The sequence below is a fragment of the Papio anubis genome, chromosome 9, assembly GCF_008728515.1.
Source record: "Papio anubis isolate 15944 chromosome 9, Panubis1.0, whole genome shotgun sequence".
Classification (NCBI taxonomy): Eukaryota; Metazoa; Chordata; class Mammalia; order Primates; family Cercopithecidae; genus Papio; species Papio anubis.
Window position 1 is genome coordinate 104,892,953 of NC_044984.1, and position 110,922 is coordinate 105,003,874.

At 46.8% G+C, this 110,922-nt stretch overlaps 3 protein-coding genes and 1 long non-coding RNA gene across 12 annotated transcripts; 3 read left to right on the forward strand and 1 right to left on the reverse strand.

Annotated features, from left to right (window-relative positions):
- The first annotated feature begins 22,868 nt into the window (after positions 1-22,868).
- On the forward strand, positions 22,869-61,844 carry TCTN1 (tectonic family member 1). 6 transcript variants are annotated; one of them, XM_021922918.1, is made up of 16 exons: positions 22,869-23,239; positions 28,333-28,453; positions 34,960-35,090; positions 37,662-37,813; positions 42,051-42,138; positions 44,540-44,649; positions 46,640-46,660; positions 50,481-50,615; positions 51,121-51,246; positions 51,640-51,725; positions 52,306-52,446; positions 52,891-52,938; positions 55,203-55,365; positions 57,739-57,879; positions 58,301-58,445; positions 61,746-61,844. In XM_021922918.1, exons 1-15 carry the CDS (start codon positions 23,020-23,022, stop codon positions 58,442-58,444), a joined length of 1,827 nt encoding a protein of 608 aa, XP_021778610.1. In that variant the 5' UTR covers positions 22,869-23,019; the 3' UTR covers position 58,445; positions 61,746-61,844. The 6 variants fall into 6 exon arrangements, with proteins under 6 accessions (XP_021778610.1, XP_021778609.1, XP_017801685.1 ...); XM_021922917.1 differs by lacking the exon at positions 61,746-61,844 and adding an exon at positions 59,571-59,666; XM_017946196.1 differs by lacking the exon at positions 61,746-61,844 and adding an exon at positions 59,571-59,666 and having other exon boundaries at positions 57,754-57,879.
- Positions 38,740-39,419, forward strand: LOC101025325 (39S ribosomal protein L30, mitochondrial). Its single transcript, XM_009181723.4, has one exon. The coding sequence runs from the start codon at positions 38,887-38,889 to the stop codon at positions 39,370-39,372; it is 486 nt and encodes a 161-aa protein (XP_009179987.1). The 5' UTR covers positions 38,740-38,886; the 3' UTR covers positions 39,373-39,419.
- Positions 59,327-100,090, reverse strand: HVCN1 (hydrogen voltage gated channel 1). Of its 4 annotated transcripts, none has more exons than XM_017946201.2 (8): positions 99,754-99,819; positions 99,293-99,376; positions 93,888-93,927; positions 71,927-72,211; positions 66,117-66,221; positions 61,768-61,999; positions 60,694-60,806; positions 59,327-60,009 (listed from the first exon to the last, which is right to left on the reverse strand). In XM_017946201.2, the coding sequence occupies exons 3-8, from the start codon at positions 93,906-93,908 to the stop codon at positions 59,944-59,946; spliced, it is 822 nt and encodes a 273-aa protein (XP_017801690.1). In that variant the 5' UTR covers positions 93,909-93,927; positions 99,293-99,376; positions 99,754-99,819; the 3' UTR covers positions 59,327-59,943. The 4 variants fall into 4 exon arrangements, with proteins under 4 accessions (XP_017801690.1, XP_009179985.1, XP_021778612.1 ...); XM_009181721.3 differs by lacking the exon at positions 99,754-99,819 and adding an exon at positions 99,969-100,090 and having other exon boundaries at positions 59,561-60,009; XM_021922920.2 differs by lacking the exon at positions 99,754-99,819 and having other exon boundaries at positions 59,561-60,009; positions 99,293-99,680.
- On the forward strand, positions 73,698-88,762 carry LOC116268931. The gene is made up of 3 exons (XR_004176200.1): positions 73,698-74,031; positions 80,625-80,799; positions 88,127-88,762. It is a non-coding gene; the product is annotated as an uncharacterized LOC116268931 (long non-coding RNA).
- Positions 100,091-110,922: the final 10,832 nt, after the last annotated feature.

Here is a 110,922-nt window from a genome sequence, read left to right on the forward strand (position 1 = left end):
CCCAGTAGCTGGGATTACAGGTGTGTGCCACCACACCCAGCCAATTTTTTTTTTAATTTTTCTTTTTTAATTTTTAGTAGAGACAGGGTTTCACCATGCTTCTGCTGCCCAAAGTGCTGGGATTACAGGCGTGAGCCACCGCACCTGGCCTGGGTTGTGTTTTAAAATATGCTTCTGGGCCGGGCGCGGTGGCTCACGCCTGTAATCCCAGCACTTTGGGAGGCCAAGGTGGGTGGATCATCTGAGATTGGGTGTTTGAGACCAGCCTGGCCAACATGGTGAAACCCCATCTCCACTAAAAATACAAACATTAGCTGGGCATGGTAGTGGTGCATGCCTGTAATCCCAGCTACTCAGGAGGGTGAGGCAGGAGAATCCCTTGAACCCGGGAGGTGGAGGTTGCAGTGAGCTGAGATTGAGCCAGCCTGGTCTGGGCAACAAAGTGAGACTCCGTCTCTAAATAAATAAATAAATAAATAATAAAAATAAAATATGCTTCTACTGTGCTACCAAGACAGAACCAGCAGAAGAGTGAAAGACAAATAAAGGAAGATCTGCTGACTAAACTGGAGGAAGGCAGGGATTTTTTTTTAAAACATGATCTTGCTCTGTCACCCAGGCTGGACTGCAGTGGCACGATCATAGCTCACTGCAGCCTCAAACTCCTGGGTTCAAGTGATCCTCCCACCTCAGTCTCCCAAAGTGCTGGGATTACAGGTATCTTTTATAAAGAGCTAGAACTGTGATCTTAGTAGACAAGCCAAACAGATGTGGAAGGGAAGTGAAATTTTGAAGGCTTAACATATAAATATACATATAAAATTTATTTTTTATTTTTGAGATGGAGTTTCACTCTTGTTGCCCAGGCTGGAGTGCAATGGCACCATCTTGGCTCACCTCAATTTCCACCTCCTGAGTTCAAGCGATTCTCCTGCCTCAGCCTCCCGAGTAGCTGGGATTACAGGCGTGCACCACCACGTCCGGCTAATTTTGGATTTTTAGTAGAGACGAGGTTTCTCCATGTTGGTCAGGCTGGTCTCACGTGATCCACCTGCTTCAGCTTCCCAAAGTGGCTGGGATTACAGGCGTGAACCACCGTACCCAGCCCGCTAGGTAGATAGTAAGAGAAGAAGACACCCACAAATATACAAAAACTTAAAAGGAAGTTGCAGTAATATTATAAATTACTGGAAAAAAATAATATACATGTATTTTGAAACTGTTTTACTCTGTTACCCAGGCTGGAGTGCGGTGGTGCAATCTCAGCTCACTGCAGCCTCCACCTCCCAAGCTCAAGCGATCCTGTCACCTCAGCCTTCTGAGTAGAGGAACTACAGGTGCGTGCCACCACACCTAGCTAACCTTTTTTTTTTTTTTTTTTTTGAGACGGAGTCTCGCTCTATCACCAGGCTGGAGTGCGGTGGTCGCGATCTCGGCTGTCCTGCGGGCTCTGCGTCCCGGAGTTCGCGCCATTCTCCTGCCTCAGCCTCCCGAGTAGCTGGGACTATAGGCACCTGCCACCACGCCTGGCTAATTTTTTGTAATTTTAGCAGAGACGGGGTTTCACCATGTTACACACCTGGGTAACTTTTTTTTTTTTTTTCCAGACGAGGTTTCACCGTGTTCCCTAGGTTGACCTCAAAATCCTGAGCTCAGGCAATCCACCTGTCTTGGCCTCCCAAAGTTCTGGGATTATAGGTGTGAGCCACCATGGCTGGCCAAAAAATACATTATTTTTTAAATTGTGTGAGAACATTGGTTATCTCTCTAAAAAATTAAATTGTGGGCTGGGCATGGCGGCTCATGCCTAAAATCTCAACAGGAACCAAGAATGGAGTAAATCACTTGAGGCCAGGGGTTTGGCTAGCCCTGATCAACATAGTGGAAATCAATCTCTACTAAAAATACAAGAGACAGGCGGTGATTGGCTCAAGCCTGTAATCCCAGCCTTTGGGAGGCCGAGGCAGGCCCGGATCCGCGAGGTCAGGGGTCGAGACCATCCTGGCTAACACGGTGAAACCCCGTCTCTACTAAAACTCTAAAAAAATAACGAGGCCCGAGGTGGCAGTATAGTCCCAGCAGCCTGGTGGAAAATGGCGTGAGCCCTGGGAGGAGCTTACAGTGAGCTGAGATCCAGCCACTGCACTCCAGCCTGGGCGACAGCGCGAGACTCCGTCTCAAAAAAAAAAAAAAATACAAAAATTAACTGGTGTGGTGGCTCATGCCTGTAGTCCCAGCTACTTAGGAGGCTGAGGCAGGAGAATCACTTAAGCCCAGGAGGCAGAGGTTGGCAGTGAGCCAAGATCATACCACTGCACTCCAGCCTGGGCAACAAAGTGAGACTCTGTCTTTAAAAAAAAAAAAAAAAAGTTAAATTGGATCCCAAACTCACATTATATACAAGAGTAAATTCCAAGAGTAAAAAGAAATATTGAAAAGTCTTAGAATATAGAATATTGGGATAAGAAATGGCAGCTTCGATAATATATAAAAGTACACAAGCTGTTAAGGAAAATTTAGATCAACTTGACCACATTAAAAGATAACAGTTTAGCTGGGTGCGGTGGTTCACACCTGTAATCCCTGCACTTTGGGAGGCCGAGGTGGGCGGATTGCTTGAGCCCAGGAGTTTGAGACCAGCCAGGCCAACACGGTAAAATCCCATCTCTACTAAAATACAAAAATTAGCCGGGCATAGTGGCACATGCCTGTAGTCCTAGCTACTCAAGAGGCTGAGGTGAGAGGATCACTTGAGCCTGGGAGATCAAGGCTCCAGCCTGGGTGACACAGTGAGACCTTGTTTCAAAAAAAAAAAAAAAAGGTAATAAAAGTTCCTCAAAATTGATCAAAGATCTGTGTGTCAGAGCCAAAACTATACAATTCTTAGAAAAAAAACAGAGGGAGAAAGCTTCATGACATTGGATTTGGCCATGATTTTTTGGATATGACACTAAAAGCACAGGCAACAAAAGAACAAATATATCAGTTGGATTGTATCAAAATTTAAAGCTTCCGTGCATGAGACACAATCAACGGAGTGAAAAGGCAACCAACAGAATGAGGGAAAATTGTTGCAAGTCGTATATTTGTTAAAGGATTAATATCCAGATAATATGGCTCACACCTGTAACCGTAGCACTTTGGGAGGCTGAGCAGGGAGGATCACTTGAGCTCAGGAGTTCAAGACTAGCCTGGGTGACTTAGCGAGACCTCATCTCTACTAAAAATTAAAAAAAAGATCCAGGAGTCGTGGCACACACCTGTAGTCCCAGCTACTTGGGAGGCTGAGGTGAAAGGATTGTTTGAGCCCAGGAGGATGAGGCTGCATTGAGCTGTGATCATGCCTCAGCATTCCAGCCTGGGAGACAGAGGGAAACTTTGTCTCTACAAAACAAAAACAAAAACAAAAACAAACAAACAAAAAAACAGAATACAGGCCGGGTGCAGTGGCTCACGCCTGTAATCCCAGCACTTTGGGAGACTGAGGTGGGCGGATCACCTGAGGTTAGGAGTTGGAGACCAGCCTGACCAACATAGTGAAACCCCATCTCTACTAAAAATATAAAAAATTAGCCAGGTGTGGTGGTGGGCACCTGTAATCCCAGCTACTCTGGAGCCTTAGGCAGGAGAATCGCTTGAACCCAGGAGGCAGAGGTTGCAGTGAATCGAGATCATGCCATTGTACTCCAGCCCAGCCTGGGCGACAGTGAGAGACTCTGTCTCAAAACACACAAAAAAACCCCACAAAAAACAGAATATATAAGGAACTCTTACATCTCAACAACAAAAAACCCAACTAAAAAACAGGCAAGGCTGGGCGCGGTGGCTCACGCCTGTAATCCCAGCACTTTGGGAGGCGGAGGTGGGAGGATCGAGAGGTCAGGAGTTTGAGACCAGCCTGACCAACACTGTGAAACCCCGTCTCTACTAAAAAACATACAAAAATTAGCAAGGCATGGTGACGCGCACCTATAATCCCAGCTATTCAGGAGGCTGAGGCAGGAGAACCGCTTGAACCCAGGAGATGGAGGTTGCAGTGAGCCAAGATCGCACCACTGCACTCCAGCCTGAGAGACAGAGCGAGACTCTGTTTGGAAAAAAAAAAAAAAAAAAAAAAAAACAGCCAAATAACTTAAATAGACATTTCTTTAAGGAAGATATATAAATGGCCAATGAGCACATGAAAAGATGATCAACATCACTAGTCATTAAGAAAATGCAAATCAAGGCCGGGTGCGGTGGCTCAGTCCTGTAATCCCAGCACTTTGGGAGGCTGAGAGGGGCGGATCACGAGGTCAGGAGATCAAGACCATCCTGGTTAACACAGTGAAACCCCATCTGTACTAAAAAATACAAAAATCTAGCTGGGCGAGGTGGCGGGTTCCTGTAGTCCCAGCTACTCGGGAGGCTGAGGGAGGAGAATGGCGTAAACCTGGGAGGCAGAGCTTGCAGTGAGCTGAGATCCGGCCACTGCACTCTAGCCTGGGCGACAGAGCAAGACTCCGTCTCAAAAAAAAAAAAAAAAGGAAAATGCAAATCAAAATCACAATGAGATACTCCCTCATACCCATTACAAAACAGAAAATAGGTTGGGCTCATGCCTGTAATCCCAGCACTTTGGGAGGCCGAGGTGGGCGGATCCCCTGAGGTCGGGAGTTCAAGTTGCCTGACCAACGTGGAGAAACCCCATCTCTACTAAAAATACAAAATTAGCCAGGCCTGGTGGCACATGCTTGTAATCCCAGCTGCTCGGGAGGCTGAGGCAGGAGAATCGATTGAACCTGGGAGCGGAGGTTGTAGTGAGCTGAGATGGCGCCATTGCACTCCATCCTGGGCAACAAGAGCGAAACTCGGTCTCAAACAAAACAAAACAAAACAGCAAATAAGAAGTGTTGGTGAGGATGTGGAAACATTGGAACCCTTGTGCTCTATTGGTGGAAATGTAAAATGGTAGTCATTATGGAAGAGAGTATGGTGGCTCCTCAAAAATTAAAAATTGAATTACCATATAATTTAGCAATTCCACTTCTGAGTATATACCCAAAGGAACTGAAAGTGAGGATTTGGCTGGGCACAGTGGTTCATGCCTTTAATCCCAGCACTTTGGGAGGCCAAGGTGGGCAGATCACTTGAGGTCAGGAGTTTGAGACCAGCCTGGCCACCATGGCAAAACCCCATCTCTACTAAAAATACAAAAATTGGCTGATGTGGTGGCATATGCCTGTAATCTCAGCACTTTGGGAGGCTGAACCTTGGAGGCAGCCTGAAGCTGGAGGATGGCTTGAACCTTGGAGGCGGAGACTGCAGTAAGATGGGACATAGCATTGCACTCCTGTCTGGGCAACAAAGCAACATTGTCTCATACACACACACGGGGATTCAAACAGATATTTGTTCCTCCATGTTTGTAGCAGCATTATTCACAATAGCCAAGGCATGGAAGCAATCTGAGTGTCCTTTGACAGATGAATGGATGAGGAAAATATGGTCCATCCATACAGTGTTTTTTTTTTTTTTTTGAGATGGAGTCTCACTCTGTCACCCAGGCTGGAGCACAGTGGTGCGATCTTGGCTCACTGCAAGCTCTGCCTCCTGGGTTCATGCCATTCTCCTGCCTCAGCCTCCTGAGTAGCTGGGACTACAGGCGCATACCAACACACCCAGCTAATTTTTGTATTTTTAGTAGAGATGGTGTCACCATGTTGGCCAGGATGGTCTTGATCTCTTGACGTCATGATCTGCCTGCCTCAGCCTCCCAAAGTACTGGGATTACAGGCATGAGCCACTGCACCCGGTTATTTAGTCTTTTTTTTTGAGACGGAGTTCATTTCTGTCGCCTTCAGGCTGGGGTGCAGGCCGATCTCAGCTCACTGCAAGCTCTGCCTCCCGGTTCCTGCACCATTCTGCCTCAGCCTCCCGAAAGGCTGGGACTACAGGCTCACCACCTCAGCCCGCTAGTTTTTTGTACTTTGGTGAGACGGGGTTTCACCATGTTAGCCAGGGATGGTCTCGGGATCTCCTGGACTCCTCCGCGGATCCCAGCTGCTCTTCCTGAAGTTGGGATTAGGCTTGAGCCACCGCATCTACTTATATTTAGTCTTAAAAAGGAAGGAAGTTCTGGTTGGGTGCTATTGCTCATGCTTGTAATCCCAGCACTTTGGGAGGGTGAGGCAGGAGGATCATTGGAGCCTAGGAGTTTGAGACTAGCCTGGACAACATAGCAAGACCCTATCTCTCAAAAGAAGAAGTTTTTTAACTTGGCATGGTGGTGTGAACCTATAGTTTTAGCTACTCGGGAAGCTGAGGTGGGAGGATCACTTGAATCCAGGAGTTCAAGATTACAGTGAGCTATGAGTGTGCCACTGCCCTCCAAAATGGGTGACAGAGTGACACCTTGTCTCTAAAAAGAAAAGAGAAAAAAAGGGGGAGCTGGGCATAGGGGCTCACATCTATAATTCTAGTACTTTGAGAGGCCGAGGTGAGTCACCTGAAGTCAGGAGTTCAAGACCAGCCTGGCCAACATGGTGAAACCCCACCTCTACAAAAAATACTAAAATTAGCTGGGCATGGTGGTACATGCCTATAATCCAAGCTATTTGGGAGGCTGAGGCAGGAGAATTGCTTGAACTTGGGAGAAAGAGGTTGCAGTGAGCTGAGATCACGCCACTGCACACCAGCCAGGGCAACAGAGCCAAAAAAAAAAGAAAAGAAAAAAATTTAAATTTTAACACAGGCTACAACATGGATGTAAATCTTAAAGGACATTATGCTAAGTGAAATAAGCCAGTCACAAGCAGACAAATACTTTGTGATTCCACTTATAGGAGATACCTAGGGTAGTCAAATTCATAGAGACAGAAAGCAGAATGGTGGTTGCTAGGGGTTGGGGGGCAGAGGAACGGGGAATTATTGTTTGATGGGTACAGAGTTTCAGTTTGGCAAGATGAAAAAGAATTCTGGAGATGGACTGTGTTGATGGCTGCACAACAGTGTGAATTGTACTTATTACCACTGAACTGTACACCTAAAGATGGTTTCTGAAATTTTATGTTATATATATTTTACCACAATTAAATCTTGTTTTTTTGTTTTGTTTTGTTTTGTTTTGTAGATGGAGTCTCTCTCTGTCACCAGGCTGGAGTGCAGTGGCACAATCTCAGATCACTGCAACCTCCACCTCCCCAGTTCAAGCGATTCTCCTGCCTCAGCCTCCCAAGCAGCTGGGACTACAGGTGCACGCCCCTACGCCCAGCTAATTTTTTTTTTTTTGTATTTTAATAGAGACAGGGTTTCTCCATGTTGCCCAGGCTGGTCTCGAACTCCTGAGCTCAGGCAATCCACTCGCCTCAGTCTCCCAAAGTGCTAGGATTACAGGCGTGAGCCACTGTGCCCAGCCAAAGTTTTTCTCTAAAGTTTGAGTTGTTAGAGGAGTAGGAAAAGGGTCTGTGTGGCCAAAGTGTGTAGCGAATGATGGGGAGGTAGAAAATGAAATTAAGAAGGTGGAGGCCGGGCGCGGTGGCTCAAGCTTGTAATCCCAGCACTTTGGGAGGCCGAGGCGGGTGGATCACGAGGTCAGGAGATCGAGACCATCCAGGCTAACATGGTGAAACCCCGTCTCTACTAAAAATACAAAAAACTAGCCGGGCATGGTGGCGGGCGCCTGTAGTCCCAGCTACTCGGAGGCTGAGGCAGGAGAATGGCGTGAACCTGGGAGGCGGAGCTTGCAGTGAGCCGAGATCGCGCCACTGCACTCCAGCCTGGGTGACACAGGGGGAGCCCCCGTCTCAAAAAAAAAAAAAAAAAAAAGGTGGGGAGAGGGCCGGATGCAGTGACTCACACCTGTAATCCCAGCACTTTGGGAGAAAGAGGCGGCCAGATCACCTAGGGTCAGGAGTTTGAGACAAGCTTAGCCAACATGGTGAAACCCTGTCTCTACTAAAAATACAAAAATTAGCTGGGCATGGTGGCATGTGCCTGTACTCCCAGCTGCTTGGGGGACTGAAGCACGAGAATTGCTTGAACCCAGGAGGTGGAAGTTGCAGTGAGCTGAGATGGCGCCATTACACTCCAGCCTGGGCGACAAGAGCGAAACTCCGTCTCAAAAAATAAAAATAAAAATAAAAATAAAAATAAAACATGACTCATTCAAATATAAAATGGAGGGCTGGGCATGGTGGCTCATACCTGTAATCCCAGCACTTTGGGAGGCTGAGGCAGGCAGATGATTTGAGCCCCAGAGTTCAAGACCAGCCTGGGCAATAAGTTGAAACCCTGTCTCTACAAAAAATACAAAAATTAGCAGGGCATGGTGGTGTGCGCCTATAGTCCCAGCTACTTGAGAGGCTGAGGTGGGCAGATGGCATGAGCCCGGAGGTGGAGGTTGCAGTGAGCCAAGATTGCACCATTGTACTCCAGCCTGGGTGACAGAGTGAGACCCCACCTCACACAAAACAAAAAACAAAACAAACAAATATAGAATTGACACATGTCAGAAATGTATTCTACTTGTCAAAGAGGAAACTGTCGGATGGTGAAGCTGGTTCAGAGAATGTTTTCAGGAAGTAGGTACTTGAGGAAGTGGGAAACTTAGATATAAAACTGGTTAATCTTCCGCAGGGTAGTAAGAACTATAAGCTATGGGATTGTCTTTTGTACTGGAGAGAAATAATTCAAAACTCTACTGCACAAGGCCAGGAACAGTGGCTCATGCCTGTAATCCCAGCATTTTGGGAGGCCGAGGCAGGCAGATTACTTGAGGTCAGGAGCTCGAGACCAGCAGTCTAGCTAACACGGTAAAATCCCATCTCTACTAAAAAAAAAAAAAAAAAAAAAAAATTAGCTGGTGGAGTACACCTGTAGTCCCAGCTACTCGGGAGGCTGAGGCAGAAGAATTGCTTTAACCCAGGAGGTGGAGGTTGCAGTTAGCTGAGATTATGCCACTGCACTCCAGCCAAGGCAACAGAGTGAGACTCTGTCTCAAAAACAAAAACAAGCAAAAAACAACCAAAAACTCTACTGGACAAAAATATGCAAACAAAGGAGCATTCCCTGGCCTATATAAGTAGTTGGTGGGCCACATCTGGCCTGGCTGCTTGTGTTTGTAATAAGATTTTAATTTTATTATTTTTAAAAATAAGAGATGGGGTCACACTATGTTGGTCTTGAGCTCTTGGCCTCAAGCAATCCTCCTGCCTCAGCCTCCCAAAGTGCTGGGATTACAGGTGTGAGCCACCATGACCAACCTAAAATATAGTTTTATTGGAACACAGCCATACCCAATTATTTCTGTAGCTCCTGAGGCTGCTTTTGCTGTGCAGAAACTGTGGACCATGATGACCGATAGAGTTGAGTGGTCGACAGATAGGAAACAGCCCACAAAGCCTAAAATATTTACTACCTGGACCTTTACGGGAACAGTTTGCTGATCCCTGCTAGAGAATTAAGTAATCTTGGGGTGAGCTTGTGAAACAAAGTCCTAGATGACATTGAAAGAACTACACTGCCCTCTCTTGGTCTTATTTCCAAAATTTGGATTATTTTTCTTAAAAAGGAGATGTTTGGTTTAAAAATTGGTGGGGCATTTTGAATTGTTATCCCTGGTCTGTATTTTCTAAATCTTCCCGTTTACTCACCCCATAACCCCGCCACCCTCTTTCTGCATTAGTGACAATGCCTCTTAGTATCTGTCAAACTTGCATAACGAGATTTAGAAAATATGATTAAGTACAGAGTTTATTCAAGTGCAAGGCTTGAGGATGATCACCTGGGAAACACAGACTCCGAAGGAATGGGGTCAGTGTTGGAACGAGGAGAAGCTAAGGTTTCACTTATATAGATAGAAACAGTTTCAGCTGAGTTGCAACATTTTCCATACAAGGCCCATATGTATGTTACAGTCATTTGATTAAAGCAGCTTGCGACATTTCAAGGAAGATGCTTTAGCATTCTATGAAGAGGAGTAATGTCCTGAGAGGGTCTTATCTCTGGTGCTAGTGGGTCATTTCTTTCTTTTTTTTTTCTTGAGATGGAGTCTCCCTCTGTCGTCCAGGCTGGAGTGCAGTAGTGTGATCTTGGCTAACTGCAACCTCCTCCTCCCAGGTTCAAGTGATTTTCCTGCCTCAGCCTCCTGAGTAGCTGGGATTATAGGTTTGTGCCACCATGCCCGGCTATTTTTTTTTTTTTTTGGTAGAGATGGGGTTTCACCATGTTGGTCAGGTTGGTCTCAAACTCCTTACCTTGTGATCTGTCTGCCTTAGCCTCCCAAAATGCTGGGATTACAGGCGTGAGCCACCGTTTATTGCTCAGGCTGGAGTGCAGTGGTGCAATCTCGGCTCACCGTAACCTCCACCTCCTGAGTTCAAACAAGTCTGCCTCAGCCTCCCAAGTAGCTGGGATTACAGGTGCCCACTACCATGCCCAATTTTTATATTTTTAGTAGAAACGGGGTTTCACCATATTGGCCAGGCTTGTCCCCAGCTCCTGATCTCAGGTGATTCACCCATCTTGGCCTCCCAAAGCGCTGGGATTACAGGCGTGAGCCACCGCGCCCGGCCTACTGGGTCATTTCTAATCATTTACAGGACAAAGCAGAAATTGCAACTGCATACTACATGGCCACATTCCTCCCAAGACTCAGAAGAAAGTTCCAGCAGCTTTAAGTTTGAATTATTTAATTTAAAATATTCCAACTCTTGGCTGGGCACGGTGGCTCACACCTGTAGTCCCAGCACCTTGGGAGGCTGAGGCAGGCAGATCACCTGAGCTCAGGAGTTCGAGACCAGCCTGCTAATATGGCAAAACCCTGTCTCTACTAAAAATACAAAAATTAGCCAGGCATGGTGGTGAGCATCTGTAGTCCCAGCTACTCGGGAGGTTAAGGCACGAGAATCATTTAAGCTTGGGAGGCAGAGGTTGCAGTGAGCCTATCCTGGGCCACTGCACTGCAGCCAGGGCAACAGAGTAAGACTCTGTCTCAAAATAAATAAATAAATAATAAAATAAAATAAAATATCCCAGCTCTTTCCTCTGAGGGTGGAACTTATGAAAGGCTCTTTTTAAGTGCAGGTAAGCCTGGAAAGCAATTGGTGGTGAGTAATGTCCTTTGCAACATAGTTTTTGCTCGAGAAGGCATTCTGTTTCTGACTCCTGCTAAGGCTTCTGTAATTGAAGGCCCATTCGCATGGAAGCTTTCCTTGGGAGGGCCCCTCAGCTCCTTGGAATGAAGTTCTAGAACTGTTGGAAGTTCTGAGAGGGCAATGCTGGTGCCTGCCTGACCACTGCTGTTTCTGGGTCCTGGCACATAGTAGTTGCTCAGTAAATATTTGTTGAGTGAACTAGAGCCAATGAAAGAGTAGCATTTTTTCCTCTGCTCGGGATCAACCCTGTGAGAGGAACCAAGTTTTGGTGACAAAGGCTGCCATCTGCAGGGAATAGGTGAAATGGCATTATTCAAAATTGCTAAATCCTGAGGGCAATACAGTCGATTTCAAGGCAAGATTAATATATATTTTCTCCTTTTGCTTTCTGGAGATTTAATCAACATCATCTTGTCTTTTCCAATTAAGGAAACCTGCACCCTGCACCCTTTCTCAAATAACATGTTTAAGCTTTTGCTTATTTATTTATTTTTTATTTTTTAAGACGGAGTCTTGCTCTGTCACCCAGGCTGGAGCGCAGTGGCGTGATCTCGGCTCGCTGCAACCTCCACCTCCTGGGTTCAAGCAATTCTCCTGCCTCAGCCTCCTGAGTAGCTGGGACTACGTGTGCACCACCACACCCAGCTAATTTATTGTATTTTTAGTAGAGACAGGGTTTCACTGTGTTAGCCAGGATGGTCTCGATCTCCTGACCTCATGATCCGCCCGCCTCAGCCTCCCAAAGTGCTGGTATTACAGGCGTGAGCCACCAAGCCCGGACAGCTTTTATTTTCTTTCAAATGGAGACAGGGTTTTGCTGTGTCACCCAGACTGAAGTGCAGTAGCATGATCATAGCTCACTGCAGCTTCCAACTCTAGGGCTCAAGTGATCCTCCCATTTCAGCCTCCTGAGTAGCTGGGACTGGTGTGTGGCACTACATCTGGCCAATTTGTTTTTGTTTTTTGTGGAGAAAGAGTCTTGCCATATTGTCCAGGTTGCATTTTAAAGCTTTTTGAGGGCTTAGTTTGCCAGGCTGCATACTGCATACACCATGTTGTATGCACAAAACTGGTACCTAGGTACCACTATTTTTCTGTTCTATAGATGAAGAATCTGAACACAGAAACCATGCCCAAAGTTATACTGCTAGCAAGTGGCAGAACTAGGGAATTGAACCCAAACACTGTGGCTTCAGAAAGTGTGCTCGTTTTCTCTTTTCTTTCCCTCCCTCCCTCCCTCCCTCCTCCCTTCCCTCCCTTCTCCTTTTCCTTCCTTTTCTTCCTTCCTTCCTTTTTCCGGTTCCACTGCCGCCCGGCTGAGGCAATCTGGCTCCACCGTAACCTCTCCAATTTGTCTGATCTCTGCGCCTCAGCCCCCTGTGGACTGGCTTCACCACCAGCCCCAGCAATTCTTTATTTTTCAGGATCGGTTTACTCAGCACCGGCGGTTCCGGAACTCCTCGACTCGCGACTGCCCACCCTCGCATCCCAATACTTCGATTTCATATGCCACCGCCGCCTGCCCAGTAGACTTTATAGAATCACATTCTTTGTGGCCCAAGCTGGAGTGCAGTGGCGCATCTTGGCTCACTGCAACCCCTCCGGCCTCCCAGGTTCAAGCAATTCTCCTGCCTTAGCTTCCCAAGTAGCTGGGATTACAGGCGCACGCCACCATGCCCAGCTAATTTTTTTGCATCTTTAGTAGAGATGGGGTTTCACCATGTTGGTCGGGCTGGTTTTGAACTGACCTCAAGTGATCCGCCGTCTTGGCCTCTCCAAGTTCTAGGATTACAGGTGTGAGCCACCGCGCCTGGCCTAGACCTTATTTTTAAGAGCAGTTTTAGGTTCACAGCAAAATTGAGCAGAAAGTACAGAGATATATCCCCTGCCCCACATAGGCCTATCCTCCCCCATTATAGAATGTGTGCTTCTAATCATTTCACTATATTACCTCTCCGTGCCTGATAGGAAAATGTTTACATAAAACATACAGAAACACGGCAGATTGAGCCCATGCAGTTACCTCTGCTCTCTCCTGAAACACTCCTAAAATACTAGGAAAGGAATCAAAGAGGTATAAACCCATAAAGAATGGGAGAAGACTGCTCATGAGGGATCTCAAATCCTTTTTAGAAGATAGAATGTAGATGGGTGGTTTACCTGGGAGGAGAAACCCTAGTTCTTGCAGGAGTTGCTAATGAATAGCAAGGTAGTTAGAGCTGATAAACCCCAGAAAGGCTCGGGAATTGGTCGAAGGCCCCTGTGCTGAGTGGTGGGACCGAAAACCAATAATTAATTGAATATAAATACCATCTGGGGAGGCGAGGCAACATCCTAAAAACAGAAGGATTAAATGAAAGTGTGCAGGCTGGGCACGGTGGCTCACACCTGTAATCCCAGCACTTTGGGAGGCTGAGGTGGGTGGATCACCTGAGGTCAGGAGTTTGAGACCAGCCTGGCCAACATGGTGAAACCCCACCTCTATGAAAAATACAAAAATTAGCTGGATGTGATGGCAGGTGTCTGCAGTTCCAGCTATTCAGGAGGCTGAGGCAGGAGAATCTCTTGAACCCGGGAGGTGGAGGTCACAGTGAGCCGAGATCACGCCACTACACTCCAGCCTGGGTGACAGAATGAGACTGTCCCAAAAAGAAAGTGTGCAGCTAAAAACATTCTTAACATATTTTAACTAATCCTGTGGTTGGGTGGTAGTATTGGTATCATTATTCTGTATTAAGAATTAGTATTGTTATTGGTATTGTTTTTCTCTTTTTTTTGGTGAGGGGGGAGGGAGACAGAGTCTTAATTGGAAGCATCAGTATGATGGATTTTATCTTGAAGAATACATATTTCTGAGCAGGCACAGTGGCTCATGCCTGTAATTCCAGCACTTTGGGAGGCCGAGGTGGGTGGATCACTTGAGGTCAGGAGTTTGAGGCCAGCCTGGCCAACATTGTGAAACCCCATCTCTACTGAAAATACAAAAATTATCTGAGGTTGTGGCATGTGCCTGTAATCCCAGCTACTTGGGAAGCTGAGGCAGGAGAATCGCTTGAACCCGGGAGGTGGAGGTTACAGTGAGCAGTGAGCTGAGATGGTGCCACTGCACTTCAGCCTGGGTGACAGAGCAAGACTCCATCTCAAATAAATAAATAAATAAATAAATAAAAGGAAACAAACACACAAACAAACAAACAAACACTGGGCATGGTGGCTCACGCCTGTAATCCCAGCACTTTGGGAGGCCAAAGTGGGTGGATTACCTGAGGTCAGGAGTTTGAGACCAGCCTGACCAAATGGTAAAACCCTGTCTCTACTAAAAATACAAAATTAGCCGGGCGAGGTGGTGTGTGCCTGTAATCCCAGCTACTTGGGAGGCTGAGGCAGGAGAATCACTTGAACCCGGGAGGCAAGGTTGCAGTGAGCCATGATCACACCACTGCACTCCAGACTGGGCAACAAGGGTGAAACTCTGTCTCAAGAGAAAAAAAAAAGAAGAAGAGGAATTCACTAACAGGCTGCCAGTAGCCAGTAAAAGGTAAGTGAAAGAGGAACTATCTGCAGGTCCCGAGGAAAGAATGAAAACATATTTACAACACAGAAACAGAAATAGCGGTGGAGGAGGAGAGAGCAGGGTTGCTCAGTGGGACCAGGAAGCCAGCTGACTTTCATTTTTTGAAGCTCCTTATATACAGAAAAATGAGTTTATTTTTTCATTTCACATTTGACAAATACTTTCAGCACCCCAAGATTAAAATGTAATGTAGATGTGCTGTCACCAGGTGAATGGATTTCTTTTTCTTTCTTTCTTTTTTTTTTTGAGACGGAGTCTTACTCTGTCGCCAGGCTGGAGTGCAGTGGTACAATCTCAGCTCACTGCAACCTCCATCTCCCAGGTTCAAGTGATTCTCCTTGCCTCAGCCTCCCAAGTAGCTGAGATTACAGGCGCCCACCACCATGCCTGGCTAAATTTTTTGTATTTTTAGTAGAGACGGGTTTTCACTATGATGGCCAGGTTGCTCTCAAACTCCTGACCTCATGATCTGCCTGCCTCGGCCTCCCAAAGTGCTGGGATTATAGGCATGAGCCACCACACCCGGCCGTGATTGGATTTCTTAAAAGCCAGTTAATGAAACTGCAAAGAAAAACCACCATACACCTATCAGAATAACTAAAAACAAAAATGAAAACAATGGTGGCCATTCTAAGTGCCCGTGAGCATGGGAAACTGGGACTTTCGTATGTTGTTATTGGGAAAGCAAATGGGCCAGTCACTTTGGAAAAAAGTTAGGCAGTTTCTTATACATTTAAACACATACTGACCACACAGCCCAGAAATCTCACCCCTAGGTATGTACATAAGATAAATGAAACATATATTTTATTTTTAACCACCAAAACCTAGAAAAATCCAAATTCCTTCAACTGATGAATGGATGGGTAAATTGCAAAAGAGCCATTTTTGGAATACTTGTTACCAAGAAAAAGAATGAACTGGGGCACCCGGCCTGTAATCCAGGCCTAGTGGCTCATGGCTGTAATCCCAGCACTTTGGGAGGCCGAGGGGGGGTGGATCACCTGAGGTTGGGAGTTCAAGACCAGCCTGACCAACATGGAGAAACCTCATCTCTACTAAAAATACAAAATTAGCCTGGCATAGTGGCGCATGCCTGTAATCCCAGCTACTTGGGAGGTTGAGACAGGAGAATCATTTGAACCCAGGAGGTGGGGGTTGTGCTGAGCCAAGATCGTGCCATTGCACTCCAGCCTGGGCAACAAGAGTGAAACTCCATCTCAAAAAAACAAAACAAAACAAAATGGACTGGGTCAAGCATGGTGGCTCATGCCTGTAATTCCAGCACTTTGGGAGGCTGAGGCAGGAGGATCATTTAAGGCAGGAGTTTGAGATCAGCCTGGGCAACGTAGTGAAACTCCATTTCTACAAAAAATTGTAAAAGATAAAAAAATAATGAACTGAAAGAAATTTTTGCATATATGGTTAGAGGAGTTTCAACAAGCATGCCAAGACTACACAATGCAGAAAGAAGAGTCCCTTCAACAAATGATGCTGGAAAAACTGGAAATCATGTGCAGAAGAATGAAGCTGGATCCTTACTTTATACTATATACAGAAATGAACTCAAAATGGATTAATGACCTCAAAATGTTAAGACCTCAACACTCCTAGAAGAAAACATATGGGAAAAGCTTCAGGATATTAGATTTGGCAATGATTTCTTGGATAAGACACCAAAAGCGCAGACAACAAAAAAGAAAAAATAGACAAATGGGACCATATCAGAGTAAAAACATGTGGACATCAAAGGCAAAAATCAACAGAGTGAAAGGCAACCCAATGGAATAGGAGAAAATATCTGTAAATCACCTATCTGAAAAGAGGATAATTTCCAGAATATATAAGGAACTCCTACAACTGAACAATGACAATAAACAACCCAATTATAAAATGGGCCTCTGACTTGATAGACATTTCTGCAAAGAAGATATGCTAATGGCCAACAAGCACACAAAGAGATTCACAACATCACTAATCATTAGGGAAATCAAAACCATGAAATATCAACTTGTACCCATTAGGATGATAACTATCAAAATAACAGAAAACCATAAGTGTTGACAAGGATTTAGAGAAGTTGGGATGCTTATGCACTGTTTTTGGGAACATAAAATGGTACAGCCATTATGGAAAACAGCTAATTTTTTCACTTCCATAGAGATGGGGTCTTGCCAATGGCCCAAGCTTGTCTATGAACTCCTGGCCTCAAGTGATTCTCCCAGCTTGGTCTCTCAAAGTGCTGGGATTATAAGCGTGAGCCACCTTGCCCACATGTTCTACATCTTGATTGTGGTTGTGGTTAACATGATTGTATGTGTTTGTTAAAACTCATAAAACTAGGCCAGGCATGGTGGCTCATGCCTCTAATCCCAGCACTTTGGGAGGCCGAGGTGGGTGGATCAATTGAGGTCGGGGGTTCAAGACCAGCCTGACCAACATAGTGAAACCCCATCTCTACTAAGAATACAAAAAAAGTTAGCTGTGCATGGTGGTGTATGCCTGTAATTCCAGCTACTTGGGAGGTTGAGGTAGGAGAATCGCTTGAACTCAGGAGGCAGAGGTTGCAGGGAGCTGAGATTGTGTCATTGCACTCCAGCCTGGGCAACAAGAGCAAAATTCCGTCACAAAAAAACAAAAACATAAACAAAAAAACTCATAAAATTGAGCCAGGCGTGTGGCACGCACTTGTAGTCCTAGCTACTCTAGAGGCTGAGGTGGGAGGATCCCTTAACCCAGGGGTTCAAGGCTGCAGCGAGCTATGATCGCACCACCTTACTCTAGCCTGGGCAACAGAGTGAGACTCTGTGTCTACCCAAAAATAAAAATAAAAAAGGAAATAAGAAATATTCATAGAATTGCCCACCAAAGAAACCTGTACCCTGATGTGTAAGAAAAACCTTACATCAAAACTATTACACAAAAAATGTATACTGCATATAAATTATCCCTCTATAAACCTAAGAAAAAAGAAATGTGGAGCAAGTATGGCAAAATGTCAATTTATGAATAATCTTGGAGGAGTACACAGTGGCTTTCTTTTCTGTGCCTTTCATCCTGTTTGGAAAATTTCTTTTTTTTTTTTCAGAGAAGTCTTGCTCTTGTCCCCCAGGTTTGAGTGCAATGGCTTTATCTCGGCTCACTGCAACCTCAGCCTCCCGGGTTCAAACAATTCTCCTGCCTCTGCCTCCCAAGTAGCTGGGATTAAGGTGCCTGCCACCACTCCTGGCTAATTTTTGTATTTTTTAGTAGAGATGGGGTTTCACCACGTTGGCCAGGCTGGTCTCGAACTCCTGACCTCGGCCTCCCAAAGTGCTGGGATTACAGGTGTGAGCCACCGTGCTCGGTCCCTGTTTGGAAAATTTCAATCTGAAAAGAATAAAAACAAAAATGATTTTTTAGAAAGCCGAGTTTATTCAAACTGCAGTCTGGTTCAATAATAGGATACAAGGTTAAAACTGTATGGTAAGCTGGGTATGGTGACTTGTGCCTGTAATCCCAGCACTTTGGGAAGCTGAGGTGGGTGGATCACTTGAGGTCAGGAGTTTGAGACCAGCCTGGTCAACGTGGTGAAACCCTGTCTCTACTAAAAATACAAAAATTAGCCAGGCGAGGTGGCGGGCACGTGTAATCCCAGCCACTTGGGAGGCTGAGGCAGGAGAATCACTTGAACCCAGAAGGTGGAGGTTGCAGTGAGCTGAGATTGGGCCATTGCACACCAGCCTGGGCAAAAGAATGAGACTTTGTCTCAATGAAAAAAAAAAAAGAAACCCAAAAAGAAAAAAAAAACAACTGTATGGAAAACAAGGAATTCTTATTTCATTCCTGTTGGTGAATGTCTGTGACTGTATGTATGACTTTGTTTTAGAAAAGGTCAAATGCAAATGTGAGACCTTTCAAGAATGTGAAGTCTGCTCAGATAGTCCTTCTGTGCCCATAACATTTCAGAAAACACTTAAAGAACAAGAATAGGCTGGGCGCAGTGGCTCATGCCTATAATCCCAGCACTTTGGGAGGCCGAGGTGGGTGGATCACTAGGTCAGGAGTTCGAGTATCTGGCCAAGATAGTGAAACCCCGTCTTACTAAAAATACAAAAATTAGTTGGGCACGGTGGCGGGCGCCTGTAGTCCCAGCTACTTGGGAGGCTGAGGCAGGAGAATCCCTTGAACCTGGGAGGCAGAGGTTGCAGTGAGCCGAAACTGCTCCCCTGCACTCTAGCCTGAGTGACAGAGCAAGACTCAATTTCAAAAAAAAAAAAAAAAAAAAAAAAAGGAGCAAGAATAGTACTCGGTGGTTGATGAGGTGTGCGGGGACTGAGAGAATGAGAGCAGTTGAGGATTATTTTCTTCTGGGTGTTGATCTGGAAATCAATTACCCGACTAGTTACTTCAGTCAAAATGGTACAGCCAAACCTCTGTCTTCACACAGTCTTGATCCCTTTGTAGCTCTAAAGCAACCCCTTTAGGAAGCTTGATGACTCTGCCACCTCATTTGTGAAATGTTTGGGTAAGATGAATAAAAATAGATATACTAATCGCCAGAAAAAAATTTATGCTTTTTTTTTTTTTTTTTTTTTTGAGACAGGGTCTCACTCTGTTGCCCAGGCCAGACTGCAGTTGTGTGACCATGGCTCACTGCGGCCCTTGACCTCCCGGCATCATGCAATCCTCCCACCTCGGCCTCCAGAGTAACTGGGTTTACAGGAACGTGCCATCATGCCCAGCTAATTTATTAATTTTAAGCAGGTTGGAGCCATGACTTCAGCAATAACAACAACAATAACCAATTCACCTCAAACCACACCAAAGAGCAAGACAGAGTGGTTGACACTACCTTGTGAAGTTAGCCTTAGTTTTGTTTCCCTACCTACATACTCCTCCTATCTTTGATTTTTTTTTTTTTTCTTTCAGGCTCCTCATATATGGCAGCTTCTCAGCACAGAATTCTAAAAAGCTGAATTGTCTTGATCCTCCCAATGTCAGCATACACTATAAGGAATTGTGAATGCCAATAATCCTGGAGAAACAGATGGATATTTGAAATCACAAACATTTTTGCACAAACCAAATGTTGAGGTTTTGGGCACAATATGGAACTCAATCTTAGCCACTTTTGTGTCCTTCCATCCTAATGAGGGAACCTGCTAAGGCCAGGGACAAAAGGAAGGGAGAAAGTGTGTTCTGGGTTGAAAGATGAAAACAGGCTGGCAGAAATGGGTCACCTGTGAAATGAAAAGTTCCAGTGTTCCTAAGGTTTGCAAAATGTATCTGGGTAGGTGCAATCCTCATTCAGAGTCAAATGTCATAAAATTACTTTGGGGCCATCTACCAAGTGTTTATTTGAGATTGGACAAAAGAGGCAGTGAAATTGGCAAATCATATCATAGCAGGTCCTTGTTGGAAAAATGGGATATCAGACCTGAAGAGGATCTCAGAGGTCCTATAACCATAACAAAAATTATAAAACTGGATGGGAATGGTGGCTCATGCCTGTAATCCCAGCACTTTGGGAGGCCAAGGTGGACGGATCACTTGAGATCAGGAGTTTAAGAACAGCCTGGCCAATATGGTGAAATCCCGGCTCTACTGAAAATACAAAAATTAGCTGGGCTGGTGGCGGGTGCCTGTAATCCCAGCTACTTGGGAGGCCAAGGCAGGAGAATCACTTGAACCTGGGAGGCAAAGGTTGCACTGAGCCAAGATCCTGCTACTGCACTCTAGCCTGGGTGACAGAGCGAAACTCCATCTCAAAAAAAAAAATAAATAAAATAAAATAAAGCTAAAGGACGAGTTATCAAAATTTAATCCAGCAGTCTAAAATTTCAAAACAGAAAGTAGAACAAAATGGTTCACAGGTATTAAGAAATAGGAAAGAAAGTAGAGGGCTGGAAGTAAGGAGGTTTAAAAGGAAAACAAATATGCCCTGGTTTTAGAAGTTATGAGATGAAGGTTTGGAAAATATACTTTTGGTGTTTTTTTTTGTTTTGGAGACGGAGTCTTGCTCTGTCACCAGGCTGGAGTGCAGTGGTGTGATCTTGACTCACTGCAACCTCCACCTCCCAGATTCAAGCAGTTCTCCCACCTCAGCCTCCTGAGTAGCTGGGACTACAGGCGCCCATCACCACGCTCGGCTAATTTTTGTATTTTTAATAAAGATGGGGTTTCACCATGTTGGCCAGGATGGTCTCGATCTCTTGACCTCATGATCCGCCCGCCTCAGCCTCCCAAAGTGCTGGGATTACAGGCATGAGCCACCATGCCCAGTCTACTTTTGGTTATTTTTTTAAAAGGGGAAGCATTTAATCAGTTATTAAAAGCAGCTCAGAATTTCAGTCAGATGCTAAAGCAATCCTTCGCAGAAAAAAGAGAAATATCTGTCTTACACATTTGAGTGATTCAATTATATTTTTATACACTGTCTCTGGAATGCCACAGGAAGGTGCTAAAGATATCACTTTGATGATTTAATTTTGCTAAATACATTTAATAAACTAGATATATATATGCTGTTTGGCATTCTTTTGAATTGGTATATACATTTCTTGAATAAATACTGCATTATGTTTAAGGTTTTTTTGTTTTGGAGTGCAGTGGCCCGATCATGGCTCACTGTAGCCTCGAGCTCTCCGGGCTGAGGTGATCCTTCCACCTCAGCCTCCTGAGTAGCTGGGACTACAGACACGTGCCACCACACCTGGCTAATTTTTGTATTTTTTGTAGAGATATGGTTTCACCATGTTGCCCAGACTGGTCTCAACTCCTGGACTCAAGCGATCCTCCCAAAGGGCTAGGAGTACAGGTGTGAGCCACTGCGCCTGGCCATGTCTAAGTACTTTGACATCTACTTCTGAATTGTACAGAGATTAAGTGTCAAAGGTGCAGCCAACATCCCTGGGCTTGGGTACCTCCTAAATAAGCCCATTCAGAATGGACAGGCTTTCCTAAATCTTAGGGTCTCCAGGTCATTTTGTAGCATTACAGTGGATTTGCTTTGTTTTCCCCTTTAAGATGTCTAAATTATTTTACTTAATTTTTGTGAAAGATTTTTGTCTTTAAAAAAGTTCTTAGGCCTGGCGTGGTGGCTCATGCCTGTAATCCCAGCTCTTTGGGAGGCTGAGGTGGGAGGATCACTTGAGGTCAGGAGTTTGTGACTAGCCTGGTCAGCATAGTGAGACCCCCTCGCTACAAAAAATAATGATAATAAAAGTAATTAAGTGTTCATTTGTTCCCTTTATCACAATACAGCAGACAGAAGTTATGTGGCAACCTTGTGAGATGCAGCTAAAACAAAAAAGGTGAAGCCAGTGTTGACAGAGTCTGGGATAGAGAGAATTCAGGGACAGTGATCTCACAGATCCCTATGCTCCTTTGAAACACCCACATTAGTGGTGTTGAGACGGCGCTTCCCAAATTTCCGTCCAACTCATCTGCTTGTGTCGGGACATTTGTTAAAAATATTTATTCCTGGCTGGGAGTAGTGGCTCATGCCTGTAATCCCAACTACTCAGGACTCAAGAGGCTGAAGCAGGTTGAGACCAGTCTGGGCGACGCCTGGGAGGGAGACCCGGGCGACGGAGGGAGACCTCGTCTCTACAAAAAAAACACAAAAATTAGCTGGGTATGGTGGCGCGCGCCTGAGTTCCCAGCTACTCAGGAGGTTGAAGTGGGAGGATTGCTTGAGCCCCAGAGGTCGAGGCTGCAATGAGCCGAGATCGAACCACTGCACTCCAGCCTGGGCGACATGTCGAGTGAGACCCTGTCTCAAAAAAATCCCCCCAAAACTGATTCCTGGGTCCTGTCCTAGACTTACTGACTCAGGATCTCCTGAGGTGGTACCTGGAAATCCGTCTTTTTTTTTTTTTTTGGTTGAGACAGAGTCTCGCACTGTCGCCCAGGCTGGAGTGCAGTGGCACGCTCACGGCTCACTGTAGCCTCCACCTCCTGGGTTCAAGCGATTCTCCTGCCTCAGTCTCCCGAGTAGCTGGAACTACAGAAAATCCACATTTTTTAAGTAAGCGCCGCAGACCGGTTGGGAACCACAGCTGGGATTTACACGCCTCTCGTTTATGCCAGCTTCACAGCCGCTCACTAGTGCTCGCCCTAGTGCCTGCCATCGCTGCCTCACCCAGGCTCCGCCCTCTGGCCTCATCCAGGATCCGCCCCCTGCCTCATCCAGGCTTCGCCCCGGTCAGTCTCCTGCAGCTTCTAGCGGCTTGGCAAGCCGCTTCCCGTGATGCCTCGCGCCTGGGTGTAGCGGTTGCCGGGCAACGCGCGGTCCCTGGCGCCGGCGTAGCTGGGACCCGCTGGAAGATGAGGCCGCGAGGCCTCCCGCCGCTCTTGGTGGTACTTCTGAGCTGCTGGGCCTCCGTGAGCGCCCAGACCGAGGCCACCCCGGCGGTGACGACAGAGGGCCTCAACTCCACCGAGGCAACCCTGGCGACTTTCGGACCTTTCCCGTCGACCAGGCCCCCCGGTACTCCTAGAGCACCAGGGTCCTCCTCCGGCCCCAGGCCTACCCCAGTCACGGACGGTGGGTACTATGTGCCAGCTCCTGTGGTCCACAGGGATCCAACCTCAAGGGGGCAGCCCGGGTGAGGACGTAATAATGATAGCTAACGCTTATTGGGCACTTACTGTGTGCAGACACTAAGTGTTCCATAAACGTCCGTTCTTTAAACAATAACCCTGAGAGGTAGCTCTTACTATCACTGTTATGTAAATGAGAAAACCGGGTCTCAGAGAGTTTAAGTGGTACGGTATCAGACCTTTGAAAATACTTGAAGTGATCCCAGACAACAGTAATGCAAAGAGCAATAATGAATGAATCCTTGCAGCCCAAGACGAAATTAAGTCGAGACAATGGTGGAAATTGGTGCCTAGGCTGCATGGAACTTTCACTTAAAGAGAGGCCAAAGGTCTATCTTACTAAATGTGACTAGGTTAAGACGCTTGTCTGTTGACCTGAATTCTAAAAACCCAGGATTCCTCCTGTGTTGAATTGGAGGTGGGAAGCCATGGAGGGAGGGGTTGCTCACTTCTTAGGAGTCATATTTAGGGATAATTAACATTTTTTTTTCAGAAGATGATTGTCTAATTCTAGAATTACACATTTAGTGGAAATATTTTATAATCTAAGTTGACGTTTGGCTGGCGCCGTGGCTCACGCCTGTAATCCCAGCACTTTGGGAGGCCAAGTCGGGTGGATTGCTTGAGGTAGGAGTTCAAGATCCGCCTGGTCAACATGGCGAAACCCAGTCTCTACTAAAAATAGAAAAATTAGCCGGGCATGGTGGTGCATGCCTGTAATCCCAGTTACTGGGGAGGCTGAGGCAGGAGAATAGCTTGAACCCAGGAGGCAGAGGTTGCCGTAATTACCACTGCACTCCAGGCTGGGCGACAGAGCAAGACTGTCTCAAAAAAAAAAAAAAAAAATTGACGTGGATGACTTCAGAGAATGACTGTGACCCTCTAAGACTGAGTGCAAAACTTTGTGAATATGCCTTTTCCTGAGATGAGAGTTCATAGCAGCCGATTCTTAAAGTGGTTCATGATCTCCAAGTTTTTAAAATTTTCCAGTTGTGTGGATTGAGAGTAACCCCAATAGGTAAGCAGTACTTTAAATCTTTTTTTCAGTCTTTTTTTTTTTTTTTTTTTTTTGAGGCGAGGTCTCACTCTGTTACGTAGGCTGGAGTGCAGTGGCATGATTATATCTCACTTAAGTCTCAATCTACTGGGCTCAAGGGATCCTTTTGCCTCAGCCTCCAGAGTAGCTGGAACCACAGGTGTGCTCCCCCAGCTTGCTTTTTAAATTTTTTAATTTTTAGTAGAGATGAGATCTCGCTATGTTGTTCAGGCTGATCTCAAACTCCTGGGCTCAAGTGATCCACCTTGGCCTTCCAAAGTGCTGGGATTACAGGTGTAAACAACTGTGCCTGGCCTATCCCTTCTTTAGAAGATCTTTTCTCAGATTGATTAAGACTCAGTATTAGTAGGTAAAAAAGTCATCAGCTGATATCTTGAACTCTAGAACTTAACTTCAGTTACTGAACCTTGATTTCTCCAAAAAGCTTTCTGAATTATGAGTAATCTGAAAGAAAAACTACAGAGAAATATATTTGCTATTTTAATATATAAACAGAGCTCTGTTTTATATTTAAATTGTTGATTTGATGAATTAGTAGGGAAGTTAAATCAGTGACAAACTGGGACAGAATGAAGCCAAGTATTCAATGTCTGAAACTCTAAGTAGTTTTTGGACTGGATTGTCTTTTATTCATGTAAGTACTCCATCTGTTAATGCATTTTCTCTCCAAAATAAAGCTATGCTTGAAACATCATTATTATAGCATGTGTTCAAGGCTGTTTTTCCATTATAGGGGATGAATTTGTACTTGTCCCCACATTTTATTTTTTTTTTGGATACAGGGTCTCACTCTGTCACTCAGGCTGGAGTGTAGTAGCATGATCACAGCTCACTGCAGCCTCGACCTCCTAGGCTCAGGTGATCTTCCCACCTCAGACTCCTGGGTAGCTGGAACTACAGGTGCATGCCACCACGCCTGGCTAATTTTTTGTAGAGATGGGGTTTTGCCATGTTGCTCAGGCTGGTCTCGAACTCCTGGCCTCAAGTGATTGCCCACCTAGGCCTCCCATAGTGTTAGGATTACAGGCATGAGGCACCGCACTCTGCCTGTCGCCTGTCTTCACTTTTTTAAAGGACCTCTCTTAAGACTTGTGACAGTAATAACTCATTTGTTAACTGTTCACTTAGCACTGTGCTAAGCATTTCACCTATGATGTATCTCATTTAATCCTTACAACCTCATGAGGGTACTGTTATCCCCATTTTTCAGGTGGGTAAATTATTTGCCTAATTTTAGAACACACAACTTATAGATATTAGAGCAGGAGGCTGACTCTGAGTGGAGAACTGGATGGAACATTGCAGGTGGCTTGCAGGCAGTGTTGGTGGAGAAGAGTGATAACCCTTCATCTTGAATCTGGGCTCTGTTCATTAGTACCCTGCTCTACAAGCCAGGTGTGCAGATGCTATAGGAGGCAAGAGCAGCTGAGTGCTTCTTGGACCTGATGGGGCTCAACAGCTACTTGTTGGATGATTAAGTGCACTCGCATCCTGGGTAGAAACCTTTTTCCTAAGTGGAGTTATTAAACACTATTGCTTCATCCTTAGTAGTCTTATAGCTACCTACAAGGGCTTTAAGTTTTGAAAACAAAGCAAGATTGTAATTTTAAACATACAGGGAACCTAAAGCACTTTTTATTTTTTACATTAGCATGCATAAGTTGTATCATTTTACTAAGCACATAGAAGAGTTCTCAATTAGAAGCTCTCTAAACTTTAGGGGGAAAGCTTTTGTGTCTTAGACTAAGAAATTATCGTGTATTAACAAAACCTTTCCCTTCACCTCACACATTTTTTTCCAGAGTGCATTATACCTTTTATGGGGTACTTTTTCTTTTCTTTTTTTTATCACCCAGGCTGGAGTGCAGTGGCGCAGTCTCAGCTCACTGCAACCTCCACCTCCCAGGTTCAAGCAATTCTCCCGTCTCAGCCTCCCAAGTAGTTGGGATTACAGCTGTGTGCCACCATGCCTAATTTTTTTGGTATTTTTAGTAGAGATGGGGTTTTACCATGTTGGCCAGGCTGGTCTCGAACTCCTAACCTCAGGGGATCCACCCTTCTCAGCCTTCCAGAATGCTAGGATTACAGGCGTGAGCTATGGGATACATTTTTCTTTTCTTTTCTTTTTTCTTTCTTTCTTTTTTTTTGGGGGGGGGATGGAGTCTTGCTCTGTCACCCAGGCTGGAGTGCAGTGGCACGATCTCGGCTCACTGCAACCTCTGCCTCCTGGGTTCAGGTGATTCTTCTGCCTCAGCCTCCTGAGTAGCTGGGACTACAGGTGTATGCCACCACACCTGGCTAATTTTTGTATTTTCAGTAGAGATGGGGTTTTACCATATTGGCCAGGCTGGTCTCAACCTCCAGAGGTTGAGACTGTGTCTGGCCGCTCTGGGGTACATTTTTCTAAAGCTCCTTTTTATCGTGAAATAATTCATACGTACAAAAAAGAATGTTGGGTGGACACTAGCAGCATTTGCTTCAGATTCCTTTTTCGTTATTTTTGTTTTTTGGCTTGAGTTTTTTTTTTTTTTTTTTTTTTAAGATGGAGTCTCACTCTGTCATCCAGGCTGGAGTGCAGTGGTGTGATCTCAGTTTACTGTAACCTCTGCCTTTTGGGTTCAAGTGATTCTCCTGCCTCAGCCTCCCTGAGTAGCTGGGATTACAGGTGCCCACCACCATGCCTGGCTAATTTTTGTATTTTTAAGACAGACAGGGTTTAACCATGTTGGCCAGGGTAGTCTCAAACTCCTGACCTCAAGTGATCTGCCCGCCTCCCAAGGTGCTGGAATTACAGGTGTAAGCCACCATGCCTGGCCTTGAAATCTTCTTTTGAAAAAGAAAACATTACAGATATGATTGAAGGTTGATCTTACTTCTTCCCTTCCAGCAATAATTGCAACCATAAATTCATTCTCTATTTTTTTAAAAGGGTTTTCTCTTCCTTATTTGACAGAATAAAATAGAGAATTGAAAATCCAGATAATCATTTTTGTTACAAAGCGGCAAAGAAAAATCATCCTTATTAATAATTAAAAGTTGGCCAGGAGCGGTGGCTCACGCCTGTAATCCCAGCACTTTGGGCAGCTGAGGCCAGTGGATCACTTGAGGTCAGGAGTTCGAGACCAGCCTGGCCAACATGGTGAAACCCCATCTCTACTAAAAATACAAAAAAAAAAAAAAAAAAAAAAAGCCGGGCATGGTAGTGCATGCCTATAATCCCAGCTACTCAGGAGGCTGAGGCAGGAGAATAGCTTGAACCCAGGAGGCGGAGGTTGTAGTGAGCCAAGACTGCACCATTGCACTCCAGCCTGGGCAACAAGAGCTGAAACTCCTTTAAAAATAAAATAAAATAAAAGTTGTGACGTGGGGGAGATTCCTACCCTGCCCTCAAACCTTATTGTCTAAATCACCAAAGACATTCTGAGCACCTGAGCCATTATGATTCTTGGCCAAGAATCTGTGAATATGAGTTCAGCTTTAAAGCAGCAGGTTATACATGAAAAGAGGGGCAAGGTTGAAAACCTCTTTCCTGAAGGTTTAAGTGGGCCCTTCCTCTGACTCGTAATCTCCAGAGAAGGGGCTTAAGGACTTTGGAGTTTTAAACTGGTGGTTCTATGGTCAGGCAAATGGTTTAGGCGTGCTGGTTCTTAAACTTGTCTAATTATAAGTATCACCTGGAAAGTTTCTGAAAGCTACAAATGCCTGGGTTTCGTATTCAGCTTACCAAATCAGCATCTCTGTAGGCAAAGCACTAACAGAACTTTCCAAGCGAGTCAGATCATTAGCAACTTTGGGGAAACCTCTAATTGTGGAATGCTCAAACTGACTCATTTCCACTTCACAAATTTCCCCCAAAGTGCAATAGGAAAAATAAAATGGAACCTTTGTATGAAATTGACTTATGGTACACTGTGGTGGCAGGGGGCAGTCACCACCTGCTGATGGTGATGCTCTGGATCCTACCCCTCTTTTTTCTGCAGTTGCTGCTCTGTGTGTCTGTGACTTGTCCCCAGCACAGTGTGACGTCAACTGCTGCTGTGATCCTGACTGCAGCTCTGTGGATTTCAGTGTCTTTTCTGCCTGCTCAGTTCCAGTTGTCACGTAAGTTTACGTATGACATATGCAATTTTGATAAAATTTGACCAGGATAATACAATTTGGGGAAAGGGAAAACTTTCCCAGGCTTAAAAACCCAAACCTGATTTCCGGTGTTTTGCATCGTTCTGAAGCCATACTATCCAAACAAATATGTAAAAAAGTAGCTGTCCCTGGCCAGGTGCGGTGGCTCACACCGTAATCCCAGCACTTTTGGGAGGCTGAGGTGGGTGGATCACCAGATCAGGAGATTGAGACCATTCTGGCTATCACGGTGAAACCCCGTCTCTACTAAAAATCCAAACAAATTAGCCGGGCGTGGTGGCGGGTACCTGTCCCAGCTACTGGGGAGGCTGAGGCAGGAGAATGGTGTGAACCCGGGAGGCGGAGCTTGCAGTGAGCAGAGATCTCGCCACTGCACTCCAGCCTGGGCGACAGAGTGAGACTCGTCTCAAAAAAAAAAAAAAAGTAGCTGTCCCTTATCTGCATTCAACCAGGTGACTGTGCGGGCAAAAGAGAAGAGAGAATATACATTAAAAGAATGTAATGAAACCTCTTTGTTTAGAGATTGAATCACATTTCAATTTGAGTTGTAAACAGACAGTGGTCACATTTTTTGTATCAGTGAATTAGTATAGCCTAGGGTGAAAAGTGCAGTTTAATTTCACAGCTTTTGTTGTGGACATAGTACTTGTAACAAAAAATTAGATGAGAAATCTTTGTTTGTACTTTTCTGATATGTAAATCTACCAGGAATTCTCACAGTTCGCATTGTATAGAACAATGAAAAATGACATTCCCAGCTGATTATAAGGTAAAGAAATAATCTGTTCTGAATGATCTCTTATAATTGAGATTTCAAGCCTTTTTTTTTTTTTTTAATGAGATGGAGTCTCGCTCTGTCGCCCAGAGTGGAGTGCAGTGGTGCGATAGTGGCTCACTGCAACCTCTGCCTCCTGGCTTCAAGCAGTTCTCCTTTCTCAGCCTCCCGAGCAGCTGGGACCATAGGTGCACGCCACAATACCTGGCATATTTTTAGTAGAGCCGGGGTTTCGCCATATTGGTCAGGCTGGTCTCGAACTGCTGACCTCAGGTGATCCGCCCGCCTTGGCCTCCCAAAGTGCTGGGATTTCAGACGTAAACCAACGCGCCTAGCTTCAAGGCTTTTTGAAAAACTAGCAGCACTTAGAAGAGGCTCATTGGTGTGCTGCACCCATCAACTCGTCATTTACATCAGGTATAACTCCCAATGCAATCCCTCCCCCCTCCCCCCTCCCCATGATAGGCACAAGTATACATATGTAACAAACCTGCACGTTATGCACATGTACCCTACAACTTACAGTATAATAATAATAAATAAATTTAAAAAAAAAAAAAAAAAAAAAAAAAAAATGAAGAGGCTCATTAATTCAGGATGGGACCAACTTAGTATTCAGAGATAGCTAATTTAAATTTAGCCTTATAGCAAGTTTTAGCAATTGATATTTGATAGGTGAACCTTTTAAGAGGTACAATGGGTTTTTCCTGTGGGAAACTATTTTATTGACTAATGGGATTTTGAGCCTATTTCTAGTATTGTAAAAATGCTCAGAGAACAGGGCAATGTAGTCAGATTAATTTTCTGGCTACCTGGCCTGTAGCATGTTTCAGTATTTGTTGAAAATCATTCTGTTTTCCTCCCTTAGTAAATACAGGAGCCTGAAAGTGAGATTTTTGCTCCAACTTGGGGCTATTTTTTTTTTTTTTTGAGACAGGCTGCTTTGTTGCCCAGGCTGGAGGGCAGGGGCTCCATCTTGGCTCACTGCAACCTCCACCTCCCGGGTTCAAGCAATTTTCCTGCCTCAGCCTCCTGAGGAGCTGGAACTACAGGCGTGTGCCACCACGCCCAGCTAATTTTTTGTATTTTTAGTTGAGACAGGATTTCACCGTGTTAGGATGTTCTCGAACTCCTGACCTCGTGATCTGCCCACCTCGGCCTCCCAAAGTGCTGGGATTACAGGTGTGAGCCACCGCGCCCCGCCTGGAGGATCTCTTTACTTCTGAACCATTAGTGCCTAGTAGAGCTCCTGCCACGTAGTGGGCCCTCATTAAGAATGAGTTGAATTGGCTGGGCACGGTGTTTCATGCCTGTAATCCCAGCTCTTTGGGAGACGGAGGTGTGTGGATCACTTGAGGTCAGGAGTTCGAGACCAGCCTGGCCAAGGCGGTGAAACCCCGTCTTTACTAAAAATACAAAAATTAGCTGGGTGTGGTGATGGGTGCCTGTAATCCCAGCTACTCAGAGGCTGAGGTGGGAGAATCGCTTGAACCTGGGAGGCAGAGGTTGCAGGAGCCAAGATTGCGCCATTGCACTCTAGCCTGGGCAACAAGAATGAAACTCTGTCAAAATAATAATAATAATAATAATAATAATAATAATAATAATGAGTTGAATGGATGAATGAATTTCTTCTCTCCATCTCTAACTGATTTCCTAGTGTCCCTTTTTGACTTCCTCTACCATTAGTCTTTTAGGCAGACACCAGGCCAGAAACCTGGAGGCTCCCCTGACCCCTGCCTCTTCCTTTCACTTTTCCTGTCTCAGCAGTCTTTTCTTTCTCCCAACCTTTCTTGAGCACCTCCTGATGCCAGCACCAGGGACATAAAGATGAGTTAGGCACTCTCCTGCCTTCAAAGAACTTACCATTGAGTAAGGGAGATAGAAGAGTGGATGGCAGTTTCTACATCAAGCGCGATGAGAAGGCAGAGGAATGGCATCTAACTCAGCCTCACTAAGAAATGCTCCCCAGAAGACAGGAGCTGAGCTGGGTCCTGAAGGACACGTGGAAGATGGTCAGCATGGACCGAGGGGAAGGGCATTCCAGGCAGAGGGAGCTGTATGGGCAGAGATGGGGGATGCAGGATGGCCTGCTTAACTGCAGGTAACTCAGTGTGGCCAGAGAGGGGTGGGGTGAGAGGAGTATAGCAAAGAGATCAGGGGTCAGGTCCCAAGGGGCCTTGTGTGTATGCTGAGGGGTTTGGACTCTGTCCTGAAGTCCACAGGGCCTGGGTTGTTAAGAGGATCAGATTCACATCTTCTGTAATTTTGCAGCAGCATGTGCAGTGGATCACAAGGCCAAGCCTGGTGGCAGAGAACCAAGTAAAAAGCTATTGCAGATGTGGATTAACGGTTTCCCTCCCCACCTTCTCCAAAATCTGTGACAGTGGGGCTAGAGAGAAGTATCTAGATCTGATGATGATACTGAAATACTGCACAGAATTGGGGAGGTGGCTGACTGGAGGGGAGTAAGGAGCCCCATTCTGTGGAGCCTTCCATCACTCTAGCCCTTATGGTCGTCCATCCCTGCTCCTGCTTTATGAGCTCACACCTCATCCTGTCAGGCGCTCACTAAAAGACCTTCAGAAGTTATCATTATCTATAGGCTTCTCAGCCTGGATTCAGATTGATTCCCACCTTCTTTCAGAGCCTATTGCCTGCTACCAGCCATCTTGAATCCACTCCAGTCCAACCTCGGTACTCAGAGTTTCCCAAAGACCATGAGTCATTACCCAGCCTTGGCCATTGCTGTTCTTGCACTTGGATTTGCTTCCCATTCCTACTGTCTGTCTGATTTCTACTTATCCTTTAAGGCCCAGTAAAAACTGAATGATAATATCCAGTCTTGGCAAGAGTACAGGGAAATAGGCACTCTTACTATAGTGTTCGTGAGAATGTATATTGTGCCCTTCTAGAGGGCAATCTGGGAGTGTGTCTCAGAAGCCTTAAATAATGTTACCTGCCTTTTGGCTTAGCAGTTCCACTTCAGGAAACATATCCTAAGGAAACACCTGGAGATACTCATAAAGATATATGTATAAGGATGTCATTATAGCATTACATATAATTGGGGAAAGTTAGAAACCTAAACCAACAGTAGAGAATTGGTTGAACAAATTGGGGTATTAATAGGCTGGTATACAATGAAGCCACTTAGTATAATATTGCAAGTGCATATTAGGCATTATATATTAAGTGAGAAAAGCTTTAAAACAGTATGTAGAATATGGTCCCATTTTTGTTATGACTTTGTCTCTATACCATTATCTATCTGTCCGGCTAAATTTTTTTTTTTTTTTTTTTTTGTAGAGACAAGGTCTCACTTTGTTGCCCAGGCTGGTCTTGAGCTCCTGGCTTCAAGTGATCCTCCTGCCGTGGCCTTCCCAAAGTACTGGCATGGTAGGCGTGAGTCACTGTGCCCAGCCTCTATATTTTTTTGAGACAGGTCTTGCTCTGTCACCCAGGCTGGAGTGCAGTGACACGATCATAGTTCACTGTAACCTTGCTCCTGGGCTCAAGTCCTCCTACCTCAGGCTCCCAAGTAGTTAGAACTATGGGCATCTGCCAGCATGCTGGGCTAATTTTTTCTTTGATTTTGTAGAGATAGGGGTCTGTGTTGCCCAGGCTGGTCTTGAATTCCTGGCCTCAAGTGATCCTCCTCAGCCTCCCAAAATGCTGGGATTAGAGGCATGAGCCATGGTGCTTGGCCTGTACCATATCCATATCTATAGCAAATTGATTGGGGTTTGTCAAATCTGGGATTGGTTGAAGACTTACAACTTCCTTTTTTTTTTTTTTTTTTGAGACAGAGTCTCACTCTGTCGCCTAGGCTGGAGTGTAGTGGCATGATCTTGGCTCACTGCAACCTCCCAGGCTCAAGCAATACTCCTGCCTCAGTCTCCGCATGCCACCATGCCTGGCTAATTTTTGTATTTTTAGTAGAGACAGGGTTTCGCCATGTTGGCCAGGCCTGACCTGAGGTGATCCGCTGGCCTCAGCCTCCCAAAGTTCCGGGATTATAGGCATGATCCACTGTGCCTGGCCCTGTACCATAACTTGTAAGCATTAAACCTTCCAGATGACTGATCTCAGGTGGTCCACCCGCCTCGGCCTCCCAAAGTGCTGGGATTACAGGCATGAGCCACACTGTGCCTGCCCCTGTACCATAACTTCTAAGCATTAAACCTTCCAGATGACTCCACATTTTCTTATTCTCACAGTCCTTTGAAGACAGCTTTATTCTAAAGACAAGGAATTTGGATCTGTTCTGGGTACTTTTAAACAATCTGAAGGTCTGCAAAATTTTATCTAATTGATGCTCTCAGAGTTTATAAGGTTCATTGACATAAAAATTATACCCTGATCTACATTTCTTGACAAGATTTCCTTAAAAGCTATTCTACTTGTCTCAATTTTTTTTTTTTTTTTTTTTTTCTGTTAGAGGAAAAAGTTTTAAATGCCAAACTTTTTTTTTTTTAAAAAAAGAGATCAGGGTCTCAGTGTGTTGCCAGACTGGCCTCAAACTCCTGACCTCAAGTGATCCTCCCATCTTAACCTCCTGAGTAGTTGGTAATATAGGTGCATGCTACTGTGCTTGGCCCAAATGCAAAAATTTTTTTTTTTTTTTTTTTGAGATGGAGTCTTGCTCTGTCACCCAGGCTAGAGTACAGTGGCACGATCTCGGCTCACTGCAAGCTCCACCTCCCGGGTTCATGCCATTCTCCTGCCTCAGCCTCCCGAGTAGCTGGGACTACAGGCGCCCACCACCATGCCCGGCTAATGTTTTGTATTTTTAATGGAGACGGGGTTTCACTGTGTTTGCCAGGCTGGTCTCGATCCCTTGACCTCGTGATCCGCCTGCCTTGGCCTCCCAAAGTGCTGGGATTACAGGTGTGAGCCACCGTGCCCGGCCAATGCAAAATATTTTAACACAGAATAAACTAAATAAAAATGGATTCAGCCGGGTGTGGTGACTCATCCCTGTAATCCCAGCACTTCGGGAGGCCGAGGCGGGTGGATCATCTGAGGTAAGGAGTTTGAGACCAGCCTGGCCAACATGGTGAAACCCTGTCTCTAATGAAAATACAAAAATCAGCCAGGCGTGGTAGTGCACACCTGTAGTCCCAACTACTTGGGAGGCTGAGGCAGGAGAATCACTTGAACCTGGGATGCAGAGTTTGCAGTGAGCTGAGATCATGCCACTGCATTCCAGCCTGGGAGAGTGAGACTACATCTCAAAAAAAAGATCCAATTTTTTTTTTTTGAGATGAAGTATCACTGTGTTGCCAGGCTGGAGTGCAGTGGCACGATCTCGGCTCACTGCAACCTCCGCCCTTTTGGTTCAAACGATGTTCGTGCCTCAGCCTCCGTAGTAGCTGGGATTACAGGCACACGCCACCATGCCCGGCTAATTTTTGTATTTTTAGTAGAGATGGGGTTTTACCATCTTGGTCAGGCTTGTCTCAATCTCCTGATCTTGTGATCCGCCCACCTCGGCCCCCCAAAGTGCTGGGATTACAGGTGTGAGCCACCGTGCCCTGCCGGATTCAATTCTAATGTCATGCTTTCATAAATATCCTCCACATAACTGTTAACATAGTATAGTACAAGCATCTGACAGTTTTTAAATAATCTTGCTAAGATTGTGTGCTTATGTCTTGTAACTTCATATTATTATTTTTTTAATTTTCAGAGGTGACAGCCAGTTTTGTAGTCAAAAAGCAGTCATCTATTCATTGAATTTTACAGCAAACCCACCTCAAAGAGTATTTAAACTTGTTGAACAGATTAGTCCATCTATTTTCTGCATTCATATTACAAACTGTAAGTATTTGACATTGATATGTTTTGTGAAACTCTGGAAATTTTTTCTCAAAGTTATGGAAAAATGTCTCAGATTTATTGTATGATTATGATTATTATTTTTTTGAGACAGAGTCTTGCTCTGTCATCTAGGCTAGAGTGCAGTAGCACAATCTCAGCTCACTGCAACCTCTACCTCCCAGATTCAAGTGATTCTCCTGCCTCAGCCTACTGAGTAGCTGGGATTACAGGTGCCTGCCACCACGCCTGGCTAATTTTTGTGGTTTCTTTTGTTTGTTTGTTTGTTTTGAGACGGAGTTTCACTCTTGTTGCCCAGGCTGGAGTGCAATGGCTCGATCTCAGCTCACCACAACCCCAGCCTCTTGGGTTCAAGCAAGTCTCTTGCCTCAGCCTCCCAAGTAGCTGGGATTACAGGCATGGACCACCATGCCCAGCCAGTTTTGTATTTTTAGTAGAGTTGGAGTTTCTCCATGTTGGTCAGGCTGGTCTCGAACTCCCGACCTCAGGTGATCTGCCCGCCTCGGCCTCCCAAAGTGCTGGGATTACAGGCGTGAGCCACCGCGTCCAGCCCCTTTTTTTTTTTTTTTTTTTTTTTTTGAGACAGAGTCTTACTCTGTCACTCAGGCTGGAATGCAGTGGCACGATCTCAGCTCACTGCAGCCTCTGCCTCCCGGGTTCAAGTGATTCTCCTGCCTCAGCCTCCCGAGTAGCTGAGATTACAGGCACCTGCCACCACACCCAGCTAATTTTTTATTTTCACTAGAGATAGAGTTTCACCATGTTGGCCAGGCTAGTCTCAAACTCCTGTCGTTAAATGATTCTCCTGCCTCGACCTTTCAAAATGCTGAGATTACAGGTGTGAACTGCCTCGTCCAACCCTCAGTTAGATTTAAAGCAATTATTCTATGTTTTGCTATATGTATAGTGTATCTCTTTATAGACCATTTCACAGGTAATAGGAAGTAACTTTATAGATCTGTGGGCATGCACATTTTCTTTAAAAGTAATTATGCTTGTGTAGTTGTCTTTTGAAACCTTATACTTATCTCAAAGGTGTTTATAATATGCAGACATACATAGGAATCTAGGTTTCTATATATACATGTGTTTTTTTAACTTTATTTCCTCCTGGTTTAATGGTTGAAAATCAGGCTCAGCTTTGAACATTACCTGTGGTTTCTATTTCCTTTTTTTCTTTTATTTTTACTAAGAATATTTGCATGAAAACAGGATCTTTATTTTTATCTGAGCATTTAGCTCAAATATATTTCTAGATCCAAAGTACAAGTGCATGTAAAATGTTATCAGGATATCAAAGATCAGAGACACATTTATGCTTTTATTTGTCAATTAAACTCTGTCATATTTTCAGAATATCTTTACAGATTTTGGTTTTATTCTCTTGTGATTGAACAGACAGATGCTCTGTGTGGTTTGTAGTCTGAAGTGATAACTGGCCAGTGACTCAGGTTCTCTGTCGTAACACCAGCCCAGTGAACATGCCAGCCTGCTCCCTTCTCTCTCTTCTGTACACAGCACATTTTTCTCTAGGACTTTCACAGTGGCTGTGTGAGAGTAGAAATCGGATTCTTTCTTTTTTTTTTTTTTTTTTTTGAGACGGAGTCTTGCTCTGCGGCCCAGGCTGGAGTGCAGTGGCCGGATCTCAGCTCACTGCAAGCTCCGCCTCCCGGGTTCACGCCATTCTCCTGCCTCAGCCTCCCGAGTAGTTGGGACTACAGGCGCCCGCCACCGCGCCCGGCTAGTTTTTTGTATTTTTTAGTAGAGACAGGGTTTCACCGTATTCGCCAGGATGGTCTCGATCTTCTGACCTCGTGATCCGCCCGTCTCGGCCTCCCAAAGTGCTGGGATTACAGGCTTGAGCCACCGCGCCCGGCCTTGAAATCGGATTCTTTCATTCCCACAGCCATCCGGAGAGAGCTTCTCCTTACAGGTTGATACAGCAGACTCATCAGTCCATGGGCTAGAGAAATAGACAGATTATTATTGGCTTCTGTTGTGCTGTTCACTTGTAGATGCTATCAACTATTACTTCCCCATTATTAGAAGAAGCAGGCTGAGTCCGGAGGTCCTGTTTATTGAATAAGCTTTAAAAATTCCTGGGAGAAGTGAATATGGAAAAAGACACTTTTTTTTTTTTGAGATGGAGTCTTGCTCTGTCGCCCAGGCTGGAGTATAGTGGCGCCATCTCAGCTCACTGCAACCTCTGCCTCCTGGGTTTCAGCGATTCTCCTGCCTCAGCCTCCTGAGTAGCTGGGATTACAGTTGTGCACCACCATGCCTGGCTAATCTTTGTATTTTTAGTAGAGACAAGGTTTCACCATTTGGCCAGGCTGGTCTCAAACTCCTGACCTCAGGCGATCCGCCCACCTTGGCCTCCCAAAGTGTTGAGATTACAGGTGTGAGCCAATGTGCCCAGCCAAGACATTATTTGTTTTTTACATCAGCCTTAATGCTATTAAAAACTGTTTCCAAAACCTTTCTATATATCATACATACTATACATATATTTTATACCGATTTAAAATACTGTTTTTTTTTTAAAAAAAACAGATAAGCCTGCATTATCCTTTATTAATCCAGAAGTACCTGATGAAAATAATTTTGATACATTGATGAAAACATCTGATGGTTTTACATTGAATGCTGAATCAGATATTTCCTTCACAACCAAACTGGATATTCCTACTACTGCTAAATATAAGGTGAGCCTGAACTTGATTGATTCTTTTCATCCCATCACAAATGTCTTGTCCTTGTAAGTTAATTTTCAGGTTACCAGCAAAACTGTCTTCGCTGAGACAGAGTTGATATTATAGACTAAATAACTTAATGTTCATGCCTACAAATCAAAGATCATGAAAATTAAAACTGAATATTTGAAGATGGATTAAAGACTTAAATGTAAGACCTAAAACCATACAAACCCTAGAAGAAAACCCAGGCAATACCATTCAGGACATAGGCATGGGCAAAGACTTCATGAGTAAAACAACCAAAAGCAATGGCAACAAAAGCCAAAATTGACAAATGGGATCTAATTAAACTAAAGAGCTTCTGCACAGCAAAAGAAACTATCATCAGAGTGAACAGGTGACCTACAGAATGGGAAAAAATTTTTGCAGTCTACCCATATGACAAAGGGCTAATATCCAGAATCTACAAGGAACTTAAATAAATTTACAAGGAAAAAACAACCCAATCAAAAAGTGGGTGAAGGATATGAACAGACACTTTTCAAAAGAAGACATTTATGCGGCCAACAAACCTATGAAAAAAAGCTCATCACTGGTCATTAGAGAAATGCAAATCAAAACCACAATGAGATACCATCTCACGCCAGTTAGAATGACGATTGTTAAAAAGTCGGGAAACAATAGGTGCTGGAGAGGATGTGGAGAAATAGGAACACTTTTACAGTTGGTGGGAGTGTAAATTAGTTCAACCATTGTGGAAGACAGTGTGGCGATTCCTCAAGGATCTCGAACCAGAAATACCATTTGACCGAGCAATTCCATTACTGAGTATGTACTGAAAGGATTAAAAATCATTCTGTAAAGACACATGCCCTTGTATGTTTATTGCAGCACTATTCACAATAGCAAAGACTTGGAACCAACCCAAATGCCCATCAATGATAGACTGGATGTAGAAAATGTGGCACATATACAACATGTAATACTAAACAGCCATAAAAAAAGATGAGTTCATTTCGGTGGAAAAGTTCGGGCTGAACGTTTAGCTGGTGCTGCCTCTAAAGAAAGCAGTCACTGCACTTATGGCTGGGATTTTGCGCTTAGTAGTTCAGAGGCCCCCGGGCAGACTACAGACGGTGACAAAAGGTGTGGAGTCTCTCATTGGTACAGATTGGATTCGTCACAAATTCACCAAATCAAGAATTCCAGATAAAGTGTTTCAGGCCTCACCTGAAGATCATGAAAAATATGGTGGAGATCCACAGAACCCTCATAAACTGCATATTGTTACCAGAATAAAAAGTACAAGAAGACGTCCATATTGGGAAAAAGATATAATAAAGATGCTTGGATTAGAAAAATCGCATACCCCTCAAGTTCACAAGAATATCCCTTCCGTGAATTCAAAATTGAAGGTGGTTAAGCATTTGATAAGAATCCAGCCCTTGAAGTTGCCACAAGGACTTCCAACAGAGGAGAACATGTCTAACACGTGCCTCAAAAGCACTGGGGAGTTAGTAGTGCAGTGGCATCTGAAACCTGTGGAGCAGAAAACACATGAGTCCTAGTGCCCCAGCAGCTTCCGATTGGAAAATGTAAATTGTTTTTATTTAAAGATGGTGAGAAAGTGTTTTCATTAAAATATGTTTTAAAAACCAAAAAAAAAAAAAAAAAAAAAAGATGAGTTCATGTCCTTTGCAGGGACATGGATGAAGCTGGAAACCATCATTCTCAGCAGACTAACACAGGAACAGAAAACAAAACACCGCATGTTCTCATAAGTGGGAGTTGAACAATGAGAACACATGGACACAGGGAGGGAACATCACACACCGGGGTCTGTTGGGGGGTGGGGGGCTTGGGGAGGGGATAGCATTAGGAGAAATACCTAATATAGATGATGGGTTGATGGGTGCAGCAAACCACCATGGCATGTGTATATCTATGTAACAAACCTGCACGTTCTGCACATGTATCCCAGAACTTAAAGTATAATAATAAAAATAAAACAAAACTGAGTATTTGAATTCTGAATAGAGGATTTAAGGTTGTTTATTCTGTGATAAACTTGTATTTTGTCTCTTCAGAGTTCTTTGTTCTCCTCAACCTTAAAAGATGTAGCAAAATGCTTGAGGCACGTTGCTGAGACCATGGAGTAGATTAGTTGGATACCTGGTCATCTTCTCAAAATTGTATTTAGTTTTACGGATTTTGGAAGATGTGTGCTGTTTTATGTCTATTCAGTAGTACATCTTTAAATGCGACACATATTAACTTTGAATGAACCTTAACATTTTTGGAACCTTAACTTTTTTTAAAAGGAAAGTATGAAAGCAACATGTACTAGTTCTAAAAGTTCAAAGTATAGAGGCATATAAGTAAAAGCTGAAAGATCCCTGTATCCATTAAAATTCATACTGCAAATCACTTTGAAAAGATTGGTGTGTATTCTTGCTGATTTTTAAATATGTCTATTATAATGTATATATGGTGTTGTATAGAAGTGGGATTTATAGCTATCCATGTTGTTCTAGAAAATTCCTTTTTCAGTGGTAAGTCATGTGCATCTTCCCATGTCAATATAAAATTTACCATTGAGCATTTTCCATGTTCTGGCACTGTGAAGAGCTTTTCAGGCATTACTTCATGCACCCCTCTGGGAGGGATACACCATTGTCTCCATTTACCTGATGAGAAAAACTTAGGCACGGGAAAGTAACTTGTCAGAACTAGTGATAGAGCTGCTGCTGCTTCTTTTTTTTTTTTTTTTTTTTGAGACAGAGTCTTGCTGTGTTGCCCAGGCTGGAGTGCAGTGGTGTGATCTCGGCTCACTGCAACCTCCGCCTCTCAGGTTCAAGCGATTCTCCCACCTCAGCCTCCCAAGTAGCTGGGATTGCAGGCACCCACCATCATGATCAGCTAATTTTTGTATTTTTGTAGAGACAGGGTTTCACCATGTTGGCCAGGCTGGTCTTCAGCTAACTTTTGTGTTTTTGTAGAGATGGGGTTTCACCATGTTGGCCAGGCTGGTCTTGAACTCCTGACCTCAGGTGATCTGCTCACCTCGGCCTCCCAAAGTGCTGGGATTACAGGTGTGAGCCACCGCACCCAGCCAAGAGCTGCAGTTTACAAAATATTCTTGGCGCGGTGGCTCACGCCTATAATCCCAGCACTTTGGGAGGCTGAGGCGGGCAAATCACTTGAGGTCAGGAGTTCCACACCAGCCTGGATGATATAGTGAAACCCCATGTCTACTAAAATACAAAAATTAGCAGAGCATGGTGGCGCGTTCCTGTAGTTCCAGCGACTTGGAAGGCTGAGGCACGAGGATCACTTGAACCCAGGAAGTGGAGGTTGCAGTGAGCTGAGATCATGCCACTGCACTCCAGCCTGGGCAACAGAGCGAGACTCTATCTCAGGGAAAACAAAAACCAAAATATTCTTTTCTGTGTATGTATCTGAGCTGTTCCACTCTTAACAGACATGTTTCCCGTTTTTGCTTTTATCCACAATGAACATTCTCATATATACATACATTTTTGTACACTTCACTGATTAAATCCTTAGGATACATTCCTATAAATGAGTTAGTTTGGTAAAATGAATGGAAAATTTAAATATTGATACCAGATTGCTCTCCAGAAAACTTGCAGTGCTTTACACTCCCAGCTCCAGTGAGTGGAAGGACTTGTTTCCTATACTCCTGCTGGCACTGAAGCATTTGGATAAACTTGCAAGTTCGAGAAAATTGGCTATAAACTTAATAGCTATTAATCTGAGTTTTGAAGATTGGGAAATAATTTTGTGGGGTTTGGTTTTCAGAAAGAAGGCATTCTTTCATAAAATTGATTCATAAAAAATTGATTTTTATTTTAATGTATACTGTGTATGTTATTTAAATAATTAATGCTAGTGAAAAATAATTCTCTCACCCCTGTGTCCAGCCACCTAGTTCCTGTCTGCAGAGGCAAACTGTTATGTCAGTGTCTCATGTACCCTTCCAGAGGAATTCCATGACTAAGAAGCCTACAAATACAGTAACATGCACACACACAAACACACATCCTTTAAAAAATGGCGACACAACTAAATGTGAGCTTCTTGAGGGCAAGGACCACATCTGTTTTTTGCTCATCACTGTGTCCCTGATGCCTGCAGTGCTGCTTGGCATGTTGTAGGTGCCCTGTAAAGTGTTGAATGAATACCTTAATTACACCATAATTACTGTTGGTTGTTGTGTTTGCAGTATGGGGTTCCTCTGCAGACTTCAGATTCGTTTCTGAGATTTCCTTCATCCCTGACATCATCTCTGTGCACTGATAATAACCCTGCAGGTAAGAAAGTGGCCATTCTTCTTTCCTTAGACATTTGCTGTTATTATTAGGTTAGTGGAAAAGTAGTTGTGGTTTTTGCCATTAAAAGTAATGACCAAAATCGCAATTATTTTTGCACCAACTTAATACCTTACATTTGTAGTAGTCATAATTAAACAGGCCTTGTGACTAGAAACAGAATCTTCGGGTTAAAGAGGCCTCAAAGGTCATGTAGTTCAATTTCCCACTCAGGGCCAGTCTTTTCTAACACGTGCAGCCACTGCTTGAGCACTTGTAGTGATGGGGAACTGACTACCTGAAAACAGCTCACTCAATTGTTTACTTCCAGTTATTGGAAAGTTCTAAAGCATATCAACAGCTAACAATTATTAAGCACTTATTTGTGCTGGGTATTATGTTAAGTGCTTGCATGTGTTTTCCCTTTAATTCTCTCTGTAATCCCTTGAGGTTAGTATCTCTGGTTGTTTTGGTTTGTTTGTTTTTCTTTTTTTTTTTTTTTTTTTGAGACAGTCTCGCTCTCGCCCAGGCTGGAGTGCAGTGACACCATCTCGGTTCACTGCAAACTCCGCCTCCTGGGTTCATGCCATTCTCCTGCCTCAGCCTCCCGAGTACCTGGGACTACAGGTGCCCGCCACCACGCCTGGCTAATTTTTTGTATTTTTGGTAGAGACAGGGTTTCACCATGTTAGCCGGGATGGTCTCGATCTCCTGACCTTGTGATCTGCCCACCTCAGCCTCCCAAAGTGCTGGGATTACAGGTGTGAGCCACCGCACCCGGCCAGTATCTCCCTTTTTTAGAGCAGGAAACGGAGATGTGCAGTTTCTTATTCAGGCTCACTCAGGTGGTGGTGGAGCAGGGATGCAGTTGGCCTGCAGCCTGTGCTCCCCTATGCTCCTCTCCATTCAGGGGCCTCCAGGAGTTTGCAGAGTGGCCCCCTAGGCAGTGGAAGGCAGCAGGCTTGGCTCTGCCATCCCCAAGGGACCTCACAATGAAGAAGCTAAGTAATGGACGATAGGAAAATGTATTCTGCTGAAAAGACAATCTTGCACACACCAAGAACAGTGTAAATTAAAACCAAACCAAAGGCTGGGTGCAGCTGTTAATGCCTCTAATCGCAGCACTTTGGGAGGCTGAGGTGGGCAGATTGCTTGAGATTAGAAGTTTGAGCCTGGGCAACATAGCGAAACCCTGTCTTTGTAAAAATTACAAAAATCAGGCCAGACATAGTGATGCACATCTGTAGTTCCAGCTACTCAGGAGGCTGAGGTAGGAAGATTGCTTGAGCCAGGGAGGTGGAGGTTGCAGTGAGCTGAAATTGCACCACTGCACTCCATCCTGGGTGACAGAACGAGACCCTGACTCAAAGAAAAAGAAAAAGAAAACAAAATCAAAAACAACTCCCCCACTGCGACAAAACCTAAAAACCAAACTGAGATACCATTTTCCCCTGTCAGATTGGCAAAACTCAAAAAAACTGAAGCTGTGGGGAAATAGGCACTCACCTACATAGCTGATAAGACTAAATTGGTACAACCTTGGTGAAGGGCAACTTAGCAATTTGTATCCAGATTACCAATAAATGTGCTCTTCAACCCAGTTGTTCTACTTCCAGGAGTTGATCCTACAGAAATGCTGGCCAACATGCAAAATAATAGATTGCAGCATTGTTGGTGATAGCAAAAATGGAGACAACTTAAATGCTCATTAATAGGGAACTGGTACAATAATTATGCCACATCTATAATATAATACTAATTATCTCCAAGAAAGGAAGAGCTGCTTCATGTAAAGACAGGCCAATCTCTAAGATATATTGTTCAGTGAACAAAATGAGGGGCAGAATAGTGTATATATTGTACATTTGTTTCCAAAAGGGGAAAGAATAATAACTATATATATATGTTTTTTACACACATATTTGCTTTTTTTCCATAGAATATTTCTCGAAAGATACACAAGAAGCCTCTTGCCAGTTGCCTCTGGAGAAGGGGACTGGTGGTAGGTGGGGGGCAAGACAGGAATGGGAGGGGGCTTTACTTATTATCTTTTTGTGCTTTTTGAATTTTGAATACAATCTCATGAATGTATTACCTATTTGAAAAATAATTTAAAACCCTGTTTAAAATATCGTAGGCCAGGCGCACTGGTTCACACCTGTAATCCCAGCACTCTGGGAGGCCGAGGCGAGAGGATCACTTGAGGTCAGGAGTTTGAGACTAGCCTGGGCAACATGGTGAAACCCTGTCTCTACTAAAAAAATAAAAATAAAAAAATTGTATATCTGTGTTGTAACTTATTTTACAGTTTTACCTAGATTGCAATTTTTTAGTTGCCATTGGGAAATTGAAAAATTTCTTCTCTTTTGTATTTTTTTCCCTTGGGAATGTTAATGATTTCCAGCGTTTCTGGTGAACCAGGCTGTTAGGTGCACCAGAAAAATAAATTTAGAACAGTGTGAAGAAATTGAAGCCCTCAGCATGGCTTTTTACAGCAGCCCGGAAATTCTGAGGGTAAGAATTGTTTTGAAGTGGAACTTACTCATTAGGTATGTTTCTGTTCTTTCTGCCCTTTTAAAATATGACAAGTATAGAATAATTTCAGTACATGATTGACACTCAAGTTTAAATTTCTCCAGTACTTTTGTATCAGTGATTATTGAAATAATCCTTTAAATAATTTATTTTTATATAATTAGCTCATATTTTGCTTTTGTTGATTTTTTTCTTTCATTCATTTTGATGGTAACCAATACCTGTCTCCTGAATAAAAACAAATCTTTACTAATAACTGAAAACTTTAGAAATCATAAAAACATCTTCATGTCTGTGACAGAAATAATCTTTTTTTTTTTTTTTTTTTTTGAGACGGAGTCTCGCTCTGTCGCCCAGGCTGGAGTGCAGTGGCCAGATCTCAGCTCACCGCAAGCTCCACCTCCCGGGTTCACGCCATTCTCCTGCCTCAGCCTCCCGAGTAGCTGGGACTATAGGCGCTTGCCACCTCGCCCGGCTAGTTTTTTTGTATTTCTTAGTAGAGACGGGGTTTCACCATGTTAGCCAGGATGGTCTCGATCTCCTGACCTCGTGATCCACCCATCTCGGCCTCCCAAAGTGCTGGGATTACAGGCTTGAGCCATCGCGCCCGGCCCCCAGAAATAATCTTATTAGCCCCAAAAAGGGCTCTCTCTCAGAAACAGGCCAGAAAATAAGAGGAAATCCACTTTTTGGTTGGCAGATGACACAGGCAGTCAGGAAAGAACAGGAAATGGGAGAAGAGGGCACGGTGGTGAAAGGGCCCCTTCTCTCTGGTTGCAGTGTCTGAACCCTAAACTGAAGAAATGAGTGAGGCCACTGGCCCACATGACAGATGAGATGGAGGGTGGCAAGGCAAGAAGACTTTTTTCAATGATTAAAAAACCATATGATAGGCTGAGGCAGGAAGATCACTTGAGGCTAAGAGTTCAAGAACCAGCCTGGGCAACATAGTGAGACCCTGCCTTACAAAGAATAAAAAAACTAGTGTGGCATGGTTGTGCACACCTGTCGTCCCAGCTACTCAAGAGGCTAAGACAGGAGGATCACTTGAGCCCAAGAGGTTGAGGTTGCAGTGAGCTAAGGTTGCAGTGAGCTATGATCACACTCCAGCCTGGGTGACAGAGTGAGACCTGGTCTCTAACAAAACAAAATAACCCCCCCGCCAGAAACATATGATTATTGTCAAAGGGGTCCCTTCTCAATTTCCTTTTTATGAGGGGTACAGGGGTAGGGTGGTTCATGGCACCATTATTTGTCTGGACTTCAGTTTTTAGGATCAAGTTTAACCTTTCCCTCTCCTCTCATTTTCTCTCTCCCTCTCTTGTGTAAGTCAGCCATCCAGGCTTGTGAATTCTTCTAGTTAGCTTGAGCTCACAGTTGTCTTGAAGTAATTCCTTGGGCATCCAGGTACAGTTCTCTTTCAGCACAGTCTCTCCAAACAGGTGTATTTGTCTCCCTCCCCACATTTCCCAGTGGGCCTTTCAGAAACAGAGCTGTGGCTCTACTGGGGAGGCAAGGGCTTGTCATTGAGGAGGCTTGGGCCAGAGGCAGGAAGACCAGTTAGGATGTGGAAATCACCTGGGCAAGGAATGGTGGCCTTCCAGCAGGGACAGGTGCAGTGAGAGTGACCAGGAGTGCAAGAACTGTGCTTCTCACAGTGCTTACGGCCGTGAAATACACGGATAATACACAATAATGACCCTGGAGCATGGAACCTTCCTGAGACTAGCTCAGTGAGCTTCCACCTGGAGGAAATGAAGATAGAAGGAAAATGCAACGTGACCTCTTTGATTAGGACGTAGATTCAAACAGATGGAGATGGGAAGTTTTGATCAAGGAAATTCTGTTTTCTTCTTTGTGAAACCTTTAATAAGATGAATATACTCTTCAACTCAAGATCTGAAAAAGCAATGAAAATGCTTCTTTTTGTTGTACTTAACACAATTTTTTGTGGTTTCTTTTTATCTAGGCACCTGATTCAAGAACAAAGGTAAGAGTATTTTTTTTTTTTTGTAAGGGAAAGTAGAATAGTTTATAATACTCTGTCTTATTTCTGAGCCCTTTTAAAGGAATACAGTTACAGTTAGAAGGGGACCTTGTTGTCAATAGCAAATACATTTGCCAAAAAGCAAGCAGAAGAGCAATGGGGAAACTCCTTAGTGGGAGTAACACTTCTGGGCTTTCCAGCTGCCTCCGTTGTTGTGGTTTTGTACTCTTCTACGGTTCAGTGACACCACTGTCGTGACCAGCAGTGGGTGTGATTGACAGATTCTGGACATTCAGGCTGTCCCTTGTTCTCTTCTTGGTCTCTTGTTGAGAAAGCTGTCCAGCTTCCAGGATGCTGCCTGTCCAGGACAGAAGCTGGCCAGTAGGTGTCCACACCATGTGGGAGGCGTGCCCCACAGTGTACCTTCAGGGCTTTATTTGAGGGTAGGTTCTTTTCAAAACCTTATCGCCCCAGCCCAGGGTTCTGCTTGGTTGTGGTCAGGATGCCAGGGTCTCTTCATGGCTATGTCAAAGGAATGTGGATCCCTCACCCCTTATTCTAGGGTCTGTAGCCTAGGCCTGCCTGTGAACACAGTCCCCATGGAGGCCTGAGTTGGTGGCTTTGTCCTAGTTTCCCAGCCTATGGAACTGGCCAGCCTAGGTTCAAACCTCACCTTTGCCATTATTTTCTTGTCTTAGTAACACTGAGTTCTCCCTTTGTTGAGTGGATGGTAAGTATCTGTGCAGAGGCGTGATGCAGGGTCAAGTGGGAGAAGCACATGAGGTGCTGGTGTGGCATCTGCACATGGGACGCACTTGGGATGGGGATGCACTGGCTGTGATTGACTTCACTGATGCTCTGCACACAAACGTGTTTGAAGGAGATGTTTGAAAGGAAATAGCCATGTGACTTTGGGTCTCACACAATGGTGTGTGGGGCTGGATCCCGTCTTCTGTGAAGGATGGAAAGACCTATTATGAGGAATGATGGATGTTACTGGATGTTACTTGTGTTTTCAAACTTGTTTTAGTTATAGATATCCTTTCTTAAATGCAGTCTGAAGCGGAACCCTCCCTAGAGTATAACACAGACTGAATGTGGAGCTGTGCTGGTTGGAGCAGGGATGGGGCCTGAAGCCCTCCACCTGCCCAGTCTCCTTCTCTTTCCTCTTTGGTCCCAGTAAAGAACGCTAGGGCTCCGGGGAATGCAGTGTGAAAGTCATGCAATGGGCTAGCTCTCACCTCCCTCCAATCCCTAGAGAGGGCTTGGATTCTACCACTTAAAACTGGAACCGTCTGTGGGGGCAGCAGCCCTATCAGCCTTGTTCATGATATATCCGTATTTCTAATGCAGCGTCCGGTATGTTCTGGGCACTCAGTGAGTTATGTTTTTAGTGATGAATGACTAGGAAGGAGGTGGGTCCAGTAAGTGTGGAAAGACCTATTATGAGGAATGTGATGGATGTTACTGGGAGGCTTGGAGCAGATGCCAGGCACCATTCTAAGTGCCGTACGTGTCCACCATCTTTGAATCCTCTTGGCTGTCCTAGGAGGTAGGTTCAGTTACTGTCACTCTCTGGCAGATGAGTTACAGGGAGATGAATGAGCTTGCCCACGGCTGCACAGCTGGGAAGTGGCAGAGCTGGGACAGGAATCTAGGCGGTCTGGCCCCAGGGACCTTATACTTTACCACCACACTGGGCCAGCTCTCTCTGAGCCCACGTGACAGGCTACACACACCCAGCGGACTGGGACTTCCAGCTTAGGTCTGTGTGACACCAAAGGTTGTGCTCCAAAGGACGAGCATGTAAACTAATAGCAGGAATTTGTTTAAAATTTTCTTAAGCAGATTTTAAGGTTAGAGGATCAGGAGTATCAAATTGGGTCTAATCTCCTCACTAAGTGAAGACTGTTATGATTGCCTGGAATCATTGACAGTATCTGTGAAGCCATCAGTAAATGATTCCAGGGTAGCCCTGTAGTTTCATTGAGTATGCTGGAGTTCTTTACCAGTGTGTGGTTTGGGAATGGTATGTGGTGGAAGAGGAATCAAGGAAATCAGCACGGCCCTACTGTTTCCTTCTCGTGACTGTTGAGTGAGCTGCTGAGATGAGGGCAGCTACTGCCATTGACATCAGGACTCTCCAAAGCTCATTGATATTGAATCCTTTGGTTTTTGCCAATTCCACGGACACACCATGGAAGTGGCTTCAGCAGAGGCTGGTATGGCAGGCTATGCTCTTTCTTGGAACCCGGTGTCATTGCTGAATCAGGGGCCACTGTGCTCAGAGTAAGGAACCCGGGTTGTCCTTATGTTAAACAAGAGCTAATTGAATCGCAGCCTAGGATCCCCTCCATGCTGAAACTCTTTGGTGCGGTGTGTTATGCAGAGGGCTTCGCAGTGACTGGCCTTGCCCTTCTGCCATTCTCGTCACATGACAGCTCACATCTTTGTTACTGAGTCATGTCACTTTCTTCTGTGAGAGATTTTGACTCGCAGGTCTTCTTGGTCATGGGGGCAGACACATAAGGACTGCTTATTTATCTCTAAAATGACTGCTTAAATATTTGGTCATTTTGAATTATAAACAGCATGGTGCATGATTAAGTTCAAAGTGGTATAAACAACTATTAATAGATACATGAGGCTCCTTCCTCAACAGTGGTTTCCAAGAATTGAAGTTTAGAGCAAATGACAGATTCATCCTATAGTGTGAGGAGGCCCAGCTACCTTTAGAGGATGGGTTGATGCCTTGCTAGTCTGCTGGCGGTAGCCATGAATGCAAAATGTCCTTTAATAGCACTGGGATAAGCAGGGCTTCCTGGTGTTGCTGAAAACGTTTGTCTGTGTCTGTTTTCTATTGCTCATAATCCTACCACCCAGAGAAACCACTGTGTGTGTGTGTGTTTATGTGTGTGTGCACTTGCATTTGTGTAGAAGTTGTGTATAAATTGGGTCAAATGAATATTCGGGGGTGTGTGGGGGCTTAAGGATATGTATCCTGGGACTGTGTGTGAATGTGCATGTGTGGGTATGGAGTGTGTAGGAGTTGTGTTTTGGAGGTGAGGATATATATGTGCGCTTGACAGTGTGATGGAGTTTTGTGTGTATGTATTTGAGATATAATTCACATACCATAAAACTCACCATTTTAAAGTATACAATTCTGTGGCTTTTAGTATAGTCACAGGTTGTGCAACCATTACCACTAATTCCAGAACATTTCCATCACCCCAAAAAGGAGCCCTGTGTTAGCAGTCACTCCTCATTCTTCCCCAGCTCTGTCCCCCAGCCCCTGGCAACCACTGATCTAGTTTTCATCTCTATGGGTTTGCCAATTGGACATTCCGTATAAATGGAATTAGAAGTGTGGCCTTTCGTGTCTGGCTTTTATGACTTAGCATGTTTTCAAGATTCATCTGTACTGTGGCATGTATTAGTACTATTTTTAAGGATAAGTCATATTCCTTTGTAAGGCTAGACTTTGTATTTATCCATTCATCAGTTGATGGACATTTAGGTGGTTTTTGGTTTTAGCTATTATGATAGTGCAGCTGTGAACATTTGTGTACAAGTTTTTGTGTAAACTTTGTTATTAGAGGTAACTACTTTTAAAGTTTTGGTTATATCCTCAAGTATTTTCTTTGTGAATATATATATGTTTATTACTTTTGCAAATGTGGATCATAGTATACACATGTTGTGTAGCATGCTTCCCCCTACTTGGCCATATATCAGGGGAGGTTTCTTTCCAGTTGGTTGTTATTTTAGCCCATCCTCCCTGGGTAGAGCGTCTTCAACACTCCTGGTCTTCGCTCTGCAGGTCCCTATCACTGTTCAGTCCGTCCTCATTCAGTCTCTAAATAAAACGCTCACCCGACGGGAAGACACTGATGTGCTACAGCCGGCTCTCGTCAATGCTGGACACTTTCACCTTTGCATGAATGTTGTTCTTGAGGTAGGTGCCGAATTTGGCTTTGAGAGCTTGTCTGTGGCAGACTTAAGCCTTCTGTCGCGCTGGGGTAACTGGATGCCGTCTGAGGACACTCTGTCCTAGCCTGTGGTGTGGCTTTACCTGGCTTGGCTGCCTGCTTGCCTTTCTGCTGTCTCATCAAAGGACACCTCTTGTCTCCACAAACCTAGTGACTTGCCGGAATACATCAAAATATTTTTGTTGTTGCTGTTTTTGTTTTAACATGTTTCCTCTGCAGAGATAGGCTTATTACATTCTGCTTGGACCAGCTTATGTGGAACTTCCGTAATTGGGCAGAGTGGCTCAGATGACCTTGTCTGCTAGGGGTGGTGCTGAGGGAACACCTCTCGTAATCCAACTGGACAGCAGAGCAAGGCTTTAACACATGGAGAAATGGGGAAAGATTTGCTATCTGTGGGTATTTTCAGTTATTCATACAGCTTCTGAAATGTAATGGAACAGGTATATTAGGAGTATCATTTTTTTTTAGGTAAAATACAGCCTCACATACACAGATAGAGGTGAAGTCACCAAAGCTGATCTGTCATTCCTTCTGGGGACAGTTAGCAGTGTAGTGGTCCCACTGCAGCAAAAGTTTGAAATTCATTTTCTTCAGGTAAGGTTGATCAATTTGGCATAAGTATTTAATTGCCAAGTTAAAAAGAAATAATGACTTCTTAGTGGATAAAACTGAATTTCTAAGTATTACATCCAAGCCTTTGTAGTGAACAGAGGGCTTTGTGTAGCCTGTGGCATCTGTAATGAAACCAAGCATTCTCCTTGTATTTTTTTTCCTTTTGGGAAAAGATTCCCTTCCACGTTAGCTTGTTCTTTTACAGTATGATGTACTCCTACACCTGGCAGATGTATTTATAGTTCTGAGTAGGGAGGGAGAAATTATTTTGTTGGTTGTTAATTCCAGATTTTATTATGAAAGAAGCATTTTTCTCCCTGCCATTTCCTTATTAAAATGAGAATTATTTGGGGGCATTTCTGCACTGTCTTTCAGGAAAATACCAAGCCAGTCCCTCTCAGTGGAAACCCTGGTTATGTCGTGGGGCTCCCGTTAGCTGCTGGATTCCAGCCTCATAAGGGATATCCTTTTTGGTTCTGTAGAGGGTGGATTTATTCCTGTCTCCGTGTGCGTGGGCTGCACTGCTTTTTATCGCCGAGGCTCCCCTGGGCTGCTTGTGGGAAGAAGAGAGCAGTCCAGGCCGAGCTTCCTGCAGGCGGCTCTGGTGGGCGGCCAGTCTGGCTACACAGCAGGTGGGCTGGGGGGAGACTGGCAGTTGGGGGTGAGACAGCACATCCTGGGAAAATGTCAGGTTTTTTTTTTAAATCTCCTTTTTTTTTTCCAGCCTGCCATTAAGCCACAAAATATGACAGTGTTTTACAACGAAAATCTTAAGAGAGAAAAGTTGACATTTAAACGTTTTTAATTTCACATTTAAACAATTTTGAAGGGCCAGTTTCTGATAATTTTTCTTCTGAGAATCCACTTACTAAGGAAAATAGGACTACTTTTTTGCCCACTCCTGGGAAATAGCTGTCAAAATCACAGAGGCCCAGAAAAAGTGTATTTGGGTCTGCCTCATGTCACACAGTGACACTGTCTTCTTACCTGAGAATCAGGCTGCTCTACCACTAGGCAGTTGTCCCTTAACTGTCTGTGAATGTCTGGGATTATTCAGACCACGAACAGATACAGACAGTTTACTATTCTTCATAGCACAGCTGAGCAAGACTGCTTAGCACTGGAGGGGGTCCGGACCCCAGTATTATTTGGTTACACTATGCAATCTGGCTGTAAACTAAGGTAAAAGAGTCACTTGTTTCTATTTGAACTTGTGTTGATCAGAAAACAAAGCATTCTCACTTTTCCCCATTTTAATCAAATCTCTGCATCAGGTGATGAGCTCATATGAAAGCCACATATAGTATATCATCATGCATGAATAGTAGCAAAACTGTTACAATCATTTTTGTTATTAAATGTGGCAAAGCAAAAATTTCAAGGCTTTGTGTGTTTCTTTTTTTAAGAGATGGGGTCTCGCTCTGTCTCCTAGGCTGGAGTACAGTGGCGCCATTATAGCTCACTGCAGCCCTGACCTCCTGGGCTCAAGGGATCCCATCTCCCAAGTAGTTGGGACTACAGGCACGCACCACCACACCTGGCTTTTTTTTTTTTTTTTTTTTGAGACGGAGTCTCGCTCTGTCACCCAGTGGTGCAATCTTAACTCACTGCAACCTCTGCCTCCAGGTTCAAGCAATTCTCCTGCCTCAGCCTCCTGAGTAGCTGGGACTACAGGTACGTGCCAACATGCCCAGCTAAATTTTGTATTTTTAGTAGAGACAGGGTTTCACCATGTTGGCCAGGCTGGTCTAGAACTCCTGACCTCAGGTGATCTGCCTGCCTTGGCCTCCCAAAGTGCTGGGATTACAGGTCTGAGCCACTGTGCCTGGCCTGTATGTTTCATTTTTAAGGTTGTTTAGAATTTGAGTTCACAGTAAAAATATTTCCCCTGAAAAGATTTCCTATGTTTCTGCATTTTAATGTACACAGCACATCAAAACCAGGGAGAGGAAATCTGAAGATAATCTGCTTTCATCTTACCAAATATGTACATAATGTAAAATATCAAACAGCGCTGCATGGCTTGTTATAAAAACAGTTCTTACCCTCATTTGCCCCACCTTGGAGGCAACCACTTTCAACTCTTGTTGCTGTTTTTTTCAAAATCTACCCCCAAATCTTGAAATATCCTGCATATAATGCTACTTCTTGATTTTTTTGGTTTTATGAATTTTTTATTGAGTTTCCATTAAGGAAGACAAAGGTTGGCTCTTTCCCCTTCATCCCCTACCTCATGACCCACACACTTCCCACATCTTCCCAGGGTCATTGGATCATTATTTTGTTTAGACCAATATTTACCATTTACTTATTATTTTTTGAGACAGGGTCTCACCCTGTTGCCCAGGCTGGAGTGCAGTGGCGTGATCAGGGTCACTGCAGCCTCGGCCTGCAGGCTCAAGCTATCCTTCCTGCCTCAGCCTCCTAATAGCTGGCCCACATGCGAGTGCCATCACACCTGGCTAATTTTTAAAATTTTAGTAGAGACGGGGTCTCCCTATGTTTCCCGGGCTGGTCTCGAACTCCTGGGCTCAAGTGCTCGTCTTGCTTCAGCCTCCCAATATGTTGGGATTACAGATGTGAGCCACTACATCCAGCCACCATTTACATTATTATTATTATTATTTTATTTATTTATTTATTTTTTTTGAGGCGGAGTCTTGCTCTGTCTCCCAGGCTGGAGTGCAGTGCAGTGGCCAGATCTCAGCTCACTGCAAGCTCCGCCTCCCGGGTTCACGCCATTCTCCTGCCTCAGCCTCTCGAGTAGCTGGGACTATAGGCGCCCGCCACCTCGCCCGACTAATTTTTTGTATTTTTAGTAGAGACGGGGTTTCACTGTGTTAGCCAGGATGGTCTCGATCTCCTGACCTCGTGATCCACCCGTCTCGGCCTCCCAAAGTGCTGGGATTACAGGCTTGAGCCACCGCGCCTGGCCCACCATTTACATTATTAGTTCTGATCCATTTAGACCAGCATTTCTCAAAGGGAGAGGGTTCCATGGAATACGTTTCCACAAGACATCAGTAGGGGTAGGTCTACGGTCCAATACGTTTGGGAAACACCAAATTAAAGTTAAAACGATGGTTCCTTCCTATATTACTCATCAGAACCTTTAATAGACACATGTGCCTCAGGAGGGACATGGGGACATGGAGGTTCAATGCTTCCCCAACTTTGGCCATGAAACCCTTCTTGTACAGAGCTTCAGTGGAACACAGTTTGGGAAACATTGTTTTAGACTCATCATCTCGCAGGTCAAGATTTTGCAAAGTTAGAGACGCTTTAGCTTCTGTCAGATAATCCCCCATTTGGAGAGTGAGGAGATAATGAAACTGGGAAGGAATGAAACTGCTGGTGGGGGTGGGAGTGGTGGCTCACACCTGTAATCCCAGCACTTCGGGATGCCAATGTGGGCAGACCACCTGTGGTCAGGAGTTCGAGACCAGCTTGGCCAACATGGTGAAACCCCGTCTCTACTAAAAATACAAAAAAATTAGCCGGACATGGTGGTGGGTGCCTGTAGTCCCAGCTACTCAGGAGGCTGAGGCAGGAGATTCACTTGAACCCGGGAGGTGGAGGTCGCAGTGAGCTGAGATTGCCTCACTGTACTCCAGCCTGGGTGACAGAGCAAATTCCATCTCAAACAAAACAAAACAAAAAACAAAAATCAAAAATCAAAAAACAAAAAACTGCTGGTGGGCTGGGTGTGGTGGCTCACTCCTGTAGTCCCAGCACTCTGGGAGGATCGCACGAACCCAGGAGTTTGAGGCTGCAGTGAGCTATGATGGCGCCACTGCACTCCAGCTTGGGCATCAGAGTGAGACCTTGTCATAAATAAATAAATAAATAAAGGGAAGGAAAGGAATAAGAAAATAAAGAAAAACTGCTGGTGGATGAACAACAGCCTCATTCAGTTGACTTCTTTTTCCTTCACCAAGACTGACTGGAGCTCTCCCGTGTCGGCTCGTAGCCCAGAAGGTGAAGAACCTGCTGTGGGGCCAGGGCTTCCCAGATTATGTGGCCCCTTTTGGAAATTCGCAGGCCCAGGATGTGCTGGACTGGGTGCCCATCCACTTCATCACCCAGTCATTCAACAGGAAGGTAAAGGGGAGAAGGTGCAGGTTCCATGCTAGCAGTCTCTCTCTTCCAGGTGGTGTGATGAAGGCAGCTGGGGAAGCCAGCTGTTAAGGAGGCAGGATGGTTCTGAGTGGGAACATGTGCTGAATCTTGGATACTGATTTTTGCCCCTTGTTAGCAATGTTGTCTCTGGCTGGCAGTTTTATGGCTTTGAGCCTCTGTTTTCATCTGTGAAATGGGAACGCTAGTCATAGTGGGTGAGTGGCCTCATGGGGCATTGAGAGGGTTAAGTGAGGTAACATTTATGTGGCCCTGGGCATGGTGCCTAGTGGTCCATAAATGGGAACCACTGTGATCCTCATCCTGTTGCTACCATCATTGTGATTGTTGGTGTCCCTCGAGCCCTCTCCAGGCATCTCATGACACGATAGATGAATGTTGAGTCCTGTATCAAAGACTGAGACTTCCTTCCATGCACGTGGCTATCCCACCCATTGTCCTCTGGTCTACCCAGGCAGCCTACACCTCAGAGTTTTCACTGCCACAGTTCCTCACAGAGTTGAATGGAAGTTGACAATCCTACAGATAGGTTCCTGGTCACATGTGATGCTTCTGCCCACCTTTTTCTTTTGTCTTAGCAGTCAGTGTGTGGGCCAGCCCTGGCCCGGAGGCGTGCTCTCCATCTTAGCCTGTAGTTGCCCAGCTTGTTCTTGTCACGCTTTCTTCAGACCTCTCATTATCTGCTCCGAGTATTTCTAGCATGGGATGAGGACTGCTCACTTTTCTGATCCGCCCTCCCACCGAGGCCAGCAGAGACCCAGGATTACTCCATTCCACTGCGAAGTCTTGGCTCAACTCTCCCGCCAGAACCAGGCACATTGCTTCTGGCTTCTTGGCCATGGCTGAAGACATGCAGTTATTACTCCTCAGAAGGGAAGATACGGGTCGGGAGGAGAGGCAGCAGTGCGCACACAGCATTGTCAGGGTCTGTGCTGATCCTGAATGCTCAGAGGGCCTGCAGCAGTGGGTTTTGTACCAACTCTGCCGGCAACCCAGGTAGAGGCAGACACGAGCAACTGCTAAACTCAGTTTCCACCAGCTGCATGCTGCATCGTCTCCTAAGAACTGGATATTCGAGAGGATTGTTCAGCCTGCACGGTTTTTAAAGGCAGTTCCAAGCTAAGGAATTCCATCAGTGCTTTTTTCGCAGCCACCAAATTTAGCAGGCCTGTGAGGTTTTCATGTCCCGAAGAGATGTATTTTAAACCTTTTTTTTTTTTTTAATGAAAACATGTCATACATACACAAAAGTAGAATAGTACCATGGAGTCCCCACGTACCCAGCCTGCAGCTTCAACAGTTACCACATTTGCCAACTGGAGAGACTGCAAAGGCAGGAAAAAGTCCTGGAAGTCCCACGGCCACTTTTTCCCTTGGGTCAGAGGCCTTAGAGTTGGCTCCCAAAGCAGCCAACCAAATGGGCAGCTCAGCTCCTTCATGGCACCAGCAGCGTTCCTGGTGCAGATGAAGAGTTGATGTCTTTGACAACATACTGACACTGCCTGGTTACCCAAATGTCACATCTTAAGTGCCAGTTGATGAAATTAGATAAATGAGAAGGCACTTAAATTTCCCCTCAGAGCATTTTAACATGACATGCAATCAGGTTTTATTTGTCTGCTAATAATTATTTCTTCCCCTCCATCCCTCCCACCAGTTTCTTTCCTGAAGTCTGTGAGGCAGGTGTAAACAGGTAGATGAAGTTAGAGCAGTTATGGCCCTAAAGGGTCCACAGTTGAATATCGGCACTACCGCAGTTTCAGGTGATGTCGACTTTTTTAGAAATAGAAGGGGGCCGGGCGCGGTGGCTTAAGCCTGTAATCCCAGCACTTTGGGAGGCCGAGACGGGCGGATCACGAGGTTAGAAGATCGAGACCATCCTGGCTAACACGGTGAAACCCCGTCTCTACTAAAAAATACAAAAAACTAGCCGGGCGAGGTGGCGGGCACCTGTAGTCCCAGCTACTCGGGAGGCTGAGGTAGGAGAATGGCGTAAACCCGGGAGGCGGAGCTTGCAGTGAGCCGAGATCCGGCCACTGCACTCCAGCCTGGGCCACAGAGCCAGGCTCCGCCTCAAAAAAAAAAAACAAAACAAAACAAAAAAAAAAGAAATAGAAGGGGATGGAAAAATTACGCTTCAGTTGTTAAAAATATTTTTGGGGCATTGAGTTACTTTGAAATACGTACTTTCTCTAAGCTGTTTTTATCTGAACTACTAGAGTCTATTCATTTTCTTGTTCAGAACATTTTGTAATATATGAAACCTTTTCTAATTAACACTCTGAACTGCAGATTAAGTCTGACTTGTGGTTGTGTAAGATTCTAATGGATTAACAGCATTCTGTTTTGCAGGATTCCTGCCAGCTCCCAGGGGCTTTGGTTATAGAAGTGAAGTGGACCAAATACGGATCCCTACTGAATCCACAGGCCAAAATAGTCAATGTAACTGCAAATCTAATTTCATCCTCCTTTCCTGAGGTAGGTCTAACCTAGTTTAAAGGCATATGTTAAGACAGAAGTCTAGACACAACTCAAGTGTGGTAGGTGACAGGTATTACTTTGTGTAAAAGATTATAATTTAAACCATGGGGGTTCATAAAATACTTCAGCATTCTTTTACTTAGAAGGAAACACTGATGATGGTTCTATTTATATTAGCATTCTGGTTTCGATTGGATCTTTAAAATTCTTATGAAAATTATGACTGATATTCATGTGTTAATCAGACACCCTGGTAAAATTGTTTCCCTCATCCAAGTTAATGGCTGATTAGTGCTCCAGGATCTATCAGATTCATGAACTGACAGTGGTTGAGTGAGGAAGAGAATGAAAAGTGTCTCATTGTTGTCATTCTGGGAGCACACTGGAGGGTGGGCCTTGCTCTCTCTGTTTATTACAGGCCAGCTCAGGAAATGAAAGGACGATTCTTATTTCTACTGCGGTTACTTTTGTGGATGTGTCTGCACCTGCAGAGGCAGGCTTCAGAGCTCCGCCAGCCATCAATGCCAGGCTGCCCTTTAACTTCTTCTTCCCGTTTGTTTGACGTAAGTCATCACTTGAGGAAACTACGCCCCTCCTCTGAGGTCATCCCCTGTGGAAAGTGCATGTGGGGCTAGAAGTCCCTAGGGGACACTGCATTTTATACTTTTTGAGGGTCTTGCTTTGTCACTCAGGCTGGAGTGCAGTAGTGTGATCATGGCTCACTGCGGCCTTGACCTTCTGGGCTTGAGTGATCCTCCCACCTCAGCCTCCTAATAGCTGGGACTACAGGTACACACCACAACACCTGGCTAATTTTAATATATTTTGTAGAGATGGGGTCTTGCTGTGTTGACCAGGCTGGTCTCAAACTCCTGGGCTCAGGTGCTCCTCCTGCCTCAGCCTCTGAAAGTGCTGAGATTACAGGTGTGAGCCACCATGCCTGGCCTTATTATACTTCTAACCTTTGAGGTTGCCTCCAAACCAGCACACTGCCCTTCTCCACTCCCTTCCCACCTTTTTTCCTTTTGGAAATGTTATTCTGTCTGACTTTTGAATGGGGAATACACTTAACACATAGGTCATAGATAGAACCCAAAAAGTCTTTGGGGAGATGGTAAAGAAAATGAACAGGCCTTGAAGCAGCAGAGGCATGGGGGATTTGGCCAGTTCATTCATCCCCTGCTTTGAGTTATTTTAAAAATATTCAGTTCAGGTTTTTTCCTTTTTAGGTCTGGTTGCAGTGAGTACAAAAAATAGCAATATATTAGATAAAATCGTGCGAGAAGAGTACACAGCCTTGCAAGGGATCTTCCCCTAAGTACCATGTTAATTATAGTGGAGTCTTGGGTCTTATTGCCATTTCTGCACCAGGCACTATAGCTAGCTTGCTCTCTGACTGGCAGGCTGGTATGGGTGCCACAGAGGAAAGAATACAGTAGGAGGATCCAGGGGAAAGAGAGAGTTTATTTTATACAGTAATTGTACAGTAATTGAGGAAAAATATCAGGTGGCAGAACGCAATGGAGCCACCTAGAAGCTGGCTGATGCAGCTGGGGCACACAGAGGAGGGGCCTGGGTACCCCTTTTGGGGAAACTGAGACAAGGGAAGCTATTTAGAACAGCTTGAAAATAAGAGACTTTTCTAGAATGGGGTGGCAGCTAAAGTAGCTTCTTTTTCTTTCTTTCAGAATGCTCATATGAAAGGATGCATCAATTCCTTAATATACATGTGAAATTTGAAAACTGTACATTCGATGCGACTAAATTTTATATACAACTAGAAATTGTCCAGCTTTGTTGCTCATTTTCAAGCAAGGCTAAAGTGTTCAACATGAGAAAATGTGATACCTTTGACACAGTGTGGGGTGGGAATGGATGGGCAGCTCTTGGTGGTACTGGACCTTCCACAAGGCTGTGTCCACCCAGAATCCATGCTGGCAGGAGGGAGGCAGAGGCATCAAACCAAACCTCTCACCAGGTGGCCCAGGAGGGGCAGCTGTTCCTCACATGACAGCACAGGCCCATGAGGCAGTGTCTTCTCTGCGGGGAGCTGGTCTGGGTCTAGTTCACTTCACCAAGAAGTCCATGCTGTCGCAATAGCTTGTTAAGTCTTTCAATTTCTTGTTCCTATTGCAAAAGCAGACAAACACTGGAATTTACTTTGAGCCTCGCCAGGGATGTGACAATCATTCAGTAAGCCCCAGGCACAGAGCCACAGAGATGAATGAAAGCTACACTCTGTGGCATTCAGTCTGCTGAGGAGACTGCTACAATTATAGGCTCCACTGAGCAGCAGTGACAGCAGTGAGAAGACAAAGGTGGGGGACCTGGCAGAGCCCCGGGGTGTGGGAGTGGGCACAGCTTCAGGGAGGATGTGATGCCTGGGCTGGATCTGAAAGGACAAGGCAGGCTCAGCCCAGGGAAGGGCGCTCTAGGTGCATGAGCAGTGCTGTGCTGCAGGCGGCTGCTGCAGCAGAGGCCAGCTTCTCAGATGTCTTTTTGTTGTTGTTGTTGTTGAGACAGAGTTTTGCTTTTGTTCAGGCTGGAGTGCAATGGCGCAATCTTGGCTCACCGCAACCTCTGCCTCCCAGGTTCAAGCGATTCTGCTGCCTCAGCCTCCTGAGTAGCTAGGATTACAGGGATACGCCACCACGCCTGGCTAATTTTGTATTTTTAGTAGAGACAGGGTTTCTCCATGTTGGTCAGGCTGGTCTCGAACTCCGGACCTCAGGTGATCCACCTGCCTCAGCCTCCCAAAGTGCTGGGATTACAAGCATGAGCCACCATGCCTGGTCCCCAGATGTGTCTTACCTTCTCAGAGCAGCTGAACTCAAGGTGTTGAATCTTGGCGGCCAATTGTACATTCATCTGTTTTAACCTTAAGAGTTGCCGTTCTGAACGTGTCTTAACTGAGATGATAATCCCTGAAATAAAATTGGGGGTCTCAGTGATACTGGTTTCTAACTTAACCACTGAGGAAAAAAATCTGTATTCTTATACCCGCATAGTGCTGGGAGGAGTGGTGACAGACACACGAGACAGTCATCACTTTAGGGCATCAGAGCTGGGAAGTCAGGGTTTCATGCCTGAGCTACTTAGTCCCCAGTTATGCAATATCTCTCTATAGCTGTTATGGCTGAGAAATCCTTAAAAATAATTGCTGACAAGATGAACATTAGGCTTCTTAACCTAGAACCTGTTCACAATCATATGGGTGCATAGCAGCAGTGTGCACAGATACCACGAAAGCACAGGCTGGGAAATGCCCCCTTTCTCCATAACAGGCATCTTCCGTAGGAACTCAAAGGCTTTTTTTCTTTCCTTTGACAGAGTCCAGTTTTTTTTTTGTTTTTTGTTTTTTTGAGATGGGGTCTCGCTCTGTCACCCAGGCTGGAGTGTGGTGGCACAATCTTGGCTTACTGCAGTCTCCAAATCCTGGTCCGCAGTGGTGTGCTCCGCGCCTCCCCCCTCCCCCCCCACCCAGTGGCTAGGACTACATGTGTGCACCACCACACCCAACTGATGTTTCTATTTTTTTTTTTTTTTTTGTAGAGACAGGGTTTCACCTTTGTTGCCCAGGCTGGTCTTGAACTCCTGGGCTCAAGTTATCCTCCTGCCTCAGCCTCCCAAATTGCTGGGATTACAGGCATGACCACTGTACCCAACCGTTTCATTTTATTTGCTTGACATAAACCTGCTCATAACCAGCTCCTAAAAGGGCTGAAGAGGAAGAAGGGAGGAGAGGGAGGTGAGGGGGCAGTGGGGAGGCCTCCATAATGGGAGCCACTGTGAGCTCAGGCGCCCAGAGTGACTGTGCCGCCAGGCCTCGGATGTATGCCTGAGCCCCCGCTCTCCATCCACAGCCTGGGAGTGCACGAGACGTACCGTTGATGATCCGGGCCACCCGCCACAGCCGAAGCAGAATCAGCAGGCCCAGAGCCTCAAACTCGTGCTCCTGGAACAGGAGGACAACGTCGAGGACGAATGAGACCACCACCACGACAGCATCCAGGATCTCAAACTTGTGGTGAAAGAACTCCAGGCGGAAGACAAATAATTTAAAGGTAATCTCCATCATAAAAAAGACCAAGATGGTGATGCTCATGTAGTGGAATATCTGAAGGGGACAAGGAACCACAGTCAGGGGAGATCGGGCCTCTGGGAGGTCAAGCTGCCCTCGCATGCGCCTGCCTGGTCACCAGCAAGAGAATTCATCTGTTGGACAAATCCAGATGCCCGGTGCTGGAAACACAGCTGTGAACACCACAGATGAGGCACCTGCTCTCTAAAGGGCAATTAGGCAATGTCGGAATTAAAGCGTCCTCCAGACCCTTTGGACCAGCAATTCCGTGGCTAAGAACTTATCCTACAGCTGAACTCCCATGTGCACAGAGACTAAGGATATTTACTGCAGCACTGTTTGCAGAGCAAATATTTTCTGCATTGTTCGTAAGACAACAGAAATGTCCATTAGACAGAAATGTCCATTAGAAGGTACTCTTAAAATGAATGGTGGCACCTCCATATGGGGCCCTAAGGACACAATTGTTAAAAAGATTAAGCTGGGTGTGGTGGCTCGAGCCTATAGTCCCAGTTACTCAGGAGGCTAGGTGGGGCCTCCTGCCCAGAGCCCAGTTTGAGGCCAGCCTGGGCAACATAGCAAGACCCCATCTCTAAAATAACTGAATGAATGAATGAATGAATGAATGGAGGCAGATCCATATGTTCCAATTAGGAGTGATCACCAAGGTAAGTGAAAAGGGTTCCGAGATCTTGATCTAGTCCTGGCTGGGCACAGTGGCTCATGCCTGTAATCCCAGCACTTTGGGAGGCTGAGGCAGGTAGATCACTTGAGGTCAGGAGTTTGAGACCATCTTGGCCAACATGGTGAAAACCTGTCTCTACTAAAAAAAATACAAAAAGTGAGCCAGGTGTGTTGGTGCACGCCTGTAGTCCCAGCTACTTGGGAGGCTGAGGCAGGAGAATTGCTTGAACCCAGAGGACAGGTTGCAGTGAGCCGAGATTGCACCACTGCACTCCAGCCTGGGTGACAAGTCAGACTCTGTCTCAAAAAATAAAAATAGGCCGGGCATGGTGGCTCAAGCCTGTAATCCCAGCACTTTGGGAGGGCGAGACAGGCGGATCACAAGGTCAGGAGATCGAGACCATCCTGGGTGAAACCCTGTCTCTACTAAAAAAATACAAAAAACTAGGCGGGCATGGTGGCGGGCACCTGTAGTCCCAGCTACTTGGGAGGCTGAGGCAGGAGAATGGCGTAAACCTGGGAGGCGGAGCTTGCAGTGAGCTGAGATCAGGCCACTGCACTTCAGCCTGGGCGACAGAGTGAGACTCCGTCTCAAAAAAATAAAAATAAAAATAAAAATATAAAATAACCAGTCCTCACACCAAGATAACCATTTCCAGATCTGGGGCAGGGAAGGTACAATGTGGGCAAGGATGTCTTGTGCCAGAAAGCAAGGAAGTCTTCAAAGACATCACAGAGTCATGTCAACAGGACCCAGCAGTCAGCTTGAAGACGTTCACAGTGACAACATTTGGGGCAATCTGAACATTGAAAAGAATGACTGAGATTGATTGTAACACAGTGAATAAAAAAAAATTCACAGTGCAGCACATACACCCATGCACACGCACACACATGGGAAAACAGGGAAGTGCCTTTTTATAGAAGAGTACCGACTACTAAATGTAGAAGGAAAGACAGAATTAGAAAATCACCATTCTGCATCCCCTAGTGTAGTCACTGACTCAGGCAAGGATCACCAACAGATGCCAACTGGGGAAGAGGATATTTGCATGCTACCAAAGGAGTACCGGGCAGATCATTTACCACTGCAACAGGAAAAATGCCCCTGGCCAGTGGAGCTGTCCAGCATTTACTACCTAAATCAAGTGACCCAACTGAGTGGGACCCCTGGTGTGTGCCTCCTGAAAATGCCACCTCCAGAACATCGCCCGCCAATGAGGACTCCCTGCTGATCAAGCCCTGGACCTAACCGTGGTGTGCAGGAAATAAGGCAGGAGACCTCAAACTCATCAGACAAATCCAGAACATGGGACATTCTATTGGCTGGGCTCTTCCAAGAGTCATGGTCATGAAGGAAAAAGAAAAGCAGGAGGATTTATCTAGATTAAGAAAGCCCAGGGAGGCTGCGTGTGGTGGCTCACGCCTGTAATCCCAGCATTTTGGGAGGCCAAGACAGGATTGCTTGAGCCTGGGAGTTCAAGACCAGCCTGGGCAACACAGGGAAACTCTTTCTCTATAAAAAAATTTAAAAATTAGCTAGGTGTGGTGGTGCATGCCTGTGGTTCTAGTTACTCAGGAGGCTGAGGCGGGAGGAAGGCTTGAGCCCATGAGGTCAAGGCTGCAGTGAGCTGTTAATGCTACTGCACTCCAGGCTGGGTGACAGAGCAAGACTCTGTCTCAAGGAAAAAAAAAAAAAAAAAAATTCCAAGGAGACACAACCAAATAGAATATTGGAATTCTCTATCCTAGTTTGAAAAAAAGTGCCATTAAAGACATTCTTGGGCTGGGCATGGTGGCTCGTGCCTGTAATCCCAGCACTTTGGGAGGCTGAGGTGGGCAGATCACTTGAGGTCAGGAGTTTGATGCCAGCCTGGCCAACATGGTGAAGTCTCGTCTCTACTAAAAATACAAAAATTAGCTGGGTGTGGTGGCGGGCACCTGTAATCCCAGTTACTCTGGATCCTGAGGCAGGAGAATCGCTTGAACTCAGGAGGCGGACGTTGCAGTGTGATGAGATCGTGCCACTGCACTCCAGCCTGGGCGATAGAGACTCTGTCCCCCAAAAATAAAAAGAGACATTTGGGATGAGTGAGTGAATAAAAGTGGTTGTTAGGTGGGACTATTGATCTTATTTTAGGTCTGATGATGCTCTCATGGCTCCACGGGAGAAAAACCTTATTAGGCATGTTGAAGTATTTAGGAGTGAAGGTTTGTGACGTCAAATGGTCAGATGGAAATGTGTGTGCATCTGTGGGGATATATAGTGACAAAGCAAACAGCAAAATGTGTCTTTGCCATTTTTCATAATAAAAAGTTGAGAGAAAAAAGACAATATGGCAGGTATGTTAATGGATTCTATTAAAAATAGAGGAAGAGAGCCAAGTGCAGTGTCGCACGCCTGTAATCCCAGCACTTTGGGAGGCAGAGGTGGGTGGATCGCTTGAGCCCAGGGGTTCAAGACCTCAGTCTCTGAGAAACATGAAAGCAATTATTTAGGAGAAATTAGATGGACAGGGAAGATTCTCCTTTCATGCCGGCATAGGAGATGTCACTGGGCTGCCTCTGGGAAAGGTACCAGGAAGAAGGAGGTTTAACATTTCCTTCTGCCTTTTTCACTACTTGCAAAGACATATATTTGCATATCAATTCCATTTTGTTTTTCCAAAAAAGGGCATGGCGGGGGTTGGGGACGGGAAATGCTTTTTTTTTTTCTGGAGACGGAGTTTTGCTCTTGTTGCCCGGGCTGAAGTGCAGAGGCGCTATCTCGGCTCACTGCAACCTCCGCCTCTGGGGTTCAAGTGATTCTCCTGCCTTGGCCTCCTGAGTAGCTGGGATTACAGGCCTGCGCCACCACGTCCAGCTAATTTTTTGTATTTTCAGTAGAGACGGGGTTTTATTATGTTGGCCAGGCTGATCTTGAACTCCTGACCTCAGGTGATCCACCCACGACCTCAGGTGATCCACCCACCTTGTCCTCCCAAAGTGCAGAGATTACAGGTGTGAGCCACTGCGCCCAGCCAGGGATGATTTTAACTCTCCTGATCTCCTCCCTTGGCACTGAGACAGGGTGTGTCCACCACCCTCTGCCTGAACGTCTGGGATGGGCTCAGTAACTGAATCAGTGAATAAACAGCACATCCCCTGACGGGACCATGCAGACCATCAACAGAAGACAGGAGAAATGCCCCTCCTGAGCCAGAGATGGCAGAGTGGATCCACCCCACATGCTCACTAGCCTAGCATCGCCCAGGATTCCAGCCATCATGTGAAACAAGGTTTCCTGCTTGTAGTAAATGCTAATCCATAATCTGGAAAGGAAGATGAAAACACCTATTAAACTACCACAGACCTTGCTACTCCAAGTGGGGTGTCAGCTGCTCCACTCTGCACCCCAGAGTGTTTTGCTTGTGCAGATAACACAAGCAAAACATATCAGTAAGACCCCAGAAGAGCTGTCAACCCCTACCATGGCGGCATAGTTATTCTTGTCGGGCTGGATGATCTTCAGGTCCAGGATGAGCTCAGCAAGCACCAGGAGGGCGTCCAGAACCACCAAGCAGATGATGATGACCTGTGGGCCGAGGGAAGGCACCAGAGACCATGAGACCCATATGGAGGCCCTCCCTCTTCCCGTGATTAAGAGCTGGCTTGGAAGCACGTGGGTGAAACCACTGGGCAAAGCCATTAAAGGTGGGAGGCTATTGCTATAGCTCGCCAGAGGCCCCACCGGGATGGTGGCTGCGCAGGGCCAGCTCCTCTCTGATAGAAGCCACCAGCCTCCTTCCCGCCACCCTCCTGGCCTGCTCTGCCTCTAGGTGGTGCCCACCTTCCCTGCCCTCCCAGAACATGTCTGGCTCATTTTCTGACCCTTGGTCACTGTTTCTCAAATACCACCTCTCAAACCAAACTGCCCATACCTAGATGGCAACAAATAATCAGTTTTTAAGTGTGTGTGTGTGTGTGTGTGTATATATATATATATTTTTTTTGAGACAGTCTCGTTTTGTCGCCCAGGCTGGAGTACAATGGCATGATCTCGGCTCACTGCAACCCCCACCTCCTGAGTTCAAGCAATTCTCCTGCCTCAGCCTCCCGAGTATCTGGGATAACAGGCACACACCACCATGCCTGGCTAATTTTTGTATTTTTAGTAGAGATGGTGTTTCACCATGTTGGCCAGGCTGGTCTCAAGCTCCTAACCCCAAGTGATCCACCCACCTTGGCATCCCAAAGTGCTGGGATTACAGGCATGAGCCACCGCGCCCAGGCAAGTTTGTATTTTTCTATTCCTGGGGCCTGCTGTTGCTGGGGTGCTCACAGAACAGATGCTCAATAAATAACTCAACACAGCCCTGCCTCAGCAGTCTGAGTCCTGGAAGGGACCTTGGGGACTGCCGACTGCAGGCTCCTCAGCTACAGGGACGGCTGCTGTGCTTACAAACCAGCTTCTGCCCGGAGATGTGAGGTGCCTGCCCCAGCTCACGTGTGCCCACAGTGGGTGAAGAGGGTGAAGGGGAGAGGAGTCCCGGTGTCCTGAAGAATTGAGGAGAGCTGCTATGGGAAACACAACCTCGTGGGCTTTGTGATGGGCTGACAGAGGACAGGTGGGGAACAGTGTGGAGTGGGTGGGTGGTCTCACTGATGGCAGCTGTGGGAAGCAGCTGGTAGTGATGGCAGTCATGGTGACAGCTGGTGATGATGTTGGCGAGGGCACTGATGGCAGAGTGAAGGTGACAGCGTTGGGGATACCATAATGGCAGTGGAAATGTAGCAGTGGGAGGAGCCCCACAGGACTTTGAGTGACCCTTCTGTTCCTTTGGAAATTCCGGACCATCGCCATCCCCTGCCATTCGCACTCTCAGATCAGTCGATTCTGGCCTCTGAAAATTAATCTGCCACTATCTTGGCAATTTCTGCAGTTTCAGTTTAAAATTAAACAAGTTCAGGCCTCTGCAAGAACAGACTATTAATTCTTTGATCCTTTCAACCTGTAGGTAATTATTTCAGTAATTAAAGTATTCTATGATGTGGTTTGTTGTGAAAATTGCATGGCAAATTGCCTTATAATGAAGTTTTCACACATTCCAAATTCAGCAAGCTTAATAAAGGTGCAAGCCTCTAGTGGGGTTTTTGTTGTTGTTTTTCCTTGGTTTTATTTTGGAACTAAAGGGATCTGAGAGCTCATATGAGGTAAAACCAAGCCACAGAGCTACAAGGAACAGACCCAATATTCAGCCATGAAAAGGATGAGGTTCTGACCCACACTACTATGAAATCGTCATACTAAGTGAAAGAAGGCAGACAGAAAAGATCACACATTATATGATCCCATCTATACGAAATGTCCAGAAATGGCAAATCCAGAGACAGAATGCAGGTTCACAGTTGCCTGGGGCTGGGGGAGGGGGAATGGGGAGTGACTGCTAATGGGTACCAGGTTTCCATTTGAAAATGCTCTGGGGTCAGGCACGGTGGCTCATGCCTGTAATCCCAGCACTTTGGGAGGCCGAGGCGGGCAGATCACCTGAGGTCAGGAGTTCGAGACCAGCCTGGCTAACATAGTGAAACCCCATTTCTACTAAAAGTACAGAAAATTAGCTGGGCATGGTGGCATGTGCCTATAATCCCAGCCATTTGGGAGGCTGAGGTAGGAGAATGCTTGAACCCAGGAGGCAGAGGTTGCAGTGAGCCGAGATCACATCATTGCAGTCCAGCTTGGGCAACAAGAGCAAAACTCCGTCTCAAAAAGAAAAAAGAAAAAAAAGAAAATGCTCTGGAAGTAGATAGTGGTGACTTGTACAACACTGTGAATGTATTAAATAAATGCCACAGAATCATTTACTTAAAAATGATTGTTACGTGAATCTCACCTCAATTTAAAAAACAATGCAAAAGAAAAATGAGAGACAGACCAACCCAAGGTCACAAAACTACGATGCCTGGATAATAACCCTGGCCTCTATGAAAATTCATCCCCGGGGCCCTGAATCTGCCAGTTCACAGGGAGTGTTGCTTCTGAGGGGAACCAGGTCACAAGGAAAATTGCTGAGAATTCAGAGAAGCTGCTTTATTCCAAATCCTCACCCTGGCAAAGACTGCAGAGTCCGCGCTGTGGGGCGGCCAGTCCTGGGCTCAGCTCCCAGCTCCCCCATCTGCCTGGACCTTGGGCACATCTCTCATCGCTGGAACCTTCACTGTCCTCACGGGGAAAATGGAGTGGGCCACATTTTCTACCCCAGAGCAACAATGGGAGCATGATGTGAGTGAAGTATGAAGAACGCTTAGCACAGGGCTGGCCTGCGGTACATGGGAATAAAAAAGCTCCCTGACTCCTGGGACCACCTTCCCTTGGCTCAACTCTGTCCTGTCATTCATGGCTTCCTTGGGCCCTGAATCACCCCCTGTATTCTCTCCCTTGGTGGTGCCATCCCATGTAAGAAGGGACCGCAGTTAACAATATATCAAGCACCTTGGCCATCTCAAACCACTCAAGAAAGGGATCCCAGGAGCTTCCTGGATGCCGATCCTACCTGCAGAAACCACAACCTCTGAGCCTCCCCGCCTACTCCAGTGTGGCCTCACTGCTGCCACTGAGTCCCTCTACAAATCTGATCCCCCACCCACACACTTAGAGCTTTCAAAGGTACCCCACAACCCGTGGATGACCTTCCCTGGCCTCTTCTCTTGCCAATTGCCTGCTGGCAGCACCCACACCCAATCCACGTGCACCCTTCTCAATTCCTCCAATGCTGCAAGTCCTTGGCAAAGGAAGCCCCTCTACCTGGAAGCCTCCCACGCCATCCATCCACGGGGTTCACTCCTGCTCAGCATGCAGGTGTCACCTCCTCCAACTCCAGTCCCTGATCAGTCCCCCACCCCCAGGACCTCTCAAAGCCTCCCTCCTCCCTGAGGAGGGCTTCTCTCCATCTGTAACCAATGTGTGTCTCAGTGATGGCTCCCATCATTCCTGCCTCTCTGCAGCCTGCCAAATCCTCAATGAGGGCAAATATGTGTCTGCCACATTTGTCACTGTACACAGCAGGTGCTCAATAAGTGACTGTTGGGTAGGTGAATAAACACCTCCACTCACTTTATGACAGGCATTCGTCTTTTTCCCCAGCAGGAGTGTCTCTGGGGGTCCCAGCTCAGGGGCCAGTCCCCAGCCCTAAGCCCAGGGAGGAGGGGAACATCCTGAGGGGGCGGCCCAGGGCTCCCCTTGCAGCTGCAAGGAAGCTGGTTCCTTCCTTCTGCTCCTGAAATTGAGGGTTTGGGATTTCAACCCCCAACAACTTAATAGCATGTTTCCTTTCCCATCACAGCCACAGAGGAGCTGGGCCGCCAGGCGCTCTGGCATGTCAGCTCTCTTGCTTCGCTGCTTTCAGCCACACAAGAGTGGGGGAAAAAAAGACCAAAATAATTTTTTTTAATCTTTTACCCTGGAATAAAGTCAGTGATAGAAGATGCAAGGGCTGCATTTCTCTGCTTCCAGAAGAGGGACAGGCTCTAAGGAGGGACAGGTCTATTTTGTTTGGGGACACCTGCAGTAGCATCCTCCAAATGCCCACCTTTGAGAACTGTGTGCTTCCCTGTGGTCCCCAGGCCTGTGCCCTCCCAGGACTTGAATGGACTTCTAGGCACCCAGACATAGGCTCTGCCATGTTGGGGTTGGGGATGGGGTCTAGAGAGGGCTGACCAGACTCCACTTGCATTTGTCCTTCAAAATCAGAAATGTCTTTCTAGACCATGTATGGTGGCTCACACCTGTAATCACAGCACTTTGGGAGGCCAAGATGGGAGGATCACTTGAGACCAGGAATTCGAGACCAGCCTGGGCAACATAGCAAGATCCTATCTCTTAAAAAAATAATAATAAAAGCCCTTCTAAATGGCAGGACATGGCCAGGCAGAGTGGCTCATGCCTGTAATCCCAGCACTTTGGGAGGCTGAGATGGGTGGATCACTTGAGGTCAGGAGTTTGAGACCAGCCTGCCCAATATGGTGAAACCCATTCTCTACCAAAAATACAAAAATTAGCCAGATGTGGTGGCGGGTGCCTGTAATCCCAGCTACTTGGGAGGCTGAGGCAGGAGGATAGCTTGAACCCAGGAAGCAGAGGTTGCAGTGAGCTGAGATCCAGCCTGGGTGACTCCAGCCTGGGTGACAGGGCAAGACTCTGTCTCAAACCAATCAATCAATCAGTCAATGGCAGGACAGTTGGCCGGGCACGGTGGCTAAGACCTGTAATCCTGGCACTTTGGGAGGCTGAGGTGGGTGAATCACCTGAGGTCAGGGGTTCAAGACTAGCCTGACCAACATAGTGAAACCCTGTCTCTACTAAAAATGCAAAATTAGCCAGGTGTGTTGGCAGGAGCCTGTAATCCCAGCTACTTGGGAGGCTGAGGCAGGAGAATTGCTTGAACTCCATAGAAAGTTCAGTTCCCTTCGCTCGTCTGTGAGGACCACCCCAGCTCTGCTTTCTCCCTGCAACCACACCTGGAGGCTATCAGCAGTGGGCTAAGGCCAGGACAGCCAGGTATTTTGGGCATCACTCCACAAGAGAGACTGAGGCCCCCAGCAGGATGGGTCTCCATGAGGCAGGGGAGCCTCTGGCACTGAGTGTTTGCAGAGTGAACGGATGAGTGTTCTTTCTGTCTCTGTTATTTACCCTTTATTTACTTTGTGTGTGGTAAAATTTGCATAACGTAAAATATGCCATTTTAAAGTTGGCATAAAATTTAGTGGCATTAAGTCCATTCACAAGGTTGTGTAACCATCACCACTATAATTCCAGAACATTTTCATCTCCTCAAATGGAAACACTCCCACTTGTGGCAGCCGCCAATCTGCTTCCTGTCTCTATGGATTTGCCTGTCCTTAGACGTTTTGTATCAATGGAATCTTACACTCTGGCCTTTTGTGTCTGGCTTCTTTCCCTCAGCACCATGTTTTCAAGGTTCATTCACATTGTGGCATGGATCAGCACTTCTTTGATGTTGGAATCATATTCCACTGTACGGATAGAACACATTCGATTTCACACTCATCCATTGGTGGACCCTTTCCTTTTGGATCATGACTCTTTTCTCCCTGACAACTTGAGATCTGCCTGCCACATGCCCAGTGCAGTACAGGGTCCCCGGCACGTGGTAGGTGCTGGGCAAACACTCATAGAATGAATGAGGCAGTGGCCAAATGGGCTCAGCCCGGCCGCCTGCCTCACATTCCCTGATGGCTCTCCTGCCAGCTCTGGGCATCCCGGACTCCTGTCCCACTTACCTGAAACCTGTGGGAGATGAACAGTTTCCTCAACGTGCCCCTGAAGTCAAGGGGGGCCCTGGGCGCGGGGCCAGGGGCGGGGGCAGCGTCAGGGCCTGCAGCTCTGCCTTCCTCGCCTGAGGCTGGTGTGGGTGGCGGCTGCTCCTCCTCCTCCTCGTCCTCTTCATTCTCCCATTTCTTGTAGTTGATGTTCCAGGCATGGTAGTCGTCCCCTACGACCGTGAAGTGCTTTAAGAACTTGCTCATCCTCTCAGCGGGAGCCACCTTGGCCCTGCGGGTGACTGCCTAGAGGGCGGGGACAGAGAGCAAGAGCTTCAGGCAGGTGGCTCTGGGGCCCTCTGGGCCACTCAGAGCCCACATGGCCCAGGCCGGGCCAGGCCACTGCAGGTGAAGATGGTCCCGGGTGCTCAGAAACCCCTGCGAGCAGAGACCATGAGGTCACGGTGGTTTCTCGTGCTTTTATTTTTGGAATCCACGGTCTCGGTGTCTATGAGGCAACAGGAAACTCCTGCCCCCAGCAGGCCTGTCGCTGTGGTCTGGTTGGTGGTAACCAACGGAATCAGTACTGCAGCCTGGTCCCAAAACACCCGCTACAGGCCCACGTGTGAATACCGGAAGGGCCGCCCCAAGGTTCAGAGACATCACAACCTGGAAACTGGGGGGGCCAGTGGGCAGGGCGTGGGGAGGGGAAGCCAAAAGTAAAAGTACCCAGAGTTTCACAGAGAAGTCATGAGATCCCCACCCATCACGCCACACATCATGACAGGCGCGTGGCAGATGGACATTTTCCAAGTTCAGCCAGCGTTATTCACACAGACAGTTGTTTAAAGCAAAAGCAAATATCCCTGTGCCCTTTCTCCACTTTACCCACTTGCCCTACCAGGTATCAAATTTTACGTAAAGTTAAATAATTGAAATGTATAGGTATGAGTGCAAGAGCAGGCTACATGACTACTCATTGGGACTACTCCTACCTCATTGGGAAGAGAGAGCCCAATGTCCCTGAGGGAGCCTAGAGGAGATGGGGTGGCAGTCCAGACTCACGAGAAAGAAAGGCTGGAGAGGCTGGGACACCTGGCTTTCTCAATAGGAAAAAAAATCCATTCCCCACCTTGCCCCCGACACAGAATACATCTGAGATGCACTTTCATCAATGTGTAAAGTGTATTTAAAAAGGAACAACTTAAAAAGTCTTAGGCCAGTAACTTCATGAGCTTAGGATAGGGAAGATTGCTTAAATAACACAAAACACCACAAAAAGTTTTTTTTTAAAAAACACTTTTTTTTTTTTTGGAAACACCGCTGGGCGCGGTGGCTCATGCCTGTAATCCCAGCACTCATCCCATGGGCTAAGGCAAGTGGATTGCCTGAGGTCAGAAGTTTGAGACCAGCCCGGCCAACACGGCGAGACCCCATCTCTACAAAAAATACAAAAATTAGCTGGGTATGGTGGCGCATGCCTGTAATCCCAGCTACTCAGAAGGCTGAGGCCCCAGAATCGCTTGAAGCTGGGAGGCAGAGGTTGCAGTGAGCTGAGATCACGCCACTGCACTTCAGCCTGGGCGACAGGTTGAGACCTGTCTCAAAACACAAACGAACAACACAAAAGCAAACACAAAATCCATAGATTTGACCGCATCAAAACTATAAACTTTACTATGACACACACACACACACACACACACACACACACAACCTATGAAGTTAAAAGACATACCTCAGACTGGGACACCACAGACTGGGATAAATATTTGCAATGTATTTGATAGACAAAGACTTAGTAACCAGAATATATAAAGAAATCTTATAAAGCAAAAAGAGAAAGAAAAACTCCATGGAAAACTGGGCAGTGGACGTTAACAGGCAGGTCATGTAAGAGAAAACTCAAATAGCCAAGATGCTTATCCCCAATAATACTGAGAAAAACGCAGAGTGAAGTAACAACGGCACATCTTTTCACTCCTCAGGTTGGCAAGAGTCTTAAAATCTATATCAAATATTGGTGAGGGCGTGAAGCAATGGGGTCTCTTGACTACTGAAGTTCTATAGGCACCAGCACCATCGTTTTGAGGAGAAATTTGGCATGATCTTGTCAAGCTGAAATTGTGCGTATCTTTCTGAATGATCTAGTGATTCTATCCCTACATAGGGTCCAAAGAGAAACTTGGGCACATGTGCGCAAATTGGTGACATGTTCAAAAACGTTTATTGCAAATATTCACCTAGTTGGGCAGGTGTGATAGCTCACACCTGTAATCTCCACACTTTGGAAGGCTGAGGTGGGAGGACTGCTTGAGCCCAGAAGCTGAGACCAGCCTGGGCAATATGGCAAGACCCTGTCTCTAGAAAAATTTAAAAAAAAAATTATCCAGGCAGGGTAGCACACCTGTAGTCCCAGTTACTTGGGAGGCTGAGGCAGGAGGATTGCCTGAGCTTGGGAGGACGAGGCTGCAGTAAGCCATGTTCTCCAGCCTGGGCAACAGAGCAAGACTCTGTCTCAAAAAAGAAAAAAGAAAAAGAAAATTCACCTAAATGTGGGAGATAGAGGAATGAATATTCTCTGTTCATGTGATGGGACACTATACAGCAGTTAAAATGAATTAACTGCATCTCAGTATGTCACTGGTGATGCCCATGTGTACCCACTTGGCAGCACTGAACACGGTAGACCAATCACTTCTTTCTTCAAACGCTTCCTTCAGTGGCTTCTAGGATGCCACAGTCTCCTGGTTTTCCTCCTACCTCAGTGGTTGTTTCCTGCTAGTTTCTTTTGGTCAGTGGATACTTTAGAGGAAGACCTTACATTTAATTTTCTTTTCTTTTCTTTTTTTAAAGAGGATCTCACTCTATCACCCAGGTTAGATGCAGGGGTGCAATCATAGCTCACTGCAGTCTTGAATTCCTGGGCTCAAGCAATTCTCCTGCCTCAACCTCCCAGGTAGTTCAGACTATGGCACACTATACTGTATCTGGCTAATCAAAACAATTTTTTTTTTAGAGATGGGGTCTTGCTATGTTGCCCAGGCTGGTCTTAAATTCCTGGGCTAAAGCAACCTTCCAGCCTCAGCTTCTCGAGTAGTTGGGATTACAGGTACATGCCACTGTGCCTGGCTTACATTTAAGTATCAAGTACAACTGTATACCCAGCACCTAGAACAATGCCTCGCACTTAGCAGACACTCAATAATATTGAAATGTTTGTTAAGCAACAATGAATCTAGCAATGTGGATAGCTCCTAAAAAATGTTGATTATAAAAGAAAGATATAGAAGAATAATAACAATGTCATAACACTTAAGCAAAAATGTTAAATACATGGAAAATATTATATACTGTTTTAGAATGTATAAAAGCATGAGTGTAAACATACACAAGAATGAGATTTCTGCTTCTGGCCTTATTACACTATAGAGTAACTAAACAGATTATCCCTCCTGCCATAACCAATTATAAAACTGGATAAAATATGTGAAATTTACTGTGATCCCTTAGAGAAGAAAAATGAATGAGGCACACCCCACAATCACCCTGCCTTTGTGCCTGGAGGTACTTTCTGGACTGTGAAGGCAAAGACTAGAGTTCAAAGCTATTGAGGCTCCCTCCCCTCAGGAATCTGCATGGCAATGTACCAGAAATAGGAAAGCTATGCAAAGGAGGAGATCCAAAAATATGGACTTTGGCTGAGTCCTAAACATCGTGTATATGGAACAAGATTTCATGAGGCAGGGAAAAATATAACTTTCAGGAAAAAAAAAACCCAAAAAACCTTGGGGTGCTGTGAGCTGAACAACTACCAGAGATTACATAGGACTGGGTTGGGAGATATGTGAGTTCCCAACAGCCAGAGTAGAGAGACCTTATTGAACACCCTAAGCATTCAGCAGAAATCCCAGAAAAATCATGGCCTTATAAGTAGACCTAATCTAGCTTTATAGGAAGGGCCACATTACACTCATCCCAACAAAGCTTAAAAATAAGCCTTGAAATGAACAAGCTGATACCCAAGTAAATTAACTGCCTGTTGGAACAAAACTCAATACTCTATTAGGAAGACAACAACATAAACTCAACCTCATAGATGCATACTGTCTGGCATACAATAAAAATTACTAGACAGATAAAGCTGAAAAATGTGGCCCACAACTAATAGAAAAATCAGCTAATAGAAGACTCAGAATAGTTGGGCGCGGTGGCTCACGCCTGTAATCCCAGCACTTTGGGAGGCTGAGGTGGGCAGATCACCTAAGGTCGGGAGTTCGAGACCAACCTGACCAACATGGAGAAACCTCATCTCTACCAAAAATACAAAATTAGCTGGGCATGGTGGCACATGTCTCTAATCCCAGCTACTCGGGAAGCTGTGGCAAGAGAATTGCTTGAACCCAGGAAGCAGAGGTTGCGGTAAGCCGAGATTGCGCCATTGCACTCCAGCCTGGGCAACAAGAGTGAAACTCCATCTCAAAAAAAAAAAAAGACTAAAAGTGGATAGAAATGATAGAACTGGCCAACAAAGACTTGAAAACAGATATTACAAAAATATATTCAAGAATTTCAAAGAAAACATAAACTTAATGAGGGAACAAATAAAAATCTTAATAGAGAAATGGAATCTACAAAAAAGATCCAGATGGCTGAGCACGGTGGCTCACTCCTGTAATCCCAGCAGTTTGGGAGGCCGAGGTGGGCGGATCACCTGAGGTCGGGAGTTTGAGACCAGCCTGACCAACATGGAGAAACCCCATCTCTACTAAAAATACAAAATTAACCAGGCATCGTGGCACATGCCTGTAATCCCAGCTACTCAGGAGGCTGAGGCAGGAGAATCGCTTGAACCCGAGAGAAGGAGGTTGTGGTGAGCAGAGATTGCACCATTGCACGCCAGCCTGGGCAACAAAAGTGAAACTCCATCCCACAAAAAAAGAAGGGGGAAAAAAAAACCCAACCCTGATCCAGATGGATATTTTAGAACTGAAAAGTATATATATGAAATGAAAAATCAATGGATGGGCTTAACGACTTATATTACCAAAGAAAAGATCAACGAACTTAATAGAAAACATCAACTGGAAACACAGGGAGAAAAAAAAGCTGAAAGGAAAAATAAACAGAGCCCCAGGGACCATATCTACTAGTTTAACATATGTGTACCTGTAGTTCATGGCCCTCCAGGAATCGGCATGTCTCCTTCCCCACAGCTTCCTCGCCACACTCCAGCCACTCTTCTATCCCTCTGATGCTCCACACTGAACCATCATGCAGGCTGTTCCCTCAACCTGGAATGCTCTTCTCCCCACTCCGAGCTTCGCTTACTCTTACTTCTGCTTGAAACTTCAGCTAAAATGTCAGTTCCTCAAAAAGACCCTCCCTGACCCCTAAAATCTAAATCAGTTCCCCTTCCATTTATAACTTCTCTTCCCACTTTTCCTTTGAGAGCCCTTATGCTAGTTTCTAACTAGAAACTGTTTTGTGCAGTCATATATTTATTCCTTCTCCCTCCTCACTAGCATTTACCCTCCATGAAGTCAGGGTCTGTGTCCCCCAATTCTTGTGTGACATATGACCTTGAGCAGAAGCCCATCATGCACCTGTTGGCTGAGGGCACTGATACCTCATCTCCCACGCTGGGCTCATCTCGGCCAGACCAAATGTCTCTGAACTCCCAGGGCTGGCCACAGCCAGGGCCAGGGTATACTTAAGCTCTCCAGGCAGCCACTGGCCATAACTCCTTCTTTTTTTTTTTTTTTTTAGATGAAGTCTTGTTCTCATCCCCCAGGCTGGAGTGCAGTAGCACGATCTCAGCTCACTGCAACCTCTGCCTCCCAGGTTCAAGCGATTCTCCTGCCTCAGCCTCCCAAGTAGCTGGGATTACAGGTGCCTGCCACCATGCCTGGCTAATTTTTGTAATTTTAGTAGAGATGGGGTTTCACCATGTTGGCCAAGCTGGTCTCGAACTCCTGGCCTCAGGTGATCCATCCGCCTCGGCCTCCCAAAGTGCTGGGATTACAGGTGTGAGCCACCGTGCCTGGCCATAATTCCCTTTTTTGAGACAAGGTCTCGCTCTGTCACCCAGGCTGGAGTGTAGTGTGCAATCACGGTTCACCACAGCCTTGACCTCCCGGGATCAAGCGATCCTCCCACAAAAGCCTCTGAGTAGCTGGAACTACAGGCACATACCATCACACTTGGCTAATTTTTTATTGTTTGGTTTTTTTTGTAGAGGCAGGGTTTTGCTATGTTGCCCAGGCTGGTCTCAAACTCCTGGGCTCAAGTGATCCACCCGCCTCGGCCTCCCAAAGCGCTGGGATTACAGGCATGGGCCACCGCGCCTGACTCCATACTTTCCTTTGGAAACACCTTACCTGGCAGACAAGAGCAGCCTGTCCTATTTCTCAGTAGGGTGGGAACCTCAAGGTACTTTGCAAAAACCGCATTTATATTTTACAGAAGAGGAAATTTTTCTTTCTGAAACCTTGCAACCAGTGAAGAAGCAACTTTTAGTAATTTGGGATGAAAATATCTAGGGCACTCAGCAGAGCAGAAAACATTTCTGGTTTTCTGTCAAGAGTCTGTCATGCCAGAAGCAGAAAAGTTCCAGAAAAGGGCAAAGATAGGGCTAATCAAGAGAATGTGGTGGGCCTCAGCAGCTTCACCATGCACCCCGGACTCCTGGCATTCATGGACAGACTGATCCAGTGTGGCGCACAGAGCACCTACCTTGGTGCCTGGCTCGGAGCAGCCCCCAGCTCTGGAAGTGCCAGCTATGATTATCCCTTAACAACAAAAATTCGCCTGGGCGCGGTGGCTCACACCTGCAATTCCAGCACTTTGGGAGGCCGAGATGGGCGGATCACTTGAGGTCAAGAGTTTGAGACCAGCCTGACCAATGTGGCAAAACCCCATCTCTATTAAAAACACAAAAAAACAGCCAGGCGTGGTGGTGGGCACCTGTAATCCCAGCTACTTGGGAGGCTGAGGCACGAGAATTATTTCAATCCAGGAGGCAGAGGTTGCAGTGAGCCAAGATCACACCACTGCACCCCAGCCTGGACGACAGAGTGAGGCTGTCTCAAAAAAAGAAAACAAAAAATCCTGAAACTCCTCTCCTCCAGCTTCATCACATCCTTGGATATTTCACTTCTCTGCCCACTGCCTGCCTCTGCATCCCTCAGGCTGTTAAGTTACATGAGCGGATACAGCCGCTTTGTGGCTTAAGTGACACTGAGCTGTGTTTCTGTCACTTATAACCCCGAAAGTCTACAGGTGGAGTTGCTGATGTGGGACACCCTCACAGATCCATCTCCTGTGCAAGAGTCCTTGCTGTCCCCACTGTACTCTGATGCTCCTCTGAGGTCACCTTTCCATATCAAAGCCTGTGACCGTGACTCCAGCCTGCCTGACTGTCCCATACTCTTTGACGCTGTTGAATCTGCTCTGCTTGGCAATCTCGCCCCCTGCTTCTCCTCCTATCTCTGGCTGCCCTCCTCAGCCTCCTGTACCATGTCCCTGCCCCGCACCAGGAGTCCTGGTGACCTCAGTCCTGACCCTGTCCTCGAGCCGGTGACTCTCTCTCTTTGGGGGTCTTAGCACACTTGTGTTTTTGATGCGGTTCACATTCAAATCAAAGACTCCAATCTGATGTTCAAGATCCTGCTGGGTCATTGGTTTGCTGTGACCCACTTGAACTGATTTCTTATCTTTCTCTCCCAGTCCACTCCTCCTTCCACATCCCCTAGGGCATGCTGTCACTTCCACCTGTCTGCCCAGGCCAAGAACAGAAAATCGTCCTTGGCTCCTCCCTCTCCCTCACACCCTATCAGTTTCACTTCCTGAACCCAGCTGGCACTCCATCATCCCCTCTCCCTCCCCAGAGCCTGCCCTGACCCTCCCTCCACCTCCCTGTGGCCAGGGTCCTCCTTCTCCAATGCCAACCTGACTGTGTCCCTGCTGTGCAGCGATCCCCACGCCCACAACTGCCTTTGGGATCAAGTCCCAGCTCTCTTGGCTTCCCCAGACCCTGGTCTCCCTGCCAGCCTTATTCCTTCCTAGCACCCTGCCTCTGCCATCCTCCAGCCACATGGAACTTGTAGTTCTAGAGCGGACCATGCTCTCTTGCTTCCAGGACTCCGCATGGCCTGTCCCCATCCCATCTATCTTCCAGGTCTTATACCTAGATTTTACCTTCCCTGGGAGGCCTTCCTTAATTTTCCCTCATCCCGGTTGGGGTGTACGTCACACCATCTTAACAACTACTGGGACACTGTCCCCACCACACTGGGCTGCGAACGCTGGGAGGGCAGAGACTCTTCCTCAGTCACAGGGAGAGGTTCAAGAAATGGTTAAGAGGCTGGGCATGGTGGGGCATGCCTGTAATCCTAGCACTTTGGGAGGCCGAGGCGGGCAGATCACCTGATGTCAGGAACTGGAGACCAGCCTGACCAACAGGGTGAAACCCCATCTCTACTAAAAATACAAAAATTAGCCGGGCGTGGTGGCGCATGCCTTTAGTCCCAGCTACTTGGGAGGCTGAGGCTGCAGTGAGCCAAGATCGCGCCACTGCACTCCAGTCTGGGTGACAGAGCGAGACTCCATCTCAAAAAAAAAAAAAAAAAAAAAAAAGAAATGGTTAATAAATGAATGAATGAACAAAATCTTAGGCACTGCTCCTTCAGGGTAAACATATTGCTGACCTCTCTTACAGGTATTAGACCAGAAAAACTACCACCAGGGAGAGAAGGGGAAAGTGAAGAAGACAGACCTAGAAGTGAAGGAGAGAAAAGCATTTTGTGGATGCCTATTTTTACAGGCTCGGAAGCTGCCATCTGTGGGAGGGGGAAAGTCCCTAGTTCATTATTATCCAACAATCGGAGAAAAAGGTACTTTTTAAGAAAGTCAGCCAACTCCCAATTCCCATGGCCTGATGTCCCTTCAGTTTCTATTTCCCTGTTCCCTCCCAGAGCTATTTTTGGGGACTTGATTTGCATATTAACTACCACCCTCACCCCAAAACTCCAACACACAATGGCAGCAACGTGTATTACTATGGTTGCTTATTTTATCACATCTCATATCATCTCCGCATGCTGTTAACTTCCTTCCACGCACTATTTCATTTCAACTCCTAACAACCCTGAGGTTGAGGCCATCCTCTAGGGTCCTGGTGATGGGGGGCCTTGTCCAAGCTCACACACCGTGGGGAACTGGAAAAGCAGGATCTGCCCCTGGGCTCCATGACTTGGAGACTATGTTCTAGAAAACACAGCTGACAGAAAGCCAGGCAGCCAGTGACCGGAGAGCCACCTGCTCAGAGGGTAGAGTAGGTGGAATCGTGCACACCCCCCGCAACAATTCCTGTCCCCCTGGAACCTCAGAATGTGACCTTATTTGGAATGTAGGTCTTTGCAGATGTAACTAAAGATGTTAAGATGAAATCATACTGGATTTAGGGTAGGCCCTAAATCCGGTGACTGGTGTCCTTATAAAAAGAGAAAAGGGGCTGGGCACGTTAGCTCACGCCTGTAATCCCAGCACTTTGGGAGGCCGAGGTGGGTGGACCACTTGAGGTCACGAGTTCAAGACCAGCATGGCTAACATGGCGAAACCCCGTCTCTACTAAAAGTACAAAAATTGGCCGGGCGCGGTAGCTCACGCCTGTAATCCCAGCACTTTGGGAGGCCAGGGTGGGCAGATCGCCTGAGGTCAGAAGTTTGAGACCAGCCTGGCCAACACAGTGAAAACCTGTCTCTACTAAAAATACAAAAATTAGCTGGGCGTGGTGGTGGGCACCTGTAATCCTAGCTACTCAGGAGGCTGAAGCAGGAGAATCGCTTAAACTCAAGAGGCTGCAGTGAGCCGAGATCATGCCACTGCACTCCAGCCGGGGCGTTAGAGCAAGACTCTGTGTCAAAAATAATCATAATAATAAAATAATAAATAATAATTAAAAATAAATAAAATAATTAACCAGGCGTGGTGGCAGGCGCCTGTAATCCTAGCTACTGAGGAGGTTGCAGCGAGCCGAGATCATGCTATTGCACTCCAGCCTGGGAGACTGAATGAGACTTGGTCTCCAAAAAAAAAAAAAAAAAGAGAGAGAAAAGGACACGTAGAGGGTAAGGTCACGTGAAGTCACAGAGGTCAGAGTGATATGCCTACAAGCCAAAGACTGCCAGCAACACCAGAGGCTGGGACGGAGGCCTGGGACAGATCTTCCCATCCCAAAGCCTCCAGGAGCCAGTCCTGCCAACACCTTGAGTTTGGGCTTCTGGTTTTTGGAACTGGTGAGAATGAGTTCCTGTTGTTGAAGCCCCCAGTTTGTAGCAGTTTGTTACAGTAGTCACAGGAAACCAGGACAGAGGACGTGTGCCCGAGTTAGCCAGGGTAGTCTGTAGACCAAGTACTGTTTTTCCCTTTATGTTTCTGGGCCACACGTTTGTCCTGGACTCCAAGAAGAAAGCCAACCTCTTCAGGGCCCAAAACCACTTGGAGAAAGCCTGATTCTGCAGCCAACAACAGCGACAGCTGCTCCTTTTACTCAGAGCTCACTGATCACACCACCTGCTGTTGCTTGATACTTTTAACGTGCCTAAGTAGTAGGCAGGGCAGGTAGGTGCAGTCTCTCCATTTTCCAGAAGGGGAAACTGAGGCCTGGGGAGGCAAGACCGCTTGCCTGAAGTCACACCGTGCCACACATTGTGGCAGGGTGACAGAAGCAGAGGGAAGTGGACACTCCTGTATGCCAGCTGTTGGGCATGTAAATGGGTGTACCCTTCCTAGGAGGGTAACAGGGCAGTTCCTTTCATCTTTTGAAAAAAATATTTGAGTCTCTCTGATGTGCCAGCCTTGGAGACAAAGGAGGGGATTGGCCCTAAACCAATTTATATCAAAATTTTATTTCCTTTTTATTGAGATGGGATCTCATTTTGTTGTTCAGGCTGGAGTGCAACCTCAAACTCCTGGGCTCAAGCAATCCTCCCGCCTCAGCCTCCCAAGTAGCTAGGACTACAGGTGCGTGCCACCATGGCTACCTTATTTTCTATCAACATTTAAAATGCCCTTATCGCCTGACTTGACAAGAGACTCCCACGTGCACACGGGTGCTCGCTCCAGTCCTGCTTCAATAGCCCAAAACTAGAAACCACCTCAAAGTCTGTTGCCCAGGATGCCATGGAAGACCCACACCACAGAGCACCACACCACGGTGTGGCCGGCCTGCAGACCTCATGCACCGACAGGGAAAGGGGTCCTCAATCTACATTTATGGGAAAACTGACAAAATCAGCCCCAACTCCCCGGAGGAGGGAGGGACTGGGTTGGAGGGTGAAACTTTGCATTTTTTTCTAATAGGTTTGGCTGATACCAAACCTATTAGATATGATTTGGTTTGGCTGTGTCCCCACCCAAATCTCAACTTGAATGATATCTCCCAGAATTCCCATGAGTTGTGGGAGGGACCCAGGGGGAGGTAATTGAATCACAGGGGCCAATCTTTCCCATGTGATTCTCGTGATAGTGAACCAGTTTCACAAGATCTGATGGGTTTATCAGGGGTTTCTGCTTTTGCTTCTAATTTTCTCTTGCTGCCATCACGTAAGAAGTGCCTTTCACCTCTGCCATGATTCTGAGGCCTCCCCAGCCATGTGGAACTGTAAGTCCAATTAAACCTCTTTCTTCCTAGTCTCAGGTATGTCTTTATCAGCAGTGTGAAAACTAATACAGTAAATTGGTACCAGTAGAGTGGGACATTGCTGAAAAGATATCCGAAAATGTGGAACCAACTTTGGAACTGGGTATCAGGCAGAGGTTGGAATAGTTTGGAGGGCTCAGAAGACGACAGGAAAATGTGGGAAAGTGTGGAACTTCCTGGAGACTCGTAAATGACTTTGCCCAAAACGCTGATAGTGATCTGGACAATAAGGTCCAGGCTGAGGTGGTCTCAGATGGAGATGAGGAACTTTTTGGCAACTGGAGTAAAGGCGACTTTTGGTATGTTTTAGCAAAGAGCTGGCAGCATTTTGCCCCTGCCATAGAGATTTGTGGAGCTTTGAACTTGAGAAAGATGATTTCGGGTATCTGGCAGAAGAAATTTCTAAGCAGCAAAGCATTCAATGCCTGCTATTAAAGGCATTCAGTTGCATAAGGGAAGCAAAGCATAAAAGTTTGGAAAATTTGCAGCCTGATGATGTGATAGAAAAGAAAAACCCGTTTTCTGAGGAGAAATTCAAGCCAGCTACAGAAATTTGCATAAGTAGCAGGAAGCCTAATGTTAACCACCAGGACCTTGGGAAAAAGTCTCCAGGCCATGTCAGAGACCTTCACAGTGGCCCCTCCCATCACAGGCCCGGAGGCCCAGGAGAAAAAATGGTTTCATGGGCCTAGGGACTTGGTGCCCTGTGTCCAGCTGCTCCAGCTATAGCTGAAAGGGGTCAACGTACAGCTCAGGCTGTGGCTTCAGAGGGTGGAAGCCCCAAGCTTTGGCAGCTTCCATGTGATGTTGAGCCTGCAGATGCACAGAAGTCAAGAATTGAGGTTTGGGAACCTCCGCCTAGATTTCAGAAGATGTTTGGAAACGCCTGGATGCCCAGCCAAAAATTTGCTGCAGGGGCAGGGCCCTCATGGAGAGCCTCTGCTAGGGCAGCGCGGAAGGGAAATGTGGGATGGGAGCACCTTCTGGGGCATCACCTAGTAGAGTTGTGAGAGAAGAGGGCCACAGTCCTCCAGACCCCAGAATTGTAGATCCACCAATAGCTTGCACCATGTAGCTGGAAAAGTCGCAGACACTCAACCTCAGCCCATGAAAGCAGCCAGAAGGTGGGTTATAACCTGCAAAACCACAGGGGCGGGGCTGCCCAAGACTATGGGAACCTACCTCTTGCATCAGCCTGACCTGGATGTGAGACATGGAGTCAAAGGAGATCATTTTGAAGCCTTAGAATTTGACTGCCCTGCTGGATTTCAAACTTGCATGGACCTTGTACCTCCTTTGTTTTGGCCAATTTCTCCCATTAGGAACAGCTGTATTTACTCAATACCTGTACCCTCATTGCATCTAGGAAGTAACTAGCTTGCTTTTGATTTTTACAGGCTCATAGGCAAAAGGACTTGCCTTGTCTCAGATGAGACTTTGGACTGTGGACTTTTGGGTTAATGCTGAAATGAGTTAAGACTTTGGGGGACTGTTAGGAAGGCGTGATTGGTTTCAAAATGTGAGGACATGAGATTTGGAGGGGTCAGGGGCAGAATGATGTAGTTTGGCTATGTCCCCACCCAAATCTCAACTTGAATGTATCTTCCAGAATTCCCATGTGTTGTGGGAGGGACCCAGGGAGGTAATAGAATCATGGGGGCCAATCTTTCCCATGCTATTCTTTTGATAGAGAATAAGTCTCACAAGATCTGATGGGTTTATCAGGGTTTCTGCTTTTGCTTCTCTCTCATCATTGCTGCCACCATGTAAGTGCCTTTTGTCTCCTGCCATGATTCTGAGACCTTGCCAGCCATGTGGAACTATAAGTCCAATTAAACCTCTTTTTCTTTCCAGTCTCAGGTATGTTTTTATCAGCAGCATGAAAACAAATACAATGTTTATCCCTAAGAAACTGCCATTTTTGGAGTGAGATCCAGCCTGCAGGGAGTTAAGTGGTGAATGAAGTATTTAGTGGGGGTGGGAAGAGAAGGAACCAATATACTCATAACTGGAATCCCTGAATAAGGAAATTAGATTAATAGGCTAGAACAAAGATATAATTCAAGAAAACTTTTCTGATATAAAAGAGGACTTAAAAATGCCATCGTTGTAGATAAAAACTAGAAGAAATGGACAATTTCATATGATTCAACCTAATATATACCTGTTTGCTGTTTTATTATGCTATATATATGTTCATGTAGAGTTGTTAAAAAACAAACACAAGGCTGGGTGCAGTAGCTCATACCTGTAATCCCAGCGCTTTGGGAGGCCAAGGCTGGTGGATCACCTGAGGTCAGGAGTTCAGGCCCAGCCTGGCCAACATGGGGAAACCCCATCTCTACTAAAAATACAAAAATTAGCCAGGCGTGGTGGCACGTGCCTGTAGTCCCAGCTACTTGGGAGTCTGAGGCAGGGGAATCACTCAAACCCGGGAGGCAGAGGTTGCAGTGAGCCAAGATTGTGCCACTGCACTCCAGCCTGGGTGACAGGGCAAGACTCCACCTCAAAATAAACAAAAAAACAAAAAAACATAAAATCATAAGTAAGTGATGAAGCCCGCACAGGAACTCAAGTCCACCAGCTTTGTTCTTTCCTCTGCCAATACGGAGAAAAACATGGCAGAAAAGTAGATTTTTTTTTTTTTTTTTAAAGTAACAAAAATGATATTTTAAGAGATGGGACTGGGAGTGGTGACTCATGCCTGTAATCCCAGCACTTTGGGAGGCTGAGGCAGGTGGCTGGCTTGAGCCCAGGAGTTCAAGACCAGCCTGGCCAACATGGTGAAACTCTATCTCTACTAAAAATACAAAAATTAGGTGGGGGTGGGGGTGGTGCATGCCTATAATCCCAGCTACTTGGGAGGCTGAGGCATGAGAATCGCTTGAACCTGGGAGATGGAGGTTGCAGTGAGCCAAGATCAAGCCATTGCACTCCAGCCAGGACAATAGAGCAAGATTCTGTCTCAATAATAATAATAATAAAATAAATAAGAGATGGGATCAAGGTTCTGAGATACAGTCTTACCTCCCTTAGCAGAGGAGCAAACTGAGGCCTGCAACACGGTAACCACCACCTGTCAGTGGACAGTCCATAGACTTGCAGCCAGGTGTGCTGCTTCCTGGTCCAGGGTCTTAACGCCACCCAGGCAGGGCCAGGGCAGTTGTCCCCTGTCCTAGCTTCACTCACCCTCCTCTATAGCCCTATCCAGCACTAAGCCTGGTGCATTTCGGCAACTAAGTGACCCCTGATCTGCCACCTACTTCCCCCACCCTCTGCCACTGCCCTGGCCAACTCCCCACCTCACTTGGAGGCTGTCGCAGCTCCTCTCTGCTCTCTCCTTCCCTGCTGCATTCTCTATCAGCTGCAGGAGAGCATCCCTCCAAGCATGACTACATCACTCCCCGTGCAGAAAAGGGCCAGCCCAGCAGGCCTGAGGCTGCCTTCCTCAGACAGGCCTGCCTAGCCTCCACTGGCATCTGGGAACGTGGACTTCTGGAAAATTCCCACCATTCCCTGATAAGAGCAGCTCACTGTGCCTAGACTGCTTGTGGAAACAGCATGGTTTATGCTGAACTCCTACTTTCCTTTGGAGAGTCTGGAACTTTTCTAAGTGCCAGGCAGAGGGTGCCTCTGTGCCCAGCTCCAGTGAAAACTCTGGGCATTGGGTCTCTAATGAACTGCTCTGCTAGCAAACACTTCACACATCTTGTCACAACTCCCTGCTGGAGGAACTGTGACCCCTAGGACCTCTGCCTCCAACCCAGGAGAGGGCTCTGGAAGCTTGCGCCAGGTTTCTTCTGAACTTCACCCCACGTGCCTTTTCCCTTTACTGATTTTAATTTCAATCCTTTCATGGTAATTAATCTGCACCAGGAGCGCATCTGCATGCGAGTCCCACAGGTCCTCCTAGTGAGTCACTGATGCTGGGCACAGGGTCTCGGGGACCCTGACACACTCCCTTATTTAAAACTTTTGGCTGGGTGCAGTCACTCACACCTGTAATCCTTGCACTTTGGGAGGCAGAGGAGGGAGGATCCGTGAGTTCAGGAGTTCAAGACCAGCCTGGGCAACAGAGTGAGACCCCCGTCTCTACAAAAAAATCTAAAAGTTAACTAGGTGTGGTGGTGCTCGCCTGCAGTCCCAGTTACTTGGGAGACTAAGAGAGGGGGATCACTTGAGCCCAGAATGTCGAGGCTGCAGTGAGCTATGATCGCGTCACTGCACTCCAGCCTGGGTGATAGAGCGAGACCTTGTCTCTTTTTTAAAAAAAAAAAAAAAAAAAAAAAGAGACACCAATGCCTTCCAGAAGTTCACTCCTGTTTGCACGCTGTAGCCTCTATCTGCCCAGCTGACCTTCCCTCTCACCTCTCTCCCCACTCTGGCCATACTGTCTCCTTTGAGCCTTTCATACTTGGCTGGTTTCTCCAACCACAGGGCCTTTGCACACGTGACTTCTTTTGCGTAGAATGTGCAACCCCCTCTCACCCTGTCCTCTGTCTTCTTCTTCGTCCCAGCTCTCAGGAGCCAGCCAGGCCTTTCCCATCACACTCTCATGTGGCCCAACTGTTCACAGCATGACCTCTGTGCCCGGCAGACTGCAGGCTCCTGCTGAACATACCTCCTGGATGGTGGAAGCTGGAATGAAACCCCTGAACAAATCTCTTCTCTGTGGGGAGGCAAGAGGACTCCAAGCAGCAGGCTCAGCTGCCCCAGCACTTCTCCCCTCCTGCCCCAGGGGATCTGTGTTCTGAGGAAGGCCTATTTTTAAAATCAGGGAAGTCTTTAAATAAGTGTAGAAACTTTTCCTTCTCTAGGGTGGGGAGGAAGTCTGAGGTTCATGAAAACAGCCACCGTGACAGCTGATCAGCTCTGGCAGGACGGGCTGCTTACAGGCTGAGGGGTTTAGCTGGTGGCCCAGGTCCTCCTAAAGCCATGGTCCCCAGCTCTCTCCATTTTCTATAGGGTTAGGAACCCTCCTGCCTTGATAGGTGAGCCGCTCAGCCTGGTGAGATAATGGCAGGGCTGCATGCAGACTAATGGGACATATTTACAGGAGTGGGAACTGTAATCATTGCAACTATCCCTAGAATACCTGCTGTTTAATATTTTCTGAGCTCTGTGCAAAGACCTTCATTAACATACCGTAACAAGCCCATGGGGCAGGGACTGCAATGTCTCTGTTTATGGATGAGGAGACTGAGAACAGCGAGGCCAGTGACTTGCCCCAGGTCACACAGCCAGTGAGAAGCGAGGCTAGGATTCCAACCCAGGCTGCCCAGTCCAGCGCCCCCTCCTCCTGCAGGACCCCTCATGAACACTGCCCAGCCCTGCACCTTTCTCACAGCCGGCGAAGCCCTGTGCTGGGAAGGGAGTTTGGAGCAGTGTTTCTCAATAAGAAATCACGTTTCATACCCTGCCTCTCAGTACACACTGACTTGTGTACACACATTCTATAACTAGCCCTAAAGTTACTATGTGAGGAGATCTTATTTTCCATTTTGTTCTATTTACTTTTCTTTTCTTTTCTTTTTTTTTTTTTTTGAGACAAGGTCTCACTCTGCCCCCCCTTGACTTGAGTGATGTCACAGGCATGATTAGGACTCACTGCAGTCTCAACCACCTGGGCTGAAGAGATCCTCCTACCTCAGCCCCAGAAGTAGCTGAAACTACAGACGTGCACCACCACACCTAGCTAATTTTTTGTATTTTTTTTTTTTTTTTTTTTTTTGAGACGGAGTCTCACACTGTCGCCCAGGCTGGAGTGCAGTGGCGCGATCTCGGCTCACTGCAAGCTCCGCCTCCCGGGTTCACGCCATTCTCCTGCCTCAGCCTCCTGAGTAGCTGGGACTACAGGCGCCCGCCACCGCGCCCGGCTAATTTTTTGTATTTTTAGTAGAGATGGGGTTTCACTGTGGTCTCGATCTCCTGACCTTGTGATCCGCCCGCCTCGGCCTCCCAAAGTGCTGGGATTACAGGCGTGAGCCACCGCGCCCGGCAATTTTTTGTATTTTTAGTAGAGATGGGGTTTCTCCATGTTACCCAGGCTGGTCTCAAACTCCTGACCTCAAGTGATCCACCTGCCTCGGCCTCCCAAAGTGCTGGGATTACAGGTGTGAGCCAATGCACCCGGCCCTATTTCATTTCTTAAAAGGTTGATTGTAGCCCACTCAATGGATTTCAGGACCCGCCAATGGGTTGAGTTTAAAGACAGTTCTAGGGGGACACACTCTGCCTATTTCCCTGGGAATGACTGAGAGGGGAGTCTGCTCCAAGCCTGTGACATCAGTCATGTCAACCAGGAGCAGGGACTGTGCAATTTGTTTTACAAAAGTGTAGAAAGAAAAAGGAAAAAGTTACCCAGGTAGAAATGTAGAGCTGCCACCCGTGTGACTAGGTTGCCTGAGCCAATGTCTAGTGATGCTTTGGCCATGGAAACCACAGGACACACAGCTCAGCTATTTCTCTCCTCCTTCTGCAGAGGGAGGGGCTACCCAGGCAAGGCTGCATGTTGGAAGCACCCGGCAGCTTTAAGGCACCCCAAAACCTGAGTCCTGGGCTCAGAGCTTCCAATTCAACCCATCTGGGTGTGGTCTGGGTACTGGCGTGGTCGATGTGCAGCCGAAGTGAGTAAGGAACCCCAGCTGCACCGGGCGTTTCTGCATGCCTCACACGAAATGAGCCCAGTAGTTGCAGGGATTTCTATACACACCTGGCTCTTAAGTTCCCCAGAGGTGGCTGCTGAGTGCAGTCACCTGTGCTGAGGAACAAGGTCAGCTGATGGCTGAAAAGCGGTTCATCCTCATGACAGAGCCAGCAGCTCCCATGTCTTAAATGCAGGCTGGAGCCAGGCACCCGGCTAAGTGCTTTCCACATGCAATCTTGTTTAACCCTCACCTCAACTCTGTGAGGTAGTGTGATCATTCCCATTTTACAAAAGAGGAAAACTGAGGCTCTGGGAGGTGGAAGCAGGCAGAGAGGGGCTCTGAGGAGGGCTGGTGAGCCTATCTCAGCAGAACTGCAAGCCAGGTCTGCACCATGGCTACAAAACCCCACCAGTCTCTCTCCCAACACAGCTGTTCTCCTCTCAGAAACTAGGAGAGCTAACGCTCAAAAAATTCTAAAAGCAATCTCATTAAGACAACTTTTTTCCAAAACACAATTAATTCCATAAGGGCAGATCATGAAAAGGAACATGTTCTTCAAACCAGTAAGAGGCTTATTTGCCACAAGTGGTCCTGGCCCTTTCCCCAGCCCCGCAACAACGCCCTCCTGACAACGCCCTCCCAGGCTAGCCTCTGTGTGACGACAAACAGGCTCCAGGCTGCAGGCCCTGGGAGTTCCCTAAGGTGTGTCCCTGGTCCTGTATTTCAATCTCTACTTCCCTTGCTGTCCCTATACCCTGGTATGGGCTTCTGACAAGGCCCTCACCCCACCAACTCGTTCCTGCAACCCCCAGCCTCATTTGGAACCCCCAGACTCAAATGCATACCCCCAGTTTGACCTGCTACATTTTACCCCATGAACAGATCTTTAGCCTTGATCTATTTCTTTTAGTATTACTATTGTGAAAAGAGGAAAAGAAAGGGAAATAAATTCATAACAATCCCAGCACACCAAACTTATGTGTCATCTACCTGTCTACCTCTTTCTCTCCCACCTGTCTATATCTTTTACAATTATAATCAAAGACAGTGGCCCAGGTGCGGTGGCTCATGCCTGTAATTCTAGCACTTCGGGAGGCTGAGGCAGGTGGATTACTTCAGGCCAGGAGTTCGAGACTAGCCTGGCCAACATGGAGAAACCCTGTCTCTACCAAAAATACAAAAAAATTAGCTGGGGATGGTGGTGCACGCCTGTAATTCCAGTTACTAGGGTGGCTGAGGCCCAAGAACCATTTGAACCCAGGAGGCAGAGGTTGCAGTGAGCCAAGATCATGCCATGGCACTCCAGCCTGGAAGACAGAACCAGGCCCTATCTCAAAAAACAAAACAAAAAAAGCAGACAATTTCCTCTCTTATTTTTTACCACTATATGCATCAGATTCACACCTGTTCAGAGACCAGGAAACTTACCAAGGAGCCAAATGGTCTCATTATTGCATTTTGCATGTTTTTTAACCATTTTGGATGGTTTTTAATCCAATCCTAAGACCACATTTTCTCACATTTTAACGGCTCTGAAATCCAGCTGGGCCTGACAATTGACCGGTTTCAGGCTTGTGTTACTTTTAATCACAGTAAATGGCAGCACATGCTTGTTTCACTTTTTTTCTTCATGGTACATAAAATAAGGTGCATCTACAGTGTTGTCTCATGTGCTAAGAAACATGGTGCCATAAATTGTACTTTTTATTTTTTATGGGTTCTTTTCCCATAAGTGAGATGACCAGGCTTGAATATGGGAATTTTCAAGATTCTTGATATACATGGTCAAATTTTGTGTCTAGAACAGTGGCATGGGTTAACCCAGTTCCCCGTGCTATGTATGAGTGAGCTGGTTTCATCACAGTCTAATCGGCATTAAGCATTTCTGAATGTTCTTTTTGGTTTGCCTAATTTAATAGGGAACTACAAATGAAGGAAAAGCATGAACAGTTCCCACTTAACCTTTCTTCCATGCTGACTCTCTTATGGATACCTGGAGCTCCTGGGGCTCCTAACTCTTACAGTTACCGGGGTCATCAATTTGATGAAACACACAATCACCATCATCACCATCCTGTGGTCATTCTGACCCTCACATTTGCTTCTCAGACTCTGCCCCACTCACCCCTGCTGCTGCCCTGAGCTTCCTGCTCTGCCCTTGCCAGCTTGGCCTGGCCAGGCCCCCAGAACCTCAAGATGAACAGCTGATGTGAAAGTCAACACTTCTTTTCTACCTCGCCCCCCAATCTTCACAACCAATGCCCCCCAAATCCAACAAACCTGCGCCTCAGATATCAAAAACAGTCTATTTCCTACTCGAGATGGCCACAAGATACAGGAGGAAAGCATTTCCTCTGGAGTCAGGCCAGGTTGAAATCCCAATTTCTGTTTTTTTTGGAGATGGAGTTTTGCTCTTGTCACCCAGGATGGAGTAAAATGGCGCGATCTTGGCTCACTGCAGCCTCCGCCTCCCAGGTTCAAGCGATTCTCCTGCCTCAGCCCCCTAAGCAGCTGGGATTAGAGGTGTGCGTCATGATGTCTGGCTAATTTTTGTATTATCAGTAGAGATGGGGTTTCACCATGTTGGCCAGGGTGGTCTCAAATTCCTGACCTCAGGTGATCCACCTGCCTTGGCCTCCCAAAGTGCTGGAATTACAGGCATGAGCCACCGCGCCTCTGCCTCCTAAGCTCAAGCGATTCTCCTGCCTCAGCCTCTCCAGTAGCTGGGATTACAGGTGCATGCCACCATGCCTGGCTAATTTTTGTATTTTTGTAGAGATGGGGTTTTGCCATGTTGACCAGGCTCATCTTGAACTCCTGACCTCAAGTGATTTGCCCACCTTGGCCTCCCACAGTGCTGGGATTACAGACATGAGCCACCACGCCTGGTGTGAAATCCCATTTCTGCCACTTTCTAGCTGTGTGATCTTGGAGAAGTGACTTTACTTTTCTGTGCCCAAGCCCTGTTATGGGCTCAGTACTTGCCTAACATTCTGAGACCATTGTATTATCAAATCTTCCCGACAATCCTTCAAGGGCAGGGCTGGTAAATAATCTTTTCACTATTTTCCAGATAAGGAAACTGAGGCTCAGGGAATTGAAGGGCACAGTTATTTTGTGCCTAAGGACACATAGTTATTAACATGCACAGTTCAAGACCAGCCTGACCCACATGGAGAAACCCCATCTCTACGAAAAATACACAGTTAGCCAGGTGTGGTGGTGCATGCCTGTAATCCCAGCAACTCGGGAGGCTGAGGCAGGAGAATCACTTGAACCTGGGGGACAGAGGTTGCGGTGAGCTGAGATCGCACCATTGCACTCCAGCCTGGGCAACAAGGGTGAAACTCCATCTCAAAAAAACCCCAAAAAAAACCCCAAAAAACAAAAAACGCACATAGTTATTAACATGTAGGACTGGGATTCAAAATGGTCTGATGTGGAATATCAGGCTACTTGGAGGTTTTGTGAAGTCCTTTTATAGCTTTTCATCATTGTGATTTTAAATATTTCAGTATAGTGGAAACATCTAAACAGGTGGTTCTCCCTCTCCTGTTTGAAACACCAAACAGAATTATCCTCTCAAGGTTAGGATATCCTCTAATGCTGCAAGACCACAGAATTCATTTACCTTCTCGTCCCAGGTGGCCATGTCCCTGTTGCCTCTGGATCTGAAAAATAAGAAGACATTTGTCCAGATCTATCATCCTGCTGCCATCTACCTTGGTATTTGCTCTGCAATTCTTTCTGACAAATTAGTTTTAAGTTAGTTTAGTTTTAACTGTGCCTGAAATTAGTGTAAAGTACAAAGTGTATGTAGGAGGGCATACATCCTGGATATAGAGCCAAATGAGCTGAAACAGGGACTTTGAGTCCTGTGTACAAACACTTATTTGTACACAAAAGTTCATAGCTTTCCACAGCATTATTCTCAAAAGCCAAAAGGTAGAAACAACCCACTTGTCCCTCAACGGATGAATGGATCAACAAAATGGGTCTATCCACACAATGGAACTTTATTCAGCCCTACAAAGAAATGAAGGGGGCCAGGTGTGGTGGCTCACACTTGTAATCCCAGCACTTTGGGAGGCCGAGGTGGGTGGATCACTGAGGTCAGGAGTTTGAGACCAGCCTGGCCAACATGGTGAAACCTCAATTGTACTAAAAATACAAAAATTAATTGGGCATGGTGGTGGGGACCTGTAATCCCAGCTACTTGGGAGGCTGAGGCAGGAGAATCACTTGAACCTAGGAGGTAGAGGTTGCAGTGAGCTGAGATCATGCCACTGCACTCCAGCCTGGGTGACAGAACAAGACTCCATTTAAAAAAAAAAAAAAAGAGAGAGCCAGAGAAAGTACTGATACATATTACAATGTAGATGAAACTCAAAGATACCATGCTAAGTGAAAAAAGCCAGACATAAAATGTCACATATTGTATGATTCCATTGATACGAAATGTCCAGAACAGGATATGAAATGTCCAGAACAGAACAAGCAGATTGGTGGTTGCCAGGGGCTGGAAGAAGGGAAGAATGGGGAGTGACTGCTTAATGGCTTAGGGGGCTCCCTTTTGGGGTGACAAAAATGTTCCATGCAGCTAACAAGGTATTTTTTAAAAAGAAAAATGATTTAATTTTAATACAAAGAAAAACAATGAAAATATTCTGATAGAGGGTGAAGGCTGCACACTGTGAAACTTACTAAATGCCACTGAATTATTCACTTCAAAACGGTTAACTTTACATCATGTGAATTTCACTCCAATTAAAAAAAGACAGACATTACAGTGTTGGGGTTGCTCTGAAAAGCAGTAAAACCTTCTGAACATCCACCACCAGCTACATCAGTGAATGCACCTCTGAGCAGCAGGAGCTGCTAGTGCTGTTTGAGTATTCACATAAGGACGTGGAAAGACGCCAGCCACAGAGCAAGCAGAGGAGTCACATTACGGCAGAGTCTACAGGATGACCCCATCTAACTCAAAAGAAATACAGATGCTTTTTTTTTTTGGTCCGTAAGGATCACTCTTCGCAGTGGTTATTTTTGGAAGAAAAGGGTGTAGGGCTTTTCTCTGCTTCTGGGAGGCGTGAACTTTTACAAAGAGTAGGTGTTGCTTTAAAACATTATTTTTAACATAGGTGATCTATGCATGTAGTAAAAAATTTAAATTATATAAAAAGATATTCTATGACGAGTCAATCTCCCCTCTACCCATTCTCCTTCCCAGAAGCGGTTGCTCTGACCGGTTTCCTACGTCGCCTTCTGGAGTATTCTATACCCTCATAAGCACATGAGTATACACTCTCCCCCAACCTTCTATTTTTTTTTCGTAAACAAATGTGAACCCACATACTGCTCTGAACCTTATTTCCCTTTAGGGTGTGGTAGGCAAAATAATGCTCCCCCTCAAAGATGCACATGCCCTAATCTCTGAACTTGTATATTACTTTACATAGCAAAAAGAATTTTGCAGATATGATTAAGTTGCAGCTCTCAAGATGGCGGGAATGATTCTGGATTATCCTAGTGGACCCAATGTCATCAGAGGAGTCTTTGATAAGTGGAGGCAGGAGAAAGAAGAGATTGTGAGGACAGAAGCAGAGGCTGGAGTCAGAAAGATCTGAAGATTCGATGCTTTAAAAGATGGAGGATGGGGCCTCAATCCAAGGCATATGGGCCCTTCTAGAAGTTGGGAAGGCAAGCAAACAGATTCTCCCCCAGAGCCTGCAGCAGCAACACAGCCATGCCCATACCTTGACTTGAGCCCACTGAGACGGATTGCGGACTTTTGACCTCCAGAACTGCAGCATAATAAATGTGTTATCTTAAGCTACCAAGCTTGTGGCCATTTGTTACAGCAGCCACAGAAGACTAACACAGTATCTCAGAGGTGGTTCTATGCCAGTGCATCCTGCATGAAGTGCACGCCTTGTCACGGCTGCACAGGAGCCCCCTGCAGGAATGTGTTTAATCTTACTAGTGATGGACACCTATGGTTGTTTCCAATCTCCTCCCACCTCAGTGCTTCAACGAATAACCCTGCAAGGTTATTCATTGCACCCTTTGTTTTTTTGTTTTTTTTGTTTTTTGTTGTTGTTGTTTTGCTTTTTTGGAGTTGGGGTCTCACTCTGTCACCCTGGCTAGAATGCAGTGGTGCGATCAGTGCTCACTGCAGCCTCAAACTCCTGGACTCAAGGGATCCTCCCACCTTAGCCTCCTGAGTAACTGGGACTATAGGCACACACTACCAGGTCCAGCTAATTTTTGTAGACGGGGGGGTCTCACTATGTTGTCCAGGCTGGCCTCAAACTCCTGAGTTCAAGCGATCCTCCTGCCTCAGCCTCCCATGGTGTTGGGATTATAGGCGTGAGCCATTGCACCTTATCTCTCTATGTAACTTCTATACATTTTTTTTTTTCCCCTGAGACGGCATCTCGTTCTGTTGCCTAGGCTGGAATGCAGTGGTATGATCTCGGCTCACTGCAACCTCTGTCTCCCAGGTTCAAGCGAATCTCTTGCTTCAGTCTCCTGAGTAGCTGGGATTATAGGTGCCCACCACCATGCTCAGCTAAATTTTGTTTTGTATTTTTAGTAGAGACAGGGTTTTGCCATTGTTAGCCAGGCTGGTCTCAAATTCCTGACCTCAAGCGATCCGTTGCCTCAGCCTCCTAAAGTGCTGGAATTACAGGCATTAGCCACCGTGCCTGGCCTAATTCTAAAAAATTATTTTGAAATAAACTTTCAAGAAAACTTTAAAAAGGTTCTTTCTCTCCCCACAGTTACATGCTGAGGGTGCAAGGGACTCTTAGAGTTTCTCGCTGGTTGACTGGGCAGCTTCTGGACCTAGCAGAGCTCAGCTTTGTATGTCCCCATACCAGCCCCCTGGGATCCTCAACCTGCTCTCACGAGAGGGACTCAAGTGGAACCATCACCACAAGAGGAGGTGAAGGGAAGAATTAAGGTACCCCGGAGATTTCCTTCCTTTGCAAGACAGGAACTAGAACTAGCACACATGCAGAGAAACACTCAGCTTCAGCAATTCAAGCAACAGAAAATGTAAAACTACCATGCCCTTCTCCATTAAACTAGCCAAAACAAATAAAAAGGGTAAAACCCAGTGCTTGCAGAGCTGCAGGGAAATGTGCATGCATTCCTGGAGATGATTTTTCTAAATAGATACCTGGTCACAAGAGGTAAGTGCCTTCAAAATGATCCCATCCTTGACTTGCATGCCTCAGTTAGGAAACTGTATCTCCAAGAAGTCATTTGATAGCCAAAAACATGCACAATATGGACAATGATATTTATAGCTAAGTTGAATAGTACGGTTAAAAACTGGAAGTGGCCCTCAACCCTCAAGCCCTACTTTAGGGAAAAGCTGAGGAAGGCAGTGGGCTCTTGGGAGGAATGATAATTCTGAGGTCTATGTAGAAACAGGAGAAAAAAATGCTGTCAAGCAATGAGAAGAAAAATAGGCTGATGGCTGACACATTGCATACAACTGTACAAAAGTATCTGCGTCTTTCCTAGGTGCCAGGCACTGATTTCCCAGGTTCTGGGAAATTCAAGGTGAAGAGGCAAGGGCAAGGGCAAGGTCAGGATGCTGGTAGACTGACATGTTACCTGGGAGATAAACAAGGAAGCAAGGAAATATACAAGACAGACCACATCCCCAGCTAAGCACTGGAAAGCCAACCAGCCACAGTAAGGGGCCAGGGAGGAGGCGGGGTCTCCTTAGGTGGGGTGGTCAGGGACAACGTGACATTTAAGGTGTCCCCTGAATTACAAGGGAGTATGTCACAGATTGCAGAGAAGAGCATTCCCGGGAAAAGGAAGAGCATGTGCGCTGTGTACAGCCCCTGAGAGAGTGGAGAACTTAGGAGCAGGAGGCTGGGGACAGCAGTGTACAGGACAGTGGCCGGAGAGAAGAATCGAGAATAATCACATAGAGCCTTATCATGGAGAGGGCTTGGCAGGCAATGCTAGGGATTTGGATAGGAGTGAGGGGTCAAGCGTGATGAGGAGGCAAGAGATGCTGGCAGCCTGGACTCAGGGTGGAAGTAGGGGATGGAGGAGTGGCCGGATTCAGGATATACTTTGGGTTAGAACTTGTCGCTGGCCTAGACTGTGGGGAAGGGAGGAGGAGGGTGGTGGATGACAGCTCCCAGGGCCCAAGCCCCAGTGACTAGCAAAGGATCAAGTTTGGGGACAAGAACACTCTGGCTTCCTCCTTCTTGCTAAACCAGTGGCGGGGAGGGCTGGGGGCCACGGAGCAGCTCTGGACCTTGTGCAAACCTCAGCCCAGAGATTTTCAAAACCCTGTCCTTATCAGCCTTTCTCTCTGGGGAGTCAGAGCCAGAGAAGTTGCCGCCCCCTCGCCTTGGTCTTACTCAAGCAGCTCCTAGTTGCTGGTGGGGCTGTCCGGAAATCCTGCAGATCTCAGATAGCCCTGAACAACCTGAAGTTAAAGGCGCCCAGGACAGAGAATTACCCTCAGAGGGGCACGAGGGAGGGTGGAGCAGGCACTGGAACCATGAACTTTTGGTAGTAATCTGGTGCCAGGGGGCTAAGCCTGTACACCAAACATCTTATGTCATCTTCTCGGCAATCCTGAGAGGTAGGTACATGGTTAACCTCATGGCACAGATGCGGAAACTGAGGCACAGACAGGCTAAGTCACGTAGCTGAGCCTGCAAGATCCCCCACACCTAGCACTGGTGAGAGTGGTGGGGGCAATGTTCCTGGAGGGAGTTGCAGTGAGGAACCGCTCTCCCCTCTCTGTCTTGGTGTTTCCCTTGGCCCCAACCATGCTCGTTCCTCAGCATCTCTGTCTCCAACAGGTCGGTGTTTTTAAACTGTTTCCAGGGAAGGGTTTGCTGTCCCGGGGCTCCTCCTTCAGGGATGGCTGGGTCTGCTCACTGCAGCCTTCTCCCCGGACACCCAGCACTGCCTGTACCCCTACTTCTCTCCCACAATCTCCCAGGAGGGCAGCGGGGCAGGGACGATGCATCCGAGGACTTAGGGGACACAGACCTGGTTGTGAGTTCTGACTCTGCCTCCTTTGGCTGTGTGACCCAAGGCAAGGGGCTTGGCCTCTCTGCGTCTTGGCTTCTTCACCTGTTAAGAGACGACGATGGTCACCTGCGGCTGCTGCGCGGAGTGTGAAGAACTGAAGGCACCTGGCCCAGGGCGGCGCGCACCACCAATTTTCCGGGATGGGGGGGGGGGTCACTGGGGCCGGCGTCTCCCGCGTCCCCCTCCCCTAGACTCCAGTCCTCGCCGAGGGAACCACTGCCCGGCTGCGCCGCCCGCGCTGGGACACGCCAGAGCCGAGAGCAACCGAGGGCTGGGGTCCTGCTGGGGTTCAGCGGCTAGGCCTGGACAGCGGGGATGCGAGGGGGTCCCCTCTTCTTAGAGGGATCGGGCACTGGGGGTCTTGGAGAAAGGGCTGCACGCCAAGCGGGGTACGCCCCGCGCCCGGCCCGAGCACTTACCCGGCGCCCCACCCGCCCGCGGTCACCGCTGCGACTGGGAGCCTCGGAGCAGGTCCAGCCCGGCCCGCCCCGCCCCGTACCAGGCCCCGCCCCCGCCCGGGCCATCCCCGCCCCCACTGCCCGCAGCCCCCCAACCGTCGGCGGGCGTCTAGGCCTCTCCCCGGGTCTCAGCCCCCTTGTCCCTGCCTGTGGTCAGTCCACCCGTTCGTCCCTACCTCCCTCACCCCGACTGCCTCCCGCCCCGCAGGCTGGGCCTGTCCTGGGCCTCCCGCAGTTACAAAGGTCCCGCCCGTGGGAGCGAATCGCGGATCACGAGAATCCTGCCCCGGACTAGCCTAAGGGAAGGGTGGGCGGAGGGAACTACTTCCTTCCTCCTCAGGCTGGAGCGGGGCGAATTCATCCCGCCAACCCCTCTCGGGGGGCTTCTGCTCCATTCCACCGTCTCCAGGCCGTCCCTGCCTCCGGGTGTCCTGATTCCTTGGGCTCGTCCCCTGCAAAGTTTCTGCATGCAGGGGTGGAGGCTGGGCAGCATGCTGTAAGGAGTGAGCAACCTCGCAGCCCTCAGGACTCCTCTTGGTCGGGGGCGCTGAGGCTGCTCATGGGATGGTACTGGCAAGAGCGAACCTTCCCGCGGGCAGCCCCTGCCTGTCTTGGGCTGCCTTGCTCCTGGCCAACTCTGGCGCAGGCCCAGCTCTGAAGTCCCTCCCCTGTGGGCCCTCCCAGTACCCTGTTCACACAGTGGAATCAGTTCTGTTAGCTTCTGTCTTTCCCCAGAGACCATTTGTCCCAAACATCCTGCAGAGCCCTCTTCTGCACACCTCTCCCTTCCGGTTGGGTCGGGGCTGTGGGGAGAGTCTCACCTCCTTGGGGTTGTGTTAGTTTCCTCATGCGGCTGTAACAGATCACCACAAACCTAGTGGCTTAACACAAAAGTGTTACCTTACAGCCCTGGAGGCCAGAAGTCTCAGATGGGTCCTACAGGGCCAGAATCAAGGTGTGGATGGGGCTGTGCCTTCTGGAGGCGCCAGGGTAGTGTGTTCCTTGCCCTTCCGGGCTGGAGAGGTGCCTGTGATCCTTGGCTGCCTCAATCCACCTCTGCCTCCATGGTTACAGCGCCTTCTCCCTTCTGAGGAGCCCTGTGATTATATGGGATCCACCTGGATAATCCAGGCTAATCTCTCCAGCTCAGGATCCTTCTCGTAGTCACATGTGCAAATTCCCCTTTGCCACTTAAGGCAACATACAGGTTTTCGGGGGTTAGGATGTGGATATCTTGGTAGGGGGGTGCATTCTTCTGCCTCCCATAGGGGTATTGTTTCCACGGCTTCAACTGACTCGGCTTTCCTCAATTCTGCTGGGCTTTCTTTTCTTTTTTTTTTTTTTTTTGAGACGGAGTCTCACTGTGTCGCCCAGCCTGGAGTGCAGTGATGGGATCTTGGCTCACTGCAACCTCCGCCTCCCAGGTTCAAGCAGTTCTCCTGCCTCAAGCCTCCCGAGTAGCTGGGATTACAGGCCAGCATCACCATGCCCGACTAATTTTTGTATTTTTAGTAGAGACGGGGTTTCACTATGTGGGTCAGACTGGTCTTGAACTCCTGACCTCAAGTGATCTGCCTGCCTTGGCTTCCCAAGGTGCTGGGATTACAGGCAGGAGCCACTGCACCTGACAACATTCTCATTCTGTGGCCCAGGCTGGAGTGCAATGGCATGATCTTGGCTCACTGCAACCTCTGCCTCCTGAGTTCAAGCAATTCTCCTGCCTCAGCCTCCCGAGTAGCTGAGATTACAGGTGCCCACCACCATGCCTGGCTAATTTTTGTATTTTTAGTAGAGATGGGGTTTCTCCATGTTGGTCAGTCTGGTCTTGAACTTCTGACCTCAAGTGATCCGCCTGCCTCGGCCTCCCAAAGTGCTGGGATTACAGGCATGAGAAAGCCGGCCTGCAGCAGGCTTTCTTAAAAATATTTTGGTCGGATCTCCTGACTTCTCAGTCATGTATGATTACAACAGTCCTATGCTAGTTCCTAAGGCATAGTCTGGTCCATTTTCAACTTCAACTTCCTTATATTTTATTAAAAATTCTCCTCCTCCTCCAGGGCCAGCTACACAGACTAGAGAGGGTGTGGGGACTGCTCCCGACAGCCCCTCCTCTGTGTTCACTCCCCTCTGGTTGAGGAAGGGAAAAGGGAACAAGTACCCCGTCCCCTAGTTGCACACCTGGAAGTTGCAGTCCTCTGTCTTTACATCTGGTCTTGCCTGTAGTTAGACCCTTAGTGTAGACAGGTGGTGACCTCAGCAGGCCCTGCTAAGGCAAGGCAAGGCTCAACCCCTGGCCTGGCTCAATCCTCTGGCTGCCTTTCCCCATCCCTTCCCCTACAGAGGCATCTCTCAGTCTTCTCCCCGGGTACTTGCCTCTGCTCCGCATTGCAGTGGCCCTGGGAAAGTCTGCAGCTCCCAGCCTTACTGATGGCCTGGAACCTGGGGCCACCAGCAGGGACCTATGTCCGTACTTTTTGGGAACCAGGATCCCAAAGGAGCACTTCAGCAAGTCTGGAGAATTTGGTGATGTTCTCAGCATTGTTGTGTTCACTGAAATCCTGCTACTGCTCAGACATTTCAGTGGACAGGAAAAGATCTCAAATGTGTTACATTGTTATCCCCAGGCACAGAATTTGACCGGTAGTAGGTACTTTACATTCCTATTGCATAAATTAATGAGTATTGAGCATAATAAGATTGGGGTGCCCTCCACCATTGCTACTATTCAACATTTCATTAATGATCTCAGTCAATGCAATAAGACAAGAAAAAAGAAATACAAAGATTGAAAAGAGAAAGACTATCATTTGCAATCGATGTGATTGTCTACCTAGAAAATCCAAAAGACCTAACAGACTAACACATGACCACTTACCGTGTGGTAGGCCCTTTCAAGCTACCAAGTGTAAGGTGAAGGAACAGCCTTTGTTCTTAGTGAGCTCCCATTTTAGTTGGGAAAGTGAGGCCAACAATACTTAGGGCAGAAGTCCGGGCATGGTGGCTCACACCTGTAGTCTGAGCACTTTGGGAAGCTAAGGTGGGAGGATTGCTTGAGCCCAGGAGTTCAAGATGAGCCTTGGTGACAGAACAAGACCCCATTTCTAAAAAAAAAGAAGTTTTAAAAAATTAACTGGGCATGGTGGTGTCCCTGTAGTCCCAGCTACTCAAGAGGCTGAGGTGGGAGAATCCCTTGAGCCCAGGAGTTCGAGGCTGCAGTGAGCTATGGTTGCACCACAGCACTCCAGCCTTGGTGACAGAGCAAGACCCTGTCTCTAAAAGAAAAAAAAAAAAAAACTTAGGGAAGAGTAACCCAAGGTCCACAGAAAGAATCCAGGAGGTCTATGAACTTGGGTGGGAAAAAAATTGGTTTTATTTTCATTAACCTCTAACTGAAATGTATTATTACTTTGTTTGTTTAGAGACAGGGTCTCACTTTGTTGCTCAGGCTGGAATGCAGTGGCTCGAGCACAACTCACTGCAGCCTCAAACTCCCAGGCTCAAGTGATACCCCTGCCTCAGGCTCCCAAGTAGCTGGGACTACAGGCACATGCTACTGTACCCAGCTAATTTATTATTTATTTATTTTTATTTTTTGTAGAGATGGGACCTTGCTTTGTTTCCCAGGCTGTTCTCAAACTCCTGGCTTCAAGCAATCCTCCCGCCTCAGCATCCCCACATTTTTTTTTTTAATTGGGATAATAGATGTGAGCCACTGGCCTTTAACTGAAATTTAATATTTCCTTCAATTATGAATGTATGTAACAAATTACAGTTGCATTAAAAATATCACTAACTGGCCGGGCATGGTGGCTCATGCCTGTAATCCCAGCACTTTGGGAGGCCGAGGTGGGTGGATCACCTGAGGTCAGGAGTTTTGAGACCAGCCTGGCCAACATGGTGAAACCCCATCTCTACTAAAAAAATACAAAATTAACTGGGTATGGTGGTGCGTGCCTGGAATCCCAGCTACTTGGGAGGCTGAGGCAGGAGAATAGCTTGAACTTAGGAGGTGGAGGTTGCAGTGAACTGAGATCACGCCACTGCACTCCAGCCTGGGCAACAAGAGCAAAACTCCATCTCAAAAAAAAAAACACACAAAAAACAACAAAAAAAACCCCCACTAACTTTGTCATCAGTCGAAATCACAGATGTTTTTAAATCACAGTATAGTTATTGCAGATATCTCAAAATATAACTTATATGTATCATTACTTCAAAATTATAGTAGTTACTGAGCCAGCTGTTCTTATAGTTTAATGTGTACTATAGGAGCCTCATCTATTTATTACAAGTGAAAAAAAATTCAAAACTTCAATGCAAGATAGCTGGCGTTATTTGTAATACAATGCATTCGTTCTGTTTTATGCATTGAAAAACATGACTCTCAGAAGAGGTCCGGAAGCTTTCCCAGATGTCAAAGGCCCCAGATTACAAAAAGATTAGGAACTGCGTTAGATGAAGGACTTGTTCTGGTTTGGTCAGAACTTACACAGTTCTCTTACACAAGGCAGTCCTCTTACACAAGCCCCACCACCGGTCCCTGCCCCACCTCCGCTCCTCCGCATTTCTTACCAAGCGGTGAGCCCAGCTTGCTTGAGTTTTCTGGGTGTCCTGCCTTTTGATGTTCATGGAGCATGTACTTACTTACTTATTTAGGGATGGGATCTTGCTCTGTCGCCCAGGCTGGAGTGCTGTGTGGCAATCGCTGTCCACTGCAGCCTTGACCGCCTGGACTCAAAGTATCCTCCCATCTTAGCCTCCTGGGTACCTGGGACCACAGGCATGCATCACCATGCCTGGCTAATTTTTATTTTTTTGTGGAGACAGGGTCTTACTATGTTGCCTAGGCTAGTCTCAAGCTCCTAGGCTCAAGGGGTCCTCCCGCCTCGGTCTCTCAAAGAGCTGGGATTCTAGGCATGAGCCACCGCGCCCGGCCACATGGAGCATTTTGAGGAAGACCTGAGTACAGCCCTAGGGGACTTTGCCTTCCCTGGGCTCCAGGACAGCTGGGGCTGGGCCAAGGCAGTGGCCAGCTCTGGCTTCGCCCAGCAGGAAGAGAGAGGGCTGCCTCTGCTGGTTTTGGTTCCTCCAAGGCAGTTTTCAACGGCTGCAGTTGGCCACTTCGTTTCCTAGGGCAAAAGCCCTGTCCTGGCTCTGGTAGAGTGTGAGAAAACGGACAGAGGGAGAGCAAAGTAGATGAGTTCTCAGTCAGGGACAGGGTGGGGTTTCTGTTGGGATTTCTCAGAGTGACATCTGTTGTTTAGGCCCAGAGGCGCCTTTCCCAGCAGATATGGTTTATCTACATCAGTGACGGCCACATGACGGGATCTGCACAAGGCCTGGGCAACGATGCCTGACGACGTAGCTATGGGAAAAGGGCATGGTCACCTCCGACTCTCTTCTCTGGCACTTGACTCAGCCTTCTGCCTCATAGTTCAGAGTCACACAGAGGAGTAGGAAGAACACAGGAGTTGCATCAAAGAGGCCTGTGTGTAAATCCTGCCTCCATTCTTTCTCTTGCCCACTGGGTGATCTATCATCAATTCAGCAAAGAGTTTCTGAGTGCCAACTATGTGCTAGGCAGAGAATACAGAGTGGAGTAAGACAGGCAGGTCCTGCCTGCCCTCATTAAACTTAGTCTATGTAGGGAGGCACACAAATACTAAACGACAAATTAAAAAGTAATAAGTATTGAAAAGGGGCTGGGTGCGGGGGCTCACGCCTGCAATCCCAGCACCTTGGGAGGATGAAGCAGGCAGATCACTTGAGGCCAGGAGTTCAAAACCAGCCTGGGCAACATAGTGAGACCCTGTCTCTAAAATATGTGTGTGTGCATATGTATATTTCTATAATTATAATTGTATAATTACATATATTTTATTTTTTTGTGTGTATACACACACACACACACACACACACAAAACCTAGCCAGGTATGGTGGTGCATGCCTGTAGTCCTAGCTACTCAGGAGGCTGAGGCCAGAGGATTGCTTGAGTCTGGGAGGTCAAGGCTGCAGTGAGATGTGATCACGCCACTGCACTCCAGCCTGGGTGACTGGAGTGAGACCCTGTCTTGAAAAAAATTAAGTATTGCAAAGGAATGAGCTGGGGGTTGTGGTGGAGGTAACAAAAGGTGGAGACTGAGATGAGGATCCACTGAGGCAGGATGGCAGGGAAGGAGTCTCTGAGGAGGTGATATTTAAACGGACACTGAAAGTTGAAGGAGAATCAGCTATGAAGAGAGAGGGAAAACCTTTTCAGAAGAGGGAACAGCATGTGCGAAGGGCCTGAGGTGGGAAGAGCTTGGCCTGATGAGGCCAAAAGGAGGCCAGGATTATGGATACACAGGAGAGGGAAGAGAGTCATGAGAAGTAAGGCTGGGGAGGAGGCCGGAGGCCCACAGAAGGGGCTGGAGTCCATACAGAGCACAGGAAGCCATGGGAGTTCTAAGCAGGGGAGGGACCGTTTGATTTTTTTTTTTTTTTTTTTTTTTTTTTTTTGAGCTGGAGTTTTACTCCTGTAGCCCAGGCTGGAGTGCAATGGCGCCATCTCGGCTCACTGCAACCTCTGCCTCCCAGGTTCAAGCAATTCTCCTGCCTCAGCCTCCTGAGTAGCTGGGATTACAAGTGCCCGCCACCACGCTCAGCTAATTTTTGTATTTTTTTAGTTGAGATGACGTTTTGCCATGTTGCCCAGGGCAGGTCTCAAACTCCTGACCTCAGGTGATCTACCCACCTCAGCCTCTCAAAGTGCTGGGATTAGAGGCATGAGCCACTGCACCCGGCTGGGACCATTTGATTTTTTTACAAAAAATGTGGTAAAATACACATAACATAAATGTTATCATGTTAACCATGATCAAGTATACAGCTGGTGGCATTTAGTACATTCACAATGTTGTGCAACCTGCAGTACTATCTAGTTCCAGAACATTTTCATTATCTCAGAAGGAAACACTGTCAAAGTCCCCATCCATGGTGGCATGCACCTGGAATCCCAATCACTTTGGAGGTTGAGGCAGGAGGATTGCTTGAGCCCAGAAGGTCGAGACCAGCCTGGGCAACACAGAAAGACCCCATCTTTAAGAAAAAAAAAATGGAAACTCTGTACCCATGAAGCAATTACTCCCATTCCCGTCTCCCTCCAGCCCTAAGAACCTGCTAGTCTACTTTCTATCTTTATGGATTTGCCTGCTTTAAGTGGAATATCATCATATATGGTCTTTTGCGTCTGGTGTCATTCATTTAGCACGATGTTTTCAAGCATCATCCGTGTTGTAGCATGGTCCTTCATTCCTTTTACGGCCAAAGAATATTCCACTATATGGGTATACCACATGTTGCTTATCCTTCCATCCACTGATGTGGTTTGATTAAAAAAGATAACTCTGGTTGTTGGGTGGGGATTAGATTATAGGGAAGATAAAAATTGAAGTGTAGAGAGATAAGGATGGCTTGGACAAGTCTTTTGGGAGTAGGGAAGGAAAAAGGGGCATGATTCCAGATCCATGTGGGAGACAGAATGGACAGGTAGGAACTGTGGGTGGCCTGGACATCGAGGGGAGAGGAAGGGCAGAGTAGCGGGGTGAACCATGGTGCCCTCTATCGAGCAGAGAAGCCTGCGAGGGGGCCAGGTGGAGGATGTCCCTGTTTTTGATAATGTTTCATTTGAATTGTCAAAGTGGAGGTGTCACCTGGGCAGTAGGATCTGAGTCAGGAATTTGGCAAAGAGACTTGGGCGTCATCAGTGCACAGCTGGAATTGACAACAAGGCCTGGGCTGGGATCCCCTTCCAGAGTGTTGACAAAGGGGTTCAGGACCAAGCTAGGGCCTGGGCAGGTGAGGAAGAGGCTGCAAAGGGAGACAGAAAGAGTAGCCAAGAGGTAGAAGAAAAAACCAAGGGCGTATGGGATCCTGGAAACCAAGAGAAGAGTGTTTTGAGGAAGAGGAAGGAATAAGTGGTGTCAGATGGAAACTGATAGGGTGAACAGCACAGAGAGGGAGGGAGTGGAGAGGAGATATGAAAGCACTTGAAGGGAGCGAGAAAGGGGAGGACGGCGGGGGGGCCACACTGGAGTCCCCCCAAGACTAGCACAGCGCCTGGAATGCAAGAACACCCATTGATTCAGTTCTTACTATATACCAGGCACTGTGCTAAGCATCTTTTTTTTTTTTTTCTTTTGAGACGGAGTCTTGCTATGTCGCCCAGGCTGGAGTGTGGTGGCATGATCTCAGCTCACTGCAACCTCTGCCTCCCAGGTTCAAGCGATTCTCCTACCTCAGCCCTGCCTAGTAGCTGGGATTACAGGTGCCCACCACCACACCTGGCTAATTTTTGTATTTTTAGTTCAGATGGGGTTTCACCATATTGGCTAGACTGGTCTCGAACTCCTGACCTCGTGATCTGCCCACCTTGGCCTCCCAAAGTGCTGGGATTACAGGCATGAGCCACCGCACCTGGCTGTTAAGCATCTTGTCTCCATTTCACAGCTAAGGCTGAGACTCAGAGAATTATTCACACGGCCACACAGCTGGTAAGAGGCAGAGCTAGAACATGAACCTGGCTCCCGATACAGGATTCTCAGTGGGCTCCTTCCCTACCTGCAGAGAGAGAGAGTGGGTGCGGCTAGTGTTCATGGGCCAAGTTCTCCAGTCCTTTAGGATCTTTCTTGTCTGCTTTTTATTATTATTTTTTTGTTGAGACAGGGTCTCACTATGTTGCCCAGGCTGGTCTTGAACTCCTAGCTTCAAGCGATTCTCCTGCCTTGGCCTCCTAAAGTGTTGGGATTACAGGCGTGAGCCTCTATGCCCAACCTTTCCTGTCTGTTGAAGTGGGTGAGACTTAACATTGGGAAGATGGAGGCAGAAGACACTGGAAATATGTTCTAACTCACTTTAGTGAGCAGAACCTCACACTCAAGGGTTTAGCAGCATCCCCTTGTTCCACCTGCTGGTTGCTGGTGGAAAGTGCTCTCCACACCTTGGTTTCCACCCTCCAGGCCCACTAGAGGCTCCCACAGCGGCTGCAGCACTGGAGGAGAGCCGACCTGGGAGGACTCCCAGCCGTCTCCACCACAGGAGTCTACATTGAACTCCCCCGCACCCCTTGCAGTTACCGATTGCAGCAGAGGTCATGTGATCATCAACTGCTCTGGCCAGGGGGACCCGAGCGCTGTCTGCAGGACTTCCAGGAGTTTCCTCCTCCTGCCTCTGCTTCCTCCGGACAAGGCCTGGTGCTTAGTCACTCCATCCACTGGCCCTGGGCAGCCCCCGCTTCCTTCCTTCGGTTTTTGAGAGGAGAGGACCTGTTTACCCTTTGTTGGGTCAGGGTGTCTGGTGCTTACTGTCAAGAACACACAGCCAGCCAGGAACGGTGGCTCACGCCTGTAATCCCAACAGTTTGGGAGGCCAAGGCAGGCAGATCATTTGAGGCCAGGAGTTCGAGACCAACCTGGTCAACATGGCAAAACCCCATCTCTACTAAAAATACAAAAGTTAGCTGGGCCTGGTGGTGGGCATCTGTAATCCCAGCCAGTTGGGAGGCTGAGGCAGAAGAATCACATGAACCTGGGAGGCGGAGGTTGCAGTGGGCTGAGATTGCTCCACTGCACTCCAGCCTGAGCAACAGAGTGAGACTCCATCTCAAACCAAACCAACAAACAAAAGACAGCCCCTGGCCAGACTTGACCTTTGCTGGGTTTTGCTGAGTCTTCAGCCCAGGGCACATTTCATGTTCTCAGCACTCTCGCTGGGTCCCTGATGGAACTGCTCATCCAGGCATCTCCCTCTTCCTGCCAAAGGGTTGGCCTGGGACGGGAGTCAATGGGAGAGAGACAGAATCATGGTGAATGGCCACATGCACTCCTGTTGGGGTGGACTCCTGCAGCAGAGAAGCTCCTAGGCCCCCTACTCAAGCCAGGGTTTCCAGGCCTCCGTCGTTCTGTGGGGCCCCCTCTGCCTTCGCCGTCTCCTGTTTGCTGCAGTCAGCCTGAACTGGTTTTGTCGTTTGCAGAATAGGAGCCCAGGCCAGGAACTGAGGGAGAGACAGAGAAGATGAGGTCCTTGCTGGTAAGGGACACACTCGAAGTGCGGGAGGCAGAACCGAGAACAGCCAGATCGAATGTGAGGTTGAAGAGTGAAATGGCCAGTGATGATAATAATGGGGAGATAATAACAGCACCGCCGCCCCTACCCTGCCGGCCGTGTACCACGCGCTGCGCCAGGCACATGACACACATCTCCTCTTCTAGTCTTCACAATAGCCATGAGGTAGGCCCTCCGACGAGTTAGGATTAGGTTCTGCGCGGTAGAAAGTCCAAAATATCAGTGATTTAAACAAGCCAGCGCTATTTCTCATGCCACAGGCTGGAGGCAGGAAGTCCAGGGCTGTGAGGTGCCTCTATTCCACAAGGTGGCAGGGACTCCCTGCTCTGCCAGGCCTAAGCGCCTTCTTCCTCATGGCCCAAGAGGGCAGCATCTGCATTTCAGGCAGGAGGACCCAGGATGGGGCGAACAAGATTGGGACCATAGTCACGTGCCGGTCGCCTCTCTGAGGAATTGCCCAAAGTGGCCACATGCTCCCAGCCCATGGGCAGCACTTAGTCCCATGAACAAGGGAGACAGGCAGTGTGGCCTTTATTTAGGGCACCACATGCTAAGCTAAAAAGTCTGTGATTGTTGAAGAAGTGGAGAAGAGGTCTTTGGGAACCTGCCGGTTATGGTACAGATAAGAAAAACAAGGCTCAGAGAAGTGAAGCTGTTTGTCCTCGTCGCCCAGCCATGAAGGGGCAGGACAGGACTTAAACTCCAATGGGACTTAAACTCCAACTCACAGAGAGGACAGCAAAATCACAGGGAGCCAGAGGAGGCCTTTGGGGCAGTGGTGTTTAAGCTGGGTCTCCTGGTCTAGGAAAAGGGTAGAAAGGACGTCGTAACAGCCAAGTTCTAGAAGAGTGAGTATCTTTTGAAGAAAACCGCTTTTCTTGGGGTGGCATTTCTGGGCCACTGCTTGACTATCTCCAGCAGTGGGGAGTTCACTTCCTATGAGGCAACTCATTGTGCTTGGGAATATTTCGATCTCTCTCTTTGTTTTGTTTGACAGGGTCTCACTCTGTTGTCCAGGCTGGAGTGCA

What these genes read in the sequence shown, in the direction of transcription:
- TCTN1 (XM_021922918.1), top strand. Translation starts at nt 23,020, where the DNA reads ATGAGGCCGCGAGGCCTCCCGCCGCTCTTGGTGGTACTTCTGAGCTGC. An exon ending in GCAGCCCGGAAATTCTGAGG is followed by an intron (nt 44,650 to 46,639) that starts GTAAGAATTGTT and finishes CTTTTTATCTAG; the next exon opens with GCACCTGATTCAAGAACAAA. An exon ending in TTTCATCCTCCTTTCCTGAG is followed by an intron (nt 57,880 to 58,300) that starts GTAGGTCTAACC and finishes TGTTTATTACAG; the next exon opens with GCCAGCTCAGGAAATGAAAG.
- LOC101025325 (XM_009181723.4), top strand. Translation starts at nt 38,887, where the DNA reads ATGGCTGGGATTTTGCGCTTAGTAGTTCAGAGGCCCCCGGGCAGACTA.
- HVCN1 (XM_017946201.2), bottom strand. Translation starts at nt 93,908, where the DNA reads ATGGCCACCTGGGACGAGAAG. An exon ending in AGAATAACTATGCCGCCATG is followed by an intron (nt 62,000 to 66,116) that starts GTAGGGGTTGAC and finishes TGTCCCCTTCAG; the next exon opens with ATATTCCACTACATGAGCAT. An exon ending in AGTTCAGCTGCTCTGAGAAG is followed by an intron (nt 60,010 to 60,693) that starts GTAAGACACATC and finishes CTTTTGCAATAG; the next exon opens with GAACAAGAAATTGAAAGACT.